This window comes from Anser anser (genome assembly GCF_964211835.1).
Source record: "Anser anser genome assembly, chromosome: 1".
NCBI classification, from domain to species: domain Eukaryota; kingdom Metazoa; phylum Chordata; class Aves; order Anseriformes; family Anatidae; genus Anser; species Anser anser.
Genome location: NC_139720.1, coordinates 39,478,370 through 39,598,792, shown reverse-complemented (window position 1 = coordinate 39,598,792; position 120,423 = coordinate 39,478,370). Strand labels below are relative to the sequence as shown.

Here is a 120,423-nt window from a genome sequence, read left to right as displayed (position 1 = left end):
GCTTTCAACACCTAACACATTCATAGTCATAATGGGATAAAGCCAAATTTTAATGGCAACAGCGTTAGCAAATGTTCAGCGTTTGGATGCATGCAGATTTGCAAACTGAAACAATTCTCCTGCTGATATCAGCAAAGTTTGATTCATCTTCTTTACCTGGAAAAGCACATAATGTGTGTTACTATTTAAATATAAAAAATTAACTTAAAGTCTGATTAAATAAAAGAATTACCTTTAACTCAGTAAGTCTGAAATATTTGGTTCTGCGTACAGCCATAAATCAAGTTGTTTTTTAAGACTACATTTGTTTTATTCCAACACCTTATAAAATATTTTTAATACATAGTGTATCCCCCAAATTGTGTAACCCCAGTTTTGTTACCCAAAACATGTGGATGGGATGCTCACAGGGAAGTGATTCACTACTCCAAAGGAACAAAAGTAATTGGGCTTTTTTTGCCTGTCATAAAATGGCAGTATAATTTGCTTCTGGCTTCTTAAATTTAAAACTTTTTAGCTAGATTAATATCCATACTGTACCTTTAACCATTGAAAAACAGACTTTTGTAGGTTGTCGGGTACATCTCGCTACTCAAAGCAGGACAGATTTTGTAGTTGGGTCAGATTGCTCAGGATCACTTTTGCTCAGGACGGTGTCTTGGCAGACACAGGAAAACAGCTACAAAAGCATCGGATTCAGCTGAGAAGCATGATTCTCAGCTGAAAGAGGGACCAACACCAGTGTGTGGGAGTTAGACATACCCAGTGTTAACGTGTTTACAGAAGATCCTGCTCTGAGCAAGACAGATTTTGCTTTTTCTCATCTGAGGGTGGGCGAAAGTCTTGCTTACTCCTGACCCAAATTAGGGTTGATAGCTGCTTTTGAAGGAATTTGGTCGTTTAAAGGAAAGCCGGTTCAAGATACTGCCTTTCAAGAGACTGGCTTGTGTACCAGGGTTACAGACCAGGCTACAAAAATCTAGCACAGCAGGATCTTGATCCTTGATGAAATTTTGAAGGTAGTGTCATAATCTAATACTACTGAAAGCTGCTTCTTATAGTGTTTCCACGGCTAAAAGCATGCTAATTGACTGCTAATTACAGTGCATCTGTAGGCTCCCTAAATTCTAACCTGTGCTCTCCTATGCATTTTCCCTTAAGCTTCCAGCATTCCCACATCAATTTGTACAGTCACTCAAGGAGAATATAAACACTGTGTGGAAATTAAAAATTACTAAGATGCTGAGATGTGGTACTGTTAAAAGACTCTATGTAAGAGGTGAGTGGTGAGGAACAGCTACTGTGTGAACAGAGTGATCCCTGTGTGAACACTTCGACCTAACTTAGGAGTGGGCTGTGTCAAAGCCGATCAGGAAGGCAAAGCAGTCACTCCAGGCACTCTTTGTGAGGGAAGAAGGGGTCTAGTACAGTAGGCTTGTGTATCTATGCACATAGCCAGAGTTGCTTTGCCAAACATGGAACCACGACTCAAAATAATGGCAAAAGTGTTCTACATAAGAAGGACAGGAGAAGAGGATTACTTAGCAGAAGCCAGGCTAGCACAGAGAAACTCAGCAGAAATGTTTGAAGGTGATGGAGCTGTGAGAATATCCAGGAAGTGGCAAATTATTTCTAGACTGATTTTCTTAAATGTTTTAATGTAGATAAAGACAATTTAATTAGGACTGGTTATTGTTGCCAGACTTGTGCTGAGGTAATCAGTATTTGTCTAGGGAACTGTAGCTCACTCAAAACCTGAGCGAAAAGACAGATATTTTCCGTTATTTAATAAGAAAAGCAGCAGCTGGGGCTTCCAACACTGGACTTGGAGAAGATGAGGTATAATAAAGGTACCCTTTTCAAATATCATTTACCAGCAAATTTTTGATCATGCCTGAAGCTCAATGGAGCCTGAATGCCTATACCTAACATCACAGTGTTCTGGATACAATGTCTTCAGAAGAAAATAAATAAATAAATAAATAAAAACATGAGAAGACAATGACCAGGCTTAGCTTTGAGAGTTTATGTTCCGTTGATGGAAACGTGTTCATTGCAGCTTCCTTCTCCTTCCACCAGACATAGGAAATGAGTTTCTGCCAGACGATTCCTTGGTGAGTGTTCAACAGTTCCCACAGGACTCTTCCTGGGACTCCTTTCCCACTGCAGCCCTTTCACAGAGTCCCATTCACGAGAACAGAGAGTTTTCTTGGTCACACAGAGCAATTTAATCCCTGAGATGCTTTACCACTTTCTAGCTAGTTTCCCAATCTCCCAGACATTCCTCTTGGGCCGTTCTCCCTTGTTCTTTTGCAAACTGTCATTGCATAACAACGAGCATGTCGTTATTCAAGATGGAGAGCAAAATAACTCTTCGCTTTCAGGTTGCAATATCACAGGATCACAGAAAGGTCGAGGTTGGCGGGAACCTATAGATATCACCTAGTCCAGCCCTCCTGCTTAGAGCAGGATCAACTAGAACAGATTGCTCAGGACCTTGTCCAGTTGGATTTTGAGTATCTCCAAGGATAAAAACACCACAACCTCCCTGATCAAGCTGTTCCAGTGTTTGACCTCTCTTGGAGTGAAGAATATATTTCTTATGCTTAAATGGATTTTCGTGTATTTCAATGGGTGCCTGTTTCCTCTTGTCCTGCTACTGGACACCACTGAGAAAAGTTTGGCTCCATCTTCCTTAAGGCCAGTAAGAGCACAAGGTGACATTACGTAGATTTATGCCAGCATCCAGCCCCTTGCACACTGCACAGATGGGAGTCTAACAAGGAGGGTACCATCAGCTCAGTGGCCCACACTTCTTTGGATTTTAAGTAGCCATGTGCTCTAATAAGGAATCTTCTGCAACATAAAGGTAGTCACTGACTGTGCAGCCAGAAAGAGTTCCTGGCTTTCCTGTGGTTTCTGTTGCTGTCACAGCTGCAATTGTAGCTATTATTGCCATGCCAAGAGCTGCAGCAGCTGCTATTGTTGTTCACACAGCTATTTCAGCAGAGCTCCAGGCTCCATTCCCGTATTCAGAAGTGTCATCTGCCCACATGCCCAACCACAGGAAAACCTGGCCTGCACAAGACAAGTACAGATTCTGTCAAGTCCTTCCATCACAGGCTTAATTTGTACAAACAAAAACCTCACAGCAGAGAAACAAAGATACACAGTGCCCAAAAAAAAACTTCCCATGACCTCTTTCTCGCTTACAGCAAAAGGCTATGTTTCAAGCTTTGCTTTGACATATGCAACCCATAGTTTTTCCAGGCCACCCCAGTTTGTCACAAGTGACAAGCAGACAGTAAATGTGGTGCTGTCTTGGACTCCAGTTGCAGCAGAACACCCTGGAGGAAGTTGCAGTCCAGGCTTCAGTTCCTAATATTCTAAGAGGTGCCAGTCCTCAGCACAAATTATATCACAGACAGAGGATATCCCAGGATTTAGCTGTCATATGCTCTCATTTTCCACATATAAGAGGAACAGAAAACAAAATAATCCTCCCATCCTACTTCACAATTAAAAGAATAGGAGGGAGACCAGGCTGCAGGTACATCAGATAAACCAAGCAAGCCTGGGGTACTGACCTCCCGTCATCCTTGCTGTTTCATCATTAGCATGCTTCTGTGTATAACTATGGTCCGTAGCATTCAGGTTCCCTACAGGTTAATATCTAGATACAGTGTGGTGAACACACAGCCATCCCAAGCAGGCAGTATATAGAAGTTTTTTAAAGGGGAGCAGATGGTTTAGGCTCACGGATGAAAAGCTGTATTGTGCCATTTGCTCTCAAGGCCAGAACTCCTTATGCCTAATTTACACAGTAAAAATAAAATGTAGCCTTTGGGACTAATTAGGGTCTTCTAAACTCAATTATCATCTTTCCCTCAGTGTAGAAACCAAGAGACTCTTTCCTACCTGTTCCTTTAAAAAAAAAAAAAAACATGCAACACCTAACCTGTGGAAGTAGAGCACACCAGTATATTTATGTTCCATGCTTGGCTTCCTTCTGCTGCAAGGTTAGACAAGGACAGAGACAAAGGAACTAAGCAAACAGACTGAAATTAAAAGGAAGGAAATCCCTTTCCCCACTAGCATTTATTTGCATTTGGAGTGTGAAGGCATGAAGATGTATAAGATATGAAGGCAGTACACAAGATGAGGAGCTTTCTTCAAGCATGTCACATTTTATATATACATAACCATAGCTGTTTGTTTGTGAACCAGATTTTTTTTTTCTAATCTGTGCATGTCAAGTATTAACAGAATTCCAGAATATGAAACAACCTAAAACATACAAGAATCAACATAAGAAAAAATTACGGTTGTTAAGACTGATGTCAAGTTTACAATGACTCTGTTCTCTTGGTGGGACAAGACATTTTATTTTTATTTTTTAAATATAAAACAAGCAGAACAGACACCGACACGAAATGCTCTGTATTTGCCATGCAAGGAAAGATTCATGATTGCATCAGCTTCCAGAGAGGAGCTGGAAACTATCCGAGAGTGATGACTAAACAGAAACTGATCTGTTGTTTGCTGAGCTGATTGGCATAAACCAGCACTGCCAAAGCTAGGAATTCAGAGAGCAAAGACAAGCAGCAGTACCCCAATTGTTTCTACATATGCATTACAACACCACCAACCAGAAATGTTTCCCAGGAAGAGCAGGAAACTAACGGAACAATTGTTTTAGGGCGGGGGTAGCCAAGGCTGTATTTCATCTTAACTGCTCAAAGGTCTTGTCATTAACAAATAATCATTTCCTTCTTTAATTTGCCACCATAATCCACTTCGGAGATCACTGTTTGCCATACAAGCTGAAATCCTTAAGTCCTGAAAACCCATGAAGGTCCCACGGTGCCAAGCACTGCAGTATTCACATACCAAAAGGATTGTCAGGATTCCCAGAACGCTCCAATCGAAGCATAATCTAGTATTTTAAACTTTAAACCAACTTTTCTAACAAGTACAGGCACATCTTATGGTCAAGGATTGTTTTATTGTTTTGTTACTCTAACTAAAGTCACAAAACAACGGCATGGGCATCTCCATTAGGGCAGGCTGGCCACCAGAGGAGCACTGACACTGCCACCTCTACCTGAAACATTCCCCACAGGACGCTGAGCACGGGCCAGTACTAGAAGCAGCACTCCTGCTCCTCACCATTTAATACAGCCCCCTTAGCGAGATGCTGAGAGAGTGCAGGAAGAATAAATCAGTGAAAGCACTACATTTACTCACAAAAACCTCTTAAGACCTCTTTTTTTGATCAATAAACTACTCAAACAGAAAATACACCCCTTGATGCAAAGATAATCGGATCTAAGTACTGACTTTTGAAAAGTGCAAACGAAGGGGTTAAGAACAACCAATGCAGCATCTGTGCAACACTGCTGTTCCTGTGCTTGCTACTTTCATTCACAGTGTCCATCCAGTTCAAACCCTCAGCAGCTGCCGACCAGTGACTTTCACTAGGGAAGCATGCACAAACATTCGTTACAGAGGTGGGACATCAGTATACTATCAACACAACCGTTGGTAAATTCTCAGTCTTGGTTCCATGTCTGTTGAACCAACAAATCTGGTTCAATAGCATCTGCTTCTCCCTTATCAACTCTCTGGGTTTTGAGTATCAAAGCTTCATTTTGATGAGTCCTTGCCACCCTACAGTCTCTGGGGCATGTTAGCATAGCTTGAGCAACCTTTCTGAGCCAGATTTCACCTCTTAAAGCCATCTTTCAGCAGATTATATTCAGATGTGTTCAGAAATTGTAACATGAAAATTTTTTTTTTTTTTTTTTTTAACCAAACCTATTCATAAGCCAGACCACTCCTCCCCAACCCCCAGTAATTTTCAGGGCCACTTTATTTCAGTGTTCAAGTTTCAAATTTTATCATTTATTATATGTAAGAGAGAATTCAGATACGACAGTAACAAGTTTTTAGCTTTTCTCCCCTATTAGACTGCCCAGCTCTGTTTTTTCATGTTGGTTTTTTTTTTTTTTTCAATACACAGAGGTACCAGAGATAGCAAGGACTCTGTATCAACCTTCCAGTATCTCCCCTTCACTGGGTTTGGAGGCAGGATAGGACCAACTGCTACAGCAGGCTGAGGGGAAGATCATTATATGATGTACTCACCCTCCTTTGTTTCTGTAGTTTCAAATTACATTGCTTCCAAGTAACCTACAAATGAAGTATTAACCCTCACTCCACCACCCCTCACCCCCACATCCCCCAGGAAATACACGTTCCCTTTCTTGTACAGGGGGTATTCTGTAGTAGTGATTCATTAACCATGAGGAACAGGGCAGCCAGCAAGCAGGAAAAGAGGGACACGAGCTCCTTGACTCTATGGCCACGTCAGGTCGTGCTGTTTGCCTGAGTGCACAAAACAGTGGGAAACAGAAACTATCAAACTATTCTTTCAGGCTACCTTTCAACATCCTGGTATCGGATATAATCAAAGCTCTACACTGTCCAATGGAATGAATGCTCAGCTTCTCCCTGCGATGAGACATTTTAGGGCTGTAGAACCTGCCAACCAATTGACCTTTTTGGCCCAGTTTAGTAAGCCTGGCGGTCTCAAAGAGCAATCAAAATATATCACCTTGAAATAAATTTTCATTTTGGAAGTAATTTGAACGATTTAGATTTTTAAACATTTTTTTTTAAAGCCAAAACATTTTTATTTATCTTGAGCACAATAACACCTCTCTCATAATGGAAACAGTTTCGTAGATTCTCACTTTCCAAGCCAACTCAAGACAAGAAACATTGCAGATTTCCCAGTTCTCAAAGCTGTTTCTCTGTCTCACTCTGCTCTACACACACTGGCTAATGACAGCTCTGAGAACACAGGAAGGGAAAGAATATACACTTTCATTGAGAAAGCCTAAGTTCAGTAGATGGCTACAACACTGAAATGGCACAGGTTGGCCTTCAATAAAGTAAAAATCTCGGTGTTAATCAGAATCCACCCCAGAAAGTTGCGTGAGAAATATGCCCAGTTAAAAGGAAGCTGGTTTGTATTTGCACTTGTGCAACAACTAGTGCCAAAGATCTTAGTCTTCATCTGCTACTCCTTGACACAACAGCAGTTGTCAGAACTTCTCTTTCAGTGAAGACAAGTCAGGAAAAAATCCCAGTATTTGATGTGAAGATGAACAAAATCAAGTAACCAAACATCGCATAAAGGAACATATTTTAATCAATCTTTAGGTAGGGTAGTATTGTGCCTGAAAGCCCATTCAAAGTTAGTTGTATTCTCTTCTTTAAGGCAAAAAAAGAAGAAAAAACAGTATTTCACAGAAGGAAAACTAACCTAGGATATTACCTTAGAAAGGTCTTGAATTAGGCAATTACTGGAAAGACATGCTAGCAGCTCTATTAAAAGCTGGTTAATTTAGCACAGACAGTCCATTACCAACACCTTCAGTTTTTCCTCTCTTATTCCTTTGCTCTACCCATTCATCCCACTGATCTGCTTTCAGCTTCTGAAGATTTCTGATCTCCATTTACCCTCAAGCCGGCCTTCTATCCCTCTTACTTTCTTTAAACTGTTTACTCTGACAGCACCCAGCATTTTCTCTGAACCTCATTTGAGTTCCAGCCACATTCTGTGACCTCCTAACTTTTTGCAAACTTTTTAAAAGGCTTGGAATCTACAGCAGAAATTGAAGAGCTGTACGCAGATGCAAGTTAAACACCTAGAACAATTAAAAGTGGCAGGATAAAAGGGCTAAGGGATACCTTTTGATGTGGTAGTAAGAAAGAATGCTTGTCCATAATGTGTCAATATTGTCAGAGAAAAACACACAAATCAAGGCAACACTCCATTACTTAACTGTCTCAAGAGACAAGTCAATGCAGTTCACCTGGACATTAGATTTCCCCAGTTTGGAACTCTATGCAAATCCACTGCAAACCACATTAAGTGACCACCCCAAATCATAAGAGCTAGTTACACTCATCTCCAAGTACTACAGATCTGAAATAATTTAGTAGAGCGTCCTTGTCTCAGTTGGTCTACCTGGTCATGTAGAACCTGTGAGCTAGCGCCTAAATACATTAAGGCTGCATCCATAAACAACTACTAATAGAGATACATAACCGCTGCATTCATGGTTTTGGACTTTGGTTTGTTAGACATTATTTCAGCAAGTCATAAAACTTCGTATGTATCTCAGGTATTTATAGCAACAGCAAAACTGTGAGCAGCTAAAGTTGTTTTAGAAAGGTATTTTTACTCACATGCTACTATAAAAAAGGTCTCATACCAATCTTTGTCAAGATTTACCCTGAGGAAGTGCATTCCATATTACAAGCACTTTTAAAGTTGACTTACGTGCTGTAGAAAATGCCTGGCTGGTAATACCTATCCAACAATAGAAGTGTTTAGTAAAGACATAGTTGTTCTCTTGCACTCTTCTCAAGAGAATGAGAAATAGAGAAATAGTTTTCTTGTTGGCAGCAAAACACTTTTCCTTAAACAGATACTTAAGACATACAAACCAGGTATCTAGATTTCAAAGGCAAGATTCTTGAAAACCCAAGCCACACAGTAGTAATGCTAGGTTACTCAACGAAGATCCTTGAGATCAAATATAGAAAACCAAGCTATCTGTACTTCCTTGCACACTTTCTCCACATGATCTAGATATCCTCTGTAAATAATAAAAATGCTTTTACCAGGAACAGTTGTACTTTGGCAAGAATGAACAGCTTACGTTAATCAGTTTCAAGAACTAATAATATTCTCTTGCATCTTGGAAACAAACTTTCATGAATTCACATTCACCTTGAGACATTTACTTTTTCAATTTCTTCCACCTCAAGCCTTTGTTTTAGATACACAAGCCAATTCAGTCTTTTCAAACTTTTCAAGAAACCATAAATATTCTAGTCAATGCCGCAGATCAGTAGGTAGTATTGAGGGAACAGGCTTCTAGGTGACTTTCACTACTCATGCAATTAAACACAATTGCTACTTCTAGCTAAGAAAACTCACTGACAGGGCACAATTCCCCCCCCCTTCACAAGGATCAATCTTGCTACAAGTGTTTATAAATAACTCTGATATTAATCCTTACTGTAGTCTATGGCATTTGCCTGAGACATTGGGTTGTCACATGTATATTGTAGTACCTATGTCAGAAGTAGGATTTTTATTTTTAAAACTATACTCATTAGATAATGTAATAAACATCTGTGCTTAGCAAGGTATCAAGTTCTACAGATAGAGTCCAGGCCAACTGCAGCTTAGACAGAAGCTCCCATTCAGGATTTGTCATGCTGTAGTTTCACTGAATCTAAGAACAGTAACTTTTGACAATTTCTTTTAAAAGGTATTTTGCAAATAATAGTAGTAATAGTAGTAGCCAGAACCCTTTTTTTTTTTTTTTAAGATACAAAGGTGTCAGCTTCTTTATCCCCACCCAAGTTTTCAGTAGTTAATAGTTTTAGTCTTGCAAGTGACTTAAGAGTTGGTATAACATGGCTTTGTTGGTGAGACCAAAGTCTCACACCGCCCCTACTACAGAACACACACTACAGTAAGACAGACTACTGAAGTTTGACACTCCAGTGGTCAAACATGACATTCCCTTTGGTAAACATCTTGTATGAATTACCAGGCCAGGACCACAGCTGTCTAGTTCAACAAAGCAGGGAAAGCTCTGCTCTGGAGAAAACATAAGCTCTAATGAGTTATCTATGCCAGAGCATATCTACTTCCTTATCAAGCCTAGTCGAGTTTTTTTTGCATCTTTGTAAAAACTGAAATCGGAATCCAAAAATCTGCAACTCTTCTTATAATGAAATTTCAATCTTGAACAGTCTCACCAATTTCACTCATCATATCAGTATTTTGTTACTTACAAGACTGACTAGTCTAGTGTATGGATTTGAAGGTACTATTTGTTGCATCAAACTGACCCAAATTTAACTTTGACGAGGCTCACTGAAGTGAGATATAGTATCAGGATGTTGGCTTAACACAGTGTTGCTATATACACATAAAATCATGAATTTTAGATTCACAGCAAGGCTCTGTACAGTCAAGTAACTTTGTCTTCACTAACAAAAACAGAGCACCTTTGCCCATCACGCATACAACATCAGAAGAGCACACCAATGCCATCTTTAGGGAAAGTACACCGCAGTTTTGGCAGAAAGAAAGGAAATAAAGAGCATTGGGACCAGTCTGTAGCAAAGCCATCTATTATTTCAGAGAAAATAAGTCAGATGAAGACCGCACGCTTCTTACATGTCAGACTGATTAGTTACTACTACTCCTGTTGTGCATTGTAATACACCCACCCCATTAAATGCATTTATATGCAATGTTAGTTCTACCCTTCAGAAAGAGGAAGGCCAAGGAATATTCTATTTTGTCATAGACATCACCTTTACTGTTTTTCCAAGCATGACAACTTAAGTAAAAAAAAGTCAGACCACAAAACATTTTGAAGTTTCAACTACCACCATTTGTTTTCCTTCTGTGATAGTAATTTATACACTTTATTTCTGAACACCCTCCTCCCAAACCTTAAGTGGGCTTCAAAAAGCTTTACAAGAGAAAGAGCAAGTCAAGATTAAGTTCAGTTTTGTCTATTATTCCCGAAGTTACAATTGCATCTGGTAGTTCCATATCTTCCACATAATCACTCAAAAATCAGAAGCAGTTCTCATTAATGCCAATTCATTTGTTCACTCAAGCCCTGCAACATAGGAAAAAAATTACGCTCCTAAGTAGTTTATAATGCTGTCTTGGGACACAAATGTCTTAGAACAGCTTAAGAGCTTCCCATGCATCTGGTTTAGCAGCTACCAGACAGACAAGGGCTAAATTTGCTTCAACTTTCTGGGGGATATCTGAGAGGCTGAAGTAAATGCAGAGGCAAGATAAATGCATGCTCCAACTGTTTTAGCTGGGAGTCAAACGCCTCAGTGTTAAACAGCAGTCTAAAGAAGCATTCCCTTCCTACTAAGGGGGTACTCTAAATACTGCTGCTTGACAGAAAAAGCTTTAAAAAATGCTGTAGCTGTGAGTTTACCAAAAAAAAAAGCTGTTTTCAATTTTCAGGAAAGGGGAATAGAATGAGCAATTCAACAGTACACATGAAAAGCTTGCATCTTTTCACTGACTTACTCACTTCACAATCACTGACAAGACTGATGTACATATTTCTGCACCTGCACTTGTAAAAGCAGATAAAATATTTAATATGTAATTTACAATGTATTTTACCAGCTTGGCATACAAGATGAACAGAATATATCAAAGTAGTTGACGGTTATAGGCTTGTGGAGACCCTGCAAAAATATTACTTCAGATATCTGCTAATTTAAAAAAAATCAATTTGCATTTTAGAAGTGATATAATTCAATCTACCACAAAATACAAAGAGCTGCAAAAATGTATACCATTCCAACAACAACGTATATAAGTTATTAAATAATGATCTGATTTAAAAGAATATAAATGAAGCCTTTAAGTAGGTCTTTTCTACATGCATATTATTCCTCATTAAAGAAAAGTATGTAAAAAGGCCATTGGTAATTGCTTTGTTAACCACTGTAGAAAATGCCAATTCTCTGGTCACAGACGCCACTAGTTTAGCACTTAAGGTCTCTGCAGTGTTATGTGTGATTATTTTTAAATACTGTTAATTCTATTACTCCACTGGTAAAGAATGTGTGACTTTGAATATGGCAGTCTTCATATTGAGAGGGCAGTGATGCACAGTTTTGTTACTATCCGGAAGAACAGCACCCGCCGCTGCTCTGTACTTGGGGTTCGTCATCAATGATCTGTACACCTCGCCTTGCTGTTCCTGACTGACTGGAACCATTGCCTCTTGCTCTTTCATCCACTTGAGCAGTTTCTATCATTCCTGTAAATGAAGTGTATTAGATGACATGTATTAGTACTCCATTGCATTTTTACACAAGGCTTTAAGATCTTAATCTATGAATTATGCGCACAAAGTTCAGCAAGACCAGTTCTCTTACTAATTATGCAGAAGTAAGCGCTCTGGTATCTCATGGCATAGTCTTAAGAAAATACTTAAGCGTTCTTCCTAAAGCACCAAATACTCAGAAGCTCCTGTTGACTAAGGAAGACCTTAGATGCTCAGATGTTCTGGAATTGGTGACTTCAAATGCTAGATTTACCCACCCATTATAAGAACATTTATTAAACAAAAATACCACACACACCACTTCTCTAAACAAAAAAAAAAAAGTTTTGCTTAATTTCTTGTTTCATAAGAACAACACAAATGGGATAACTTCCTTGTGCTATGGTTATACTGCATCCCACATTCTTTATCATTTGCTTCAGCTGCTGTGTAAGATTTGCGTAATTACAGCTTCAAATTCATGAACTGTAATTCAGAAATCTTGTCAAGTGATGTCAGAGATGTTGCAACAGGGTATGAAGTGGACAATAGTGAGAGCAATCACATGGAGTGACTGCAGATCAAGCTTCATGTATGTAGAATAAAACAGAACTTCAACTCAGGACTCCAACAGAGTGGCAGAACGACGTTCTTAAAGTACAGCATGAATTTGCATCTACACATCAAGCTTCCATGGCTGTTATAATACACAAGTGGCTTGAAGTAGACTCAAAAGAAGCCAGTTCTTCTCAATGATTTAAATTAAGGATTTTCTATAGGGTTTGAAGCATTCCTGAAACCTTTTTGTGTAAGAGCTCTTTATGAACAAACTAGACAATACCTACTTTTACAAAGGTCAAGAAACAGTTCTTCAATTCCTTTGTTCTGTTTAGCTGAAGTATGGTAATGTTTTGCTCCAACGGATTCAGCATACCTGTAGGAAGGCAGATAAAGAAGAGCTTCATTGCACTGAAGAATGCAGTCTTCCTAAGCCACTTTACATGAAGTGGAAAGAACTCTTAATTCAAAATATAAACTCTTAATCCACACATGCTGACTTAAAGGGAATTGTGGTTAGAATTGAGTAATTCATAAAAAAGAAGATTAATTGAAAATTTCCTGTTTAGAAATGTATTTAAACTACAAAAGTTGATTTTCAGTGATGTACAACTCACAAGTTACACTTCAGCCAGTAAAGACATCCCAAGACTCAAATAGGAACAGAACACTTAGCAGCCAGCGAGGCATGGCTGGTTTACGCCTGCCAGCTGTTAAGAGCATCACAAGTTTATTACTCCAGCATAATTCTGCAGTGACTGTTTCTATTAATAATTGGTGTGACTTACGTTTCTGCTTCTTGCACTGAAACATGCCTCTCTTTTTCCAAGTCTATTTTGTTACCTGTTGGAAACAAGTTATGCAATCATTTTATCCCATCAGTTTCTTACAAGCTGCCCCAATAAAAATTGTCTTTTAAACATGTCTCTATCTAGACAATGACAAATGATTTGAAAGTTCCTTTCACTCAAACATATACAGGCAATGAGCTTCTACCAAGAGACCAGGGATAGCTGAATACCTCAATAAATTAAAACAGAAGTGGTTTTTATTAGGCCAAGTATCTGTACCACAAAAGTACTTTTTGTAGAATATCCATATATCTAACCTCCTGAAGGTCTTAGTCACTAGATCTGATTTTAAATCTAAAACAATATTTACATGCACTTGTAAAAAACGCATTGAAATATCCAAGTTTTAAGAATTATTCCCCCTTGCAAGCACGGGATTCTAAAAACAGAAGTATCCTTCTATGTCACTAGAAGCAGTGCATAAACAAAAAAACGAGTCTGAGAACTTGCGAGAAGTATATGTAGCATATTAGATGTTTATGTTTGTTCAACTATGCAGTCTGCATCTGTCTGTACCCATTCACTTTTGCCATTACGTATCATTAAGCATTTTTTTTTCCAAATTAATTCTCCTTTTCTTCAGTTGTGATCTATTGAAACTTCTAGCTCAAATTGCATTTTTAATTATCAAATTCACATAAGCTTTACCCCTTCACATGCACGAACTGTCACAGCAGCATTTGGAAGATGTTATTAACCAAAGGAAACTTTTCTGATTCAGTCACTAGAATTAGATGTTAAAAGAACTTACCTACTATACATAAACAGATTTCATTTCCCAACATTTTTCTTAATTCCTTAACCCAGTTTTTTACCTGCATAAAGAATAGAGATAAGTTTATTTTCTCTTGATATACTACTACTGGTTTGGGCACTGCAGAACCGACCTATTTCCTTCATTAACTGTTCACCCTAATCTTGAAACAGACATGTTTAGAGCAATATAGATTGACCAAATATTCTTTGTATTGCTGAAAAAGAGCCACGTGCAGATGATTTTAGTTCACGGTTGAAACTTAGAGCAAAGTGACTTGTATAAAGTGGTTCAGTTACTCCAGAAATTGAACTTGCATTCATATTAGTCCCATTCCAAAGAACAAGTTCATTACATTGACCACTTTAGGGCAGGCATGAGATCTTCAGCCACAGGAACATACTAACACATCAGAAGTGGTTCCTTAAAGGTAGAAGTACCTGAACCAAACCTGAACTAAGTTTTTCAGATTAGATTATAACAGATGTTTGTTTCCTAAAGGAACAGACGAATGTTGAGTCAGCTGGCACTAAGGTGTGTTATTAAGTTTGCTGTCATGCTTTGAAGTTGGATGGTCACTGCATTAACTTGGAGATGCTATTGTAAGGGAGTTTAAGCTGTGAAGAGAGGCGACCACTTCAAGGACCTAAAAATAGTTAGGATACATGATACATAGGTAGTTATGCAGTAACTTCTGCAAATTAACCTTTCCTCTTACTTCTGAGAAGTAACTTAAGTGTCTTGAGATGACAGCGTTTTCGCTAAACATGGCTCAGCATGAAAAGGCCCGAGTTGAACTCGTACTCACAAGTCACAGCTCTACAGATAGGGCCCAATCCTGTCAGCACAAAGTGCTTCACTTGCCCAAATCAAACTGTTTTAAGTTGCCTATTCTGCTGGGGAACCATATCCTGATACTACTTGCAACACTGCTAGCCCAAGCCTAGCCAATACAACCATGATTTCTTACTCCTTTACACAGAAGTCCTACTATTTTTACCACAATCTAATCAGGTCCAGACTCACCTAAGGAAGTGTCAGTAGCTTTCAGCTGGAACAACAATACAGTAGTACCAGTTTGACACAAGACTGGATAAAAAGTCATCTGCCCTGACCTGATCAATTGATTCTGCAGTAAAACAGTTAACCATCGAATTTCAGATTAAATGAAGCCTTGGAAGTCTAAATACCTATTATTACTGAGAAAGTAACACTTCCAATGTCATGTATTGTAATTTCAGAGTTCGGATCTGTCAAAGGTCACACCACTTAGTATCTTTTAGCAATTTGATTTATACAGTAGAAATCAGTACTGTATATTATCACACGAGTGCCACTTTACATTTATAGCCTGCCACAGTTAACTCATACTTTATTTCTCTAGTGTTCTTTGAATAACCCTACTAGACCTTTATTAAGAGTAGACTTCAGAAAATATTAAGGTGTACACTTTCATTACATGGTCTGAATTTGCAGGTATAACAGAAGATTTGCACGTGGCAAAGTCAGATACCAATCCTGTAATTCAGGGAAATTAAGCATAGATGCCATTGCTGAAACAGAAGATTCCCGTGTATGCACTCATATCACAGATCCCCTCTCGGTTTACATCTTACATAGAGGTAAAAGTCTCTCCAGTACCTTCTGAAAAGAATCTTCATCTGTTATATCATATACTAGAATAGCGCCATTAGAATCTCTGTAGTAGATCGGCCCCAATGCATGAAATCGTTCTTGACCAGCTGTATCCTGCATTTAAAATACTCTTGTTAGCATGGAAGACTAAACAAACACGTCAAGAGATTCCAAGTACTTCAAAATTTTACTTTATTACAAAGTCCCTAACATTTGAGTTCTATCAAGCAAGTACTTTTTCAGGAAAACATTTGTTTAACCAAGAGGGGAGAGGTGATGCACAGCGGGGAGGACAGCGTAGGAAAGCAAACATACCCATATTGCAAGGTTTACTCTTTTCCCGCCAATATTTAGCTTCTTTGTAAGAAAAGATGCCTGGAAAACAAAACAGAGTTCAATTTTTTACACACAAGTGTCTCATTTGACTTCAGATTTATTTACTAATAAAAACATCTGAATCAACAGAAGACAGATTCCTCAATCCAAATACTCCTCAAGCCAGAAGGCTGGGTCAATACTAAGCCAATTAGTCATTCCACTACAGTTTGCCAGAAGTCTATTCTAAATAAATTTGCCTTAAGCTAGTTATTTCCTGCATCTTTTAGCTGTTTTGTGAATGATTTAGGAAGGATACGAGGGTTGGGCGTGAGGAGTTTCAATTCAGAACGCTGCTAAATCTAAGCTGAGCTTAACATTTCATGACAGTACACAAAGGAACCAGCCTAAATGCCTAGATTTACAGATTGCAAGAATTAACAAAGTAGTTCACTACTAGTGAATTACCAGAACAAAATAAAAGGGTTTGAGTTTATAGCCAAGGTTAACTTCTGTCTTTTTCCTGAGTTATACTCAGTTTTCCTTTCACCTCAGTGTGCAGTCAGCTATCAAGCGCTCAGCGGTATCTTGAGATACATTCATCACAGATTATTTTAGGCTGGCCTGCAGCATCTCAACACAAGGCCTCTGCATGAGAGCACTGAGCAGGCATCGAGCTGACTAAAAATCACGTGGATGTGGGAAGGGAAAGTGTCATCGGTCAGGTCAGCTGCTTGAACCAGGCTGCTGCTTAACTGCATAAGCAACCAGTACCTGCACAGAAGACCACAGGAGTTCAATTTACACCAGCCTCAGCTGCTGTGAAAATACCTTTCTGGTGTGCTGCCTGTGTTAAACTAACCCAAGTCAGCTCCTAGAGCAGCTCCTGTTCTGCTGCTTTTCTGGCATCGGCAGGACTGAAGAGGAGATGATTCAGTAATATTTTCTGGAAAATATTCTCTTCTTTTCTGAGAGAAGTTTGCTGCAAAGCTTTCCACAAAGCGTGACGAACAGAGCAGATCCAGAGAGAAGACAGCCCGCAGGGAAGAGAAACACCCAGAAACCTTCCCACCAGCAGGTAGAAAAGAACGATCCCTGTGACCGCTGGCTGCAACATACCTAGCGATTCCTGCTGCCCTTCCGGTCTACAGTAAGGTGGCGTACGTCAACTTCAGGAAAAACTCCAGGCAGCGTGTTTGAAGTACTTAACGCCAGCCAACTTGCAACAAACAGGTTAACAGCAGCATAGCAAGTCTTACACATCCGGCAAGCTTCAGTGGATTTTCAGGCAAATCCAAAGTACTGCACAAGTTATTTTACGGCTTTCACCCAGCTGTCCCTAAAGATTGTATGATCAGCGTCAAGTCTTCCTACAAGTTTGTTCTACAGCATCACAGCCTAAAAGCTGTACACTTAGAAGAGAGTTCAGAAGTTTCAACACACCAACACTTGGACCACATTAAGAGAAGCTATGGGTGAGGCACGCTGAATCAAGCTTACTTGCCAATATGCTATTTATCTGCTGTACTCAGCACTTGACACAGTACTGTAAATCTCAGAGGAAAAGCTCTTCAGGGCACTGTTGGCTTTTGTCACCATAATGAAAAGTCTATTCTGGTTAGTTGATGCAAGTTTCACAGAAACGCTTGAGAACCACACTTCTGGGCCTCTGGACCAAAATGAAGAAAACTCTCACTGAAACAGGAGTTATATTTAACACAGAACACAGTATTCATAAGGTTATGTCATCGGGGCCTCAGACATTGGCCTAATCAGGGTAATTGTGCTATTAATTGTCTGACATATCCAATATTAAAGTGGGTTTCTCACCATAGATAAAAATGTTTTTTTGTTTGTTTTGTAGTAACCTGTCCTTTAGGTCACTCCAGCTTTTGATACAAATACTGCCTTTTAACACTAAGAGTGAGGTATGTCCTCTCCTGTACACCCAAGTATTAGAAGGCCAGTACATTCAGGTCAGCAGTCTTTTCGTGTCTCCTACAAGGAGTGACAGGAGGCAGAAGCAAGGACATTTAGGATTGGCTATTGCACTTGCTCTCTGTATTAAAACTTGATGAATTTGTACTTTTTAAGATTTAGTTCAATAAGATCTTACCTCTTTGGCTAGGGATCTATCCTAGATCAGGTATCCTGATTACAAGCAAGTTTGTATAAAAAGCTTGCTTGATAACAACACTGGAACCTGGTATTGGAAGTGGCTGGAGTTAATAACGAGCAGAAAGCTTTGAGCATACTGTGAGAAACTGTCAATACTATATTACACTTGAAATGCTTAATTCCTCAGTGTTCATATACTGTTAGCAGGCCCTGTTCTTGAATTAATTGGTATGGATAAGTCTGGCGTAATTAGCACCTGTTAAGTGCATTTTAAAGCCACAGTGGTGCACCCTCTAAGACCAAACAGCAGATAACCAACTGTTTAAATAAAACTCCCCCCACTCAAGTTCCAGTTGTCTCATGAAGAGTGAGGTTATTTCTCTTCAGTAAGTTTCTCTTCTGAAGTTAGAGAGCAAAAAGCTCATCAAGTGACTGGCAGGACACGGCAGTGTTTAGAAATCTGGGGGGGGTGGGGGGTCCCACATGTAAAGAAGAGCCTTAACTATAAGTTTAAGGCAGCAAGCTCCAAATCCAACCTAGTTTAGAAAGAAAAAGCGTTGCTGCCAAGAGCATCATAGCCTTTTAAAGCAATGCAGTCCAGACAGCATTAGATAATCACACAAAGAAGAGGACTTGACATTTGTTCTAGTCTCTTGAGACTCCACTAAATTGAGTACGAGAGAGTTAAGTGTCAGTCACAACTCGATTTACAATCAGTAATTCCTTTCCATATTCATTACTATGGCAATTCGTTTTTGCTAGGACTTTCAAAAAAACACAAGTGTACGGGTTCTCAGTTAACTCAAAGATAAGTAATCTCAAACAGCTCTTTGAAGTACGCTACTAATTTGGGTATTTTGACTCCAGTGTCTTATGACTGGTCTGAAGAATACTTATGCACTTAGAAGAAAAGGATAATGCAATTACAAGAGCTAAAATACCATTTTCTTTACATGTCTGCAGAAAATCTTCCCTTTCCTTTCATTCTTTTTTAAGAGCTCAGTTCCACATGTGCATCAGGCCCCGTTGAGAGGGGATAAAAGGGCCTGAAGAGAACGCAAAGAAGATCCAGCTGGAAAAGATTCTCTCGAAAAAAATAGGAGGTGTACATCACCCACCCCTTGACTGCTTTATCACCAGGCACATAAACATCACATACAGCACTGAGCCGCCCTGTATTGCTTTCTTCCGTGCTATCAACATCCAAGACAACTCTGCCAGGTCAGGCAGGTCCCCCAAAGCAACGCAGATCACCCTGTATGATTAGCATCACCACTCGAGCAGAGCCGGGTTGGGTACTTGGCAGCCCTCCAAATGTTTGAGAGATCAGTACACAAAAGTTATATTTATCCTGAGCAATTAACAGACAGCATCCACCCAAATTTTAAAAGGACAGTTTGACAGTAGGTTTTGTTGTTATTATTAGAATATTTCCAGTGTATTTCACCTGGCATCAATTTACAGCTTAGGTACATCCCAAGACGAGAGCACCGACCTCAGTATTTTGATCCATGGGAACCAACTCTAGCTGTCCCACCAGGTCTGACAGCAGGTTACACATTATCATTATTTCTTGTAAAAAAAAAAAAAGACCTAACCTTTCCTGCTTCAGCTTTTTTCACATTATTCTGGGTATATTTTTCTTCAGCAGACCAGTAGCAACTTTAATTTCAGTTCGCAGGTCACTGATATCTTAAGTGCACGACTTCAAGCTAACAAAACTTCAGCAACATGTCCCAGCAGCCTCCTAATCTCGATATAAGGAAGTCCCAGGTCACCGTTTCCCTCTCGACAGTGTTTAGGGAAGGGGGGGGAGGGGGGGAACCACTCCCTTTCACTAAAAACGTCCTTACCAGAAGAGAAGAAAGTCACCTTTGTGTGTGTACACACATAAACCTCACAATAGAGTAACACCGGTGTTAGAATTCAGGTAGGAAAACAGAGATGTGCATTTAGGTGAAAGATCTGCACTGCCCAACGTGGCTTCCTGTGCTCTCCCATCACTGGGGTGACGCAGCAGGAAGCACCGGGCAACCTCTCCAAAGCACTTTTCAAAGGCCTCAACACTTTCCTGGTGCAAAAAGGTTGGCCTGAGGTTCAACAGCACTTGCACACCCCTTACAACTCCCACACCACCCCCAGCTAAATCAGATTACTGTGGATTGAGGCCCTCATCCCATTGACCAGCAAGATTTACAGGCAGCTCATCACCGTGGCTCCTTTGCTGCATCAGGAGCCAAGTATTTTTTTTAATTTTGGCTTCATTGGAACAAAAGTCATTTGCTGCAATACTTTGAACTGATGCCATGAAACGAAGCCACTTTACCAGATTAAGCCCTTAATCGAAAAAATAAGGAGCTCTCAGAAAAAAAATGTCACTTGGTTGTTTTATCAGTTTCTCCATAGTTTGTTTTTCAAGGGATGTTTTAATTTGGTAGCGAAAGGAGGTACTAAACCTTCCTTCTACAACTCTGAGATGCAGGAAAACAAAAACAAGGCAGATTATACTTGACAAGCGCACGTTACATACAGTACGATTAAACAGCAGCTGACACTGCATTTTCCAATCAATAAGACGCGTGTGGCTAAGGAGGTTCGGGACAGAGAAGCAGAGAACAGAAGGGTGAGTTGAGATGTATAAAGCAGTTAAAATAGACTGTTAGCAACCAGAAACCTAGCCGCAGCAAAGGGACAAAATTTCAGGATCGCATGTGAGCATGTGTTCCTATTCCTTTACAAACATTCTCCTGCCACATAAACAGGGAAAGACTACAGCTCTCAGGCTGTAGCATCTGGAGAGGACATTTTAGGGTCAACATTTTGGGCCCATTTGGAGTTCCGTATCATGACATCTCTGACCCAATTCACTTTCTGCTTCTAATTTCAGGCTTTCTGCTACAGCAGAGCTACACCCCATGACAAACTACTCTTTCCACCCAGAATTCAGCAACACACAATCGCTTGCAGTGCACTTTAAATACAATTGTTTGCTCGACACTAGGCTTCAGGCAGTGTAACAGCACAGAGTACAACTGCCACCTACAAGCCACTAACCATTCCTGTAGCACAGCAAATGTTAGGCACCTCCATAGCAATCAGATCTACAATTAGCTTGACATAAACACCTTGTCACGCCTAGTAACCCTAACAATAGATGCATCCAACAGCTGAGTATGAACTTGAAAATGTTTTTAGCTATTTATAACAAAAATGGAGTGACAGTATCTGTTGGAGAAACATTCACTATGCTGTTTTCAGTGCATCTCTCATGCTTCCTTTGTTTTAAGGGAAAGTTTCACCCCTAAATACTTCTGAGACACCCAGACCACAAGAATTTTCCCCTAGATGTGCATGAATAGCACACAACTACGCAGAGGCTCTCTTCTGGCACCACCTACTATTTATTCTGTCTTGCACAGGAGAAATTCAAAACCCACCACTGGCCCACGTGGTGGCAGGGTTTGTTTGTTTCTTTATTTGCAAGAAAAGCGTATTAAGCATAGCATATGAAAGATGGAGTGCTACACATCCATAACTGGCAAAAAAAGATGCTGTGTAGCTGGCGTAACTGCAAGTGAAGAGGAATCATAGAATATCCCGAGTTGGAAGGGACCCATAAGGATCATTGAGTCCAGCTCCTGGCACCACCCAGGCCTACCCAAAATTTTAGACCCTGTGACTAAGAGCACAGTCCAAACGTTTCTTAAATTTGGACAGGCTTGGTGCAGTGACTAGGATAAGTGAGCAGAGAGCCCAAAAGATACATGTGGATTGTACAATCCATGACACGAAGTTTAAAAACACATTTTCCATGTATAAAATAAAATGTATGGATATTGCAATGTGGCACACACACCACTCAGTACGAGGGGATGATAAAAAACATCGCTTTGGAGCGGACACCGTCGCACGTCTGTAAGCGGAGCATCATTTCTCGGTTGTTTATAAGTTGGCTGACAGAGAGCCAGGCCAAAACTCAGGGAGACACGGTGACGTGCAGGTAAGCCTTATGGACCTCCTCAGTCAGCGATCCATAAGCCTTCACCTCCGAGGGCCTTTTGCGAGGGCTGCCCCTTCCAGATGCAGATATTTCGGCAACTCCAGCGCCGGGATGTCGGGATCCGAGGGCACGACGACGGCTGCAGCTACCAGGCACGCAGCACGCACGAACCACTTAGTCATCAGCCCACCGCCACCGCAACAGCCACCTCACCTCCAGCCCTGCCCGCACCCCCCCGACCCAACCACCCCAATTCCCCACGAATTCACCCCAAAAATCCCGCCCCGCCCCGCACCTGCAGGGTGGTGATGTGCTTGTCGTTGAACTTGTTCTCGCAGTAGCGCAGCACCAGCGACGTCTTCCCCACGCAGCCCTCGCCCAGCAGCACCACCTTGAAGGAGAAGCTGCGACCCCCGGCCGCCGCCGCCCCCGGGCCGGCCCCCGCCGCCGCCATGGGCGCCCCAACGCCGCCGCCTCACATCCACGGGCCGGGGGGCGGAACGCGGGGCGGGGCGGAACGCAGCAGGCGCCGCCGAGGTCCCCGGGGGGGAACCGGGCCGAGGGGACACCGACGGGCACGGGCCGACACCGTCCCCCTCCCCGCGGCAGGCGGCCCCGCTGCCCCCTAATGGCGGCTCCTTCCTCCTACGTCACACGCCGCCCGGTCACGCGCGGCGCCGCCGCCAATGGGAGGGGCGGGAGGGGCGGCGGGGAGAGGCCGCGCCCACCGGGGAGCGGAGGGGAGGGGGTGGGGCGGAGCCGCCCGCGGGAGCGCGCGCAGGGGAGCGCGTAGCGGTGACAGGGCTCCCGCGGGTGGCCGCGGACGGGCCGTCGTAGTCCTTCAGGATCATGTGGTCCAACCACCCCCAGCCACCACTGTCACCACTGAGCCGTGTCCCTAAGCACCACGTCCAGCCTTCCCTTGAGCACCCCCAGGGACGGTGACTCCACCACCTCCCTGGGCAACCCGTCCCAGTGCCTGACTGCTCTTTCTGAGAAGAAATGTCTCCTAATTTCCAACCTGAACCTCCCCTGGCACAACTTGAGGCCATTCCCTCTAGTCCTATCGCTAGTTATCCGCAAGAAGAGGCCAACAACCAGCTCCCCACAGCTTCCTTTCAGGTAGCTGTAGAGAGCAATAAGGTCTCCCCTGAGCTTCTTCTGCTCCAGACTAAACAGCCCCAGCTCCCTCAGCCGCTCCTCAGTGTTACAAACATGGGGTTCGCTTCATCCCACCAAACTCCTGTGCCCCCATCCACATGGGCTGTTAGAATTTGTTTGCCAAAGCATCCCGTGATAAACTGCCTCAGAACTGAGATGTGGGAGTAGGGTGTGAAAGGGGCAAGAAAAGCGTTCTGCAGAGCCCCGTGGCCGTAGGGGTGGTTTTCACACACCTAACGGTCAGGAGCTGGGTGACTGCCTTGTGAAATTCAATATTGCCCCTTAATTAAAAGCAATCTACACACACCAATCCAAACTACTGCAGCATGGCTTCTCAAGAAGTTCTCTTGTGATCAGTTATTTCAGCAAGTTACAATAAACACACTGTCTTCAGAGAATGGTTTGGGTTGGTGGTCTTTAAGGTCCTTTCCTAGATCCAACCCCCTGCCATGGGCAGGGACACCTCCCACCAGACCAGGTTGCCCAAAGCCCCATCCAGCCTGGCCTTGAGCACCTCCAGGGATGGGGCATCCACAGCTTCTCTGGGCAGCCTGTGCCAGGGCCTCACCATGCTCTGAGGCAAGAAAATCTTGCTGGAACTGATACTGGCTTCTGCCAGTCATGCCTTCTGCGTACAGGCTGTAAATGTGACTGGCACACTAGCTATTCTTCTTTCAGGCTGAGCATATGAAGCAAGTAATATGGGGTTGGGGTCAGGGTTGCCAGAGACACTGGAAGCCGATGCTCGAGGAACAAGCTGCTCGCAAGGCCCCACAGCTTGAGGCTTTCCTGGGTAACTGATGGCAAATGCATTTGCTGAGGTGCACAGCCACGTGTAAGGCTGTCCTGAAAACTGCTAGCGAAATCTTTCCTGTTCTTGCAGCTTTCGAGTGTTTTCAACAAAGCCAGGTTCTGTGTGCGTTCTTTGTAAAGACACAGGGTTAAACTGTTTTTTACTTTTCAGTTCTTCTTCAAATAGAAATAATTCATATATCAGTTACAACTTCTTGGTCAAAAGGGTGCTTTTGCATGGGTAATTCTTCATCAGTCTTCAGCCAAGTGTATGAATACCGAATGCTGTGATGGAACTACAGGCACTCTTTAGAGTGAGAGAGAATTCATCGATATTTAAATTGCCCCTTGCATCAGAGCCATAGCTTTTAAAAGGGCTACAGGAGAGCCACCCTGCATGAAGTCCACATGCTGACTGTGCCTGACCATAACTGTGAGCATCGTTTTTCTGACACAGACCTAACAAAGCATCAGACACCAGCTGAAGCTTAATTCTGGCAGACTGAATTTCTCCAGCAATCCTCCGTGGTAGTGCACAGTCAGAAGTGCATCTTCCCACTGACAAAAAGCTGTTGCGAGTGACTACTGTGTTATATCATTCCTGTTTTCCTCTCTCTTGTCTGGAACCCATGATCATGGATCTTCTTGTATGGGAAGCCCTGTAATATCCAAAACTTAAGACACCACTACTAAATGAAATTAAAAGGCTAATCTGGCTGAGCACAGAAAATTCTGTCTGAGTGACAAGAAGTGTCACATTTGACTGTAATCTGATGTGTATGACATTAAAGTCTGCAGGTTTAAATATCTGTGAGAGTTAACAAATTATTTTATTTTAGTAGTGTTAATTTAATTTGAGAAGCATTTACTTTTTTTCACCGTATTCAAGAAGAAAATGTCTCTTCCATTTAATTTGGTGTGCTTCCTCTTTTTACATAGCTTCCTCAAATTACTTTCACAGACCTTCTGCTTTATTTTTTTTAAATATTGATCTTTTGGTAACATTTTTCACAGCTTTTAAATGAACTGGCTTTACAAGATAATCTATTTTGTAGCTATCTTATAGCCCCATATGTTTAGTCACTGCTCTTGAGATTCATCATGTTGGCTGCTGCAGAGGCCTGGCAGTCAATAGATCCGTTTGAGAACTGAGCTTGTTGCTAACTGGCATTGAGGTGACAACACTGTCGTGGCAGTTTTGTAGCAACACAGAATCAGACACAAGGCAGGGCTTTTACAGCATGAGCTCCAGGAAAACGAGTCCCGTGCACACTGAGGATGTAGCCACTAGCCCCTTAGCTTGGGGTTTCATTCACCCAACTCCTGGACACCTGCACTGAGTTGGATAAATCCCTGCTCCATCTGTTTGAGGAGGAACGCCTGAGTGGCCTGGTGGCACATGCTTTTCCCCACAGCTTCAGTGAAACAACCGTTTCACCCAGGCAGTGACAGGTTCTGACAGAAATGAAAATGAAAGTCAACTGTGTCGCTGGCTACATCTGCAAGAAAAATGTCATTCGAGATGTATTTTGCAGAAAGAAACTACAATATCCTATATCTTATGATACCAAAACTAATTGCACCATTGTATCCATTGCCACTACCATTTATTGTGCTTGCTGAGGCTTTACACAAGGCTTTGCCTCTGAAAAAATCATCTCTGAATATGAAAATCATGTACTTCTTTTGGCTTGCGTTATTAGATCTCCTTATAAAATAGTAGATGTCTTAACTCCAGTGTAAAATAAAGTGCATTTAGTAGCTGTGCAAAGGACATTATACACTTACTGGTTGACCATACAAAACTGATTTCTGGGTTAATTATCAGTTTCATGTCAATACAAGGATGGCAGTTATTTTAAAGGTAACATCAATCTTGTATTGGCATTTTTTCCCTTGGGTAATATTTCTAAGCACAATGTGCCATAGTTGCAGTAAAGCGCTCCGATTTTATCAGGTTTACTTGGAAAAGAAAGACATTGTGAAATCTCAGCCAATTAATGTACAGTTTTATAAGATCAAATGGCTCTGTGAAACTCTGTAGATATCCATAAAGCAAGGAATAAGAACAGAAAAAAAAAAAAAAACTCTTATCATGAAGTTGGTAATATGGTCTCAATACTAGCAGAAAAGAAAGATGCTCAGAATGAAGTGCATGGATTTGTTTTTCTGACATGACTGATATGAACTTCCAGCATGGAAGGAGAGATAGTAAATGCTGCTCTACCAAACGGCTATCACAAGTAGCATCAAACTATCCATCAGAAATATTTGTAGGTATATTTATCTAGGGTAAAGTCCATACTTTGAGTTGCTTAAATCATGATAAGCACATTTTAAGAAATACCAATGTATTAAAAAGGTGCATTCTGCTCCAGAAAGAAAGATGACTATTCAGGTACCTAAGATGAAGAGTAAAGATGAAGGAGAAGAGTAAAGCGTATGAACCTGAGGAGAAAAGAACAATTCAGAAATAACGTTGACCCAGGAGGACTTTTTGGAACATATTTTACCCACTCAATGCTTATAGCCTCAGTATACCCATAGTGAAGTACTTGACAGGTTCAGTAATGTGCTTGGAGCCTTGGCTCAGCACGAGACTTTTTTCTAATTTGTAAAGTAAAACATGGAATCTGATTTCTAGCTAAAAAATAAGACCTGCATAGGACAATGCTTTGTTTTGTTCTGTTTTCTTGTAGAGAAAAAGATTATGATTTCTTAAAAGATTAACTCTCCTTGTTGAAGAGGAATTGTCTGTAAATGTCATTCCTCCCAGGACAAGCAGTTCTGATTCCTTTGCCACTATCCATTATCTTTTCAATACATACACTGAGACACGTATGGCCATGCCAAATCCCACCCCCACATGGTTCTGATATCTTTTCAGGCTCTAACTACTCTGTCCAGTGTTTCTTCTTTTCCTGCTGTCTCTGGAGTGGGTGAGGGAGTGTAGGACTGAAAAGAAAGCAATCAGGTAAATGTTTTATTCATTCATTGCAATTCTGCTATTCCCCAGGAAAAAAAGAAAAGGAGAGTGAGTAACAGTCTGAGCTAACAATTAAGAGGAAGTAAAACTTTTTCCTCTGTTTCTCCCTCCTCTTTTTTAAGTTCTTCCTCTTATACCTAAATTTTTTCTCCACGTGCCTTGGTTTTGGAAAAATTGGCCATTATCTTAAATGTGCTTAGCTGACCAGAGTGGTTTTAAAGCCACCCATCCAAGTTGCTGCAGTTCTTGCTGTATTATTAATAATTGAGCTACCATAACAATAATTCTTGTGTTCTTTGACATTACTCAAAGCAATGTGTGGATGTGGATGTTTATTATAGGAAATAAAACATTCAAGATGTAACAAGTACGTGAGAGAAATGTCATCCACAGGAATGCGTTTTGTCAGAACACCGTTAACTTCAGCCCAGATATTCCCAAAGTTGACTGAGTGTAACTATTCTCACACACCATTTAATTTCCCATAGGCCTTTAATATGAATTGAAATTATTCAGAACTTGCAGAAAAGGACATGGAGACAGAATCTAATGTGCTAGATTTTGGGGGGCTGAAGAGCAGCATATAACAGCAAGATTCCCTGGGACTCTAGGATATGGAAATTTCTCTTCATGACACATTGGAACAAATTGACTGGCATCCCATGGAAATTACACAGAATCTGAAAGAAATGAGGAAGAGACCAGTGGTGGTGTTTTAGTAATGCCTTTCGGTGCTAACCCACACTCAGTGGGTTCTTCAGTGGGGTTGTTCAGCCTGAGAGCGGCCCCGCTCCAGGAGGTTTGGCTGCGGGGTCAGGGCTCACACAGGGCCGGTGGCAGCCCCTTACATCTGGGGAGATGTCCCCAGGCAGCCCGGCCAGCCCCCAGCCCGTGGGCACCCTGAGATAGCAGAAAATACTCCATACAAATGGTTGGGGCCTCAGCTGCTGCCAATACAAGTTCAAAGGTTTCATTTGTGAGGGTTAGTCCTCCTGGTTGGCAACCAAGATGAAATCTGAAGAGGGTAGTGAGAGGATAAATACATTACAAATCCATCTACATTGCATTATATTTATATTAGCAGCCTGGGAAGTGAGCAAGAGGAATAAAAAAAAATACCAATGAAAAGAAATGTGCTTTGAATAGTGTGTCTGAAGCTTGTGTGGGTATCTTGAATAGCTGGAATATAAAAATAATATGCTATAACCTATTTAACGAGTGTAAAGATAGTGGAAAAGTACTCATGGGACACTATTACTTCTTTTGAAGACGCTATAACTTGTGTCAGTATTATTAACAACTCGGAGAACCTTGAACGCACCATCTCAGCCAGGAAAAAGCAAGAAAAGGAAATTGCTGGGGATCTATAAAAGACCAGCAACCAAACAGAAAATGAGGTTGAATTTCTTCATAAAACTCGTCTGCATTCTGCTTGTATGAGGGAGGAGAAGGAGAGGAGATGGTGTAAAAGTCATATATTTAAAAAGTCTGTATTGGAGGACCAGGTGACTGGCTATGAACTATCAGATGAATTTCAGGAATGCCTCATCCTTCATTTCTTAAAACAAACAGTAGAGCATGCGGCATGTGGTAATCTTGTTTTGGACTCGATGCTTAAGAAGGATGATGGCATTGAAGATGTTTCCCTGGACATCAGGTACAGAAAAAGGAAAGGAAAAAAATATATATTCAGTTAGTACTAGGTAAAGAGCTAATTTCACAAAGCAAGAAAACTTTTTGCTTACAAAGGAAAGTGGAAGTCATAATTGGGACTCCTAAGAAGAGCTTGTAAGGCTAGAAAAATTCTAATGCCATAATTTAAAAAGAAAGATAAAAGTCAGCTTTCAGTAAATATCCCAAATGGATGAGCTGGAGCAGAAATAAAATTTAAAAGAGAGAGAGAGAGGGAGAGAGAGAAGGAGAGGGAGAGGGATTGAAGGCAGGAGAAGTAGAAAGCAGGTAATAGTCATTTAAGACAGTGACAGGCAGAATATGAGCAGGACAGCTAAACAGTAGAGGGGAAACCCACTGCTTTTAAAGTCAATAGATTTTGAAACTTCATAGGAACAAAAGCAAATAGCTCCCTTGCCCAGAAGTACATTTACAAGATATGCATTATAAAAGTGTTAAGAAGGAAAAGAAAAAAAAAATAAGGCAAAAATAAGCAGAAGTGCATATTCTAAATGTGTGCTGGTAGACCAGGGAAATTCCAGAGGAAGGCAGAACTGGTAAGCTCAAGTCAATATTAACAAAAAAAAAAAAAAAAAAAAAAAAAAGACCCATGTAATTATCAGCTACCTAGAATAATATCAGTCCTTGCCTTGTTTTTAAGGACTGCCTTGTTTAAACAACCTTGCCAATGTTTTCAAATGCAGAAGGCCAGCACAGCTGCTGGCAGGTCTGCATAAACTTCACGGGGAGTGTAAGGGATGAAACTTTCCACCAGTGTAACTGGCTGCTGCAGGGTACAGCGGAAGATGGGGAAGTCAGGGGCACCATAGGTTCCCTCGTGCTCTGTGGTCAGCAAGGGTGATGCTGGGGCTGGGTTGGGGTGAGACCCTGCAGCGTGCTGACTGCACATCAGTCAGAGCGGTAATAGGAGAAGAAAGGCTTTGTACTTTCTGGATGATCAGCCAGTAAATTCTCCTAAAGGTCCTATCCAGGGAACGGAAACCTGGAAAGGAAGGGTGGATGCTGACAGAGTTCCTCAGGGACATCCTAAGGCTCACTTGTCTCGGTGCTACTGAGCTGCAGTCAAGCAGTGATAATTGCACAGGTGAGGAAGGGAAAGAGCTCCTCTGACAAAACCAGTCTGGTTTGGATCATGGGAAGCTTAATTAATCAACAACACATCTTCATCCAAATCATCATCACCGTAACAATAACCAGCCAGTTCAGAGACCAACTCTTTGGCAACAATAATTGCCTATTGCACAGAAGCTTGTCCTGCCTTTTGTACACACACAGACCCTGACTCATCCCTCCTCATCATGGCATTCATATCTTCGGCTGCGGGGAGGAGCAGGTGACGACAAGGAAAAAAGTAATGAATGGCGAACAATTACATGAAGCACTGGAATATTATGTGTGCCAGTCAACAAATTCTGATGGAAAAATAGGGCTGGTCAGACAAACCTGCAATGAGATTACAGACTCGGCTGTTAGAAGATAATTACTAAGCTTTATTAACTTTAAAACTGCTTGACTTGGCACCATGTGTTAATGATCAGAATGAAAATTACTTCATAAAGCAATAAAGCACAAATTCAGTGCATCAGTAGCTGATTGGGAACTTCAAAGTAGCTGTCACTGGGACAATTGTCTTTGAAAGCTGATGTTTCCTCTGGAGTTCTTTGGGGTTCCTAAATTTTCTGGGAAGTGAATATAAAATTGCTGCAAATCAAGCGTGATGTGGTGCTGTCAGTGTGATAAGAATCAGGCTGTCAGCTGCATGACAAGCTATCTCCTGGAAAGTAGGAACATTGTAAAGGATGTAAGAGTGACAACTCCTAGGCAACATAAAGAGTACGAGTGTCAAAACCTAACAAGCATCTCAATGTATGACTGCAGCAAAAGGATAATGGTAATTCCTGGATATGAAACAAAGGAATATTGGAGATAATATTATCTCTATATATAGCACTGCTAAAACTGATACTGGATTTTGGCATGTAGCATAAAAATAAGGCAGAGAACAGGAAAGAGCTCACTTCGGCCTGTGCATTCATGCCGTATCAAGGACAGGCACAAGGGAAGAACTTGGATTCCCACTATCAAGTGGGAAACAAGCCAGACAAATACAGATTCAAAATGAATCAAAAGTTTTTAAACCAGGAAGAACTACCAAGTGAAGCAAGAAATTCCTTATTTCCTGACAGCTTTGCATGAACTTGTGGGGAGCTTACTGGCATGACTTTGGCCAGATAAAGGTTGTGTTTCAGGCAGTCACCACAATTCACAGGAGGCTGATAGTCTCTGGCAGCTGTGAAACTTATAAAATTATGTTTTAACACCATATTCAGCATATTTATTGCTGAAATAAAGATAGTCAAAATTATTAATGGCCCAAGTAAGTATCCTACCTTACTAAAATGTGCATTCATCTAAGACCTCTACAGTTTGGAGGGAAAAAAATGCATTCTAAACATATTCTTTATGGAAATAAGTGGAGCAATCCTAGGAATACGTTATATGGTTTAAATTGAAGCAGTTTATCCTAAAGCAGCCTTCAAAACAAGGAATAAAACAGCTAAGGCATTTTAATAATATAATTCAATCACTACCACTGATTTAAAAATAATTGTTGGACTCTGAAATACATTTCATTTTATATATCCTTTCCTTTGCAAAGTGTTCCTTACAGTGCTTTCAGTACAGATACTGGCTATGAACAAGTGAACGAGTAAGCAACAATAATTACATGCTCTCCTATCACTCCTGCTCAGTCCTGCATTTTAAAATATTGTATAAAAGGAAAGTGACCGGACACCAGGATTATTATCATATAAACTCTTAAAGAAAGTGCTTTTATTTCTGATAACTGATCAAATAAAGCAGAATCAGGCAGCCTTTTCCTTCCCCTCATCATTTCTTTCCTTAAAAATTTCTATTTTAAAGCCACTTCTTGTTGAAATTACACTCAGTAACCCAATTTGAAGACAGTCACATGGGCACAACGGAAAAAAAAAAAAAAGGTGTAGTTCATCAAGGGCAATTACATATTACTGTCAGAAGAAAACATCCCTTAAGAATAAACCTATCATCTTGCTTTGACCAATTAAATATTTTCTTTTAAAATGCAAAACCCCTCATTGTTAGAAATGGAGAGCTGTAGCGACAGAAATAATCGGTCTCGCTTTCTGTCTAGAAAAATGCCTAAATCTGGCTTTTCTCCCCAGGCCTGAAGCAGCTGACGCTGCAGGGCCCTAAGAGGGGTTTACGTGCATCACCTCAGCTCTGTAGGAAACCAGAAACCAGGATGACATGTTTCTGACATCCACGTGGTAACAAGCGCTGCTCAGAGCCAGCGGCAGTGCTGTGTTTCTGGCCCAAATCCTCCACCTGTCCGTGAGGGAAAGCACTACAGCGAGCTGCTGGTACATTGCACGCCTGTCAGCACCGGGTTAAACAGCCCCTGGAGAGCAAGCACGGCAGTGTATGCAACTGTGTGCGTGTATATATGTCTCTGTATATGTGTATATAATGTTCTATAGTATGCATATATGTTACACACATAAAAGGTGAGATTAAAGTAAGGATTAACCCCATTACAGTCATTCAAATAACAACATACGGTTCTTCAAGTGGGAAGCCCTTTGGAGAGAGATTGCCTGTATCAAGCAGTTTCTTGTTAATTGGTAAAAAACACAGCTGGTGGCCTTGGCCCAGTGGCCGGGGCAGAGCAGGGGCAGCAGGGGGGCTGTGGTGGGCACACACGAGGCTCCACCTGCCCCCTGCTCTGCGGGAGCGGGCCTGGGACCATATCCCCACCAGGACGGGGCTTCCATGGCCTGCTCAGGCCTGAACTAAAGCCGCAGAGAGCAGGCCTGGAGCCACAGGTCACAGCTCCTTGTGCTGGAGATGTAAAATATTTCACTACCCCAACAAAGATGAAGTTGCAGATATGAGACTGTCACAGTTTCCAGTGCTGATTTTCTGTGTTCTCATTTGGGAGTCATATTTTATTTTAAGCCTATAGTAATTGCCCTAATACCATTATTACAAAACAACTCTCAAGCCAAGTTGAGGTCTTAGGCCTCACCCAGTTGGTTCATATACAGCTTTCCAAGGACAAATGATGCAAATCTTTGATGTTACTTTTTCTGGACAGCTGCTCACTTGGCAGCTTTGGAGGAAGATTTGAGACTTTGTAGGCTCATGGGAATTTCATAGGAAAAATGTGGGGTGATGAACCCCCAAACAGCCCCAGTGGTTCTCGTTGAATGATCACTTCTGGAAGAGTTGCCCTCCTTAACCTGACAGTAATGCTAATGATATTGTACCATTAAGACATGTAGTTTGTAGGTGAATTTATACACAAGTCTGAGGTGGCAGTTGCTTCTGGACTTACATGTAGAAGAACACTTTACATCATACAAAATTCATCATTCCCTTAAAAAAGTAGTCCTCTGAATCACAACGATAAATAAAAGTTTTACAGAAGAAGCAACTAGGAAAGCGAGCAAGTTTTGTTAAAAATAGATTTTATCTTTTCTAGATTGCACTACTTCCAGAAAATGACAGCAAGCAAGGAACTCACTTTTTATCTGGGATCCTCTGATTTCCATCATCTGAACCTCTATATGAATCTATATGGAGGAGTAAAGCAGTTTATGCAAGATATTAGTTATATGTACTTCAGAAGAAGTGACTAGTAAGACAATTGGTCTTACTAAGAACAGTGGTTCCTCTGCGAACTATATATATATATATATATTAATGACTGAATCCGTGGTTAGGGATTCTCTGCAGTGTTTTTGTGAGTTTTTTCTCCCCTTTTGGAGACACTGATGGCTACAAGACATATTGCTGTGTTCATTTAAAACAACAACAACAAACACACACAGATTTATTAGCAGATTTCTTACAAACAATGGCATTTGCCAACTACAACAGCCAAGATCCATCATTAAAACTTTAAAAAAGAACAGCCCTCTGTGGGAAAGCAATGGATGTTCCAAGTCATCTTTACAAGCACTGATTCAAAATATAATTGCATCCTTGGTTAATACATTTTTTTCCATGAGTACAGGGGTGGGAGCTGGTTAAGTGTTACTGAACAGAACATGCTACAAATAAACCCTGAAGAAGGGACAGAAGGTGTGTGTGTGTTTCTAACACCCATTAACTTTTTAGCAATGAGGGCGTCAGTCCTATTGTGAATTGGCCAAAAGGACTTTTTCTTTGCTGCCACTGCCTGCTTCAAGTGAGGGAGCAGGCCCCACTGTTTCACAGCCCACCAGGCGTGGTGGGACCCCAGTCTGCTCTGCTCAGTAGGTGTTGCAGGCAGGTAACAAAAGGCTGTTTGCTGCAAGCTAGAGGAAAATCAAACAGATGTTATTCACTTTGAATTATATGCTGCTTCTGCAGAGTGAAAAATGGGTATCAGCATCACGTTAAAATCCCATACGTTTTCACAGAATAACCTTTGCTGGCTGAATGGACCCAGCTACTTAACAGCTTCACCTGGAAGGCACAGGGATCGTGGCTACTATGATTAATACAAATAAAACTGTTTTCTTGATGGTTTGTAATCAAGCTGTTTGCAGCTTGTTCATTCATTCAGAATAGTCATACCAGTTCAAACAGGGGCTGAAGAAACCCTAAACAACTAATGGATACTTACCCATGCAAATAACTTGTTCTGTTTCAAGACTTCACGTTCTTACTTCTCCACAGGGGTTATTGCAGCCTCCTTCTCCCTTCTAGCCTCCTTCAAAGAACCCAGCAGCTGCAGAGTGTTGTTTTGAGTAGTGTTGCTTCCAGGTCTCCAGCACACACTTAGTTACTTCATATTCCACCTCTCTCTGATATCTGGGTTCCCCTTGTGGACGTTTTCAGCTCAATAATGTGTGCTACATACTGCATGCTTTGCTTTTCCAACTGGGAGAAAAACTGTAGAGTATTATGGGGAGCGTCAGCTAGCCTGAGCGTGCACACCATACGGCCTCATATGGCTACCTCTGCGTGTAGGCAGTTTTTAGCAGAAGCCTATCTTTTTTTTTTCCCAGTGGAAATATTTTAGGATTGAGCTTCTTGCTGAAAAACATCATAAAAAATGTATGTGAAAAATGTTTTTTCCTCTTCTCATCAAATATTTTTATCCCAGAGAGTAAAAAAATGAAAGCATTTTCTGACAAATTCAAATTCTCACATATAGTAAGTGCTATTTGCTTGTTCAATAGGTTGCAGTGATCCAGAACACCAGAACCAAGCGTTGGTGTTTTCTCGTTTGTTTGGTTTGTTTGTTTGTTTAAATCCTTGAGTGGCTCAAGAAAAGTGCTTCACCATACCTGCATTTATGGGTGATGTTTGATGTATAATTACCAGCAGATCAGACTTGCAGAAAGGTATAAAATTGCTGGGAGTGCCCCAGAAAGAATTTCACTCTATTTTATTCACTAAGCTTATCTGGAATGTCCCTACGCTCTCTACTGGATATCTTTGTACCTGTTTCTATCCCAACTTTTATGCTAGGAGATGTATTAGCACAATTGTGCAAATACTATTACACTACGCTGGCTTTACAGCGTTACAGCCATGAGGACAGTGTAACCTGATTAAGAAGCGTTTCCTGATTTAGATACATCAAATGATGCTCACTGAATTTGAAAAAAGAAGGCTCTCTATTCTGAAACTGGGCATTTTAATATAAATATAGCATTATAATTATTTTTAGGCCACTACACCTACCCCTGTAGTTTAGATATGTTTCTTAGCATCTCTAATGTACTCATCAGAGTGAATGGAAATGACTTCTTTACACACTGACTGTTGTCCCTTCCCTTTCTTTAATCGTTGCCTGACTGCTCTTTAATGATGGATGGTCTCCTCCATCCTCACCTCTTCAGGCTCAGCCCAGTTGTCTTAAGCAATAATTCTTCTCCCACTACTTTTGCTTTCTTTTTTGGACAGCCATGGCAGAGAGAGGTCTAAAAGCAGTGGAGCAGTGATTGGAAGGAGAAATGAGGGTGAGAGGTGGCAGTACTCAAGTTTCTGTCATCAGATACGATGACTCAATGCACTGGCATTTCTGAAGCAAGAGGGGCCAAGCATTGTCTACATATTTTTGTTGTTAGAATGGGCTTGTTGTAAAGGTAATTCAGTTCTTCAAGTGGCTGTCATTTTTTGGTGGGGCTTTAACCCACCTGATTCAGCTGTGCTTTGTACAACTGCCCAGGAGGAATTCAGTGGGTGACTGTGGAAGGAAAGGCTGACAGACCACACTGCTCACTTTCAGCTCGTGTGTGTAGACAGTGCAGTGTAGCTTGGTTTTGTGTTGCCTGTTTTGTGCCTTCTTATCTTATGCAGTGGCAACAGAGAGTTTAAATGGTGAGACTTTCTTGTCTACCTTGTCTGTGTAAGGACAGCTGCAAGGGAAATGCTGTGAGCCTCCAAGGGAGATGTGGATAAGTCTAGGTTCAGTCATCATCTTTGCCTTTCAGGTGGTGAAAGCATGATAGGAGTTTTAAAATGCTGGATAGCAGGCACCTCTGAGCTGGCAGCTCTATGAGGTCTCACCTCTTAGCTCCTGGACTCCTCAGATGTGCACCATTGATTAAAATAATGACAGGAACTCTAAAATTTCTGGAAATTCAGCCTGTAACTCATGTGAGTTAAGACATTTCCACTGTGTGCAAGTCAACTCCTAATTGTCCAGGCCAGTTCTCATGTTGATTCTTCCTTCGAGGCGTCTAGCGCTGGCCAGTGTCCAGCAGGGATGCTGAGGCTCCTGCTCTGATCTGAAGGTACATTGTGTTCCTAGAAAGGTATCTCTGCTTGCACTTGACAAAGGAATGATACAAGATCCCGGAATGCAAGGAAGGGACATGCAGTACTTTCACATGGCTGTGTCACGGGAACTACAGGCTACAAGCAGGTGCCTAGAAGCCTCAGGCTCCGTTTGGTAGATCCCTACTTCATTTTCATACAGGGCAGGTGTTGCTAGTGTTGAAGGAAGAGAAGGGAGGGGTTAGAGAACTGTCCTCCTTCAGCAGAGGCATTCTCAAGAAAGGTCTGAAGCTATAGGTGATGACTGGTTTTCTACTCCTCTTTGTGCTGAGTGGTAATTTTGAATTCTCCAGAGAAAGATGAGCAATTTCTTGGACTCTGTTTTTCCCACGGTCTATTAGCATCATAAGGGAAGATGTGAAGGAAATAATCTATCGGTATAAACAGCTTGTTTAAAAGATGAAGGCTGAAATTACCTGCCCATCTAAACTGAGCGTTTCCTTGGGGAAACATAAAACAATCACTTACGTACCTCAACAAAATGACAAGGTCTCTCTGATGCCAAAAGTACGCTATGATATTGGTCACTCTCCACACATTTTTATGCTCTGTTCTGTGAGAACAGTTTTCTCTGACCAAAGGTCGACCAGACCTTCTTGTCTTGGTGGCAGCAATGTTTGTACCTACAAAACAAGAGCCTTGGGAGCAGCACTACAAAGGATTGCTGTTAGTGCAGATTGTGGGTCTGAACAGAGCAGGAACCTGAGCTGTAAAAAAAAAGGGGGTCTGGAAAATTGGAAGGTTTGTGATTTTGGTATAGCAATAAAGGGAAAAAAAAAGTTTCATGGACACTTTCAGGCTTTTGTTTTTATAAACCAAGGTAGTTGGTGTCTAAAGGTTAACACAGAAAAGAGGATGACTGGTTCTTAGGTGATTTCTTAATTTCTTTAAAGTTTCTCTCGCTGGTTGTCAACTTTGATCTAAGTTTCTGTGCAAAATATGGGAACTTTACCAGTGGATAAAACCATCAAACATCACTGAAGTGTGGCAGAATGAAGCTACAGCATAACCTCCAGTGCAGAACAGGTGAGGAGAAAGAAATCCTCATATCAGTGCAGCCAAATTGTCCCAGGTTACATCCCAGGTTACATGCCTACTGCCTCTGTGCAATTTATACAAGAGGATCCTTGGCTGGAGGAGGCTGCCCTGTGTAAGGGAACACGGTGCTTGTCTGTGCAAGGGGATTTCTCCACTGCCTCTTTGCAGCCTAAATATGTCACTGATGGATGTATTCAGGTAGCCACCTGTGAGCTTCTGCTTTCAGGTGCCTGAAAACCTGAGCCTTTAGGACCTGAGGCCGGTAGACTTCACTGGTAGCTCATCACAGATGGAGACAATTCACAGCACCTGTTATCCTCCTGATCTGAATTGCCCTCTGAAAAAGAGGAATCATCAGGTGTCAACAGACCTTTTTTATGGCCCTGAGCAGTCTTGTCCAGGCCCTCCACAGTCCGCCAACGGCCCAGGAGCACAGCTCCAGCCTGGGCACCCAAACCTCATCGGAGTTGCCCCAGGGGTGCCTGTGCTCTGTTCCCTGCTGTCCTGCCCACCGACCGGTCTGGCTGGGTGGACTTGAGACCCGTGGGTAGGTAGCCCTGCCCATCTCCAGCCCTGTCGGGTGGTCTGTGCCTGAAGTCTGACTGACATTGCAGCCTAATTGCTAGCCCTGTCTCTGTCCGTTCCTCACTGGACTCCCTGGGCACTGACCAGGCAACCTGGCCCACAAAGCTCCGAACTCCCAGTTCAGGCAGGGATAAAACCCATTTGCAACAGAGTTCAAAGAATTCACGGAGTGAATAACTCCGTTGAGTGATAGCTCTCTTCTTTGTAATGGAAAAACATTGTGATGAAAAAAATCATGCACAATGGAGGACAGGATGAGCTACAGTAGCGGGGCAGAGTGCCTTTGCATGGCCGTCTGAAAATGACGAGCTTACTGGTAAACCACAGACATGTGAGGTGCTAAGGATAAGCCCAAACTTGCTGCTTATCATGAAATTCACTTTGCTGTAACCTGGATAGCCCATGGGGTGAGGGGAAGTGGTGGAGCTCAGCCAGCCGTTCCCGCAGGCCTCTCCCACCGCCAGGCAAACCCAGGTGCCTCAGGAGGTGACGCTGCAGGGGTGGCGGGTGCCTTGCTGGAGGAGCAGAGCAGGACGGACACTTCCGAGTGTCAGGCAGTGCCAGGGTTTTCGGTGGGATATAGAGCAGAAATTTTGGCTGCCTTTGTTGTTTAATTAGGTGACGAGACATTTCACAGGACTGCATAAATGCATGTTCATGTCGGTTGTCTGCCACATGACTCCGATGTGGGTAAATGGCCATGCTTATGCACAACCAACCTCCACCAATTTCAGTGAGAACTTTTTCTCTCACAAACAAGGCCACCGTGTTGGGAACTGCTGCTCATTCAGATGCATTTCTAGTCCCATCAAAGTGGTCAGTACAGAAAGTTCACAGACCAGCAAGCTAAAAGGTACCATTGCCATCAAGTAGTCCGACCTCCCGTCTGCTCTACTTGTGGCATCCTCTCCGACTCATTCTCATATGATTAGGGGCTTATCTTTTAGACAGGTATTCAAGTCACGGTTTCAGCCTTCTATGGGGTAGTTGTAATCGCTCTCTAACAGCCCATTTCACCTGGAGAACTTTCTGTTGTCTTCAACACGGATTGCTTTAGCACTGTATAATTCAAAGGAATTTTACTACGCCCAGTTTCTGGGTGCAGCAGTTTAAAATATCCTACCACATTCGTTTCTTTAAAACTTCCTTTGAAGACTATCAAAATGCTTTTTCTGACACAGAAAATAAACTCCAGGGCAAGGAGGATGCGTAGTGATGGCAGTAATAATGCCATCATTTTGAATTATTTATTTTATATTTGAGGATTAAACACAATTCAGCAAAGTTAAAACCAATTGACTCAGTCCTGCAACTGTGCGAGGACTTCACGAACTTGACTGACAGGAGCAGGGCACATCTCTGGGCGGTGAGGCTGGGGACCACGCAGTCCAACAAGGCTCTTCAGAGCCCATTTAACAAGAGCACACCCCTTGGTGTGCTCCCTTCAGCAGGACTGCTCTCTTGCTTAAAATTAACCACGTGCTCGGGCATTTTGCTAGATCACGTCTCGCTGCTCTTCTCTCTGCAGGGCCAAATCCTGATGAGCCAGAGCTGTGCTGGGGTGCCCGTCGCTGCTGACCTTGGCGGAGTCAGACCAAGAGTTTGACCTTGGCAAAAAGTTTTTCAAACTCTGTGGTGAAAACAAGGCAAAGGAAAATCAGCCTGCTGAAAACTTTGACCAGCCCGTGACACTTCCAGCTAAGACTGCTTTATCGTGGTATAGATAAAAGTGCTCTCACTGCTGTGGGAAGTCTTTACAAGAAGTACTAAGCAGGCCGTTCCTTATTCAGGACAGGATAATGTGAGTGTAGGTGGCTTGGCAAAGCAAATTTTCTTTTCTGCTTTTCAGCTTTCACATCAAAAATACGGAAGGCAACTAACTCTAGGTGCTTTTGGGTAGAGAAGCAAAATAATTCTGGTGTGGACGTGTCTCAGGTGTTGATACGGTCTCAGGCTGTACATCAAGATGCTGAGCTGATGCTTTGGGATTGCCTTCAGATGTAAAAGTGTCTCTCTGCATTAAACTCCTGCCCAAGAGAGGTTATCTCAACACTCCTCTGTAACCTCAGGGCAGAAGAGAAGCTCAGCTTTCTGCAACCTTCATCCCCAGCAGTCAGCTTTATGTTTCACTTTTCCCTCAACCTGGATGCCAAGGGAGACATTATAAGCCCCAGGGGACATTGGATCACATTTTTATATAGCTATTTGCACTAGCAAGGAAAAAATAATTGCACAAACCAGACCAGTTCTGTGCCACGCACAGAAATGTAAACACTAACGTTGTACCAGCTGCTCTGAAGAGAGCCACTGTTCTGTGGTTCCTCTCATTCACATTCATGAGGATTAAAGAATAGCTGCAGACTGCAGTCCAGGAGGAGCTAGAGCAGAAAACAGAGAAAGAGATAAAGGAAACAGGAATGAAGGAAACTGAATTCTTCAGATAATGTCAGAAAATAAACAGGAAAGGATATGTTTCTTATGCTGCAGACATTTAACAGTCTAAAAAAAAAAAAACAAACAAAACAACAACAACAAAAAAAAAAACTGTAATGATGACAGTGCAAAGAGCTAGTGAAAACAAGCCCCAAAAGACAAACATACAGGTGCTGGTTTTGGACTTGTAAATTCCAAGAAGACACGGGTGTAGGCTGATACATATTCATTGCCATCACTATCATTTTTCTCTCACTTTCCTGCTCAAATATCAAAGCAGAGCTGCCAGTGCATAGAGGCATCATTAAAATGAATTTAAGAGACATCACAGATTTAACAGTAATTTTCAATAACTTTAATTCCATTTAATCTCTAAAAAATAGTTTTGGCTTACATTTCTAATATTCTCTTCTTGGACAAGAATATGAGTAACCTTTAAACAAAACGTTATCCTCGTACTGGTGAGTAGAAAAATACTCATCTGCAATCCACTTTCTCCTTCATGTGAAACGGATTATAACAAAGCTTTTAAACAGCAGGATTTTAACTTCAGTAAATGGCTGGTCCTCAAAGAGAACCTTCTCAGCGGTTTTAATTTTTGAAAATTAGAGGTGTCAAAAAGCAGTCCTGTATGTGCCTATTAACTCTAGTGGTATTTTACTGTTATGCTACGTATAAATATCAGCAACAGCCAATGGCTAACACTCTTCAGGGCATTGTTTAAATGCTGAATATCAACATAAACAGGCACCTACTGGAATCCAGGCTGCCGTTAAATGATATGTTCATTTGTGTTCCTTCACGGGACATAAGCTGTTGCATTCAGCCACTGCATTCAGCCGTTCCTTCTTTTCAGTTTGGCCACTTGCAAAGTTCGTAAAGCACTTGCTGTTCTGTAATGGGAGATACTGGCTTGGGAGCATCAGTAACTTATTTTTTAGCATAAGTATCGAGAGTAAAGCATGGTAGTTTTAATCTTTTCAATAGAAGCAGTATTTGCAAAAAATCTCAACAAAATGGTAGGGTAACAACACTGCCCTCTTACTGTGAAAATAATCATGAATTAAGTGAAAAAAACTGAGATACAATATCTCTTTCACTCTACATGTGCCAAATATCAGGAGTGAAATATAACCTATTGGCCGTGAAAATACCGAAATTCTCTAATTACTAAGAAATTTGTGGTAAAAGTCACTAGGCTGAGTTGGGGAACATTGGAGTTAAGCCCTTGTGTATTTTCTGAATGAGGACTTTGTTCTCATCCTGAAGATGCAATTGCAGGCTCAGCCAAGCCATGCACTGTGCAAGTCTGAGTTTCTGAGGTTGCATTTAGGGCTGGAGGCAGGAGAACAGTTTGCCTAAAAAATGCGATTTAAGAGCACAAGTCCATGAACTGGAGCACACTGTCACCAAGCCAGAGCTTGCAGTCTAACGCAAAAACATCCGCAAGGAAGTACTGGGCAAAGCACGGCACCCTGCATCTTCAAAAATACGCACAGGTTTCTCCTCGCCTCTCTCCTCCTGATTTTGTTGCACATGAAGAACGAAGACAGTTCCTTATGTAGATCATCAGTAAGTGAAGATAGATAGATGAACAGCAGTTCCCCGTTGCAGGAAAGAATCAACATCCATAGTAAAAGACTGGATTCACAAGAGATAAGAAAAGGCATCTGAGCTTAAAATCTGTATTACATTCTTATTTCAGGTGAATTCTGAAACCAAGTGAAAAGGTGTTAATCAACTCCAAACCTATCTGAATCTGGTGTCTTACTGACAAATCTATAGGCAAGCCAGCATGAGAATATTTTTGTTAGTTTAACTTTAAACTCAACAGTAAAATAGATTAAAATATGTTTCCGCTTTGTCTGGTGATAATGGTTTGGGGCGTTTTTTTATCCCCTGGCATAACTAGATTAACGCAGAACTGCACAGACCTTGACTGCAATGCTTACGTGTTTTCTTACGGTGCCTACCAAAAGCCACAGGACTTCCCAAATCCCAGCGCTGCATTACACTCATGCCTGTTAGGAGGCCCTTAATGCGACAAGAGGATGCAGGTACCTGTTGGGAGCAGCACACCCCGAGGCACCTGGCAGTTTAGGGCAGGCTCGGAGCAGACTGACACGACCGCTGCTTTGGAAGAACATTGAATCGCAGCAGCTTTCAACGGTGGGATGATTTCAGGATGTAGGACGCCAACAAACGGAATAATGGAGCATCAGGACAAGGAGCAACGGTCACAAAGAAATCGGGGTGACAGGGCTCATCTCTTTTCTAGCACTGGGGCTAACTCTGCGGGATCGTTGTAGCAAGGGCCCATCAGCAGGGAGCGACAGAGCACAGCCACTGCTGTTGCCCCACTGACTGCTCCCAGCCCAGTATTAGTAAGAAGCGTTATGTATACAATGTCAGTCCTTAGGGCTGACGTGAGTTTTTATGAAGCTCTTTTGCCTTCAGAGCTTTGCAGCTAGGGCTGCAGTTGCGAAGTCTTTACGAAACCAGTCACTGGTTATTAGAGGATATTAACCAGTGAGCACCAGAAGACTTCAGCTCTTACTCTTGCTTGCTTTCTACTGACATTCTCTCTAATTGCAGAATGCATTAATACTTTCTTAAACTGCTGCCATCCTTGCTAGTGGCGTGGGTTTGAACCTCCAAGTCTAATTTTGATGGTGATCACATAGCGGTGTTTAGTTCTGCTTTATGTTTGTTTGAACAAAGCCACAAAAAAAGCAGCCACCAGGAAAGAATAATAATAAACAAAAAAGGTGGCAAACGAGTTACACAGGGCTTCACAGGTTGTTCTGCAAGTCCAACCAGGTAGCTCCCAGGGACTAGCAGTTGTTTTCAGACTGGTAGCGTTCCCCTTTCTAAAACCCCTTCCCTCAACCCAGGTCTGACTGGTTCTCCCACATTTCAGCTAAATCCAGAATTTTGTCCTCAGCCAGCCACTTGGTTAGGATCCATCACTTGCTGCTCCAGGATGATGGATCCCAGGGCAACACAGAGCAAACAACCCTGCCAGAAGGTCTGTTAAAGGAGGGTATGCTTGTTCTAAAGATATTTTCAAAGTGATAATGTGTATGACATTACTACTTCGTATTATCAGTCACATGGCAAGTTTCCCGATCTCACAGGAAAGCAGAGCACCACAGCTATCCAGCTCGCTGTGTTTCAAAGAAAACTGAGGCTTAGTTCTTGGTCGTACTGGCAAGGTATTCATACTGACTCAATTCCTCCTGGGGGGTGAAGTTCAAGAAAAGCTACTGAATAAATGCTGTCCTGCTGGAATTTGCTTTGCTTTGACGCGGAGTTTGACAGACCTGGGAGTACCTAAGCATAAGATGCCATCTGCCTGACAGCTTTATTTCCACAATGCTGTTATTTCATTTGGGACTTGCAATAGTTACTGAAGGTGTCTCTGTCCTTGGGAGCACCGTAGGGCCCCACACAGTCTGGGTGAATTCATGTACCTGCTCTTATTTACACACCACAACAGGCCAGTAATTCTGAAAACTGCACAGCCCCTCCGCCCCCCACCCACCAAAACAAGTATTTAAATGGAGAGGGATTATCCAGTTATGGTAACTTTTGGTACCCTACAGTAACCAAGCCTCAGTGAGACCTGGCTAAAGATTTCTCACACACGAAATGATTGCAAGATGTTATTTATTAAAAGTAAATTAAGCCATAAACATACTTTTACCTGAACTTCTAACACATCTAAAAATCAAGCAAAGAATGAGGACCAACGTTTCATAATTCAGTTAAAAAAATCAAGTGTATCCTCTTGAGGCTCTGGAAAATCTTGGTGCCACTTCAATATGAAAGGAAATTTAGTGACAGTTATCTCATACTAAAGGTACCAATAGCTCTGAAGCAAAACAAACACTCAGGTGTTTTTAATTTCTTTGGTTTTATCCCAGCTCCTCCTCATTTTTCCTTTTACTTCCTACATGTTCTTTCTCTCCTGGTATCACATGGACAGGCAGTAGTCCTGTGCTCCTTTCTCATCTCTGCAACTGCTCTTAGTGGCACACATCAGTTCGGAAGCAGACAGTCAAATACTGTAACTTCCTTCCTGTAATATCTATTAAAAAAAAAAAAGTAATGAAATTTCCATAAGGTGTACCCCAGTCAATACAGTATACTCAGAGTTAACACTGTCCCTTTTAGAGTTCAATAGTGTTCAGATATTTCTAAATATTGCAAATTTAGGAGTGGAAATTTCATGAACAAGTCAGTGCCATCACTATGAAGATATGACAAATGTTAAATTCTCAATAATGGCCTTTGAAGGTCCTACCTGCAGTAGTTCATTTGGATCACAATAATTCATATGATAACAGATCAAAGCATTTCATGCTGCTGTGTTTTAAATTACAGATACCTTCCAACTGTGACTAGGCAGTTTTAAAATGAGACTCATATTAAATAGTAGTGAAAAGCAGACTAAGTCTACTTCAGTGTTTGATTTGAAAGCATACTTTGTTTCAGGAAACAAAATAATAAAAAATAAGACATTTAATTGAAAGCAAAAGTATCTCACAAAAAAAATTATATTTCTTAATTCTAGAAATCACAAAAATATTAATAAAATCTTAAAAGACTGCTAATACAGCGTTTACATAGAAGCAGCATAAATCCAATCAGTGCATAAAAGTTTCCTGTCTTTACAGATTAAGTGCGTATGTTCCTTTTATAACCACGTACCTTCCCATAGGAACACTGGAATACATCAACCATACAATTTGTTCTTTTCAGAAAGCTTTCATAAGGTTGAAATCTCATCTATATCATTGGATAATACAATTAACAAGGTCCAATGATAAATTCTAGATTTCAAATGAATAAATTCAACATGGGAGGTGTTAAAATTTTTGAATATTCTTACAAAAGGTGACAGAATACATGAACCAAATCAATTTGGACAGGCAATATACGCATTTGTTAAAAATAAATAAATAAATCAGCTATTTAACAGAAATATTCATCTATCTCTGAAGATAAAAAGAAGTATCTTTTATACATTAATTGTACAGGCTCTACTTTCTGAATGTCTCCAGTTATTATGAGGGTATTCATAAAGTTTAAATATAATCTGTGCTGGCTAAATTACTTCTACATCTTATAATTAATGCTGAAAGATGGAATCATCTAATATAGCAGCCTGAGCACCAGAAGGTAAATTCCCCCTTTGAAATGCTTTGTCAGTAAGACTCTCCCCATCCACTATGAGGATAACATCTGTAGCTTCTTTGATTGAGGCTATCACCTGTGAATAGCAACCCTGAACAAAATAGAAAAAACTTACACTGCCGAAAAAGAACTAAACAATATTGTTTGCTCAGAATGCTAAATATTATAAAGTAATTCTATGCTTACAGAAACAATGTTCATATTTATGAAAAGATGAATGTGAATGCAAAACTGTAATATTTAATGTTACATAATTTAATAAGTACCACATTACAACAGTGTTAACAATCTTCTTATATAGCATTAATTAAGAAATAAAAATTTCAAATAAACATGGTCAAATTTATTATTCTTACTGGAAAAACTAGTCATTTTTATTCTGAACTCAGTCTTTTGCTTCAAACATTATTATAGCATTATCATAGCATCACTTTTACCAACCCTCTTTTGAGGGAAGTGGAGATTGTATCAGGATACAAAATAGGCAACAAGGCTTAATTCTCTTCCTCCCCAAGTATTTCCTCAAAACCTTACATACTGCAGATTATGGGAATTACTAAACCAAAATTCATCCATTTCACCCGTGTTACCACTGCATAAAGTTGCAGTGTATTTTATGCCTGGCTTGAACAGTTGCAGTGCTCTATCACACTGATAAATGTAGATTAGACAACTTCTATTTCCAGCTTCTTGCTCGTCCATAGAGAACACAGATGCCAACCCTTCAGCTGCATGACGATAAAAAAAAGTGCTTCGCCTCATTTGGCAATGATCTACACCCACTTAAAGAGCAGCAAGAGCATATTGACAAAACCCCTCCTTTGCCTTGACAGATGGCTACTGCCATATGAAGCTTGGCTAAGTAAGTTGAGATGGAAAGTCCTTTGGCTCTCTCAAAGGTTCAGATCCCTCTCTTCAAGAGAGCTCAAAGCACTCTCAGGAGTCTTTAAGTAAGACTGAATACAACTGAACCAGAACACGCAGAAAGCCTTAAACCATTTCAACCTCTTGGCCAGAAACACCATGCCACACCAGGAAGCACCAGAGCAGTGAGTACAGAAGAAAAAAGATTTACTGCGTTGTTGTCTAGTATAGGTTTTCCAGATATGTGCTTGGAGTCTTTTGTTTGGTGGTTGACAACCATGCCAGTGTTCTTGTCAAAACCTGGGAAAAGAAAAAGACTTCATTTTAAAAAGCCCACCCAGATGAAAAGAAACTTAGCAAGCAAATGTGTGTAACCCCCTAGGTTCAGTTTACCACTGTGGTGCCAAACATCTGCGAGAAAATACACCAAGAGACTGAACTGAATTAGTTAAATCTAATGAGTTAGCTAAATCTGGTAGATTCAAAGAACGGGATATACATGCAATGCTTTATGTTAGAAGTTACTTCATTTGAGAAGCTCTGCTTCTACCAGGTCTACTGATCTCTTTACATAGCTCCACAACAAAGCAAGTTGGTTTTGGCTATTTCAAAAGAGCTACAGAAAAAAAAATCTTCAAAGCTTTATATTTTAGTCCTAACACTTGCTATGTTTTAGAAAGTCTCAAGTTTCCTTGAGAGAAAAACTGGGACTACGTTTCATAAATATATACCACAAATTCACATATATTGTAGATTCAGAGCATAAACACATAGAACAGTAACAGCAAGCCTTTATACTAGCTTGCTATTTACAAAATAGGTATAATCTCAGTTTGGCAACATAGGAAAATCTGGATCTAATTCTGCCTAGCTGTTGAAGCAAAGTTCTCATGTGTGTGTGGCAGAGACGAACTTTCTCTTAGGAACAGTAGCAACTACAGATTATTACATAAACTGAATCTGTGAAGATTACAAATACATAAAACTTTGACAGAAGAGATATGCAGCACTGGCATATTTAAAAAAAAAAATAATAATTTATTTTAAACTTGCTCTTTTCCAGCTTTCAGAGTCCAGAGCTTCACTTCCATCCACACACATTTAAAGTATTTTAAATGTTTTTGAAAAGATTTTTAAAAAAACTCAACAGTTCCACAGTTCTTTGTTAGCACTGCCATATTTATATATTTTTTCAAGATGCTGCAGAGAGACTGGAGTACTTTTTATGAAAGGACATTGAATTTGGTTGGGGAAAGTGGGTTAAAATAAAGAGGGACACATAAGCTAACAGAGTGCATAACCATGAACAGCACTTTTTGATCTATATTACAGTATGTACACCATAGCATGTATGTGTGTATGGTATATATTCTCCAGCTTATGAATTTGGAAAATTTGTGGAACTTGCACACTGCCCCTGCTGCAGCTCAAAAAATAAGTTGCTGAGCATGCAAAAATATATGAAGTGAAGAAGAAATAGATGCTGACAAATGCAGCCATGCTTTAGCTGGGTTTACCACATTCTCATAATGCATCTGCCTCATTAGAAGAATGAGACATTGCCTGAGTGCTTAAATGTTCCCTCCTTAGTACAGAAGTATATATAATTCCTCAAATGGTTGAGCATTCCATTTTGTTTTGGACTTTCCTGGGTCTACAAATAATAGAGCATAAAAACTGCTGGAAAGCCAAATCCACAGTCAGTAGTTTGCAGTTCTCACTGTGATGGTAGGCTTCAACGGGCTTCTGTCTCTCAGACAGTTCATCTCCAAACTCAAACCCTGACTTCTAACAAGAAGTATATTGACAGTAAAATCTGAAAACTTAAATTCTCTCTGTAAAACAGTTGATGAAAAAAAAGTGTCGAATATAGTCTTTAAACAATTTTTAAACGTAGGGCTTAGCCTGAAGGTTGCCTGTATTTATTGTTCATTCACAACGATCCTAAAGATCAATGAGTGAATAAATACTGAAAATATTTATAGTCAACCAGACAACAATCTTTTTAAATGGACAATATTTTTTTTTTATTATTTTTTAAATTAAAATCAGCTGGTCTGTGAAACACTTAACTTACAGGAAACAGTACTAAGCAGTGAAAAAAATAGAATGTAAAATACTGTGCACATCTTCTCGGAGCTCCTCTTATTTAATTCTTGAAGTTGACACTACCACTAAGTCTCTAGAGTAAGAAATGGAGACTCAGCAGTTACCAATTAGTCTGAGTGAATGGATAAAATTAAGCTGATGTTTTCTCTTATAAAAGGTTGCCATAATTAAATACATTGAAAAGGAGCAGGCAGTGATTGGTTTTTCCAAGGTAACATGTTGGAGATCTCTGGTCTCCTTCAGCTGTCAGCAATACAGTGATGTAAGATAAACAAACCAAAAAGTGCAAAAGGAAGAGGATGAAAGACACAAGGGCCAACTGTCCTTGCTCTTGTTTTCATTACAGTGCCCATTACTTCGGCTCTCTGCGTCCTTTGTGATGCTAACTCTGTATTTTTCCCCACTTAAAAATTACCTCCTCAGCCATTCCTGACATTTAAGTCCATTTTTAGGTTACATTAGGAGAGGAAAAAAAAAAAAGAGTAAGATTCTTACCACTGTATTGCATTGTAGCTCCCAAATATGAATCAACAATTGATCCCAGCAAGCCAGCTGCTGCACCGAACACAACAATTGGCCATTGTGGCGCGGACACATCCAGATCACTCACGAAAATGAGCTGTGTTATGAAGTAGGCTGTTCCTACTGCCATGCCACCAAGCAAACTTGAGAGGAGGCCCACTAATGTAATTCCTCCATTAGTACCTAAAATCAAACAAAACCAAGCTGATTTACCAACTTTTTCTTGCAGATCTACATTTATTCAGATGTCTTATATGAAAACAAAACTATGCTCAGTCATATTTTCCTCTTTTATCTAAAAGACTCTGCTACCACAGCTTTTATTTACAATTCCCACGAGATGCTGAGCTTACCCTGTACCACTAGAGCCTGTGTATTAATATTACTTTCCAAGTCTCTAAGCATAGTTATCACGAAATATTCACTAGCAATAAATTAAGTAAAACCAGATAGCAAATTTCACAGTCACCTGGTATTTGACTGCTGTTAATTTGGAGGGAAAAAAAATGCTCAAACGCAGAGCTTGAGATGCGCATGCTATTAAAACAATGCCTCTTTCAGAAGTATACGAAGATGTATTTCACCAACACATTTAAAGGAAAGAGCAAAATCCCTAGAAAAGAAGATGAAAGCTTACTGAAAAAAAGGAACACTTATTATGAGAAAAAAAATGTCCACGCATTTACATCATGGCCCACAAGATCTAAAGCTGAGAACGACATGCCAGCAAGACTCAAAAAACACATAGTGCTTTAAGGCTGCAATGTCATCCACTCTGCAGGCCAGGTTTCACAGACAGAAGGTTCATTTTACGTACCCTTTGTAGTACATTAAGGGAAATGAGCAATTTAGTTAAGAAGGGAATTTTCTGTAGTGTCTGCATTATATATATATATATTTTTTTTTTCTTCTATTGATTGAAATTTTAATGACTGAAAAATTCAGATAACTTGTAGTCTTTGCATTATCAGCAGTATAAAGGCTTCTAATAGTACCAGAGACAAGAAGTGACAGCATTCACTAAGGACGGTTTTAGCTCACAGGACGCTGTGTTGATGCATCTCACAGATGATACGCAGCAGAAACACAACCGAGTAAATCACAATTCACAGAATGCATTCCTGCTAGCATTTTCTAATCTCAGATTCCTAATGTTTGCTTTTCTGAGGCTTTTTTTGAACTTTTCAAGTTGGATGCGTAATTCAAAACAATCAAGAAAATATTAAGACAAGAACATGTAAAACAGATAACTCCTCACCTACTGGAACTTTTTCCCAGGTTGTTATTAACCTTGGCTTGCTTTTACTCATAACACTACCAATCTCTGACGCCCACGTATCACCAGCAGAGCATGCCAAAGCTCCCAAAAGCGATAAGCACATCCATGATGCTGTGTATTGCTTTGAAAAGTCTATTGGAATTTCACCAGGTCCACTTTCTATCATATATAAGATAGCCAGCTCAGTAGGAACACCGCCATTACAAAATACTTGTAACCAATTCCTCTGTCCACCTGAAGTGACAAAAACCTAAATGTTAGTATTTTCAGACAACCCTGAAATGCAACAGCAGGAAGACATACAAAATTAAATTTAAAAAGACATTTTCAAAACAGAAAATATGTAACAATTTATATAATAGGGCGGAAGAAAAAGGTAAGTTGCTTGCTACATTCAGGGGGATAAGGGGATGAAATGACAGGAGCGTTCTCTTCTTTGGGTGTTGCATCTCTGACCCTTTGAAATAAAGGGGAATATGCAGTATTTACTCTTCACAAGGGATCTGACAAAATCAAGTGTTAGGGCTTACCTTCTTTGTATTCGGAATCTATTCGCTTCTTTATATCTTTTTTCCATTTAGTAAGCTTTGAAGAAGTAACAAAAAATACAAGCAAAGAAGTGAAGAAACTGTAATTTGCAACTGTAAGGATAAATCCAACCACCAGTCCTACAAAGAAAAAAAGAACATCTATGTAATGTTCTTCCATGTAACAACTTAATCTCTTTAGTATGATCTTCATGATAAGTGATTGTCATGATAAATCTGAGATAAATATGCAGTAAGGGAATTACTGAAGCATCTAACACCTGTAGTGAGAACTCCAGAGACATCTTCACTGACATAAAACAGTTACTTTTATCATTTTCTCCTAACTTTCAAAGCTAAATTGCTAATTTTATTGCTATTGCTAAAGCATATGACTCTTTCTGAAGATCTTCTGTTGCCACAAATCAGCAATACTGTGCAAAAGACAGAGCAACAGAGAAAAGCTGAAGGATATCTAACTGAAATTTACATACCCTGCCCGAAGAATTTGATTCTTCGTACGAGAAGCATACAGACAGCTGTGGCAGCCTCTCTATCCCCAAGTCTATCTTCAGTTTGGGGATAAAACCTCTCCCCCCACACAAGGTCTTTGAGAAAAACAAAATAACCCTCCTCCATATCTTAACAGCTGCTACTTCTCCCTTCTGTTTTGTTTTCTTTTCTTTCTGTTATTTTCTTAAGTATTTGAGCTCCTAGATGTTTCTTTTTCTACCTCCTCCACAAGAGAGGTCTAACTCACTGCCCACTGCGTGATTTGAATTCTCCCTGACTGGAAGAAAATTAGCTGTGTGCAAAATGAATGCCACTATAGGCTGGCTAGCAGAGCTGTTACATTAAGAGATAAAAGCATAGCAGAGAACTTTTTTAGATCTAGAAAATGCTTCCTTGTAACTCACAAACAAAACAAGATTCGCAAGATGGGTGACACAGGTGGAAAGGATGCGAGGACTTGCTTCTTTCCACTGACCATCAATTCAACAACCACAAGACAAAGGTCAGTCACCTCACCCACGCGTCTTGCATCATATTTTAATGAACACTGACTGTTTTTTTTCTCTCGTGTGGTCAAGAAAAAACATTGCTGAAATGGTCATTGGCTTGAAGTGAAGAACACATTTAACTGTCTTCGTATTTGCAGGAGGCCAAAAATGCCTAGAACTGCTGATATTACAGAAAGAAGAACCGTGTTATCTTTGCTGGTTTCCTACCAGGCAGGTAAGGCTGCTGACATGGCTCAGTTTTAGGCCTTTTCTCTACCACTGCCTCTTTCATTTTATTATCTCTAGATATGTGAAACAAACTAAACCATGCAGATTTAACTGCGCACTGTACCTAAGTTCAAAACAATCTTGCAGATTTATATAAATCTAATGACAGTATTAATCAAATGTATTACAAACAGCAGCAAAAGTTAACTTGACTAAAGCATAATTAAAATCACTATAAATTCAAGGTACGTATGCTTATGTTTATTTTCTTATTATAATAGAACTAGGTAGGAATTTCTTAAAATAATATTATGTACAGTAAAAAGGACCTTAATTCAGTTTATTAAGCATTTAATTTAATAACCTCAGAAGAAACATACCTCCCAATGCACCACTGTGATCAAGACTCTTCTTCTTAACACCCTGTGTAGCAATCAGTAGTGGAACTGTGACTGAAAAAAGCCAGCGCCACGGAGAAATTGGTCGTAAATTACCTGGTAATTTAAATAAAATGGTTACAGATCATCCTTATAAGCCTTTTTAATGCCTTTATATCTGAAAAGTATTTCTCACCTTGTATATATTTAAAATCTGATCTTAATAGAGATTGAACCTCCTTACCTTTCAAAAGAAAAGTATGTTTATGAATGGAAGACCAAAATACCTGTAATTATCTACTCCTTTTTTCATTCAGCCTTCACAGAAAAAAAGAAAATATATTAACTAAAATTAACAAATGGCAAATGTGTTAGAAATAAACATAGTGAGATTTTTCATTCTGAAAAGGACTAGTAAGCTCAAAAAAAATAACATTCAAACTGTTAAGACCAGCTGAAATCTGATTTGAATAAAACAGGTATGTTCAGATATTAGAAAAAAATATACCATGTAGAACTGAGTTTCAAATATGAATAAAATTCAAACTAAAATCACAGTTAACAAAACATGAGCATTCCTTTCACGTAAAGAAACTACAAAGCAACTTTTAGTAAACAAAATAGGTCAAGAGCTTCCCTCAAAGATCATGTTCACAGAATCACAGAATGGTTTAGGTTAGGAAGAACCTTAAAGACCATCAAATTCCAGCCGCCCTGACATGGGACACCTCCCACCAGACCAGGTTGCCCAAAGCCCCATCCAGCCTGGCCCTGAACACTTCCAGGGATGGGGCATCCACAGCTGCTCTGGGCAGCCTGTGCCAGTGCCTCACTGCCCTCTGAGGGAAGAATTTCTTCTTAATGTCTAATCTAAATCTACCCTTCTTATTTTAAAGCTGTTACTCCCTGTCCTATCACTGCACTCCCTGACAAGGAGTCCCTCCCTAGCTTTCCTTGTAGGAAAAGGCCCCCTTTAGGTACAGGACTTGTTCTAATACATCCATCAGTCGTGTTATAACTTACCCACTTGTAACTCCATAACAAATCATATCTGTTAATGATGACGATGCTTTGTGTTTTTTTTTTTTTGATCAAAGTTCAGCATATGTGAGAACAATACAGAGAATGAACACCACTGTCCGCAGTCACTAATGCTTTTTAGCACTTTTCTGCTATGAGAGGAAACTACCTTGCCTTTCCAGCAAAGCCAAATAGTAGGGATTTTAGGAAAAGTCATTATTGTTTATCAAAAGCTTTAGTCTGGTAGCTCTCAACAATGAAAAGCAAGCAACCTTCTACACCCCTTTTTTCATCATGTATGTATTCTGAAGTATTCCTAGGACGTACCTACTGTTATCATTTTGTTGTTTACATCATCAATATGAAATTTCCTCTGTGTTAATAGAAGGATTTCTACTTGGCTGACAGAAGACTCCAGATGTAGATTCACATCTATGCGTGGAGGAGACATCAGTGTTTACATAAGCTATCTAGCAGCTTGTGTTTCTGTAGCTTTGTATTACTATCATTTCTATTTGTATGGAAATTTTACATATTCTGTAACATCTAAGTGCTTAGTTGAGCCACAGTGATGCTTTATGTCTTCTAATAAAACTAGCAGGAAACCCTGCCATTTATATAAACATTTCCTTTCCACACTAATTCTGTCCTGCTGGTCTATAAGCAAATCACCAGTTTATCACATCACCACTGATGATTTTTACTGACATTAGAACGGAAGCTTAGATGTTTCGGCTCCTTTTACAGTAATAAAAAAGAAAATTCCTTTTTTGTTGCTACCCAAACCATTTTGTTCCACACTAAACCTGGCTGAAATCATAAAAACTAGCACACTGGATCCAGCCAAATTTCTGACTCAGAATCCCATTCTGTGATTTCCTATTCACATTCTTTCTGCCATTCATGACGTATAGAGATGTCCTCTTTCTGTGATGAATTATGCAGTCTTCTTCAAATGGATGCTGTTAACTGCCCTGGTCATCTTTGTTCCTTGCTGATCCTGCTGTGGATGTTGTGAGATGGGATGAACACAGGTGTAGGCAGTACTCTTGTATGTGGAGACCCCATGAATTGACTATTATAAAATACTTACATTTTCTTCCTTACTAGCAATTTATTGATTTTTTTGGCAATGAAATGTGTGTCATTTAAAAAAAAAAAAAAAGATGATAATATATTAAGTAACCTGGATGGTGTAATTGCCCTCCTCATCATTACCTGCTTGTACTGACTGAACCAGGCTACTGACCTCCTTCAGTCATGCAGCATATTAATTACAGACAGCTGTGGTGTAAAATACATGTATTTGTTCTGCTGTTCTCTTCTTTTACTACTATGTGATCTCCTTTATCCACAGTAACCAAGCTCTTGGGTCCTCCTCTCCCCCTCTCCCCCACAGCAGCATATCTCAACAGGGAGAATTTACCTCTCTCAGAGCCTGCAAACACATCCATTACCTTTACGATGGGTGTTCTTATGACTTCATTAACCATAGTTTTTTCATCAAAAGGGTTAGCTCTAGAAACTTTCAAAGAAAACTAGGAACACTAAAAATGGCAAAAGAACTGAAAAACTAAGCTTCTTTCAGCAAGCCTCAGGTTCCCCTGTTAAATCATGACTCCTGTGGAAGAACAACAGATGCTATAAACGTTCTGGATCATCTGGCTACCTTTCCCTTAAATACACAAGTCTGGTGTTGCATAGTCTGATTTCTATCTAAACATTTATCCTCATGTGAGCTTGGAGTTATCTACTGCAGTTCTCCCAATTCTGTCTCTGTTTCTCTAATCCATGGAATTTGGTTTAGCTGAGAATCATGAATGATTCAGACTTGTTCTTCTGTGCTTTGAGTAGTCCCTCTCTACTGCACATGCATGCGCACACAGCCTCTTCCCAACCTGGCAGCAGTATAGGCAACTGGTCTGGAGCCCTGCAGAGACTTGTTGAAAAACAAGCTGCATCCAACAGATTCATGTCTTGTACTATGTGTTTACTCTCAGAAGCCTCCGGTATTTTTTCTCTGAAGTCTCTAGACTAAACGTTTTCCACTTCTATGTTCCACTGTTTACTTTTCTCAATTTTATCTAGAAAAAAAATCTCAGCAACACTGCAATCAAAGGGTTATCACCAGTTTTGATCGTTGATTCATTAATAATATCACTTTCAATATCCTTACTATTAGTCATTCCTTAATGTACAGGAGTTGTTCTTTCATCTTCTAGCCCTTATTTTTGCAAGTGATTCATATTATTTATTTTATTAATTAATAATAATTAATTCATATTTAGTGACAAGAGAATTTCCCTTGCCTTGCACAGTACGTTCACATGAGGAATTGTCTTCTTTGTGGTGTGGTATATACAGCAGACTGAAAACATGTATTTATGCTAGGAGTTATCCTTCTTTTTCCAAGAGTTACTGTACCTCACTTGGTGGGGGAATCCTTTCTACTGGTTTGTGTTCTCTGACAGTAGCTGCAACAGAACTGTCATGTTACGGAAGTCTTGAGTTTTCACGTGAGTGGGGATTTTAGATTTACACGTTTTGCTAAACGAATGGCGCACATGAGTTTAGGGGTGGCAAAACTGACAACACATCTCTGTGCTTCTGTTTACTTTGTTTACAAGCCAACATAATTTAAACAAAATGAACTTCCTGTGCTGTGGCTATATTCAAGTATTTGACTGTAGCTTATTGTTTTTCCTCACAGAACAATTCATAATGCATTGCATTAAAATCTATCAACTCATTGCTTTCATAGAATCATATGAAAACAATTCTACATAATCACAGTTTCTGTATTTGAAAATAATACTGCGCTTTTGAAACTGAAGAGAAGAATTACTTCAGGCCTAGTATTAACATCTAAGCAAAAATGGCTCACCTGTTATCTTTGTTACACAGAAAATAAAGCCAGTTTAGAATGTTTTGAAGTATTTAACTGGAAAGTAATCAAAACATTTTACAAGAAAGGATTGCTTTTAATGATATTCTCCACTTGCAATTTTTAAATTTGAATACTTACACCACCAAGAGAGACTATTTGAACAACTCCCAAACAAAATAAAAATGGTTTTCAAAACTACAAATGGTTTACTTTTACAAACAAAATTAATTGAATAAAAAATACTTCAACATATTTTATTTTAAAGATACTTACTCATCAAATTATCTATATTTTTTCTTGAGTTTCCAGTTTGTCCCCTTTCTTAGTCATTCAAGTCATTATGATGTGAATTTAAAAGAGCTTGTAGAACAGGAAGACAATATCCCACTCAGCTGTCATATTCAATGTGATTCCATAAAGCACCAGTGTCCATAGCAACTTATCTTTTAAGGAGATGATTTATCATCAACATCCTAAACATACTTGTTTCCTTCTAAAATTCCAGCACACTCACTAAAATAAAAGCTATTAACAAAGTTAATAAAGGAGTTATTACTGTCCATTTAGAGGGTGTATTATTTAAATCATAGGGTGACTCAATAAATCTACCGCCTTACCAGTAAGAACATAAATATATTAATATCACCTCATTTTTACTTAAATTTAAAAGACGTACATTTCATTGGAAAAGATCTTAAAAGTACATATTTTAGAACATAAAAATTTGAAAGTATGAGAAGAAATGCTTGTTATGACAGTTAAAAAAAGTCTTCAATTTCTGCAGCCAGAGAGCCAAGAAAGCTTTTGATTATGTCCTGAACAACACAACTTGCTCTGATAGAATTTCACTTCCACAAAAATGACAAAGTCAGTAGGTGAAAGTGACAAGACTGCTGTCTAAAACACTGTCCCTTTCCATTCTTTTAATCTTGGTGCAAGGCTCTCAAAAATGTGTCTTAAGCTGATGACTATCTCAGCAAGATTTCAAGTGAGTTTTGTTTAAAAAGCCCAGAAACTTATGAAAAGTAAAGTTAATTGTTGATGCAGCTTTTGAGCTAAAATAAAAAACATGAGAAATGTTTTGTCGTATCTGCTGTACAAATACATGACATCACAAATCTAGCATTAAACTGGGTCTCAATCTAATAGAATAAACATTTTGCAGAGGCACAGCAGCTTGTCTTGCTGGAAAGCTGAACATGATGGTTTTCAACAAGAATGCTTCCATCAGCAGTACCTCCAGCTTCGCTGCTATGCAGGCTCCTTGGTTCAAAGTAGGGCAAACGCATTTCACAGTGAAACGCTAGTCATTGCGAGCGCGAAGGTTCTCAAGATGAACAAACTTCTCTTCTGCGTCCTGGAAAATCTCTACAAAGAGGGGGATTTGTCTCTAGTCCCCTCCTTCCTATCAGTCCCTAGTCCTGATACATGTGGCATCAGGGTTCTCCACTCTATCAATTCTCTGTCATGTTAGACAGCAAGGACCGGAATACCCTGATTAATGTAAAAACTGAGAGAGCTATACCTGTAGACAGCAGATGCATAAATGGCATTATTAAAAGCATGCTTCAGACCAACTTGGTTACCTCAAAATGAAATTAACAAAACCTGTTTGTCAAGCCTATTCTTGCATACCTTCTGTGTGTCTAGCATCTCTCCGCAAGCCAAAGAAGAACTGTCCAGATAATGCGGATTTAATGCTGTACCAGACCTAATAGCTACCCTAAAACCTGAAACACTGAAAAAAAACTTGCACAGGGACATCCAACTGCTGCTACAGGAGTTAGTTTATGCTGGTGGTGTATTTATTCTAGCTCCTTTTGAATCCAAGGTGACACCAAGCACCTGGGCGTGCTCATGCTGCATCCCTGGGCAATCAGCAAAACTGCCGTGACACTGAAGCTTCTCCTGCATGAAATTAGCTGAGGTATTAAGGACGTGTGTTTACCTGTCCTGGGAAAGCTGTTAAACTCTTTTAGGCTTGAACTGATGTTGCAGGCAGTAGTGCCGTGTTTACACACTGCTGTAAGAATGGTCCTAACAGAATAACAGATCACAGAAAGTACCAGCGTCCCTGTAACCCCACACAACAAATCCATGCACAGCCCGCTGGACTTGCTTAAATGGGACAGAGCTGACTGTGCGTGCCCATGTAAAAGACTCCATGCATACATCCCTCTCTTCTTGCACTATTTCCCCTCTTTCTCTCTTCCTTGGCCCCGCAACTCTTCCTGCATGCCCTGTTCAAAGCCTGCAGGTACATTTTAGAAACTTTTCAGTAGGCCAGCGCTCTCCTCGTACACTATCACTGCTCTCCCTGACAGAGCAGGGTACCAGCTCCCGGCAGGACTCGAGCTGTCAGCTGTACCCAGGAGGGAGAGGGCTCTGCAGGTGCCTCTTCCAGGTCCCTGTGGGGACAGAAGGAGGAGAGCTCCGGGCCCCAGCCCGGGACGCAGCCTTTGGACTCACCGTAGTAGGTACTCGCAGTCATGGACACGATCCAGAAGGCCAGGGAGATACAGATGAGCAAGCTCAGGATGATGATGTTCGCCATCATCTTGAGGTACTCCTTGAAGAAATCCTCCTGGTAGCACGACATGGGGAGCCAGGAGGAGGCCGCCTGCAGGGGAAGCACAAGGCGCAGCGCATCAGCCACACCGCCGCCCCAACCGCCCCGCGGCCGCCGCTCGCCCCCGGCACCTACGGGCATGGCGGGGGGCTGCGCGGCACCACCGGCACGCCGGCGGCGGCGACCGGGCGGCGGCGATGGCCGCCCCCCGCCCGCCACACCGAGCGCGGCCAGCGCCGGAGCGACCCGACACGGCGCAGGCTCGGCGGCGGTGGAGGAGAGGGCAGGAACGAGCTGCGGGCGGCCTCCGCCCCGCCTTCCCCCTGCACCGCCCGGCCACGCCACCGACCTGCAGCCTGGGGCCGCACGGGGGCTGCTGTGGGTCGGGCTCGGTGCGGCCTCGCTGCCAAAAAATCCTCGCGAGGAGGCGAGGGTCACTGCTGCGCCGTGCCGGCGGCACCCGCCGCGGCCATGGCGGCCGCCGGGGCGGCCATTTCCTCGCTCCCCGCCGGTCCCGGCGCAGGGCCGGCCTGCGCGGCCGTCTGCTCAGTCTGAGCGCGGTACGCCCCAACCCTGCCGTTCATCTACGTGTTAGATGAAAGAGACCTTTGTGAAATAAAAATCCACTTTGCCTCTTTGCGGAATAAAAACGGAGGGATGGCGGTTGATGAGGATGCGAGTATTTTGATGAGGTTTGAAACCTGCTGGAGTTCATTGCAAAGTTCATTAACGCAAGGAAGAGAGACTCGAAACACTACCCAAATTCAGCTTGGAATAAAAACAAGCCAAACCTGCCCATTAGCTTTTCTGAGGGCATGCCAGAATCGCTTGCAAAACACTTGACTATAAATAAAGAAGCTAACACAGTTATTAGAAGGACTCCACAGCTCCCTCTTCCACACCTAAGAGGCTTTGTCAACAAAGCACAGATGTGAAGCTCCAGAACTTTTCACAACCCCTCCCTTTCTTTCCTTTAATGCTGCTACCTATGAAATAAGATTTTAAGCATCTCAGAAGAGAATTTTGAGGTAATATATTCAACACTTGTTCTGTGGAAAGCAGACTAAAAAACCTTAAAGCTTACAAATACCCGCACAGATGAGTCATTTCATGAACATCAATAACTTCAGGTGCTTATTTTCACAGAATTGAAACAGCAGCAGAATATTTAATCATTCAGTGAGCGGCTGAGTAATAGGAAAAAGTTAATTAAAATATATTTTACACAGAACAGGTAGCACATTTAGTTACGGGCTTTGGTTGTCTTTGAGGAACAACAGAAGTTCTTAGGGTTGAAAAATCTAGTGAATAATCTTCATTTAAGATGTGATAGTTTACCTACGGGATTTAGGAGTATTTCTGGCTCATTAACACCTGATTCATCTTTGAGGCATGTTCTGTTGCTTTTCATTCAGCATCTGCAGTAAGTTTCTAACAGGATGAGCACACAGTCCAGCTTGTGGAGTCTTTTTCAAAAAAAGCTTACAGTTTTGTGTTGTTATGAATGAAACATTCAGTTATCACTTAGGGCTTCTTCCTCAGATGTTGTCTAAACTAGTGACCACATTCTGTAAAGGCCTACAGATAGCTGATTTTATCTGAAGAGAAGTAGGCCCGTTCCAGAGGCTAAACGCTTGGGTATTTACAGTGTATTAGCTGTAGGCAATTAGAGCCAAAACTTGGACCAGGTGCCTTGGACAAAGTTGAATAGACTTCATCTTTTTTTCTATTATATTTATTGATAATAATGACTGGGCACACCTGATTTTTCTCTGAATTAAAGATCCTGAAAAGATTAATACTAATGTAGTAGAATTGACTTTGGTATATCTAGTCTGCCATCTCACCTCTAAATTTTTCATTAAATCTCTATCTGAGATCTGGATTTGAAATCCTGGGATGAGTAGGCGAACTGCTTTGTAAGAACAGGACACCTTTTGAAGGATAACACCAATACAACATTGCTTAGATGCTCCTGCCATCTAAGTTAATGACTTTTGATCAGAGCAAGATCAACTCTATGTAGACTGGTGGCTGAACAAGTAGCTGCTTGTTCAGCTGTAACCAGCTCCCATAAATGTGTTCATTCAAACACACCGTTAACTGCAGTAATGCTTTATTCAATTTCTTGCTTACGTTTTGTTTTCTAACCTGTTGTATTGGGCTTATGTGGCAAGGTTTTGGTAGTAGGGGGGCCGCAGGGGTGGCATCTGTGAGAAGAGTCCAGCAGGGGCCCCATGTTAGATAAGGGCCAGTTTCAGCTGGCTCCAAAAGGGACCTGACACTGGTCAGAGCTGAGCCATTAAACAAAATTGATTATGCCTCTGGGAAAGCTTATTTAAGTAAGGGAAAAAATGCTGTGCAACAGCAGCTAGGAGGGAGGAGTGAGAAGCAGCCCTGCAGCCCCCCAGGTCAGTGCAGCAGGAGGGCAGGAGGTGCTCCAGGCAGGCAGCAGCAGTTCCCCTGCGGCCTGTGGAGAGGCCCCTGGCGGAGCAGGCTGTCCCCCTGCAGCCCACGGGTCCCACACGGAGCAGATCTCCACGCTGCAGCCCGTGGAGGAGCCCCCGGTGGAGCAGGTGGATGTGGCCTGGAGGAGGCTGCGGCCCATGGAGAGCCCCCGCAGGAGCAGGCCCCGGGCCGGAGCTGCAGCCCGTGGAGAGGAGCCCACGCAGGAGCAGGGGTCTGGGGGGAGCTGCCGCCCGTGGGGGACCCGTGCTGGAGCAGTTTGCTCCTGGGGGATGGACCCCGTGGTACGGAGCCGTGTGGGAGCAGTTCTTGAAGAGCTGCTGCCTGTGGGCAGCCCCCGCAGGCTCAGTTTGGGAAGGACGGCATCCCGTGGGAGGGACCCCACGGGGAGCAGGGGCGGAGAGTGACTGAGAAGGAGTGGCAGAGATGAAGCATCATGGACTGACCACAGCCCCCTGTTCCCCTGCACTGTTCAGGGGAGGAAGAGGGTGGATGGGGGGGGGAAATGTTTTTAGTTTGCTTTTAGTTTCTCACTGTTCTCATCTGCTAACTATAGGCAATAAATTATATTAATCTCCCTATGCTGAGTCTGTTTTGCCTGTGATGGTAATCGTTGAGTGATATCCCTGTCCTTATCGCAATCCTTGAGCCCCTTCCATCATATATTTTCTCCCCCTCTCCCTTTTAGGCGGGGGAGTGAGAGAGTGGTTGTCTTGGAGCTCAGCTGCCCAGCTGAGTAAAACCACCACATCTGTAAGAGACTGATGCTGGAATTTCTGATGGAGAAAAAAAGGTTCTTGCAGGAATCATACAGCCCTCGCTGATATCAGTGGGACTGTGTACCACTATGTGACCATGATGAATCACAACCCACCAGCTAATGCAAAGACAAGGCATGTTTGTGGAGCTCTAAAGAACCCTTCATCTTCCTTTGTAGCTCCCATACCTGAGCTAAGAAGCACTCTTTAGACACATACCAGACAATTGCCCTTGCTTATTCACAGGCCTTGAATCTTGGCGTAAAGCCACAGCTGCTGCTGCTCTTGGAGTTTACAATAGCAAGAAAAGCAAACCAGAATACAGCTCTCAATGCCTGGCATGGTAGAGGTGATTTCGGTTAGAAATTCTGTAACAACCATGGCATGGATAATGTTGACTTTTACTCCTATTTCAGCTCAGAGACATCTGTGTCATGTGGCCTTGTGCATCCCTCTTCCAGGGTTTTCAATCATATGAAACCTAGATAAGTTCCTGCAGTTGCTTAATATACGTTAAGTGTTAGGGCTAGAATAGAAAATGAAAGAAACCTGAAATTAGACTTCTATATTTGGAAACTGAAAGAAGTACGATATGTTTTTGAAAGTAACGAGTCTACAGCATTTACTGCTGTTGACCCAAATGCTGTGTTTAAAGTCCTGTTTTCTAGATATTGCTCTTTGTTTTTACTAGGTCCTGCAATAAAAATAAATAAATAAATAAAAATAATAAAAAAGCAGTTTTAATGGGCAAAAGTTATTTTTTTTAAAATGTACATCTAGATGGTGACAATAATGTGAATTTAGAATTCACATACTTAAAATACCATTTTGAATCAGTTTCAAGTGTTAAGTCACATGTAATACATTCAATATGTACATTTCATAAACAATATTTACTTATATTTAAAGAAACATTCCCCACTCTTGTTTATATAGCTAAGAAGCTTGATAATTAAAAAATGGCAAATAACTGTTGCTTGAAAGCTTTTCACTACACTTTCCTATACAAATACATACTTGAAGTAAAAAAATCTGACAAGTTTTTTTTTTTTTTAAATCATTAGACTTATAAGCAACCCAGGTATTTAGATGAAGAGTTCCTTCTGACATTGTACCTAGGACTATAGGATGCAAATTACGACCAGCGCAGAGTCTAGAATTAGAAATAAGTATGGTAATTTAAAAGGACACAGGAATGTGAGGTGAGCGAAGGCAGCATGACAAACTGAAGATAATAGCATGCTAATGTACATAGCATGCTAATTAAAATTAACTCTTTCGCATTCATTCTTTTCCTAGGAATAAATTGGAATTTAGGTAATTTGCAGTAATATAGCATAAAATTTCCAAAGTTTCATGAAGATACTTTGAAGCAGCTTTACGTGCTGCTTTGCTTTTCTTCTACTTTTGTCAATCTGGTATGGTACTCTCCATTTCTCTTCCCTGCTTAAACATTATTCATATTTGTGAGGACTCTGTTTTTGTAATGTTGTTCTTTTTTCTTAGTGGTATAAAATTAATAGAAAATGCTGATCTGACCATAGAATAATTCATTACACCTCCCGCAGTAGTCTTTTTTACAAGATAATATTTTTTATAGTAGAGGAAGGATGAAAGAGAAAGGGAGCTAGCCACTGTTTTTTAGAAGCTGAACAGATTACATTATTAAAATTTTGTTTGGAGACAAATATTGTTTGTCTTATAGTTAATATGACAATGAATGCCAAGGAACCCCTTGGAAGATCTTGATTTTTACTACTTTATTTTTTAACAGCACAAAACCCCACCATATTTAGACATGAACTTTTATGCTTTAATTTCCTTGTTAACTCTCCACAAGATTTTCAATATATATTTTTACTTTCTGTTGTGTTTTTACTATATTTTAAGGGAACCATTTTCCTCCCCCTTTCCCTTTCAGGAGGGGGAGTGAGAGAGTGGTTGTGCTGGGGCTTACCTGCCCATCAGGGTAAATCCACCACAACTATACAAAAGAGATGTGGATGAATGAGGAAGGATCAGCAGAGTTTCAAGAAGGTGTTGAGAGCTGGCAGCTGAGGCAAATGCTCCCATGGCATCTGGCTCTCTGAAGCACTGAATGAATCCAGGGTGTTTGAGAGCTCTACCCCATTTGAGAGACTCCTATTGGCATGCGTTAGGTAAAAGCTGCAGGACTTTGAGGTGGTGCAGAGCACATCTGGGGTTAGATGTGTCAAGCCTTTGAGTACATTTGGAGCAAAACTGGGTGGCTAGGCTCCTCCAGGAAGAACCGATCTCATAGCAATGAAAACTGCTTTGAGAAATGAATGCCAGCATATGGTGGATGAGAACAGCCATGGGAATGGCTTCATAGGTTCCCTGTTCTCTATCACCTCGCTAGGTAGAGCATAGTCTCTGTTGACAGAATATTAACTATGCAAGGGAACAGGAGTGGCTGGCTTTTAGATTTAGATAACTTCTAAATGGTACAGAATCATTAAGATAAATACATTTTTAGCCTGTAAAAACACCTCGTTCCACTTCTGCCTCAACACAAGTGGGTGTAACCTGTCATACATAATGATTTTAATTAGCAGTTTGATCTGTTTAGGCAGACTGGGCAGAAGTGATGGAACTATGCACATATATTTTCCTGCATAGATCACACTGTTAGATTTAAGATTTTCAGAAGAACTATATCACGTTTACCTCTACAATATTGAGTGGGATTGGAGAATTCTGGAAAATACTGCTCAAAGTTCAGGTTATTAGTAACGAGGCCTGAATTCTTACAGGCTTGCCAAGCTCCCATTGATTTCAGTTGGAAGTGAGTGCCTGAGTATCTGTGAGGAGCTGTAGTCTTTTAAAGGGAAAATACTTGGAAATGCAGTCCAGAGGAAGGGCAGATGAGGGCTATTAAATTGTTGAGCTGGGTCTTTAGATAAAGAAGGCTTCAGGTAAAAAATAAAAATCTGTAGTATAGAAAAGAAGATTGGAAATAAATAAATACTGTGTTTTTCACAGTGGCAGGCAGAATGCTTGAGGAACATTGGTGGAGAAAGGGTGGAGCATGGGAAGAGCCCTCAGGCAGAACAAGAGGTAGGAAAACCTTTGCTGAATGATGACAGCACAAAGAAAAATGTTGGTAGGAATGTAGAAGTGATAATATAATGAATGGATGAACAAGTGCAAAGTAGATGCTCCAACACACTTCAACACCGAGAGATTTTTGACTGCAGACATTACAGTTCCATCAAAAAATTCAAATCAAGTGCATTCACCTCCAAACAGCTTGTAAATTACAGGAATATAGAAGACCAATGTTTACTGGCCTTTACTAGTCATTACAGAGCTAGGCAGAACAAGGATTGAAATTGGGTTTACTATTCTTGAATGACTCCAACACCAGACTACTGGCTCTTCTACAGCCACTATATTATACGAGTTTCGTCCACACTATGTCCTGACTTCAGGAGTCAGCAAAAACAGCTGGAAATAATGTTCTGATTTTAGTACGTCTACATTTCCCTAAATAATAATATTAAAAAAAAAAAAGTACATAAAATTCCTAAATATTTCTTCCCCATAGAGAAACCACACCAACAGGCTGTCAAGTCCACCTGTTTGTTGAATTTATGTTTCACTCTAGAAGATAAAAAGTACACCAGTCTACAATGATGAGCAACAGGGAAATATCCAACTCACATTTCAAATATAATCTCCTTAATAGGATGGCAAACTATACTTTCCTTAAGCAGTTGCTCAAGAACCAAAACACACACAGTGTCCATGTGAAGAGTTTTAAACTAAGACATTTCAGGCAGTTACTCATCATGCCTTTATCTGCATCTGAAATAGAACAGCACTGAACGATGCAATGAGCTTTAGCAGGAGTAACTCTGCCAGCATAATCAATGGGTGGTAGTGCTTCAGTTACCAGGTCTCTGGTCAGGGCATGACTTGTACCTCCTCCTACTCGTCTCTTTTTCAACATTATTTCAATTGCTCTAAGCAAGAGCAATTGAAAACTCCACTTCTCTGCCCTTTCCGTGTGAAGGGGGGCAGGATGCTTTGCTTTCATAACAAAACAGAGACTTACATAAACTCTGGGATGAACGCTTTGTGGCTGTGCAATGAATGGTGCAATGCCCTTCGAGGCAGTGAAGATGTGTTACACAATGTGCAAACCTGACGCAAAACCTCAAGGCAGATGCTGCTAACACCATCAGGCTGATGTAGTTTCTCACTAATTACTATTTTAAAAGCAATCTTGCAGTGAGAATTGCTGCTTTATTAAAGGAGAGATTGGCTCTCAAACCCCAGTTAAATGGATTTATTTTCTTGTCTCTATGTTTTTATTGCTTGTTCCATATTAAATTTCCACTTTTTTGGTTTTTTTTGGTAATTGCTCCTGAGAAATAAATATAGAAAATGTTACTTTTTATTAGTGACAATTTTTTTCAGAGTGGTAAATCACAAAATGCCTTGGGTTTGGGTTACCCCTACCTTGTACACACATCTCCTTTAAACCAGGGGATGAATTACACTAGTACTAGTATATCATAATCACTGGACAGACCTGCTATAGGCTACAAAGCCAGCTTTCACTGAGCTGGTAAAGACACATAACAGAGAAGCACAGATGACTAAGGCACTGTCCCTGATAGTACATTTTGCTTCACCTGCCTAAGCCATGACAGTTTGCACTGCTTTTAGATGCATAGATGAAAGTGATACAATTCATATTTCCAGTGATAAGGAAGATCATTTCAGTTGAATTATCTAATGAATATTGATGTCCTACTGGTAGTTGTGATAAAAACAAAAGGTGGTCACCACTTCGCACATTATTGAATGTAGTCTTCATTTTTATTTGTTTCAGTTTATTAACATGAGAGGCACAACAGAGATTACTGTTTATGTACAAAATTCAGATCTGACTAGGGAAATACAGAAAAATAGCTTTCAAAACTCTTTTTTGCAGTTATATATCCTTCATTTAAATTTATAATCCATTATATAAAATCTAGTGAAGCATGCAAAATGCCTCTTAAATCAATTTCAAAGCATCTTTATTTCACTGTTTCAGGTTACTAAAAGCATGAGTTAGCAGAAAATTTAGTATCAAAAGCAAACTGAATTGTAAACGGAATGATTTATGGTATGAAGGCAATAGTAGTATAACATTATGGCTGAATGTTATACCACAACCGAGAAGCCGGAACATCAATTATGAAGATACAGCTCAAGTACTGAGGGTGTTTTGTCTCTGAATTAGTAACACGCTTTGCATTTCTATAGCAGTTAAATCAGAAGAGGTTAAAAAAGCTTCACAAACATTACATTCTGCCAAAGTTTAAGGGAGGGGAATAACGTTGCTAAATATGTTGTTCCAGGTCACATGGGAAACTGAATCAAGAAAAACATGAAACCAGATGATCTGCCAGTTCTTTCATACGCAATGAAACATTATATTTATTGTTTTATTAAACATTTGTAAAAGATGCTGTGAACCCTAACCAGAGTTTCTGGATTCTTCAATAAAATCCATGATAATTGTGCTTCAACTTTTACCTCTATAAATACCAAAGGAACTAGAAAGTTCTTGAGGGGATTATCTACCTTCAGGGTGTACCTGGATTCAAACACACAGCATTATGACCCTTCCACGCATCTCAGTTATTGTAAAAGCCTTGTATTAATGTGGTCTTGGGACACAGAAGACCCTACACATTAGTAAGTATGTACTTGTTACAGTACATATGAAGAATTATGTATTACATTGTACCTGGACAGTTGTTCAGAGTTTTCTGTTAAACCAGATACACATTATTTATTTAGAGAGACATGTTGGAGGATAACACATTTGTTAAGTGCAATACAGATTTAGCCACATTTTGCAGATAGACAAAAGCAGCAGGTTCTCTGTGGCAACAAGCTGCATTTCAGAAGATATGCTCTTTAATAATGAACAAGTTTTCTGTCACTAAATACTCATGCAAGTACAATCCTTTTGATTTTGTCAGTGCAGAATTTTAGTGCTGGTTCACCCAGGACAAACACCTGCACGTCCAACTTTAACCTCTGCTAGATCTGAAGACTTTTTCACTTTAGGAATTGTATATTTATGTAAGAAATGCAAAGAATTCCTGAAAACAAAACAAAAACTATAGAGTAAGGAGCAAAAGTTTTGCCTAAACAATGTGGCTATAATAACGTGTTAAAAAGTTAAGCAGAAATATCCCTTACCTTTCAATACTTCTACTCAGTCCAGATTCATCAGAAGTTGCATAGAACAAATGTTTCAAAAGCAAGATGTGTTCAAGTCCTATGACAAAAAAATAGCAGATTCTCGATATTTTCAACAACTAAAGTCTTACCAGAAGCAATATTCAACTGCCCATTCTGCTTCTTTGCTGTGATAATTTGTCCATGTTCTTTCAGTCACAAACAGCAAAGTGATACTACAGCAACTCACCCAGCCACAAAGCAAGTCAGAAGTGGAGAAATCAAGAAGCTAACAGAAAGGGTGGAGCCACAACTCACTGCTCTCACACCAAGACAGCAACAATTAAGGGATTTCTTTTCTTACTCTTCTGACTTCAGAGATCCACCCAGTGTCATAAATTGGTATTGAAGTTGCAGGGTGCCCTATCAGTGCACAAAACACTCCAAGGTATCATTTCCATTGTTTTTATCTCAGAAAAGGTTGTATTTTTGACTACCACCCCCCATACCTCTACAGTGCATTCTTAATTTGCTAAAGGAGTCTGCATATACTCCCTAGCATTGTCATAACAAAGATAAACAAAAGATAATGCTCTGCCTTTCCACATACCTCTGAGATATTTCAGTTTTTGGAAGTCTAGGACATCACCATAACAACTAGAGGTTATCTCATGGCTGCCAAGTCTTCCTACATTTGGTATTTTTTCTTGATGACAAGTGTCTGTATCTATCCAGTGTCTACTGGATAACATGAATGCAGAAAGGAAAACTGCTTGAATTGAAACAAAATCTCAGAAGAAATCTGAAGACAACACAAAGTGAATACTTTTAACATCTTGATTATTTTAGTAGAATGGGTCATGATTTTTAAAATATATTTTGTATTCTTCTGTCTCGAGACGTCCATCCTGCTTTAATGAGCCTCCCACGTGTGAGTCTGTTTAGCTACCTACAATTTATTTTATATGTTTGACTTCTTTTACATCAGCTACTGATTAGTTGTAAGCTGGAGCTGTCCCAGTCTTTTCGAACAAAGTATTTGTTTAAAAAAACATTTTTTTTGCCAAAAATTTCAAACTCAAAAGATATTTTGTCAAAGGCTTTTGACAAAAAGTGCTTCCTCTTGCAGTTGAGGAATTGAAAGTCAGCACTACCACACAGAACAGCTTTTGATTTTTTCTTTTTTTCCTGAAAACTGACTTTACAGTTTCACTGGACAATACTCAGATCCTAGCTCCTAGATGTAACTAGTAATGAAAAGTGCTCTATACAATCAACAGGCCAATAGTACCCACTGACTGAGTTAAAGTACTAAAACTTTTGCAGAAACGGTTAATGTTATGATGTTCACTGATTCATTTTCTTAGGATCTTAGGACACTCATGTTGTATATATAAAAGTTATGTTTACCCTATAGAAGCCACTCTCTTCCTGTTAATGCAAGGAAGTGTTCTGTGTGCCCTCTGTGTAAGTCAGTCAACATTAGGCGAACTGAACCAATTGGTAGAAAAATTTTTCTTTGTCCATTAACTACGACAGAAGACCTTGATGATAAATGTATACTGCTGAATAAATAAACAGGACTTGGGAGCAGCTCAAGCACTTGACCTCTCCATAACCCACACTGCTTAATTGCAAATTTATTCTCCAGGAGTAGTTGGACTGTTCTGGCCAGCTGTTTCCAGGAGGTTCCCTAGAGACCGGGCTAGTCTTGAGCACCAGTTGCCTTTGAGGCCAGAAACTGGACCCAAGCCCACGTATTTAGCAGTATGGAGCCTTCTGTACTTTAAGTTAGTTAGAGCCTTTGTGAATGTCATCACTGTCTTCTTCTGTTTTCTTGCGTTGTTAAAGATGTACCCTGCCAAGTGAAAGTTCCTGAGCTTTCCTGAAGATAGAGTAAACAAAAGGTTTTCAGAGGACAAAGCAATTCAAATTGTTTTATTTTCCTGCATATTCATAGTTCATATTAGGCTGAAGAATAACAGTAAAGTGCTGCAAGTAAAGCTGAAAACATTGTCCTGGCACTGAGGTTCATGTCATACCTATTGCATATAGATTCAATTTTCCAGGAGTGTAGTTCCTACACTTTTCACAGCTACCAACTGGAAAGTAACATGCACACTCCTTTTTGTATTATAACTTCTTGTGAATATAGTTTTGAAAATTTAGCTCCTTTGTTGGCACATTTAACAGTATGGCACTCAGGCAGCTTGGTGGAGCAGGTCCAATGGGATGCCTTTTTCAGCTGGTATGAAAAGAAAAAAAAAAGAAAAAAAAAGAAAAAAGAGAAAAGAAAAGAAAAAAATGTATGAATGGTATGAAAAGAAAAAAAAAGAAAAAGAAAAAGAAAATAGTTGCTTCTGCTGCTTTTTTAATTGAAAAAATCTGATGCTTTTGTTTTGATTGAAAAAAAAAACCAAAAAAACTGATATTCTGGTCCTGCATCATCTCTTAATTCTTGCTGTTCCTCACCCTGTTACATCCCTCCTTCTAGAAGGGAAAGCCCAGCATATTTCCAACTCACAATTGAGAACAAAACCTACTCCTGTTAGCAACCAGCATTTCTCTTCTTTGCTGTCCTGCCCCTTCCAGTGGAGACCCATATGACCGTTTCGCTATGACAGAACAACTCCGAACACCCTGATCTCAGAGGTGTTCCCCTACAGAACCCACACGTTATCCTTTTTCTAGATGGGTCCAGTCCCCCTGGCTCCTCCAGGCATCTAGCTTCAGGGTGTGCTGTCTGCACTTCCACTAGTGGTCTAGAAGCTTATTTATTATTGCCAACCCTCTCTTTGGCACAATTTGCTGATCTTGTTTCTCTGACTCGCGCCTCATGCATGAGGGCAATCAGCTAGCTACTCTTTACACTGGTTCCTGATACGCCTCTGGGGTTGTGCATGACCTTGGGCAGCTTTGAGAACAGTGCAACTGCTTAACGTCATCTGGTGCTCCTGTTCAAAATGGCTGCTATGCTGAAGGTCTGCTGCAAGCCCTCTTCCTTTCAGTAATAGTACAATGCTAAACTCGTGTTTCTCCTTGTGATGATGTCACATAAGAAAATGCCTTAAATGATCAATCAGCAAGGAGAGCAGGCCCTTCTGGCCTGCAGGCTCCTGAACCTGTTCTCACCAGCCTCATCACCACCTGCTTTCTTTTAAAACTATCTATTTTACAAGACCTGCCCTTGGGAGATGAAAATGCAGGCTGGCTGGGCCTGGGTGCCCATTACACCTCAGTTCCTTGTGGCATTCCCATGACAGCTGCTTGGCAGCACCTCAGGTTCCCTTCCCTTCCGTTGCTGGTGTGACCCACACACTGCGTTTGATTACAGTAGTACAACAAGATGGGTTTGCTCCACATTTCTCCGGTAGCATATAACTGTACTGCAGTCCTAGTCCTGTTCTCCTGTTCGTTTGGTCTACGGCATTAGGCAAAGGGTTCAAACCAAAGGTGTAGCACACCCAAAACCACAGAGTCCCGTTGTGAATTTGTAAATGGATTTTATACGGATGCCCAACTGCTGTAACTACAAACACAGTCTTTTAATCATGAACAAGTTCTCATGATGAGCAGAGGCCTACCTCTGCAGACATGCAGATGCTACTGTCACCAAGAAACTCTTGAGAGAACTCCTCAGTTCAAAGTGCCCCTCAGACTACACGGTAATTGAGGGACTAATTTCACAGGAGAAGTTGCCCAGATGGTCTGTAAAGCCTTATGGTTCCAACAGCATTTACATTGTGGTGCTGTTGAAAGGAAAAATTTTCATTTAACTAGACTGTCCAAAATTTGCAAAGAAACTGACCTTAAACAGTCAGATGCTTTACCATGGCCTCAAGAGCCCTGTGAATAAAAAATATGCACTATCAACTTGTAATATTTCAGTGGGTAAACCCATAAGGTTCCTGCACACCCCACCGAGGCCACTTCATCACTCCAAGCTACAGATGACTAATGTTATGTGGAATTATTGGAAAGCTCTCATGAAATGTATGAGGACTATTCACTTGCAGTTAAAAGAAGCCCTTCTAGAATCTGCCTCTGAACTGTGGCACTCTTGGGAGCCCAGAGACTTGGGTCTACACTGAGGTGACACACAGATGACTGAAGATCAACAGAATGGAACCCATAAAGGCACCCTGTCCTCTAAGAGTCAAGTCTCTGTATCACCACATGAACTATAAAAATACCGTTCTGTTGGTTTACCATGATGATAAAAACTTAGATGTTGTGAAATGTTGGGTGTGTTACAGTGTCCCTCATCACTCTAATGAAGGTGTCCCCATGCATCCTACAGCATGTAATTCATCAGTATAAAGACAAGTTTGGAATCCCCCAGGGCAGAAATTACTTGTTCAAGATTATCCCTGATGACAGTAAATGGGAACTGATCTGAGTCAAGTCAATACACGTACGCATGAAGCTCCAGCTCTGCCATCCACCTGGGACTGGATGCACCTGAGAACAGTTGCTACATGAAAGCAAATGCAACATACTACATGGGCACAGTAATTGTACCCGAACTACTAATTCTTAGAATGATACTAGACAGTTATTTGATAACTCACTAAACTGTGAGTTCAGCTCATCTTCTATACCTACTTCCTTGGGAGCCTGTTTCATTCATGGTATGTTTACATTCCCGTGGCTCTCACAGGACCATGTTATACAGGGTATGTAACCCCAGCTATTTGACATTTGTCATCTCTTCCCTCTGAATATTATCAGAAAAGGCAAGCTAACTCATAGCATGAAAATTTGGGGGCTATTATGCTTCCCATGCATGAGGTGGCAAAAGCCATTTGCTAGCTATTATTTAAAGCAAATTGGTAATAACACTGCAGATCCTTTTTACCAAGTAACAGCTGAGATGACTGGTATCTGTACAATCAAAACAGATTAAAATTTGGCTTTATGCTGGCTCATAAGGGTGAAATACACATTGTAGTTGGAAAAGACTATTTTAGCTACATGACAGACAACTCCAAAAACATTTGTGATTTAAGTGAAGACATTAAAAAAGAGGCAGCCAAAGCAAAACAACCCAATAATTGGAATGTGTGGAACTGGTTTGAAAACATAAAAAAAAAATGTAGGGTTTCTAGGTTAAAAAATATAATTGTATAGCATTTTATTCTTATTACTACTACTGGTTGTATTGTATGTGTTTATTCAAGTAATCCTCTGTATGGTAACACTGTGTATTAAGAAATACAGAGGTACTGCTGTAACCACACTAATTCCTGTCTTGCAAATGGGATTTGTGTACCTTGACATGCAATGAACAGAGGTGGAAAGAGAAGGAGAAATCCAGAAGCTGATGCTGGCATATGCCTAAGTCCAGAGGCAAGGACAGACAAGACAGCAAGGTCTTCAGTAGAAGAGCCATGAGTAAGACACCTGCATCTTGTCTGCAGCACCCCGGGTGTCTCTAAGGATTGTGAGAGGATGAAGTCTCAGATGGAGGAAGGTGGCAGCAGGCCTTCCTAGGTTTAAAAGTTTGTCAAGGACACAGCAGTGTGACAAGAGAGATAAGCTGAACAGATGTAGGTTGAGGCCCCAGGATTGCAGACAGAATCATGAGGAACACATTGGTCCAGCTGCTGTGACAGTCTCCTCCTGTGCAGGTGCCGCTCTGTCACATCAGGCCCCTAGCTAAGCAGAATGTATCTGCTGTAAATGTATGTATTTTTGTTTTAAGTCAGTTTGTATCAACAGAGGGCTGAACCTCTGGTGCTCTGTGCTCTCTGCCTGAGCTACAGAAATAACCTACTTCTGCCTGACCTGAACCTGAGAAATAGACTGCATATTTATTCAGTGACACCACAGAAAGAGTGATTTACTTGAAAAGCATTTTGTCAAAATACACAATAAGTGGGGTGATACGTTCTGCAGTATTTGCACTTGAGCAATTACTACTTATGTAACGTGGAATTCATGTAAAGTGAGATGACAAGTCATTTATTTCCCAGCTAAAGAAACGCAGTCTCAGTCAGACAGACAGACCCACAGTTATGAAGGACAGGTTAAGAAGAAAACTCCTGGTCAAAAGGAGTTACTTATTTTTATCCTTTTATCCTTATTTTTATGCTATGCCTCCAACAGCTTAAATCTTCACTCATGACCAGTACAAATAAATAGTTAACCTCTTATGGCCCTTCATTGCCTCCATCCAAAAAGTTCTTTAGTAAAGGCTCCTTTTACTGTTGCAACAGCTAACTTCTTGTGTCCAAGACCAGTTTTGTCATCCTTCACTCCGAGTATATGCTGTAGGAAATACTACTTTAAAAACGTTCATATTGAGGACTATTAAGAACTGAGAAAGACTGCAGAACGTGATAACATATTGCCTCTAATTGTTTCCACAGTGCTTTTAACAGATACTGCTAGTTCATACAGATGAAAATGCTATAGCACGCTTCCACTTGCCTCATAAGAAAAAAAGTCTCGTGAAGTTGATGTGAAGTTTATATTTTTCACTTCTTTCTCATTCCAACATTTGACATGCAACCTGTGGCAGTATTTACATTTGATAGAAAAGGTACACTTGATTACATTATTTTAAAGCATGCTAATTTGCACTCTTAGTTTCAGATTTTCTCTTTTAAATAGTCAGGTAAGTAGTTAGGAAAAATGTGAAAATATCAAAATATTGGAAATGGTTGTGTTTAATCATCTCTACATGTATTTGTATACCTATCAAATTGTAGAAAAAGACCACAGACATTCGTCTGGGAAATAGCGCAAACATGACATTGGCTATAGCAACCATGTGCCATAAAAAACAACTCTCTTATCTGGAGAGGAATCCAACTATAAGATATTTTTGTTTAACAAAATTACATGCATATGTTAAAACAGGAAATGAAATAAAAACACTACAGAATATTTCTATTTCTGTATATAGATCAACCATGATTACATGTGTACACAATTTGAATAATTAAAGAAAAATAATTATCCCAGCACAGGCTAAAATACACTTTATTCACTCACTGTGGTCTTTTGTTGACCTAGATATATTACTTTCAAGTACAATACAAACTCAGCAGAAAAAGCCTACAGTCATCTTTGCCTTAAAGAGGGCATGAGTTATGTGGTTAAGTTTCTGACCTTGCTTGCTTACTTCTTCTCAACATGACATTAATTTCTATGAGTCCTTACAAAGAGGCTTGTGTAGAGTTTCAAGTGCCAATGAAGGAGTTCCTCAGTTTTAAATATCAGGGGATAAAGGAATGGGCACTGATGTAGAAGAAATTGCAATTCTTTCTAGGAACATACAACAAGAAGAAGTTAACTTCCACTTGAGTATGTGTATTCCATCTAAAATTATCAGCAGCAATTATTTTATGTTCCTAAAAATAAAGCCACTTCCAAAAGAAAAAAGAAAAAAGCCCCTTGTATGTACATAACGAGACTGAACTCACAGAACCACCTCTTTCACCAGACACTATTATAACCTCATGTAAAAACTTGAAATCACGTTTTAACATCTCCCAGATTTTAAAGTCTTTATTAGTAACTGATAGGTATTGAACAATTGAACAGTTGCAAAATGTCATTTTTTTCTCCTCACTGAGTGATGGTTGTGAGTGAATGGTTGAGAGCTTATCAATATGGCTGATACATTTTTTAGTATTAACTCAGCATAGGTATCAAAAATAAAGACTAGTGTCTACTTTCTGGTTTGAAAAGCTTTTATAGTTTTCTGTAAAATATCTGATTTTTATCTCATACCTCATACAAGCATCTCCTATTTTATCTTGTATTTCTAACTCATCCAAGGAAAGATTTCTTAAGGTATTTGAGATAATTTGCTCAGATATATCTCATGGTGAAGTATTACTTGATTTAAAGCTTCTCATGAGACAAATAATTTCTATCTATCAGTGTGCAGCTATGCCTTCTATTTGAATATAATTCTTCACTCTTTTTCTCAATCTTACTGTCTCCTCTCATTTGTCCTTCTTTTTACATTCGCATGTGTTTTGAAGGTATTAACTGAGTTCAGTAAGAACTTATTTACACTTAATGATTATTTTGAAATTGGATGTTCCTTCTTAGATATAAGCCTCTAAGCTTCTTTCTTAGGAAGATTTATTCACATAGGTTTCTATAAAAAAATAATAAAAACATGCACACAAAACAGAAATATGCTAGGAAACAACTACAAAGCAATGTGAAATTGTGCAATTTGCAGTGTCAAATTATGGATCCACCTAACAATCCTCAGAAATTCAAATATAATGTAAAATGTTTAGCTATTCTGTAAAATCCCTTCATCATAAAATTTAAGCCCCCCAAACCCGTGAAGATATGTTTAACAGTCACATACTTTGCCCTCACTCGTTTCCCACAGTTTCTAGCCAGTTAATGTTTTCTTAAATGAGAAAAAAGTAAAATCCTCATTGTTTACATAGAACCTATCATATTTAAAATTACGATAGTTGACTACCAAGAAGAGAACAATCAATCAAACAAAGGGCATTGAACTCCCCTAGTTCCTGAAAAAGAAATATTGTAGAATCTTCTTTTTCAGATGGTTAAGTAACTCAGGTAGAAAGTTATAATACAGATCGCATAGTGGCGTTGAATAAATTCAGCACGCTTGTTAGATGAACTCTGAACAAACATGGCAACAGTCAATGAAGTGGGACCATCACATGAAGTTAATTTCCCACAAAGCTGCTACTTCTGTGCCACTACCTTAGTTTTGTAAGCATTTTCCTCCCCCTCCTAAAAGATGCTGATACTAATATCCTTCTGGTGGGTGAAAACACTTAGGAATAAATTTAACTGTAGAGTAAACTGGAACCAGATATATGCAAAATTTTGGGATGCCCAACCAACCAATGTTTGCTGGGAGGGAAATTTCTGCAGCTTATCATCACTAGATGTGGTGAAATTGAAACATTTATAACTACAGCAGATCAGATTTCAGACACAGAAATCTGACACTGCTCCAGATACCTTGCCTGACCTACACCTGCTGTTTCAGAACGCTCTCAGTACGTCTTACTCTGTTCTAAACAAGGCTTCTCCTCCTGCCCAGGAACATAATCATTGCTCGCCTGACAACACCCTGCTATGAGATGAAGCCCTTGAAATGCACACGTAGTAGCACCAGAATACTCAACCTTGGAGAAGTCTGATAGAAACACGTGGTACCACTTTATTAATTTTTATGTAACTGTTTTCCACTCTGAGATGCTCGCTTTTTACTTTTGCCGTGGAAACTGGTAGTGCCGACCTGAAGAGGCGAGCCTCCCAGAAACCTCGGAAGAGCACAGCAGCTCAGCCCTGGGAAGGCAGGCGGGCAAATGGCGCCCAGGCGGGTGCTGGACACCGCCAGGACACCGGCTGCCGCTCCTGCAGAAGCCTGCACTGCCCGGGGCGGGCAGGGCACAGGCCCCACCAAGGGAGAAAGGACACCCGGCGGGCTGCCGAGGGAAGCCACCACGCAGCTCGGCACCCGCCCTCCCCCTCTAGCCAGCGCCCTTCCCTTCCACAAGATGGCGGCCAGTCCCCCCCCCAACCCGGTCTCCTTCACCAACATGGCGGACCGAACCCCATTGGCTCCCGCCCCCCGCCCCCGAGGTGGGGTAGGCTTTCCTTACCCTCCCTCGGGACCGAGAACTACATCACCCAGAGACCCCCGCGCGGGTCCCCCCCCCGCTCTCTCAGCCGTTGCGCAATCCGGGCGCTATCTCGCGAGAGGGCCGCGCCGGGCGGGCGGTGGCGGCAGACGGCGGCGGGGCGGGGCGGGGGCGAGGTGCGGGGCCGCGCTGCGCAGGAGCCGCCGTCGCTCGTGCTCCGCCTGCCCGGCACCGTTGGCCTGGGGGCCCCATGGCGGCCGCGGAGGCGGCGGCCGCGCCCGCAGAGGCGGCGGCGGCGGCGGATCCTAGCGGGCTGTCCCCGAAGGAGGAGGGCGAGCTGGAAGACGGCGAAATCAGCGACGACGACAACAACGGCGGCGGCGGCGCCGGGCCCTACGGCGGCTCGGAGCCCGGCGGCCCGGCCGGCGGCGGCAGCAGCGGCAGCAGCAGGCCCTACTCGAGGCGCCGGCCGCCCCCCGGCCTCCGCGGGGGCCTCTCGGTGTCGTCGTCCGCCCGGCGCTTCCCCCGCTCCCGGCACCAGCCGCCGCCGGAGATGGGCCACCTGCACGGGCACGGCGGCTACCGGCCCAAGGACTCGTTCCGCTCCCACCCGCCGCCGCTGCCGGCGCCGCGGATGCCGCCGGGCCCGCACCCGGAGGGCGGCCCGCGGCTCTCCTTCTGGGAGCGCAGCCACAACGCCCTGGACCGGTTCCGCTTCCGAGGCCGGCCCTACAGGGGCGGCTGGCGCTGGGGCCGGAGCCGAGGCGGCGAGCGGGGAGGCAACCCGCCGGGGAGGCCGCCCGGAGGGGGAGGCGGCGCCGGCTTCGGCGGCGGCCAGGGCTGGACGGAGCCCTCGCCTCGCAAATGTATCCTTCGGAGCGGGGGGCGGCGCTGCCAGACGTGGCCCAAGGCTCTGGGGAAGGAGGAAGGGAGGGAGGGAGGCTCCCCGCCTGCTGGCAGGGGCTGCTGGCAGGCAGGGCTGCCGCTGGGAGCTGCCTTAGCGAAAGGGGGAAAGCGTGGCCTGAAACAAAGCCTTAGCCCGTTGGGTCCCGGGCGCTGCTTTTCTAACCCCAAATTTCTAGCCCTTCTGTTAGAAAGCGGGCTTAGGCTTTGGCGAGGCACTTTGAGCGGATATAATTACAGCGGAGTTGCTGTAAAACGCTAAGCTTGTTAATTTCCCTTATTGGGCAATGAAGGATCCGCTGTTTTTTTTTTTTTCATTTTCGCTTACAGGCCCTCAGAGGTTGTAACGCATAGCTAAAGCCAGCTTTACCGCTAAACCGATCTTGACACAGGACTCTGTGCGCAGAGTGCGTTTCCTGTGGGAGTTTGGGTAATGTGGGAAAGCCACGTTTCTCTGCAAAGCCATACTCTGTGTTTCTGGCAGGGTGTTCTCTGATCGCTCCTAGAGAGCTGATTAGGTGGTTTTGAACCCTTTTAACACTTTCTTCTGTTAAGAGTGGGAACTGCAAAAGTGCTGGAAAAAGCTCCTCTCATTTTCCAGGACATAGATAGAAAAACAACTCACGTGAAACATAACTTAGGGGCAGCGTGGCATGGAAATACAGCTGTTTGCCTAACGGAAAACAGGCAAATATAAAAATGGAAGCCAAAAATGTTAAGCAAGAGAAATAGTGGTTAAAACTAATACACTGCTTTGTTGTCTGCTGTACCAGTAGTCAAAGGATGTGTCTTGTTTGCTTGGCTGTGCTGGCAGTCCCAAAGAACAGGGATTTTTTCAAACTTGTGACAGGACTTAAGGCTTTGAAAGCTGATCATTGGAGCCTTGTGTTACTTTCGATCCTAGATTATTTATAAGTGTCAACTGTTCTTCTATTGGAGTGGGGACAGGATATGTAAACCAGTGATAAAGAGCTACTTCATCTCACCTCATAATGTTAGAGCATTACCACTGAAGTGTTCATAACTCTTCATTTGAGGATCATTTCTTGAGAGGCAATGTGTGAAGATGTGATTTGCCCAAGGTCACATAGTAAGATGGTTCTAGTGCTGAAAGTGGATGTTACAGATATCTTAATTTGCAGTGTTGCTCTAAGCACCAGAAAATGGTTACCTTCTGTGGAATGAGTAATTTGCAGGGCCAATCTATTGATCATCCTAAGCAGACCTTGCAATGCTTGTTAATACTGATACAGTCTCCTTGTATGCTCTAATTAAAAGACTATTCAGAAACTGATAATTCCATTTTCAAACCAAAAGCAACAAAGGGGAGAATCTTTTATCCCTAATACTTGAGATACACTCTTCTGCTTAAACATTGCAGGCAGTTTAATAATGCTGTTTCTTGTTGATGAGTCACATTTGATTATTTGTGGGTCATATAATTAAAGAAGGCCAATGATTTACTCTCTAAAATACATTTCTTTCTGTATTTTTCATATCCTTGCCATATAAACGATTTGAATTAGAGTATTCCTAAATACTAAGGAACCTCCACGTTGCTAATATTAATGGGGTAGGGGTGTAGTACATTGGCACGTGCCTTCACAAGAGACCTTCATGTGAAGTGGTGTAGGGAAGCTTGTGATCTGGAGTGGTATTTGGAAATCCCCAGGGAAAGTGCGAAGTTTAAAGGTGTGTTAACAGAGAAGTAATGTTTTTTTTTTCTTTATCAATGGAACTGGTACTTTGTGTGTGCTATGTAGAAGTGTAAGTATAAATAGGAGTAAATCAGCAACATGGTGGGGCACTTAGAGAATTCTTTTTACACTTCTTTGGATATTATCTTTTAGTAGGTTTATCTTTAGTTCCTAACAACTTAAATGTGAAGCTATTGGATGGGCGTTCTGCAGAAATTCATACGTAGAGATTTGTGGACTTTTGAGTATGAAACATGAGACCAAAATATGACTTTTTTGCTGGTGAATTCTGAACCCTTCAGAGGTTTCTTTTTTTTACATTTTTTCTTCACTTCTAACCCCAGTGTCATCAGTTGGTCTCTTGCTTTTGGTTGTAGGATGAAGGCTCTCGAGTGTCGACTGAAGAATAAGTGTTGTTTTAATGCAATCCTGACTGCCTCTCATAGCATTCCACCTACTCTTGCATTCTATGTGTACAGCTATGTACTAAAAAAAACAACCAACCAACCAAAAAACCCTATCTGTAAACCACTGTCATGGTTTAACCTGGTAGGCAACTAAGTACCACACAGCAGCTCACTTGTTCCTATTCAGTGGGGTGGAGGAGAGAATTGAAGAGGGTAAAAAATGTGAAAATTTGTGGGTTGAGATAAAGACAGTTGAATAAACTAAGAAAGAAATGGGGGAGGGAGGAGGGGAATTGATGCAAACTACAACTCCTCACCATCAGCCAGCTGATGCCTGCCCAGTCCTTGTGCAGCAGCAACCCCCCCATGCCAGGAAATTCCCCCCAGTTTGATCATTCAGCACAATGCCACGTGGTATGGGACATCCCTTTGGCCAGCCTGGGCCAGCTGCCCTGGCTGTGTCCCCTCCCAGCTCCTGGTGCACCCCCAGCCTCCCCACTGGCAGGGCAGCGCAAGAAGCTGTAAAGTCCTTGGCTCTGTGAGGGCACTGCCCTGCAACAGCTAGAATCAGTGTGTTATCACTGCATTTTCACCCTGACATCTAAACACAGCGCCATACCAGCTGCCATGAAGTAAATTAACTCTATGGCAGCCAAAACCGTGACAAACACCAAATTTCTGATTAATACCTTTTTGGAAGCTCCGTCAATTTCATTATTCCAAGCTCAAAAAATATCTCAAAATTTGGTATTTTTACCCAATTCAAGATGACTCCAGAAACTATTTATAGATAATTTTAGACTTATTAAGCTACTTAACATCTATTGTAAAAATTAGCGTAAGGGTTTCTTGGGACTCTCAATCACTAATGTTTTTTTAGAGGTAGATTGGTGGATATGCTTATGACGTGATTTGTGGTTATACTGCACCCAGCTCTTTACACTGTGGATGTATTTTCAATATATTTACAGAACTTCAAATTATAATAGCATTTGCTTTCTGGATTTTATGTAGTTTAGATGGATTAATTTCTGCTTTTTTTGTGCTGAAGCTGAAGAGAGCATTGTAGTAACAGGAAATGTTTTGCAATACAGGAGTTGTTTTTGTAGGATGGATACCAAGATTCTTTAGACTTGTAGTGAAACATCCAAGTTAGTGATGAATGTTGTGAGTGAGAAACAAAGTTACCCTCCTCTGTGCTCAGTATTTTTGCATTTGGGGGATACCTATTTTAGCTTCTAGTTTTACTCCGTTTATTGGTTTGAGACATGATGTTGATGAAGAAGCATTTTCCATAACTTAGTGTGAGTCAGTTGTTATCATGGAGGGTTGGTACTGGATGTTGAATGAGTCAAACCTGACTCAGTATGCTAAGTATTTTTTCCTGGGGGTAATTATTTTACTGGGTTGTTTTTTTTTAATTTTAAGAGAACTTTTTAAGGTAAAAAAAAGTAAACCTCTGATGGTGGGAATTTTACCATAGTTGTCTAAGAAATGTTTCCTTTGTCTGCTTTAGACAACATGGCAAGAAAATCTGTATCCCTTGGGCACATGCAGAGAACTTTTTTCTGAGTAAATAGTAATTCCAAACCCTCTTTTACCATTTTGGATGTTTTGATTGCAAGTCTTGGCCACTGTTTTTTTTTTTCCTTACAGCTGTTGATTATTCAGTGCCTTAATGTGTTTGTTGAGCTACAGTTACTGCAGCCTTTAATTGGGCTGTGGCTAGGTCTTAGCATTTTATGAAAGGATAAAATGAGTGAGAACGAATTTAGCCCGTCTTTGTCAGTGTCGGCTGTGGGGTCAGCGGTAGCGTTAGGACCTCTGGAAGCTTGACTTGTTCCTTGGAATGCCGGAAATGTTCCGTATCACAGCAATTGTTCCCAGGAGGGTACCGTGGCCTAGAGAGAGAGACTTCTCAGCGCTTCTATGGAATTCTTTGAATAAGTAGAAAACTTGAAATGGTTGGTTTCAGAAAGTATTTAAGTCGTCCATATCTAATAATGGACGCATCTTTTACGTACTGCTCTTATTTTATGGGTGATGTTTTTCAAGCTGGCATTAGGGTAAAATAAAAATTTATCAGAATTGATTATGACGAAAAGAATTTGTAGTCTAGTCCTTATTGGTCACGTCTTTGCTATCTAAGGTCATACATGTTCTTGTCTTAGTTCTCTTAACCAGTAATTCAGCCAAAACTTTTGGAAGGTCCCCATCTAGAAAACAGAACTACTCTTCTAAAAATGAAAGTTCTGTGGAAGAAAGCTTTGAGGATCTGCTCTTGAAGTACAAGCAGATACAGTTAGAGCTCGAGTACATTAATAAAGATGAAAGACTGGCTCTAAGCAACAGGGAAGAAAATGAACGTGATGATGATAAAGCGGTGGACACTGAGGACCAAATAACTGTAGAAACTGACAGTATTACAACAGATGCTATAAAAGAAGTTTCTCCTGAGGAGAAAAATCCGGTTATAGCCTTTCAGGCATTTGAACTGAAACCTCTTAGACAAAAACTGTCTACTCCAGCTGAGAGGAGCAGGTTAAAAAAAGTCAAAGAAGGAACAAAGCAGTTATCACAAAAATCTGAAGGCACAGAATCCACCCAAGGTATGTAATTGTAAAGTTGTTTTAGCTTGTAAAGTTTTTTGCTTCCCATTGTTTCTCATATATATTAAGTGTTTGGGAATATTGTATTAAAATATTAGTTTCAATTAAAATGTTATTTGTAAGTTAAAGACAGACTGTATTTCCTTCCAGTTTTATGTAATTGCTTGGAAGCATTTTTTTTTTAAACAGGTTCTGCTGATCTCTGTCCTTTAGCTTACTTTTAAGTCTAGCAATATAAGGCAATTATTTAACTTAAATGTCCTATTCTGAGGCTTCATCTAGTTCTAATAAATGGTTGCTGTGTAGAGGATGCACTAATGCATATCACTTGTTATCTGATGTTAGCTAATTTGTCAATGTGTGTAAACTATCAATTTGAGTGGGAAGAGATTAATTAAGTGGATGGAGTAAGAAGAGAAATTGGTAAATGGATGGAGTAAGGATGCAAATGGGTAATAAGAATACGAAGAAAGGTAGGACTAGAACACAAAGTCAGAGTCATTCATATGTATCTTCAGTATGAAAGTTTAGAAGAGAGCCTGTTTAAAAAAAAAAAAGCACAGCTGATAATTACTAGACAAACCACCTCATTCTAGATATCTTTCCCCTTGTCTTTCCCATTAATAAAATAAAAATTCTGGTGTTCTTTGAGAGAATGTAGTCTTTGGGAGACATGGGGAAAAACAAGATTCTGGCCATAGAAGGAAAAAAAAAATAAGTAGCTTGCAGGAGGATAACAGCAAGGCAGGAATAAAAAGGAAAACAGTCTCAGAAAAATCCAACTTCAAAGCTTAGAAGCACTGAAGATGAAAATGCAGACCATATGATAGGGAAGATAGATTCTGTACTGTGTCTTAAGAGCATCTGGATTTTTGCACGCCAGTCAGTTAAGTGTATGACAAAGGTGGTCTGAAAGCAGACAGATATGTAAGACAGAGGCCCTTCTGGCAATGTAATGCAGGTTTCCAAAGCATCTGGTAGATTTTAGTTATTGTAGATTTGTGGCTATGAAGTGATTGTATACTACTTAATTATACATTTATTAAGATATTAGCAACATTCATTTTTTCCTATGGTATTTATATTAACTGGTGTCCTGGACATCTTTCCAGACATGTTCAAGTTGAAGAATTTATATTAAAACTGAGGGAAGTTTGTGTCTTTTTCTGGAATTAATTTGCTGTGGTTTAACTCCGCTGGCAGTGGCTTTACATTATTCCCTGCTCTCCTTTCCTTGCTGCCCATTGGTCTGTTCTGTCTGTCGTCCTCTTCTGATCTGAAAGGGCGTTTTAGGTTTGCATGCCATGTCCTTATCTGCATCTTGTCCCTTCCGTCCTGTGGACTGAATGGTGAAGATCTTTGCTTAAGTTTTTTGAATCGTTTTAGAATGCAGATGGGCATTAGATACTATTTTTCCTCTTCCTGTATGTGTGCTTGAAAACATCCCTGCATGTGCAAGCAGAAAGATGTTCATTTGTTAAATACCATTTTTGTTTAGGTTCAAGGATTTGGTATAGTTTACACAATGTCTCTCTGAATATGACCTTTCATAAAACATGGGGAAGAGTAAAACCTTCACTGAGTACAATTTACTTTCGCCTGATCTGACTTGGGAGGAATCTCTTCGAAGAAAGGCCAATATAGGAAAAGACCGCCAAGCTTCTCTCTAAAAGTTTTTCTTTCTGTGATGCAGTTAAACATAATTATATATATCCTATATTAATATTGTAATGTATAATTATTAATTATGCTATCAGTTCTATTAATCATGAATAATTAAATTACAGTATAGCATGTGTATAATATATACATATATTAAAATATATTAATAGAGAGATGCATGGTTTTTGAACAGTCTAATTTGTCAACATACTAATGTTCAGCAGGAAAGCATAACTATTTGCTGTTTATTTCCATGGCACAGCTTTCTCTTTCTTTGGTGTGAAATGGAGCAAATGTATTCTTATTGAGGCTTTGAGCCTTTATATTTCATTTTGCAAAAGACTGACCTGTTACTCAGAATAGCTGCCAGGGGAATCTGAGATGCTCAGGACACCAATTGATATGAGATGGTAGCATAAAATGGATGGCAAGAAGCCTTCTTTTCTCCTCGTTTCCTAATCTGTTTTGCTCTGCTTCTTGCTGAAGTATATGTCAGCCGTAAGACAGAGGATTGTTAAAAAATGGCAAGTCTTGCCCTAGGCTTATGCAACCTGATGTAGATTTCAACAGACCTGTCAAGTTTATATAAATGTGTTTTAATGTGCTCATATACGTACAACTGCTGTTGTGTTTTATGCAGGGTACCAATGATATTGATGAAATATCTTTGCATGGGTTCAAATCTACACATCGTTTTAATATAGCTTTGTTTCATGAGAAACAGCTTGCTTAAAACCACAGTATTTTTCTTTTGGAAGGTTCAGAAGACAAAGAACAAACATCAGCGCGAAAAGTTAGTGGTCCAGATGTGGCATCTGAAAAGGTAAGAAAGTATTTATTTGTAAATGAGGCATAATTGCATTATGATGGTCTGATACCTTTTTCCAAACTAGTCAAACATTTCAATTGTAGAAGTGGTTCATTCTTCAAGAACAGCACTTTACCAGCAGAGCAGTATTTTTAAGCTTTTTCATGGTAAAAATTTTGGGACAGACTTCAAAAGACTTTCAAAACAATGTCATTAAATGACTCTTCTTCATTTTGTCTCATCCTTTTTTTTTTTTTTTCTTCTCAAGAAGCTGCTTGATGAAGAGGAAGAGATGTCTGAATTACAGCTTAGGCTTCTTGCACTTCAGTCTGCTAGTAAAAAATGGCAGCAAAAAGAACAACAGGTGATGAAGGAAAGCAAGGAAAAATTAACAAAAACGAAAACTGTAACACAAAAAGTCAAAGCCAGTACAAAAGCACATTCAACAAAAAAAACGAGTGCTACAGGTAATAAGTTTAATGTTACTGAAATGACTATCAGTGACAGCTACTCTGAAATAGAAATACATAGTTACATTGTGTGAAAAAAACATTTGTTGGTAGTTGAGAAGCTCGACATGAGCCAGCAATGTGTGCTTGCAGCCCAGAAAGCCAACCATAGCCTGGGCTGCACCAAAAGTAGCGTGGCCAGCAGGGCGAGGGAGGTGATTCTCCCTCTCTGCTCTGCTCTCCTGAGACCCCACCTGGAGTGCTGTGTTCAGCTCTGGGGCCCCCAGCACAGGAATGAAATGGAAGTATTATAGTGAGTCCAGAGGAAGGCCACGAGGATGATCAGAGGACTGTAGCACCTTTTCTATGAGTTGGGGTTGTTCAGCCTGGAGAAGAGAAGGCTCCAGGGAGACCTTGTTGTGGCCTTCCAGTGCCTAAATGAGTCCTCCAGGAAAGCTGAGGAGGGACTCTTTGTCAGGGAGTGTAGTGATAGGACAAGGGGGAATGGCTTTAAACTAAAAGAGGGTAGGTTTAGAGAGTAGTCCCTTCCAACCCAAAGCATTCTATGATCCTGTGAAATAGGGGGTGATGAGCTGTTTATCATTCTAGAACCCTCGTCACCTACTCAAAGCTCCTCAAGAATCTAGGGTTTGGGGAACTAATTAGTTAAGGTGGAGTTAATCGCATATCTTTCTATTTAAAGCCAAGCAAACTTTGAGGAAACAACAGACAAAGACATCAAAGAAGATGCAGCAGCAAAAGGAACTAGACAGGCGTCAGAAAGAAGAAGACCAGAGGAAACAAGAAGAGGAAGAGGAGAGACGAAAGAGAGAAGAAGAAATCAGAAAAATTAGAGACCTCTCAAATCAAGAAGAGCAGTACAATCGGTTTATGAAGCTAGTTGGAGGAAAGAGGAGATCAAGAAGCAGGGTAATGAATTTGTAGTATGGTATTCAGGTGTTATGTTTGGGATTCATAAGTTTTCTTGTCTTTGTGCCCCCTCCTGATTTCACCCTCACCTAAGTTTCCTTAACCCCTTAAAAAAAACCTCAAGGTATTTTAGTGCTTTAATCCCTCTCTAGACAGGTGTTCCCTTTCATTTGGGTAAGATTGGTGTGGGTTGTACACTTGCAAATTATTTCCTCCTGCTCCCCTCACCAAAGAGCTGAAGAGCTGCAGTTTCAAAACTGGCTGTTTAAAGTCACTGCCTGCAGTGGATTTGATTAAAAGTTGATTTTCAGTTTGCTTTTTTTGAATAAGCTGTGTAAATTGTATTTATGAAGTAGAAGACATAGGTGCCTGTCTCTAAAGTTTAATTGTTCTGCTCTAGAAGAATAATGTGAGATCAGCTAAATAAAATACCCTGTTTGGTGTGTTTAGTCTTCAGATACAGACTTGAGATGGTCTTTGGATAAACCGTCTTTGGATAGTGCAGGAGGCATATATCAGTATGATAATTACGATGAAGTTGCTATGGATACAGATAGCGAAACTAACTCTCCAGGTAAGACTAATGTACAGTTTTCTTGTATAGTGAGTAGATAAAGTTAAAAAGTAGGAAATGAGCTGTTATTTTAGAAGTAAAATCATTCTCTTGAGGTACGATGTGCGCTAACTTTTTAATGTAAGCTAGTTTTGTCTTGTTTTAATACTGACTTTTTTTTTCCTTTCCATCTCTGCTGTAGGGATATCTTGAAAGTCTTCAAGGTTGTACTGTACTCATTGCAGCACTAAAATTAATATTTTTGCATTCAAAAGCAGTTGTGTAGAAATCAAGGGCCCTTGGGTGTTGACTGGATAGGCAGCAGCTTTGTAGAAAAGGGCCTGGGGATCCCTATGGATGTTAAATGGAGCATGAGTCAGCTGTGTGCCTTTGGGTGGTAAAGGTGAGCTGCAGCCTGGGTTGTAGCACCGTAACGAGACTATAGTGGAAAGGACCAAGACTGAGTGAAGTGCTTATTGCCATATGTTAACAACTTAAGAGACTGCATCGGGTTTTGGTTTTCCAGTATAAGATAATACTGGAATGAGTCTAGCAGAGAACCTCAAAGTTCACTGGCAACTGGAGCACGTGATTTATGAAAAGAGACCAGGAGAGCTGTATTTATGTAGAGGAGGCTGAGGATGGTCTTTGCTGCTGTCTTCAGCAACCTAGCGGGTAGTTATAGGGAAGATGGAGCCAAACTCTTCTGTGCAGCGTGCAACAGGGGGACAAGGGGCAACACTGAAATAGTAACAAAAGAAATTTTGCTTAGATATAAAGGTGGTTTTGCAAAAGGATGGTTGCACACTAGAAAAGGTTGCCTGGAAATGTTGAGAGATCTCTGTCCTTAAAGATACTTGTCCAGTTCAGTTCCTTAGCAAGGCCAGCCCCAGAGTTTGGCAAGGATGGTGGAATTAAATGATCTTTAAGGTCTCTTCCAACCCAAAGCATTCTATGATTCTAGTTTTGTTTCACAATTAAGTGTCAGCTGTGTGTTTAGTCTGCCGCTGTCCTAATTTGTATTTTATTTTTGGTGTGCAGTAGTCAGGAGTCACGCTATTGTGATACATACTTATAAGAAGATATTCTTGCAAATTAGATGAAATACATGGGCTAAATCATCCTGAATCATTACCTTAGTAGTACTTTTTGGGAGTACTTCCATTTCACCTGTAAAATAGAAACTGCACAGTTAACTACTTTTTGTGTGTAAAATAAATGCACTGTGCTGTGTCTTCAACTGACTCGAAAAGCATTGATTATTTAAAAAAGCCCTCCCTCTTCTGCTGTGTTAAGTCAGTTGAAGTAAAAACTTGAGTTGTTGTTTAGTATTTCTTACAGTTGTTTTTATTAGCTTCCTCTCCAGCACAGCCTCCTTTCTTTGAGTGTCCAATGGCATATTTCCCACCTCCAGTACCACCAATTTCCCTGCCACTGCCGCCTCCAATTCCAGTAAGTAACCTTGAAAGGAATGTATTTGAAAATGTTAATAATTCTCATTTTGTGTCTTTTTTCTAATGCTGAAGTAAGGATTAAATTTAGTTTGTATTTGAAAAAATTCTGAACCAAGTGGTGACTTCCTTTGGTTATCTGAAAGTCTTGTGGTTCCTTTTTTAAAACTTTTTCAGCTACTTTTTGCCTGATCAGGTTTCTGTTCAATGGAAGTTCTCCTTACTGAACTTAGTTTTTCTCTTATTTGTTTAGTAGCATTAAGCTCTTTCTTTATATCAAGCAAAGTTTGTTACCTAGCAGGGCTGGGGGGGGAAGCCTGTAGCTCATCACAGTCCTTTCAAACTTTGTGCCTTTTGACTATATGCTGTCTTCGCATCACAGAGTTCCCATGAAAATAGATTTTTTCCTCATCACTTTTCTTCAGTGAGCAGTTTTTATTCTTCTTAGAAAGGCAATAGAAACTTGCTCTTCTGTGTCACGATGGCCTTTGAGTTTTTAACTAAGGAAGCCTGTAACTTTGTTAGCTAAGACAAATTTGTAAAAACCTTTCAAGGACTGTTTCTGAAGCAGTGTGATATAATCCATTGGCCCTCACCTATCAAGTCATCCATATTTCTTTGGCTAGACTATCTATACTTTCGAATTTTCATTTGTAGTTTGTATGTCTGCACTACTTTGACCATCCAAATGTAACCTTGTTATTTCCATCTTTTTTTGGGTCATTAGAAGTGTTCAGCACCAGCCTTCGACAGTAGTCTAAATCCACTGCAGATCGAATTAGTTTTAAACCATGAAATAATTTAGATATAGCATAACCTCTACTAAATAATCCTAAGGAAATAGTAAACTTCAAAAGTTTCAACCCCTTGTTTTGCTTTTTATCTCAGCCTGTACCGTCTTTGAACCAACTTTATATGGAGGGTATTTCCTGTGTTTCTCTTGATCCGCCTCCACCTCTTCCACCTCTTCCGCCTGAAGAGCCTGAGCAGCCACCAAAACCTCCATTTGCAGATGAGGAAGAAGAAGAGGAGATGCTCTTAAGAGAAGAGCTACTCAAGTCTCTAGCTAACAAACGAGCTTTCAGATCTGAGGTACTCCACTGGTTTTTGAATGTAAACCTCTAGGTGGCATTCTTGACCAAGACTTAAATGTGACCTCCTAAATAAGGTTGTCTTTCTGATGACTTAAAAACTAACCACCACCAACAAAAAACCCCACAATGAATATCCATCTCCCTCTGTCCCCCAAAAGAAACCAGAACAAATCCCCACCCCAGGATATCCTTTGAATTGTAACTTGCAGCTTGTCTTCTGTGAAAGAATTATGAAACTTCAAGGTACCAAAACCTTGAAAATGCGGAACGAAGTGGGGTTTTTATTTTCTGTAAAACTGTTTATTGCTTAACTGTCTCAGAGTGGTTGGGAGACAGCTGCAACTTCTAATGCTTATGGTGTTTGGTGTTTTTTTGTGTGGAAGAAAGTTTGTGGTTTTGAAGATTGAGATTGTTTTTGATGTCATTAAAAGGTCATCAGTCCCTTGCAGTTGACCTGTGAACAGTGGATAACTTAAATGCTCTTGCATGCCTATTTAGCAGTATCGCAAGATTTGTCTAACACTTTTGGATAGTCTGTTCCATACACGTCTCAGAACTTGAAATTATGATTTAGGCAGTTCCTCATTTATGGTTATATTTCCATGTCTTTTAAAATAGCTGTGTGTAACGTGTTTTTATGACTATTTTTTTGTTTTATTTTGTTAGGAAACTTCAAGTAACAGTGGTCCGCCTTCCCCTCCAGTTCCAGATAATTTGCAGTCTGTGCCAAGAAGCAATCTGTCTGCCGTCAGTATTAATACTGTCTCTCAGCCACGGGTACAAAATACAAAGTTTGTTAGAGTACCAAGGCCTCCACGAGCAGTGATCACAGTAAGGAAATACTTTTTCTTTCTCTTACTAAGACCACAAGTTGAAGTTGTACTGAGTTTGGGTGAACAGCAAATAGATGAGATCTTTATTTTCTAGTGATACAGCACAGAATGGTGGAGTTTCATTTAAAAATTTGAATTATTAACTTTGATAATTCGTATGCTTTTCTAGAAAGAATTTGACACTGAATTAAGAATGTAACAGCTTAAGAGGACACCAAAACACACCCACACTCGTCTGAACTAAAAATGTTTACGTTTTTCCCATACAAATGGCATTCCTTTCTATTAAACTAAACTAAAGCTTTGAATGTAGTAATGAAGTCCACCTGCAATGCATGCTTAGTCTATGGAACCAGGCTAGTGGTTAGTTCATGTTAAAATGCCTGAAATACAGTGGCCATCAGGATCTTGTTGGTATCATTCTTTCTGCTGCTGCTGGCCAGTGTCTCCCTTTTATACTGGCATCCGGAGCATCAGTCCTGTTCCTTACTGAACTTTCTAAACTAGTTGGAGAAAAGCTGATTTTGACCCTCTCCACTGTCAGCTTTTCCCTAGAATAAAAATGAGGGGATTTAGGGACAGTTTATGGTGCCCCACTGTGCCAAAAACAGTTTCATGGCTTTGTTCTGTGAATACTGAGAGCCACTAATAGGGAACTGTTATATCAGGCATTAGAAGATGTGGAAAAGGGTTGGATACCCAGTTTGATCAAATTAGATTTTCGTGGAACTACAGCCAGAGAATATTGGCTGGGGAGGACCAGAGTTTTGTTCTGTTTTCCTGCACCAATGAAAACTGGAATTCTACCTGTATACTGTGTGATGGTAGTGCAAAAACCGCAACTGTAGTACATTCAGAAGTAGTAGATGTGATCCTTATTCTGAGTATTGTCCAGAAAGAGAACATCAGAAAGAAAGGAATGTGGAAATTGAGTGTGTTCCACTTCAAAAAGTATAGTTTTTTGTTTTTTTTTGCCATGTCTTTAAATGACAGAAACTTTGGTGGTGTCCTGTCCTGAGGTAAAGGTTAGGTCTGGACAAATAAATACAGATAAGAGTTTAAAAAAGTTTAAACTGGGAGATGGGAAGAGAAGTCCTGGAAATGTGAACTGAAATCACATCTTTTCCATGTGTAGTTGCAGAGCATTTGAGGCTTATCTAAACTGCTTTGTTCGTGCATCATTCTCTCTGCTGGAATTGACAATCCTCTGATCTTCAGTGAGCTGGTTCAGTTAGTAATGTTGGTAAAATGTGGTTAATCTTGTAGCCTATGTTCTTTATGTGCAGTTGGCATTCTGTCAGTTTAACTGCCTGAGCAGCCAGCTCACTGTAAGTTGTTAGGTATAACTGTGGGAAGAGGCTTCGAAAGTGTGTGGAGGAGTCCTGGTCTTCTACGTCTACCACGACATTTCTAATGCAGACTTGATTGTTACCTTTCAGTTTACTTACAAAAATTGCCTGCAAATGGTAGGTGATAATTTTCCTTAAAAGTTAAATAATTTACCAAGTATAGGAGTGAAAGGTTTGAGATAGTTGTGTTATGACTGTGGAGCAATAAATATGCTACAGATACCTGGGAGTAGGTTGAAAATGTTCTATTTATGTTACAGTATCAGGGATGGGTGCTAGTGGAGATGCACAAAGTTTTTTCATACAGTGTGGAACTGGTGTATCATGTTGTGCCATGCTAACAAAGGATTTTAGCATCATTTTCTCTTCTAGTGAATAAGTAATCAGTCGTCTCTTAACTTTTTCTTGATATAAAAACTTTTGTTCTTCCCCACAGCTTCCAAAACACAAGTCTGTTGTGGTTACATTAAATGATTCAGATGATAGTGAGTCCGATGGAGAGCCATCTAATTCAACTAACAGTGTGTTTGGAGGACTAGAATCCATGATAAAAGAAGCAAGAAGAAATGTTGAGGTAAGCTATCAGTACTTAATAGCAAAATAATTACAAAATATACCTATGTATACAGAATTTAAGCTTTTGAATTGGGTCAAGAAATATTTGGATTACAGTAGAAAAGGTCAAGAGTAGGTAATTACTCCCATTTGGACCTTTACTTTGTTTTTACAAATTAAATTACAAATTACAAATTGCAAATTAAATTACAAATTACTTTGTAATTTGTTTTGCACAAGCTGATTGAAATGTTTTTGTTAAGATTTCATCTTGCAGATACAATGTATAATACACAGATACAATATAACATATTTTGGTTTCACTTGTTTCAGTTCAAATCCAATACATAATGGCAGGAAAAAACACTGGCATAAAAGATCTTATAACATGAGTAGTTTTAAGTTTGTGCTGAAAAAGTGCGTAAACATAGTAGTTAATAGCTGTATTTTAAACTTGCATGAGTAGTATTGACTTGGACTTCTTTGTAAAAGGCTTCAAAAATCAAAGCCCCTCCAAAATCGGAAAAAGAAAATGATCCAATGAGAACTCCAGAGGCTCTACCAGAAGACAAGAAGATAGAATACAGACTCTTAAAAGAAGAGATTGCCAGGTACAACTGAGTTTAATTATTGCCAAAGTAAAACGTGTATTCCTCGTATTTCTTTACTAATGTATATTTGTAATTGGAATTAAAATACGAACACCTTCATATTGAAGACCTTGTTTATTTGAAGACCTTGCCATTACCTACGATTTTCCTACCATCAGTTTTTAGTAGGACAACTTTAGGAGTCTAAAGAAAGTCCTTAGATTTGAACTGACTTGTGGTAAATGATTGCAGTTGTGGAAGGTTTTTTCTTCTAACTTGAAGTCTTGCACTGCTACTGTTTTTCTTTTAAAGATTTTAAAGCAATTGGGAGTAAATGTTGAAGCTAATGAAAATCTTTGCTTTTAACATGTTTTAGTCGTGAGAAGCAGCGTTTAATTAAATCCGATCCACTGAGGAACAGTTCGTCCCCTGCAAACTCTGATGGTGAAGTTGATGGAATTGGGAGAATAGCAGTAGTGACAAAGCAAGTTACAGAAGCAGAAGCGAAGCTGAAGAAAAATAAGTAAGTCCTAGCTAGTCCTAGCGTCCTAGCTTGTTTGGTTAGAAGGGTGAAAGTTTTTACATATACGTATCTTCCATGTGTAGTTGAATTACAGCAAACTTCTGTGTTTTTTCTTTGCTGTCTTGAGCAATTCAGCCTTGAATTCTGCTGCTGTACAAAAGGACCTGTGTTGTAGGGCCAGCATGCTGTTTGGTAATTTGTAAATATGATTCGCCACACTGTTTTCAGTTGCATTTACACTCAGTGACTAGAACTTCATCCGTGCTACCTAATAACTCAGAAATGTGAAAAAAAAGTATGGCTTTCACTCCTAAGTACGTTTTGAGGGTAGCATGTTTTTGAAGGGATATGTCTGATATAAATGAATTAGTATTTTCTGCAGAATAGGCATGCCGTTTGAAGCTTGTCATTTACATCTTTTCGCATGCCTCTTCCATGTTTCTCACCCTTACAAGTAACTGTGGCAAAGATCATAAGTATTTTGCATCCTTCTTTTCAACTTTCCTTCTCACTTTGTTGATTTGTGTGGGCTTGTGAAGAAACTGGTATGTGTTCAGTCATAGCATGTTGTCCCCTCCTCCCCTTCCTTTATTCAATTCCATCCCATCCATCTAAATCTTTATCTTCCTTTGATGCATAACTTTATCTTTTATTACTCTGCTTTTGTGCTTTCATACCCACCTCAGGAGATTGCAAAATGTTCAGGGCACGAGCATGTACCCTATGAAAGACTGGGCTTGTTACTTAACAGAAAGCAAGAACATGTGTTTTTTGCATGGCTTAATGTTAAAAAGTATTAAAATAGCCCACTTGCTTACCTTCTGTCCTTATAACTAAGATGTTTTCATCTGCTTTGAACTGCTCATCTTGAATACTGAAATCTTTTGTATATAATACTGATGCTTATTGTGTCATGGATGTTGAGACTGTTAGGAGAAACTTAGTTCTTTGTCACTCATCAAAAAACATTATTCTAAGTTCTTAAATTACCAGGGTTTCAGGGGAGAAATGATATCTGCAAGAGACCTATTTCTGGAAAAAAATAGTTACGTGACTCTTCTACTTTTAGACTTCTGTTGATGAAGGATGAATCTGTCTTGAAACATTTGTTGCAACAAGAGGCCAAGAAGAGGGAGAATGTTCGAATTGCTGAAAACAAAATTAACAAATTGGCTGAACAGCTACAAGCAACAGAGAAGATCTTGAATGCTAATAAGATGTTTCTCAAGAAGCTTCAGGAACAAGTAAATTCTGAAATGTTTCTATTTACTGTAGTTAGAAATCTTGGAATCTGAAGCTTGATTTTTGGAGGCAGTAGGCTTGCTTTGGAGAATTAATTCAATCCCATGTGTTTTCTTATTTTATTATGTGATCGTATCTGTAAACATGCATCTTAGTATTATATTTCTTTTCTCTTTTTCAGATTCATAAAGTTCAACAACGAGTAACAGTAAAAAAAGCTCTGGCATTGAAATATGGGGAAGAACTTGCTCGAGCAAAAGCAGTAGCAAGTAAGGAAATTGGGAAACGAAAACAGGAGCAAGATCACCTTGGAGTAAGTCTGCTGCGTGCTGTTAAACAATGTTGCACTTGCTGTTAAACAATGTTGCACTTGAAAAGTAGTAGCAATTTTGATCAGGAAACTGTTCAGATGGGATATCAGAAAAAACAGGAAAACATTCCAAAAACACTGGGAATCTTCATAGTTTGTCTCCTCTGTTTTTGAGTCTTCAACAGGAAAAGCATCAAGCATTTAAAAAAACAGATTGTTCATAGTCTACATGTATTTGCTGAAGGAATGTTGTTAATATATAGATAATGTTGCTTATCTGTGAAGAAAAACAAGTCCTGTTTCTAGATATCACTGATCTTATTAAAACTATCTAGGAAAAGCACTGAAGTAGGGATCTGATTTTGTTACTTTGAAAAACAAAAAGAGGCTTATTTTTGTAATTTTTTTCTTCTTTTTGTTTTTCCAATCTATACATGTTTTGTAGCTCACCTTTTAACTGTGACTAGAACTTCTATTGAAGGCTAGCACATGATGTAGGGTAATTCTTACTGAAAAACCTGCAAACATGCCAGTTGAATTGTGGGAAACTTTTGTGGTTTTCCTGCTGTTTGTTGAAATCTTCTGGCAAGAGGTTAAAAATATTTTTATAAACTCTGAGTTAAATATCTTGCCCATGTTTAATTTACCTCCTGTCAATAGATCAGTAAACGTGAAAATGAAATAAAAGGATTTTTTTTCTTTTCAGCCAAGCAAAATGTTGAAATTGGAGAACTCCCCTGCATCAAGTCCAAAAAAGCATTCAGCAGAATTGATTGCATTAGAGAAAAAACGACTGCAGCAATTAGAGTATGAGTATGCTCTGAAGATTCAGAAACTGAAAGAGGCTCGCGCGCTTCAGACCAAGGAACAATCTGATATTGCACCTCAGGCAGAAGAGGAATCTGAATTTGCATTACCTCAGCCATCGCTTCATGATCTCACGCAGGATAAATTGTCTTTGGACAGTGAAGAAAACTACTTCGATGATGAAGTTCTGTCTAACTCAAACCGAGAACGAAGGAGATCTTTCAGAGACTCTAATTCTTATACTAAACCAAATCTTAAACACATGGACACTCCAAAACAAGAAACTATAAACAAACTTTCTAAAAAGGCAGCAGAGGAGCCTGAGCTTTTCCTTGGGTTGAATATTGATGAACTGAAAAAACTTTATGCTAAAGCTGACAGCTTGAAAGAGCTGTTATTGAAAAGTACTGCCTTTATATCACCCAAGGAAGATCTATTGTGTGGTCAGGTAAATGCTCTAATGGTAAATATGAGGGTGGCTTTTACTAGCTTGTGTTGCAATTCCTATGTATGTTTGTTTTGTAGGAAATTTCAGTGGATATGGATTTTGTTACATCACAAAATAAACAAACTGAAGCAAAACCATTTCCATTTGGACCGTATCATAGTCCTCTTCTAGTATTTAAATCCTACAGGTATGGCCACTAACAGCTATTTGACTTCTGTATATATGTGTTCTGCTTTTCTGTTATACCCAGATATGTACAGAAAGACAAGTTGTGATGAGGAATTTGACTGTCCTGTAACAATTTTCTCTAGCTAGAGAACTTAATGATTTTAGAAACTTGTTCTGTTAAGCAGGTGTCCCTCTTTTGCATTATGCTGGTTTTATTGCCCAGTGTTCCCTGTAACTGGATTATTTTTGAATTTGGTTATGTTAACAACAGTAGTCAAACATTAGAAAAGAGGACTTTTGTATGCAATTTGAAGTGATCTAAAATTCACAGTAGAATACTTCAATTATGCAGTCCTTAAATTTGTGTAGCATTTAGATTGTCTATGTTAAGATTGAGCCACTCGTGTTTTTGTTTCTTGTCAGTGAAAGGAGGAATGACCACAGTGATTTGTCTTGATTTAAAATAGGCACCTGCAAGTGTGATCATTTTGACGCATCTGTCTTTTGACTGAAAAAAAGGTCCGTAGTTAGTAACTTTTAGAAAACAAGATCTGGAATTTCAGTTGGAGCAGTTGAGTCCTATCACGTGCTTCAGGTTTTTTTTCCCCCTCCACTGTAAAGTAGTAAAAGAGGGAAGATGGTATTTTTACAGGCGTATTCATTTTATCTTGATGTAGATGTACGGATTCCTTAGAGAGCTAGGACTCCCAAAGTTGACATAGATTTTAATGTACGGATTTAAAACAAGCTTTAGTCTACTCAACTCCGGCTTTTTTTGTCCACAAATTCTAAAAATCTGTTGTGATTTTTTTCAAGTTAATCTTTTAATGGTTCTCTTTGTACTGGTATTTGACATTGATCTAATACTCATTAGAGCAAGGGTAAAGTTTTTCTAGAACCAAACCGAAGTTTAATTTCAGTAATTTGTTTTCCATGCTGTGTGATTACTACATTTCATGGCTTTATGTGAATTACATTCTGCATGTAAAGGAGAGGAGAATATTAGAAGCAGTTTAGAAGTGCTCTTTTGTTCATTCCCACTGTTTTCCACCTCCTTCATATATTACAGGTTAGCAATGTTTATGGTTAAGTAGTAAGTAGGGTTTTGGAAATATTAGATTTAGCACTGAAAAAGTGATTTTTTTCAGATATGTTTTGTTGAATAAAATTAATGTCTTAGTTTGTATGCTTTATCACAATAATTTGCTATTTTATTTTAGGTTTAGTCCGTATTTCCGAACCAAGGAAAAATTGTACCTCAGTTCAGTAACCTATAGCAATATGATTGAGCCAAAACAGTGTTTCTGCCGCTTTGATTTAACAGGCACATGTAATGATGATGACTGTCAGTGGTGAGTTCTTTATTTTGATTTTATTTGAACTAAATTTGTTCTAGATGTCTGATTCAAGATGGAAATAGGGATGGTTTTCATTTCTTCAAAAGGTCTGAACTTATGATCCTATGGACAAGTTCTACAAAAAATTACGTTTAAATACCCTATTTCAGGTACTTGGCTGGCAGTAAAAAATAAAAATAAAAATCTTGTATCTAAGCCATGAAGAAAGGAGGCTTTTTAGATACATGTTTTCTTTTTTTTTTAAAAAAAAAAGCAGTATAGACTGTTAGGAAGTATTTCACCCTTTGGTTGCCTGTAATTTAGACAGGGCTTCTCTTTATAGCTTCTGAATAACGTCAAACCATCATGAAGTTTTGGGTAGTGATTGGTAATGTTAAGCACAGTAGAAATGTATTGCGATGTTAATGGACATAAAGCTTATAACAAGTATTAAATGAGTTTGTAAGAAAATACTGTTGTAGTGGAATTCTGGTTTGCTAGGAAAATACTGGCTAATAATAAGCAGAATAAATTATTCTGCTTTTTTGAAGCCTGGTGTTAAATAATACTAAAAATAGTTTCTTAAATGATGTTGCACAGTATATTTTAAAAAGTTGGTAGAAGAAATGGATATGAATTAGTCATGAATACACTCACCTTGGAAACTTCTAACCACTAGAAAAATATTACAGGAGTGCACTTCAGCTCTTCTTTGCCCTTTTTGGTGGCAGAAAGCTTTCAGATCACTTTGTAGCTATTATCATCAAACCATACTTTGAATACTTCAAACACGGTTACAACTAATTCTTGTAACTAACCTGTTTGAACCAGAAAGTTCTAAATGAGTGTGTAGAGGCTTATTCTAATGAGCAAGGCTGTACTGAAATAATGAAGACTAGGGTTAAGTTACTGATGTAGGCTTATGTTTAGAGAAGGCCCAGAAACATTTAATGGAAATTTCAAAGCAGACTATATTGTTTTACATGGGTATCGGTTTCTTTATGCATTACCTGAGTGTGTACTAAAAACAACTTTCTAGTTATGGGCCTTATTAAATTGTTGCTATGATAAGTATTTTAATTGCTTATTTGTTTATTTTAGGCAGCACATGAAAGATTGCACTCTGAGCCGAAAACAGCTGTTTCAGGATATTCTGTCTTACAATTTAGAACTGATCGGTTGTTCAGAAAAAAGCACCGATGAGGAAATCAGCACTGCCACAGGTTTTTAAGAATCTTTTGCTTACTTTTGCATTTAAAGATTTATTTCTGAAGGGAATGGCTTTCATTAAAGCTTTGGGAGCAAGTACTTTGATGTAAAGTAGCATGCAAGATATTGCTGTATGGGGAAAAAATGTTTCTTTAATTGTCCAATTCAGCACTCAGGAGTGGGTTACCTTAGTGTCTTTACAGAGAGGGAAAAACCATATTGATTTGTGGAATGCTTCACTCAAAGGACTGCTGGGGCTCAGAGGGTGGGGGCAGGCTTAGGGATAAAATCTTGCCCTACTTCCTTACTACTTTTTTGTAACTACTGGACTGGTCTGTTTCAGTGGAGCTGGAATTCTAAGATAACGCTGTTGCAATATAGGCGAGTTGAACACGAGAACTTGTTCAGTTTTTGATTTGTGCTCCAGTGTGTTAAATTACCTTATCTCTTGAAGCAGTCATACTTCATGAATTCATCACAGGTTGTGTTAAATTGCTCTTAAGTTGCTTATCTATTTTCATTTGTGTTTACCTAAGATACGAATGCTCTTGTTTCAGAAAAATATGTTGAAAAACTTTTTGGTATAAATAGAGACCGTATGTCAGTGGATCAGATGGCTGTTCTTCTGGCTAGCAATGTCAATGAGAGTAAAAGTCACAGTAAGTAACCTCCTCGATAAACACAATATAAACTTTTTAAATTCTATAGGTACCTTAATGACTTTCTAAACAAAGACCTTTTTTTGTCTCAGTTTGTTAATTAAGCTCATGGTAGATTAAAAATGACAGTTTGTTTTAAGAACCTAGTACAATAGTTTTGGAGTCCAGTTTGAAAATGTGACTTATGTGGTTGAGAACAACAGATTTTAAATGCTGTTGAAACTTAAAAATTTTGCAAGTGCAACACGTATACATCTATAATCTTCATCTTTAAGGACATTTTAATCTGAAGTACAGAAAAGTAAAATAACTTCTACAATTCTGTTTGTTTACAGCACCTCCATTTACAACATGGAAAGATAAAAGGAAATGGAGACCGAAGTACTGGAGAAAACCTCTGTTAGATAGTAGCAGCAGTGAGGAGGAACAGTCTGTTGGACCTATTAAATATGGTAATCCAGAAGTGTGGCATCCATTTAAAAAACAGTGGAAAAATACCTATGAACCTCTTCCCAACGTTTAATTCTTAAAGTGGTTCTGAAGAAAACCAATGTTTTCTGTAGTTGACTTCCTCATACTTCCTGTTTGCAAACATTATTTTGCATAATTTTGAGTAAAGTTTGACCTTAATTTGTCATACTGGAGACAAAACAAATAACTAGTATAATCTGAGATTGGAAGTGTAAATAGGGCCTCTACCTGTTTTTGAAAGTGAGCAATTTATCTATAATGTTACAGCTTTACCAAAGGACCAAGTTAGATTTTTTTCCTTAGAACTATAAAAAAAAGTGAAACTTTGTTTTATCTTAAATGTATAGAATTAACCTTTGGTAGTGAGGTCATTGGGGGGAGAAAAAAAAAAAAGGATCCTCTTAAACATCAAACCAAAGCAACCTTTACTGCTGTTCATTTCTTACCTTCACATACAAAATTTTGACCAGTTTTCTACATGTTAGTTTTACATGTTAAAAATGCTGAAATAACGATATCTTGCTCTTGTCGATGGCTGTATTTGAAGTATATAAATGTCACTCCTTATATGAATTCTAATGTGACAAGTCACTTCTGTTTTGAAAAGATAAGTGTTTTTTTGTTTCCGTTTGCAGCCCACCCTACAGAACATAAAAAAAGAGTTCCAGCTCTTGATGCTGTGGTGACTCCAGATGATATCCGATACTTTACAAGTGAGACCGATGATATTTCCAACTTGGAGGCAAGCGTCCAAGAAAACCCCTGTGATGTACAGCTTTGGATTAAACTTGCATACAAATATTTGAATCAAAATGAAGGGTAAGTCTGCTTTTTAGATTGTAGATTTGCTTTTGTGCTTTACCCACACTACTATAATTAAGTTTCCTTTCTGTTGCTGAAGAACTTTCTTCAGCAAATCCACAAATTTATTACATAAAAGCAGGTTGAAAAAATAGACTTCCTACTGTATGCGGTATGGTGTGTAATAAATTACAATGACAGTTGATCTTTAGGTAGGTTCTGATTCAGTACGGAAGTTGGTGGAAGGCAGAGTGGGAGAAATAATTGTTTGAAAAGTGCACAGCCTAATGTATTCCCGAGATTACAGTGGAATGCTGTACTTCCAGTGTTAAAGTAGGGGACAGGTAAGATCACATCAGTTTCTCCTCTTCAGAGTAAAAATGGTTAGAATAATGTTTGAAGTGACATCGGTCAGAAAGATTTATTGCATGAACACTTCTGCTATATGGTTTTATCCCTGTAGAAATTGTCCAGTTGAACACTCAGTTTCTTCATAATTTTTCTCTTGGGTTTCTGAGTTTCTCTAGCTTTTTTCCTCAAATTACTCTGCAGAGTATGACACTTTTTATTGGCAATCAGCTGATTTCAGCACGAATTCTGTTACAATGGTTTCATTCTACAGAATGATCTAAATAGTGAGGTGCTAGCTTCAGGCAGAGGAGTTGTGGGGAGACCAGCTGTTGGAGGGAGGAAAGGGAGTGGAGAGGAGTAGCTGTTCTAAAAAGTAACGTGTAAACAGATAATGGAAAATGTTATAGATGATTTTAGGTGTATTAATAACTGCTCGAACACTAGAATGGAGGAAAAGTATGCTGTAAGCTGTTTGAATTACTATGTAATAGTAACAAAATACTACCCGAAGCATGGAGAGGCCAGTGCACAAAGAAAATACTACCAGCACGTGGCTGACTGAGGAGATTGCTTTCTAAAATATAAACTTAGTTGGAAAAAGACCAAAAAAACACAAACGGGGGGGTGGGGCCTAATGGAAGAGGATGAATCTTTTTTCGGAGCACATCCTCCCCAAGACCACCTTGGTATTACACTTAACTGAGTGGTTTTGTGGATGGCAGTGGTTCTGGGCTTTTCATAATGTACTCTGCTAAGAGGAGGAGTACAGGGGAAGAAGATTTGAGTCTTGTACATAATTAATTGTTTTAGTTTTACTTTGGAACATGTGTTCTTCCTCTCATAAATGTCTATGCAAATTAATTTCTAAAGATGTTCTTAGAATAAAAGTGGTCTCAAAAGCTTTCTGTGGTTTTACAGAGCTTTGTTTATAAATTGAAGGTTAGCTCTGTGGTTTGCAATTTACTCGCTTATTTAAGCTAATCTTGTATTACTTAATTATCATGAGATGATACCAGTCATCTCAAAGTAAAATTTACCTCTAAGCCACAAAAAAAAGTTGATTTTATGACATGCAAAGAAACCTGAAATAAACACTGTCTTTGCTGACATACAAAGTAAAATATGTAACAGAAATGTTCCAACTTTTAGCCTTGAAATTTCTTTTCAAGTTTGAGCCCTTATGAAGTGAATACCTTTGTATGATTGAAGCTTGGAACTTCAGCTTCTGGATAAATCGTACCAATTCTTAGTTAAACTGGCTTGTTTTCTTGGGAAAACTGATTTTTCCATGCAGTCCAATAACTTCATGTAATAACCTTTGAAGAATGAAAACTTGCTGAAACATGGAAAGCTTCATAATAGGAAAGGACAACACATCTCTAAAGAAAAAAAGCTGACTGTAACTTCCATTCTAATTATAAGCATCCACTTTCCTATTTTATATTGATTTGAGTCCTAATACTAAAAAAAAGAAAAGTAGGTCTGTTGCTTATTTATTTTAAATTTTCACAGCTCATCATCTGAGTGTTTGGACTCTACTTTAAATGTTTTGTCTCGAGCTCTTGAGAACAACAAAGAAAATTCAGAAATTTGGTGTCATTACCTCAGACTGTTCTCAAAAAGAGGAACAAAGGAGGAGATACAGGAAATGTGTGAAACAGCAGTGGAATATGCCCCATCCTATCAAATCTGGTGGACAGTAAGTAAAAGATTAAAAAAAAAAGTATACGTCAAGTGTTGGTGTAGGTATGCTTTTTCTACTGTAGAAAATGTGTATATTAGGGACAGTGTGAAAGGAAAAGTTTGACTTGAAAAAGATGTAGTGTTAGTTTATTTAAAACCTCTGCAACACTGCTCAGAAAATGAAGTGATTCAAAGTTCTGTTTGCAGGATATCTGTAGAAATCATGCTTTCCTCTAGAAATGATCAGTTATTTAAAATCAAGATGTTTAATTTTTTTCTTAAGCTTGCAAAATTTAAATAGTCACAAAGATGCAGAAAGTTGTTCTTTAACATTAAGTGTTTTGTGTGGATTAGTGTGAAGATTCAATGTGTGGGGAGGAAGGTTTGATTCATAAGGTGGTAGAAGACATTATTCAAAGTGTATGATTCATGTGATTTAAAACTTTACCTTGAAGCTTTTGCAAGTATTTTGATTTTTTAAATATGAATTATTTGTCTCTAGTTTTTGAATTTGGAGAATTCCTTTGATGGAAAAGACTACGTATGTGGGAGGATGCTACAGTTCCTAATGGAAGTGACAGAGGGAGAAGAAAATCCCAATCTCTTGTCCTTCCAGCTTCTGGAGACTCTCCTGTACAGAGTTCACTTAAGCCTGTTTACAGGAAGACATCAGAATGCTCTCGTTCTGCTGCAGGTAACTTCCAAGTTATCACCCTAGAATTTGACTTCGTACCTTCATCTTTCTCATGCTTGTGAATCCTAGTGTCATCTTCAAAAGATCCATTCCTTTTATTTGCTGAAGGAATCTCCCAGGGAATTCTATTTTAAAATACGTCATTGTAAAATTTGGGTATGCCTTTGTTTTTTTTTTGTTACTTGTTTTTTGTTGCTTGGGTTGCTAATACCCAAAGTTTATTAGCAAGGGAGGGCTAAACCTCAATACTTCCCAAGGAATTGCTTTACTTCTTGATTTCTGGTAAGCAGTCGAGCAGTCCTGTGAGTAATGTATTGCCTCAGGTACTCAGATGTTTCTTGTTGTTACAGAAATGATCAAATCAGTAACTTTTTGGAAGAACGTTGTGTGGTGTTATTTTGCATTACTGTTCCTGCTCCAGAACTTGATACATTAGTGACACGTTAGTGATACTGTGAACTCCAAAATCGTATCTCAGGCTTTTATTGTGACTGTAGAGAGACTTGAGGATCCTGTTACTGTTCTGTAGTCCATAGAAATGGTGGGTGATGGTGAGTGCTGAACATCAGCTTCCACTAAAAGTTGGAGCTGCTATTTCAACTGCAAGTTTTTCATTCCTGCCAGCAGGTGGCACCTGTGGCTTGCTGCACCTTAAAATATTTTTCTTGGTTGTGTCGTGTAAGTCTGTAATGTTTTTTTTTCTAGCTCCAGTTTAAATAGAAAATTGTAATGCTGTGTTGACTTTCTCCAACAGCTATTCTAAACACAGCAGTACTGATTAATTAAACTATGAATGTTTGACTGAATGAACAAAAAGAATGGGAAAAAGTATGCATCAAACTGAAATGAAAATCCAGACTATATGAGGGAAGAACATGGGTTGTCTTCCTTTACCCAAAGCATCATGACAAAACCAAACCGTTTTTAATATTCACCTGTAATGTGTAGTTGGAAAGACTATCTCAGGGAGACGTTTCTTAACCACATTTAATAAGAGATGATTTCTAAGTATAAATGTTATTTCAAATTGAGTAGTAATACTTCTCTTTGAAAACATGAAAGAAAAATTTCTAATGTAAATATTTTAAAGGGTGAATAAGCAAAACATTTTGGAAAGTTTAGCTTTTACCTCGTATTCCATAAGTATCTTGTAGAATTTTGCCTAAATTTGCAAGTACTTTGACTCCCTTGAAAGCACATTCTTTGGTTGTGCTGCTTTTGTCCAGAAAAAAGTTGGCATATCTCTAGCCATGAGAGTCTGTTCTGTTTTAGGAGCAGTTGTGTTTAGACTGTCTAATTGCTTGTTCTAATGATTTTATTTGGGATCTGCCAATTTAAATGGGCTTTTCTAGTTTTTGATGTGACTTTAAAAAAAGGTATTGGAAACGTTTCTGAGATGCAGGATACTGCTTCAGATTTTCCTAACCGATGTCTCTAGAGATGCTAATGCTTTCAGGAGTCTTGAAAAGCTGTGACTTAGTAGCTGTATAACTAAAACTTATAAAAACAAAACAAAAACCACACAAGGCTCTTAATAGGGTATAGCAAGCAGTATCCAACTCACAGATGAGTTGTCTCCAGAGGTAGTAAATAATTTGTATGTAACTGGATGTAATTGTCACAGAATTAAGCAGACAAATGTTGGGAGATGCATGGTTTCAACATCTATCTTTGTTTCCCTTTCAAAATAACAATCTTAGCAGTTTTTCCTAAAACTATTACTAGAAATTATGTAGCTGTGTATTACTTAAATATAGTCAAAAATTCATTCAAAGCCAAATTTAATCATGATTGATAGCATGAATTATTTCCTGTCTTTTCTGTGGAAAAGTTTTGAGAACATTAAAACTACTCTTCCTGTTTCCTCTTCTCATTCTTAGATCTTAAAGATTTTATATTTAAAATATATAATGTATTTCTTCTGATCTTTACAGAATGCCTTAAAATCAGCAAATGAAAAGATAATATCAGAACGCCTTACTGTAAGTGATCGTTGCTTGGCTTGGCTGGCTTACATACATTTAATTGAATTCGGCATTCTCCCAGTCAAATTCTATGATCCAGCTAATGTCGGTCCTTCAAGGATAATGAACAAAGAACCATTTTTAATACCATGGCAAACAGTTCAAGATGTGAAGACTGATCCTGATACGCTGTTAGCTATGTTTGAAGGTAAGATTAAGGAAGTAAACTGTTCACTGCATTACTCACTTCTTACAAATCAAGAAATGTTGTTATACTTCTGGAATTTCGTGGCAGTGTGATATTGCGGTGTGGCAGTGTGATATTGCTATATTAAGCCATTGGGATTAATCCAGTGAATATTTCATCCTGATTTGGACGGAAGAGTGAGGAAAGTCTGTGTTTTGGGTACTTAACACACACAATTTTTCATGTATTGTTCAGAGCCATAGCTTTTTTCCCTAACTATGATGTTCTATCAGGATAGAGAGCAGTGGCTTGTGATAGTATGGCATTGCTTATTTTTGGAGGGTGAAGAAAGCATGAAGCCAAACTTCTGTGGTCATTCCCTCTCTTCTTCCCCTCATTCCCAATGGGATGTCTGTTGGGAAGCTACTTTCATGGAAGATTAGTGTGCTTCCTTAAGAGGCAGAGCAAAGTGCGTGTTTGTCTGCATTAGGAGTTTACTTAAACTGAGTAACTTTTTTAAAGATCTCATGAAGATACTAGAAGAAATTGAATTGATTGGTGGTGCTGCCAGAGGGAGACTTTATATTAGCGTTGTTTGTATGTCAGTACTTAGTGTTAGCTGCACCAATATTGAATTGCCAGTGAGAACGTAACTATGCTGCAGACGGTAATGCAGTGTGCAAATAAATATTCAAGCATAACCTGTAGGAGTGGATGTAGTCTGGACATAGTGTGGTATTCACTATTGGGTAACTGTATATTTCTTCTCAACATAAAAAGAGAATTAGCACATGTTAGCTTTTGTCTCGGTAGAACTGATTTCAGCAGCAATCCTGTATATACGGGAGTGTAGTTTTAAATAGACGGTGATAAGCTACCATGTGTAATGTAGCTTTAACACTTTGTTGGTAGGTTCTTTCCTCTTTAGCGGGTTTGTGTTTTTTGGTTTTGTTTTTTTTGCAGTCTTGTTTTGTTGTTTTAAATGAATGAGGGATGACACTTGAAAGACTTTTGTCATTGTCTTGGAAAACTTTGTATGCTTCTGTATTTTTGTGGTTGTTAAATTACATTTTTTGTTAAAAGTTTTGAATAACTTTGACATTACTTGAGGTCTAAGGTCTTCATTTTATTGTCGTTTTGAAGATGCGGTCAAAACATGTACTGATGAGAGCCTTGAGGGTGACAAAAGAATAGCCGTCTGCTTTCCACTCTACAGAAACATGATAGCTTTGTTGAAGCTTCTTGAAAGGTAAGTAGTTTCAAGACATTTTTAATTAGACATTTTTAACTCAACTGTGTGTCCTTGAAAACTTAACTGTTACTTTTATTTAAGGTGGGAATCTGCTGCAGAACTTTGTAGATCTTTATTGGAGCTCTGCCCTAACAACTGCCCACTCTTGGAGAGTATGGCCACCTTGTATGTGCAGATGCAGCAGAGTGATAGTGCCTACCAAGTGTGGATTGGAGCATTTGAGAAGAATCCTCAGAATGCAGAGATCTTTTATCAGTTGTGTAAATTCCTTATTTCACAGGTAATACCACATCCCAAAACTCTTTTTGTTGGTCTTAATATTTTTTGCAATGTGTAGCTCTACTTTAATATAGAATTGGCAAGATTAGTGACGAGACTTAATGTAACCAAAGGAATTGTATACAGTGCTAAATCTGTAGCTCAATTGTCCATTCTAATGCACTGTTCATCTCCTTATGCAAGAACATTAGACAGCAACAGTAAACTCTGTAGTATGTTTTCATTCTTTCTGCTACCTACTGACTGTCCCAATTAGATTTCATTCTTGAGAGAATGAAGGCAAAGGAGCATTACAGAGATAGACACTGCTAGTTATTTATTGTGCTTAAATTGTTCTTGTCATCTTCAGGTTGATGTCTGATGTATTTTTTATTTAAAAAAACAAACAGGAAAGGTCAGCCAGTGTTCTTCCACTGTTACAAGATTTTGTGGGAGCTTTCTTTGAGAATACCTACCAACAGCATGATCCCATGGATCTGTTAAGGTATGTCTATAATATTATTTTCTGTTAAAATTTTGGTAATATTGGCATTTTCTTGAAAAACAAAACAGTCTAGAATTCTGCTATTAGATTGGCAGGTTTTGCTAAGACTTCAGTCAACTATGATTTGGTGTTTTCTAAGCATTATAGTTGTTTGTTTTTTATACTAAATTGTAAAAGCATAAGAATTTAAAGGTGAAACAGCTAGCAAGTTTAATTTGTGGATGTGGGGAAAAGGGAACATGATGCATGTATGCTGAAGCTTTTTTTTCCCCCGAAGTTTGGAACTTAAAACTGCATACCTTAAACTTGTTATTTAGGCAGTTGTAAAAGACCTCAATCCAGAGGTCCAGCACGCTTTTAATCAACAGATTATTGCTGAAAAGGCACAGCTTGGTAATCAGTCTGCTGAAATTCCACCTGAATTTTAGGCACCGAATTGGTTATAGTGAACCTTGCATATTTCAAAACTTCAGGAAGTCTGTCAAAGCTAACTGCCTTTCAGGGCCTTCAAAGGAAGACCTTCTTTGCTAAATCTTATGCAGATGAGACCTTGAAATCTTTTTTATCTCCAGGTTGTTAGGTTTTATTCCTGCTTGTGTTTCTTTACATTGAGTGTAGTGCTGGCAATGCAGTGTAGGTGTCTATAGGTAGATAATTGTATCATAGGTTTTGAAGTATTTTATGAGAGGCTGGGTGGGTGGTGGTGTCTGAGATATTTAACCTAGAGCCTAATACTGTAAACCACTTTGTGTATAAACCATCTCTATTTTTTATGTAATGCTCTCTATATAAATCTCTATCTGGATAGAGTTAAACTAATCTCTAAGAAAAGTAGGTGAGTTCTTAATACATTCCATTAATTGAATTTTTAAACTTTTATGTTCGTGGAGGAATCTTCAATGTTAGAAGGATATTCTCCGTTACTATTACTTTTTCTCTTTTAGATATCTTCTGAATTTTCCAATGCCAATTGAATTTACAGCACCTCTCTATAAAGAACACCTTACAGATGATGTTGTAAACCAGCAAATCCCATATTTGTGGCAGATATACTGGTGAGGCTTTTTACAGCATTTCTGAGAAAAACCGCTAGTAGGTCTTAGTAAATTGAGTTTTCAATTGCAGAACACTCATTATTTGCCCAAGCATGTGTCACTTGAGGTTCTTTCAATAAATGATCTGCCAGTCCTCAGAGAAACTAACTGGCTGCTGCAAAGCATAGACAGTTTTATGCAAGTTTTATGCCGACTCCATAAGTAGCTATTTGGTTTTTCAAGTAAAGGGGCAAATACGATGCTTCAGGTGACGACTAAGGATTGCTCAGAACTCCGACACTTTCAGTTTTTAATTGATGGTCAACTTCTAAACAGGTAAAACGTGTTTCATTTCAAGATAACGCCTAAGGTTTAGATTAAGTTATCTCAATGTTAGCTTACGGTATTGTCTATGAATTCCAATTAAGTGTATGTATATATATATTTTACTTACTAGATTTTAGTACTTACACAGTGGAAGTATTGTTAGAAAGACACTTGAGGTCACTGTTTCGTCATTAGTGACCTTAACTTAAACCACAGGAGAATTTGAGCTTAGGCACTTGGTCCTAGAGGAAAAATGAGTGCTTTAGAAATATGTGCCTAAATTACTTCTAACACAACTTTCAAAATTCATTTCAAAGAGTAGTTTTGTTGGTTTGGTTTTGCTACACGGTAAGTGCTTAGGGATTTGGGCCTATGTATTTTTCCTCTTTATAGGTGCAGCTGGCAAAAGACATAAAAGTTGACTTTTACCAGGTGAAAATAATCTGAAATTACTAGAGCCTCAAAAGATCAAGGAACAATGTTTTGTCCAGAAACATCATTCATCTATATCTATATATAGAAAGTATAGACGTCTGTCATGTGCGCACATGTATGTATGCACATATATATTTTGAGCAAAACTAGTAAATAGTTGACAGTTCTTGGAGAAAACTGGACTAGAATCAGGCACTGTGATTATGTTGCTCTAGTCAGTAGGGTTCTGTAGAAAGGTAGCTGAAACAACCCTACCCTATTTCGCATTTCTTTAGTCTTCATGCTTTTTTCTCTTATGACTTACTAGAAATCTTGGCTTTTGTTGTTAATTTACACCTTGAAATGAGGATTGATAACTGAATCTGAGGCAAAAAATGTCTCCTGTGTTTGAGGTCCTGTGTATTGTTCTGACTACATGTTTCTTTGAGGAGATGGTTTTAGTTTTGTTTTGACTATTTTTCTTTTTTTTCCCTCTGACATAATCAGCATGTTTCAAACACTTAATTTTGTTGTGAGAGTTTCATGTCATTTCTCAAGTAGTCTCTTTTAATACAACTTTGAAATTTATTCTTCTGGTGCTTTCCAAGTGGAAGCTCAAGACTTGTCTCCATTCTGTAGCAGTCAGAGCATCCTTAGAATAAGGATTAATAAAAGAGAGAAGCCAATGCATGCGTTACAAGAGAAGACAGTGGATAATGTTTCTATTTCAGTCAAGAATTGCATTTTAAATCGCACAGTTTCTGTATTATTTCTTACTTATGTGCAGTTGAGATTTGCTCATTGTAATACATTGACTGTTAAAGTTAGTCCATTTTGCTGCTAAACTGAAAACTCCTTTCGTGCTTCTCATGGAAGTTCTTTGTTTCTTACCCTTAATATAGAAGAGTATACACTGTGTATATAACATATCATATTTTTAAACTTTTAATATAAACAGTTTGTGCCAGTCTCTTCACACGAGTATTAGTGAAGCACTGGATGCCTACGAAGCAGCTCTTGGTGCAGTGATGCAGCAGGAAATTGTTCAGAACATCTGGCTGGAGTAAGTTCTTGAGACAAAAGTAATTTAATCTCAAAATTATTAAGTGGAAGCTACCAGAACCATTTTTTTCTTTTCTTTTTTTCCAGTTACCTTGTTTTTATCAATAGCAAAGTTGTTGGATCCAACAACAAAGTTCAAGAATTCAAGCTTTTTACTGACCTAGTGAATAGATGTCTGATTACAGTCCCCACACGATACCCAATTCCTTTTAGTGCTGCTGATTATTGGACCAATTACGAGTTTCATAACAAGGTAAAAATGTTTCTGGGGACAGTTTTAATTAAACAAAAAGACTGATATCCTTTTAACAAGTATCTGTAATTTACTTGTCAAAATAACAGTGTGAGAGCATCAGTAGCATATGTACACTGAGAGCTAGGAATTAGTAGAAAGAGATATTTGAGGAGAGTAGTGTTCCAAGCAGAAAAACACGTGGCAGTGACTTTCTGAATAAAAAGTGTGTAAGGCTAAGAGAGACTTTAATGTAAATAAATAAATTGCATGTCTTGATACTGTGTGAATACAGCTCTTAATGGCAAACTACTATTTCTTTGGTAAAAAGAAACTAGAAAGGAGAGAGAAGAGATAGTTGAGCAAGAAGAGTCAGCAGAGCTGTACTGCTGGGTGATGGAAACAGTATTGAAGCTGTCAGTTTTGATCACAAAAATTATAGTGCTTGAGAAACAGAGGAAATAGAGTAGAAAAGTAAGAGCAAGATCGAGTTGAGCCCTTCTGTAAGCTTTAATCTGTCAAGCTTTATTCTCTCTGTGAAACTCCTGGGTCCCATTTTGCTAATATCCAGTGCATTTCTTTTTATTCACTAAATACAGGCAGGAAATCTGTGGTATTAGCAACAGTATGTTGATTTATTTCTTAAATGAATTGATTTTTGTACCCCAGAGGTATAAAGTTTGTCGTTGATAAGGTTTATAGGTGGTAACTCACTTCAGTCAGAGTGTTCATAGTTTTGTCATCCCATTATTCTTAGCAAAATTAGATAAAGTAGATTAATATTTATAATTCAAATTTTGCAGGTAATTCTTTTTTATTTGAGCTGCATTCCAAAATCTCAACATTCCAAAACCTTGGAAAGGTTTTGTTCTACTATGCCTGCTAATCCTGGACTTGCACTGAGGTATGTAAAAACACCTGTAACCAAGAGGAACAGCTGGTTAATACCACTACTGTTTTCTGTACAAGATGCACATGATTTGATTTCTAATACAAAAATAAAACTCTTCCTCTTGTTGCATGTTGCTTGAGGCACATTGTGCCTTTTGATATCATCTCAATCTTTTTCTAGTATTTGAAAGGGTTCTGTTTTATCTACAGATAGGTTATAATTACACAGGAACTATTAATAAATATGTCCATGTTGTATATGTTTACAAATGTAAATTTCAAGTGTGTAGAGAAATGTTAGATATTATATTAAAAATCTTATTGTTACTTAATATCTGTTAAAAGTATAGTTTCAACATGGAGCAAAATAAAATGGATGCATCGGTATTTAACAGTGCTACCTGAAGGTTTGATATTTATTTAGTGAAGACAGCCAATCCTTAATTCTGAAAAAATCTCAAGGGAAACAAGAGCAGTTAGAGTAAACATCGCACCGACTCTTATACAGTATTTCAGAACGTACTCATCCAGTATTAGAGAATCCGTATTTTAGCATATTCAGTTGCAGTGAACTCAGGAACATTGTACTGAGTAAGTGTTTGAAAAGACCACGAACACTTACTGTTCGTCATCAACAGGGACTCCAAAGATTTCAAAGCCAGACTTGAAAAAAATGTATGGTTGGCCACGGGTTGGGGGATGCAGGGAGAATGACACACACCTTCTGTGAGCACAGGAAGGTGAATGGCTCCGTTTTAAGTCAAGTTACAATTTTGTCTAGGTGGAGCTTACAGCTTCCTTAGGCAATGTTGATACTGCAGGAAATGGGTGAGCAGAACTGTCTGCAAAGTATCTTGTAGCCATGTGACTGCGAAACTAATTAGCCTTCCTTCAAATATACAGTTACCTCACACATGCTAAAAACAGATCTTGTAATGTGCCAAGATCATATTTTCTCCGCGATTTCACGCTATGTAGTTACTCTCTGACGGTGTACTTTAACTTCTTTTTTGTTTCAAGAGCATGTTCAATCAATATTGTGTGGTGTCTTCCCTCTTTTTCCTACCCGCAACTCTTGGTTGAGATTAGGTGTAATATATTTTGTATAATGTGTATGTATCTTTGCATTGCTTTTCTGCTCCCAGTGATTAGAGCAGTGTTCCTTTCTCATGAATGCCTTTTACAGACTGCTTCTGCGATACTGGGAGGAGAGCAATGTTCAAATTCTGAAACTGCAAGCCAAGATGTTTACATATAATATCCCAACATGCCTGGCCATCTGGAAAATGTAATGCAACAGTCATACATCTGTTTTCATAGATATTGCTTTTGTTTATAAGGTTTACATCACAAAGGTAAATCTGAAATGTCCTTCAAATTGGGCTTGTGCTGGAAGTCTCTTTCATTATTTTATTATTTAAGCAGTAACTTTGTTACAACAGAGGTACTGTCACATCTTTAAAATGAAAAACGGAATTTCCCTCTTGGGGAAACTTATGTGAATTGATATTATACAGATAAAGATGAATGATATATTTACAAGTTGCCTTTTTAATTCAACTATTGACTTCTGTCTCCCCTCTCTACCCTCCCCTTTATATATCACAATAGCAGTAATCTCCATTATCCAGTGATGCTGAACTGATCTTTTTCTTCAGTGTTTGTTCATAATGGGGAACCACTGAAATGTCTTGCTCATGTAAGGTTGTTTTTAAAAAACAGTTATTTTTATCTTTTCACTGTAGATTAACATCATTGGAAGTTAGTTTCTTCTCAAGGAATTTGTAATTCCATTGCACAGTCAGTATTCTGCCAATTATGGCATTTAAAATCATTCAAGAATAAATATTTTTGTGTGTTTCTTTTTCTCAGAGCCATTGCTGCCGAATGCTTTCTAATGGGACAAAGAGAAGTAAGTCAACACACCTTACTAAAATGAAAAATTGCAAAATTTTTTCATTCTTTCACTTTATCCAAAGAAATGGTCATTTCTTAAACCCAAGAATTCTGGATAGTTGAAATATTCTCTGTGCAAACACTGAAGCATTTGCTTCAAGTGTGAGAAAGATCTTTGTCAATCAAGGTAGAAAGGATTATATTTTTAGTACTTCTGCATACTATTTGTATCTTTCCTGTACAGGGAAGTCTATATTCCCCCACCTCCCTTCCTTTTATTTTTTGTTTAACCTGGAGGAGATGGCTAGCACTTAAAATGCAGTAGAGGGGAAAAAATACTGTTGTGCCGGAAGATAACTAATGACTACCTGCCTTTGCAATCAGTTGGAAGGGTTTTTCTGCCAGGCAAATGCGTGTAGAGAATTTGAATGATTTCCCATGCCCCACTTACACCCCAAAGCTATCATTTCTTTTTCTCCAAAAATAATAAGCTTACTCATTGCTACTTAATGTGTGTGGGTGTGTGGGGATGTATTTTTATCCTGCTGTACGCAAATACAAGAGGTTTTTTGGCACAGCAACGGAATGAATCACTTCTCAGTTCAAACAGAATGGGTCTTCCTGGTATTGTTGCTGTCAGTCAGAATATTCTGCTTGTGGAGAGATGCTGTGTATTAGGGGGATCATGAAGACATGAGCTTGTTACTCACCACTCGTTTGTGGCATTTCTGAGCTGCTTCTCTGCTGTATCTTATTACACGTCATTCTTGCAGTGACTGGTTCTCAGCATCCTTCTCTTCTGTCAGTAGACTTTCTTTTGAAACAGTACTAAAATTTTAACTGATTCATATGTTAGATTCACATATGAAATCTTTTTTTTCCTTTTTTACTGTTTCCGTGAGTCTTTAAAAAAGAACACCCCTAAGTAGACAGTTATTTAGTTTGTAAGATCAAATAGTTCAGTCAGGAGACATCAAAGACATGGCTGTGTATTCAACCTTAATTCTGTCTCTGTGTTGGTCATTTGGTGTAATCTCTAATTAGTCACAGATCCCTGCTTCAGTCATTGTATTAGATGGACTGCATTTTAAGGCACTCCCTATAGTGAGACTGCGGACTTACAAGATCCCTGCATTATTTGGTTTTAAAATTGGAAAAATATATTTATAATTAATTGAGAAAAGAGCCTTTAAAGAATATGAACCAATTAGAATTCAGGCGTATGTAAAATATTGCAGATAACTGGAACTTCTAGTTAACAAGTAGGATGTTGTTTGAATTATGATTGAGATGCTGGATATATCATCCCTGGAGAACCTGTCACTTGCTTCCTTCAGCAGATCATTTAAAGGATTGCTAAGAGATTATACAAATGTTCCACAATTTAAAATGCCAACAAACCCCTACACCAATTACTTCTTGATTGGAGCTCGTAGTTTAGATAACAGTAATTGAAGGAGGCTTGAGTAGATGCTTGGAAAAGGAGAACCAAAAAGTATAATGCAGAGATAAAATGGAAATTGCTGTAGTTGCAAAGACATACCGGTCATTAAAGCACAGATAGATGTCATAGAAAAAAAAGGGCTAGGAAACAGTGGTTTTCATTGCAGGGTCGGGATTGTATGCAATAATAAGAAAGACCTTGGAGTTGTATACAAGTGAAAGTTACTGAATAAGCTGCTGCATTCCCTGTGCATGTTCTATCCTGTGCAATGAATAAGGCAAAAATCTTTTGAAGAAAAATGTCCTCATGTAATCAATCACGTGCATACAGGGGTTAGAATTAAGGTCAGACACAAACTTGCCTTTTCTTTCATTAGTGGCAATAATGCTTGAATTTGAAGCTATTAAAAACTGATCTAAAAATTTACTGCAACTGACTTTTGTGCTTCATATCACTCATTTTGATCTCACAACATGGTACTGACTTAATATTTGTTTTTATTTTACAGGTCCATCATTTATATCAGAGAGCTCTTCATAAGTTACCTCTATGTGCAACACTGTGGAAAGATGTAATGTTTTCTCCTTATGATTCAGTTTGAGGTTTCATATAAATTTTCTGCATATCCCATATCCTTAGATGTGGTGATGCTCAAGCTCTGGCTAAATCTTATATCTGCTTCCCCATCTCTTACAGCAACTCTTGTTTGAAGCATCAGGAGGAGGTAAAACTGATAACCTGAGAAAACTAGTTTCCAAGTGCCAAGAGGTTGGAGTCAGCCTAGATGAGCTTTTAAATTTAAACACTTGCAGAACAGAAAGCAAGAATCACTGAACACTGGGTGCAGTCAGCCATAAGTCCTGTTAAATGCCAAAATCAGTTGAATGATTCTTCAGGCTGATCTGTGCCTAAGATCTGCGTAAGGCAGATGAGTATTGCTGAGCATATCAAGTCTCCAGTCTGCTTTCCTTGAACCTGGAAACAATTAACATGACCCTCCTCTCTGGAAAAATGAACTCGCTGTCTGGCCTCGCTTCTGGGCCCTGCCAGATTCTCATAACATCATGTACGTAAGTATAGTTAATCAAAATGACAGACATTATTTTTTCATGTTTTCCTTTTATTTTCTGTTTTCTTTGTTTTGCTGTTCCTGATTCACTTGACACTCTCACTGATGCCTGAGAGATCTGTGTTTGGGGTTAATTTAATGGGCTGTGTTTACAGTAAAAAGCAAGTAGTCCACTTTGGGTTTTTCCTTTTTTAAACCTTTTTTGAGACTTTTTCATTACAGGATTTAAAACAAAAGCAGCCGCTCTTAAGGAAAGTGTAACTGCCGTGGCCACAAGTATGCTTCTTGCACTTGAAGGCTCTAAGAGGGTTGCTTACTGCCCTTTTCTGCATTGGACTCACGGCAGAGACTATTAAACTTGAAGATTAAAGAAACTATTGCAAATGCCAGTGCATCAGAACCTAAGAGTGGTCAATTATGTGCAATTTTTGTAAAGAAATTTTAATTTATAATAAAGTTTAACAGTTTAAAGTTAATATTGATCTGTTTTGTATTGGTACTACCTTGCAGCATTAGTTGTTTTTACAGAGATTTTCAATATAAGCTGACCTTATTAAAAAAACAAAACAAAACACATATATATTTTGTCCTTCTTCTTTTGATCAAAGGGTAAGCAAATGTGGTTGAGCTACCGATTGTGGATATACAAAAACTACATCTATGACTTTTTTTTTCTTCCTCTTGCCTCAGGTACACATCTATTTGTTCCATAGTGACCGTTCCTTTCAAGAATGCCATGTTGCTAAGGGAAAGTGCATTTTATATTATGTCATTTTCAGCTTTAATAAAATGAGGCCCTCTTTCCCCAGTCAGTGTGTACGTGGCAGATGATGCCCATCTACTGAACTAGTTATGGGACCGTTGACCTTGGGTTGGCTTTCTATCTGCTTTTTCATCTATGCAAAATCGTAAGAGGGTTGTGATACTTCTTGCATAGATGAATTATACAGATGCCATGAGGACAATGAACAAGTGGTCTTAACCTTTGTGAAAGTAGTGGTTTGTGACATAACTTCTAGGAATTTTCAAAACTCTTGCTATATATAAAGTTACACATGAAGTAGCTCTCTTAAAGGAGGAAAGTGGTAAATACCTTTTTTCATCTTGGGGAAGGGAGGATGATATGTTTTAAGTCTTTTTAGATAATTTTGTTATTTAAACGTGAATTATTTAAACTTCAAACACCCAGTTCAATGGTCAAACTTTCTTACAGACTACACAACCACTATCAAAAAGCTGACCCAAGTCCATTCTTCGTTGCAGTACAGTAGTATCTGACTTCTTCAAATTTGTAATACAGCTCAGAATGAAGAAAGACTATAAAACACAGTATTTAACTTTTATTAAAAAGCCTGTAAGTAGCGTAAATGTTGGCTTATACACATTGCCCTTTTTTTTTTTTTCAAACTCTAATGGCAAACACTTTCTTTACAACACATAAATGGGTGCAATACTTGTATTGTGATTAAACAGCAGAAGAGGTGAAATGGTAAAAACAGAAAAACTTAATATGGTCAAGTCTCCAGTCAAAACTGAGTCCTTTCCCTATTGTGGTGTTCTGTTAGTTAACAAATTAAACAGACAAAAATGCTGTTTAACAGATGAGCTAGACAGTTTGCACATGAGACAAAATGGGGGGAGTGGCTGACACACCAGGGGTTGTGCTTCCATCTGCAAGCACCATGGCAGGCTGAAGAGGTGGGCTAACTAGGATCTCTTGAAGTCCAAGAAGAAGTGCAGAGTCCTGCATCTGGGGAGGAACAACCCCAGGTACCAGTGCACTCTTGGGGGCCACCCAGTTGGAAAGCAGCTTGGCAGAAAAGGGGCCGAGGAGTCCTAGCAGGCACCAAGTTGAACATGAGTCAGCAACGTGCCCTTGCTGCTAAGAAGGCTCATGGTATTTTTGACTGCATTAGGCAAAGGATTGCCAGCAGGTCATGAGAGGTGACCCTTCTATTCACATCACACCTGAAGTGCTGCGTACAGTTTTGCCCTCCCCACTATCCCCCAAGTGAAGGAGAGAGACGTGGACATACCAGTGAGAGTCCAATGCAGGGCAACCAAGATGGTGAAGGGCCTGGAGCTCCTAACCTGTGAGGAGAGGCTGAGAGAGCTGGGCCTGTTCAGCCTGGAGAAGAGGAGGCTCGGGGGGATCTTGTCAACATGTACAAAAGGAGGGTACCAAGAGAAAGGAGCTAGTCTCTTCTGTGGTGCCCAGTGGCAGGATAAGAGGTAATGGGCACAAAATGAAATGCAAAATGAATGCCTACTACCTCCTGTAAATCTTGGTGCTCCCTAGCACCTAACTGTTGAACACTAGTCGTGGATAACTGTGGCGTGGGTTTATTGGCTCTGAACATTTGGCATTGGCATCAGTTGGGTGCAGAATGGGGGTGGGTAATGCAAATCCCTACTTAGTAGACTGCACCTCGTCAGAGCAGGTCACCTAGTGATGAAGATGGCTGTACACACAACTGAGTGTGGTTCCCTCAGCCAACAGCACATGGACAGCTGGTTTGGGAATGAATCTGCAAGAGGAAGTGCTCGACTCCGTATCTGTGAGCATGGCATCCTTGTTGCCCAGCCTGTATTATACGTGCCCGTGTGTGTACACGTACATACGTATATACACTATTTCTCCTTGGTTTCCTTGCAGCATGGCCCATTGAGTCCAAGGTTGTGAACAAACTGCTCAGAGGCTATGACAGCAATTAATGGTGCAGGCCAAACTACTGCAAGTCTCAAGACAACTGATGTGTCTCATAGCACAAGAGAAGCAAAGACTTGGTAGTGATTTCTGCTCCATGAGCTGGCCATTTCCTTATCTTTAGGTGAGATAACTAACCTTATGTCCAGAACGCATCAGCATCACTTCACTGTTTTATAGCTTAGTGTGTCCCGGCAGAGGTCTTGCAATAAAACTTACCAAACACAACAGAGCAGTAATTAAGCCCTCTTCCACATCGGATGTCAGTAAGAAGCATCTATCTGTGATCCTCTGGCTCATTAGCAATTGAATGTTAGGAGTTAAAGCTGTT

At 39.7% G+C, this 120,423-nt stretch overlaps 3 protein-coding genes across 10 annotated transcripts; 1 reads left to right on the top strand and 2 right to left on the bottom strand.

Annotated features, from left to right (window-relative positions):
* Nucleotides 1-10,211: 10,211 nt before the first annotated feature.
* RAB21 (RAB21, member RAS oncogene family) lies at nucleotides 10,212-22,988 on the bottom strand. The gene is made up of 7 exons (XM_083847644.1): nucleotides 22,436-22,988; nucleotides 16,023-16,082; nucleotides 15,714-15,821; nucleotides 14,070-14,133; nucleotides 13,256-13,310; nucleotides 12,755-12,843; nucleotides 10,212-11,903 (listed from the first exon to the last, which is right to left on the bottom strand). The coding sequence occupies exons 1-7, from the start codon at nucleotides 22,592-22,594 to the stop codon at nucleotides 11,764-11,766; spliced, it is 675 nt and encodes a 224-aa protein (XP_083703770.1). The 5' UTR covers nucleotides 22,595-22,988; the 3' UTR covers nucleotides 10,212-11,763.
* A 21,309-nt stretch (nucleotides 22,989-44,297) lies between these two features.
* TMEM19 (transmembrane protein 19) lies at nucleotides 44,298-68,956 on the bottom strand. Of its 5 annotated transcripts, none has more exons than XM_083827064.1 (7): nucleotides 68,811-68,956; nucleotides 59,128-59,278; nucleotides 52,755-52,868; nucleotides 51,149-51,286; nucleotides 50,598-50,852; nucleotides 49,313-49,522; nucleotides 44,298-47,008 (listed from the first exon to the last, which is right to left on the bottom strand). In XM_083827064.1, exons 2-7 carry the CDS (start codon nucleotides 59,255-59,257, stop codon nucleotides 46,845-46,847), a joined length of 1,011 nt encoding a protein of 336 aa, XP_083683190.1. In that variant the 5' UTR covers nucleotides 59,258-59,278; nucleotides 68,811-68,956; the 3' UTR covers nucleotides 44,298-46,844. The 5 variants fall into 5 exon arrangements, with proteins under 5 accessions (XP_083683190.1, XP_083683189.1, XP_083683191.1 ...); XM_083827063.1 differs by having other exon boundaries at nucleotides 68,680-68,818; XM_083827065.1 differs by lacking the exon at nucleotides 68,811-68,956 and adding an exon at nucleotides 59,577-60,228.
* A 9,448-nt stretch (nucleotides 68,957-78,404) lies between these two features.
* ZFC3H1 (zinc finger C3H1-type containing) lies at nucleotides 78,405-117,861 on the top strand. Of its 4 annotated transcripts, none has more exons than XM_083827038.1 (35): nucleotides 78,405-79,123; nucleotides 83,457-83,873; nucleotides 86,294-86,358; nucleotides 86,615-86,810; nucleotides 87,496-87,722; nucleotides 88,173-88,296; nucleotides 89,630-89,727; nucleotides 90,615-90,818; nucleotides 91,487-91,651; nucleotides 93,439-93,576; nucleotides 94,050-94,168; nucleotides 94,524-94,670; nucleotides 95,740-95,914; nucleotides 96,094-96,225; nucleotides 96,929-97,477; nucleotides 97,555-97,664; nucleotides 98,866-98,997; nucleotides 100,084-100,205; nucleotides 100,749-100,850; nucleotides 101,186-101,302; nucleotides 101,957-102,140; nucleotides 103,986-104,172; nucleotides 104,659-104,850; nucleotides 106,785-107,022; nucleotides 108,145-108,250; nucleotides 108,335-108,533; nucleotides 108,922-109,016; nucleotides 109,961-110,071; nucleotides 111,750-111,854; nucleotides 111,941-112,106; nucleotides 112,889-112,989; nucleotides 114,163-114,264; nucleotides 114,849-114,888; nucleotides 116,825-116,887; nucleotides 117,013-117,861. In XM_083827038.1, exons 1-35 carry the CDS (start codon nucleotides 78,508-78,510, stop codon nucleotides 117,148-117,150), a joined length of 5,982 nt encoding a protein of 1,993 aa, XP_083683164.1. In that variant the 5' UTR covers nucleotides 78,405-78,507; the 3' UTR covers nucleotides 117,151-117,861. The 4 variants fall into 4 exon arrangements, 3 of the variants coding, with proteins under 3 accessions (XP_083683164.1, XP_083683163.1, XP_083683165.1); XM_083827037.1 differs by having other exon boundaries at nucleotides 86,612-86,810; XM_083827039.1 differs by having other exon boundaries at nucleotides 86,612-86,810; nucleotides 116,825-116,918; nucleotides 117,013-117,150.
* The last annotated feature ends 2,562 nt before the right edge of the window (nucleotides 117,862-120,423 follow it).

What these genes read in the sequence shown, in the direction of transcription:
- RAB21 (XM_083847644.1), bottom strand. Translation starts at nt 22,594, where the DNA reads ATGGCGGCGGCGGGGGCCGGCCCGGGGGCGGCGGCGGCCGGGGGTCGC. An exon ending in GAGTAAACCTTGCAATATGG is followed by an intron (nt 15,822 to 16,022) that starts GTATGTTTGCTT and finishes TTTTAAATGCAG; the next exon opens with GATACAGCTGGTCAAGAACG. An exon ending in GTTTCTTGACCTTTGTAAAA is followed by an intron (nt 11,904 to 12,754) that starts GTAGGTATTGTC and finishes CTTCATTTACAG; the next exon opens with GAATGATAGAAACTGCTCAA.
- TMEM19 (XM_083827061.1), bottom strand. Translation starts at nt 59,368, where the DNA reads ATGCCCGTAGGTGCCGGGGGCGAGCGGCGGCCGCGGGGCGGTTGGGGC. An exon ending in TCACAGTGGTGCATTGGGAG is followed by an intron (nt 51,287 to 52,754) that starts GTATGTTTCTTC and finishes TTTTCTTTGTAG; the next exon opens with GACTGGTGGTTGGATTTATC. An exon ending in CTGGGAAAAAGTTCCAGTAG is followed by an intron (nt 49,523 to 50,597) that starts GTGAGGAGTTAT and finishes GTTTGATTTTAG; the next exon opens with GTACTAATGGAGGAATTACA.
- ZFC3H1 (XM_083827037.1), top strand. Translation starts at nt 78,508, where the DNA reads ATGGCGGCCGCGGAGGCGGCGGCCGCGCCCGCAGAGGCGGCGGCGGCG. An exon ending in TTGTTGAAGCTTCTTGAAAG is followed by an intron (nt 108,251 to 108,334) that starts GTAAGTAGTTTC and finishes CTTTTATTTAAG; the next exon opens with GTGGGAATCTGCTGCAGAAC. An exon ending in AATCCTGGACTTGCACTGAG is followed by an intron (nt 112,990 to 114,162) that starts GTATGTAAAAAC and finishes TGCCTTTTACAG; the next exon opens with ACTGCTTCTGCGATACTGGG.